At 38.4% G+C, this 125,530-nt stretch overlaps 6 protein-coding genes across 8 annotated transcripts; 1 reads left to right on the plus strand and 5 right to left on the minus strand.

Annotated features, from left to right (window-relative positions):
* The first annotated feature begins 1,967 nt into the window (after window positions 1–1,967).
* On the plus strand, window positions 1,968–5,361 carry LOC148186420 (uncharacterized). Its single transcript, XM_088069237.1, has 3 exons — window positions 1,968–2,112; window positions 2,244–2,412; window positions 3,475–5,361. Exons 2-3 carry the CDS (start codon window positions 2,252–2,254, stop codon window positions 3,890–3,892), a joined length of 579 nt encoding a protein of 192 aa, XP_087925363.1. The 5' UTR covers window positions 1,968–2,112; window positions 2,244–2,251; the 3' UTR covers window positions 3,893–5,361.
* Window positions 5,330–16,605, minus strand: LOC121956356 (all-trans-retinol 13,14-reductase-like). The gene is made up of 12 exons (XM_042504525.2): window positions 15,969–16,605; window positions 13,847–14,029; window positions 13,524–13,662; window positions 13,115–13,217; window positions 11,757–11,952; window positions 11,474–11,671; window positions 10,654–10,773; window positions 9,748–9,886; window positions 8,986–9,095; window positions 8,399–8,565; window positions 8,007–8,166; window positions 5,330–7,927 (listed from the first exon to the last, which is right to left on the minus strand). The coding sequence occupies exons 1-12, from the start codon at window positions 16,132–16,134 to the stop codon at window positions 7,776–7,778; spliced, it is 1,833 nt and encodes a 610-aa protein (XP_042360459.1). The 5' UTR covers window positions 16,135–16,605; the 3' UTR covers window positions 5,330–7,775.
* Window positions 16,606–21,961: 5,356 nt separating this feature from the next.
* Window positions 21,962–41,369, minus strand: LOC121956357 (MAGUK p55 subfamily member 2-like). The gene is made up of 14 exons (XM_042504526.2): window positions 41,264–41,369; window positions 35,262–35,310; window positions 34,330–34,430; window positions 31,401–31,556; window positions 30,999–31,169; window positions 30,597–30,704; window positions 29,467–29,586; window positions 29,177–29,308; window positions 28,864–28,966; window positions 26,747–26,815; window positions 25,394–25,555; window positions 24,949–25,151; window positions 23,116–23,244; window positions 21,962–22,940 (listed from the first exon to the last, which is right to left on the minus strand). The coding sequence occupies exons 2-14, from the start codon at window positions 35,290–35,292 to the stop codon at window positions 22,764–22,766; spliced, it is 1,662 nt and encodes a 553-aa protein (XP_042360460.1). The 5' UTR covers window positions 35,293–35,310; window positions 41,264–41,369; the 3' UTR covers window positions 21,962–22,763.
* A 1,873-nt stretch (window positions 41,370–43,242) lies between these two features.
* Window positions 43,243–51,661, minus strand: pyya (peptide YYa). The gene is made up of 4 exons (XM_042504604.2): window positions 51,528–51,661; window positions 49,024–49,211; window positions 43,790–43,870; window positions 43,243–43,676 (listed from the first exon to the last, which is right to left on the minus strand). Exons 2-4 carry the CDS (start codon window positions 49,209–49,211, stop codon window positions 43,652–43,654), a joined length of 294 nt encoding a protein of 97 aa, XP_042360538.1. The 5' UTR covers window positions 51,528–51,661; the 3' UTR covers window positions 43,243–43,651.
* Window positions 51,662–78,306: 26,645 nt separating this feature from the next.
* On the minus strand, window positions 78,307–81,648 carry hspb9 (heat shock protein, alpha-crystallin-related, 9). The gene is made up of 2 exons (XM_042504578.2): window positions 80,772–81,648; window positions 78,307–78,974 (listed from the first exon to the last, which is right to left on the minus strand). Exons 1-2 carry the CDS (start codon window positions 80,993–80,995, stop codon window positions 78,512–78,514), a joined length of 687 nt encoding a protein of 228 aa, XP_042360512.2. The 5' UTR covers window positions 80,996–81,648; the 3' UTR covers window positions 78,307–78,511.
* Window positions 81,649–83,626: 1,978 nt separating this feature from the next.
* On the minus strand, window positions 83,627–98,684 carry LOC121956348 (uncharacterized). Of its 3 annotated transcripts, XM_042504513.2 has the most exons (10): window positions 97,616–98,684; window positions 97,058–97,211; window positions 93,857–93,892; window positions 93,433–93,747; window positions 93,037–93,336; window positions 90,643–90,945; window positions 89,417–89,710; window positions 88,401–88,721; window positions 86,120–86,254; window positions 83,627–85,997 (listed from the first exon to the last, which is right to left on the minus strand). In XM_042504513.2, exons 2-10 carry the CDS (start codon window positions 97,086–97,088, stop codon window positions 85,669–85,671), a joined length of 2,064 nt encoding a protein of 687 aa, XP_042360447.1. In that variant the 5' UTR covers window positions 97,089–97,211; window positions 97,616–98,684; the 3' UTR covers window positions 83,627–85,668. The 3 variants fall into 3 exon arrangements, with proteins under 3 accessions (XP_042360447.1, XP_042360448.1, XP_042360446.1); XM_042504514.2 differs by having other exon boundaries at window positions 97,058–98,684; XM_042504512.2 differs by lacking the exons at window positions 97,058–97,211; window positions 97,616–98,684 and adding an exon at window positions 95,749–96,212.
* Window positions 98,685–125,530: the final 26,846 nt, after the last annotated feature.

Below are 125,530 nucleotides of genomic sequence, written 5' to 3' on the forward strand. Positions count from 1 at the left end.
ATTTTGCCAGAGCAGTTAGAAGAAAGAGAATTAAGAAATGTCTATTGTGTAAAGACTGTCATATCCCACTAAGAATATACTTGCCATGCATTTCCAGTCTGCAGAATGACATCATTAAAGAGGAATTTTCTAATTAAAAGTTAGTTCCTGTTCCTGCAGACACACCCATCACACTCAATAGTATCAGCCTCAGCCTAAATGTGACCCACATGCTGAAGACAAAGCAGAGAAACCAAAAGTTGGCAAAAACAAGCACATCCAGATGATAAAAAACTAGGTGCTGGACAAGAGATCATACACAGAGCTGGTATTACAAATATTTATGGAAGCATAGTCTTGTGTGCGGACTCAAAGAAGAGAAACTGGACATTAAACATACATAACACATACAGATAAAAAAGGCCGATGATAAGGATTACTAAACTTTTTTTTAAAAGCCAGTTAACCCTTTGAAACTTGAGTAGATTGGCCTGATTTCTTTCAAAACATAGGAAGAAGGCACTGAGTGACAAAAGAACGAGATGACCCCAAAATACACAATAAATTAGTAAAAAGTCAGACATTTACATGAATGAATGAATTAAAATAAATATTATAATAAATAATGAAATACATATTTTTTAAAAATATTTATTTATGTTCATTAGCTATAATTTATTAACGATACATAGTCTTTTCCTTCCTTCCCAACCTTGGTTCCTTGACATTTTCCCCTGACCTTTTTCTTGTATGTCCTATATATTTTTTCCAAGCTTTTTGAAAATACTTTCCCAAATCAACCAATTTCCTTTAATTTGTAGAACATTTCTTGACAAGCACCTCATTGTCATATGTTTATGAAAAAAATGCACCAATTTGCTTGGGGTTCAAAGGTTTAAATACTTAATAAGGCGTCTGAAAGCAGCACAACATAAGTGACGTCACTCCAGGTTTTAAAGGGTTAAGATTGCCTCTACTTCCCTTTTTTTGGCAATTAGAAAAAAAAAATCATAATAAATGATAGAACGTTGCTGCCGACTACTAAATAAAAACATTTAACCAATGTGTACAGCAGGCCTTCAGTGCTGTTTTCAATATCATAGTTAATTCCCCCCCTTCAGGGAAACAGCGCTTAAAAGAAATTGACATGGAACTGATTGGTGCAGCTTTAGCAGGCATACAGCCATGCTTAAGTAAACCAGAAATAAGAGCAACCTGCCAAAAAAACTTGGCAGCAACTCCTCCCGACTCGCCCTTCCAAAGCACCTGAACCTGACCTTCATCTAAGTTAAGTTACAACATCTAAGTTACAACAACGAACAAACACAATCTAAAGTTCTCGCGGATCCTTAAAAAATCTTAAAAGGCATTCAATTCCTTGATCTAAAAATAAGCCTTAATTTGCATTAAACTGACTTAAATTAATCTTGAAGAAAGTATCTCAAAAATGCTCAGATATGGGAAGTAGATTTTCTGCTATTACATAGTCAAACCTCAAATTAATTGTTAACATCTATTTTTTGTTAAATGATTTAATAAATTCCTCTTCTTAAGATGGTCATGATAGGAATCTAAGCACCAGAGTGAAATCACGAAATACCCGATAAAAATGTCCAGAAATGCCAGATATTTCCCATCTCTATATTTAAACCAAACTGATACTTTATGATGATATAATATGTTGACGGTCTTTTCACTCTAAAAAGTTTTTTTTTGTTTGTTTTACATTTAATGTAGATGATCTAATGTTTTCACTGGACAAAAAAAGTCATATGATATGAGGCTAAAAAAAAATGTCCCTCTTCAATTTTGGTTATTAGAAAACTGGTCTTAAACTTAATTCCAAGTGGCATTTAAAAAAAGTTGTAAAAAGTTTTTTTTTGTTTTGGTAAACAGTATGTGGTATGTGTTTTGCAAGATGAGTCAGCATTTCTTTCCTGGAAATGAAAGCACAGGAATGCACGTAGTGACGCTTTCGTTGACAGTAAACTGATACCCTCCTTTTGGTGGGAATCTACCTGCAAGAACAGGTCTTTCCTTTCATCTGCTATAAAAGATGGGAACAATCAACTCTGACAGCCAGAGCTTTCAGCTGTTCCTCAGAGGTCTTCATCTACATCAACGAATAGCCAGGTTAGTCCTCACATGCCGATTAGTTCTTTATGGATTTCAAATATTTAAGATAGCTTGACACTTTGAATTTGTTTGTGCTTGATTTAACACTGGAGTGTTCTTGCTGATTTCTGTGCTGTGTGTCCGAGCAGGAGGTGACATGGAAGAGATGGAATGCGATATCGCTGAGACCATAGGAAGTGAGATTCTGGGAGCAGTGTATGACATTGGCAAAGACACTGCCAAAGCGCTACCAACACATCGTCAGTGCAACGTTGACATTACCAACGAGTGTCGCAACTACACCCTGTGTAATCTCAGGTAACTGCTTCCTGTTTTTTTGTTTGTTTTTTCCTGAGAGGACGCAGGAACAAATGCACTTGCATAAAGTTAAAATGGCTTAATTTAAAACTATTTGCATTAAAACACCAACCGGTTTTGACCCTATTTCTTCATCAGGGTGCAAAACAGTGAGCAAGTTTCAAGCAAACAATGTATACACTTGGCAGAGGGTGGCACCAGATCTGACTGATAAGTGAGTGCAGCTGGGTGACAGAAATAGATCACAATGAAAGGCCATTTTGAAAGCAACACACCTCCACAGGTGTTTAAATTGCATTTTTGCTAAAACATATAATATTAAAAATAGAACAAACAGAGCCTGTAGTGATGTTTTTCATTTTAACCTGATAAAAGTGGCTTTATTTAAAAAATAAAACAAAATAAAAATAAAAAATAGGAAGGCAAAGTGCGACTTCAGAAGAAATGACCCAGTGCTTTTTAAAAGCACAAGGAAATAACCTGAAAATTAGCAGAAATCCTGTTCAACCTTTTGCACCCTTCACCCCAAGATTTTAGAGTTGAAAACAGTTGGTGTTTTTAATGCGAGTAACCATATTTTGAATAAATAATAGCAATATGTTTTGGTTTTTTTTTACTCAATTCAAATGCATGTGTAGCTGTTCCACACATGATTACCTGAAGTTTTTTTGTTGCACAAAATGACTGTTTTCTTCTTGAGTTACACATGATAAAAAAACAAAATAAATAAATAAATACTTTTAATTGTTATAATTCTGTATGTCACATTATGTTAGAAATAAAAATCTATTTTGCAGCTTCTTTAGGGGTCAGGTTAATTCCTTGATTTTTTTTCTTTTCTTTTGTTTTGGAAAATTTCAAGTAATTATTAATTACTTTCTTGCCATGTTTTGGGTCAGTTCTTGAAAAAGTACTCATTGCCCTCTTATGTTCTGGATCAGGTCATTTTTCTCTGGTTTCAAATGGTTAAGTCAGTCCTCGAGGACACCACTACCTCATTCTCACTAGTTTTCCTTGAAAATGAAAATGTGTCTTCATGAATGTCTGCCATTTTGTTTGCAGTGTGCACACAGAGATTGGACGCTGCCTTGTTCCTTTCCCGGCGATTATTCAACCGTCTGCAACCGGGGAGGCGAAGTTCGCCAAGCGTCCCAGCACAGTACGCGGATCTGCCGGCGTCTTCACTTTTGATCTCCTAAACAATTCTACCAAACAGTCCACTGAGAAGATAGCCGTTATGTACAAGGTGCCGTTTAACCTCAAAGCAAAGTCAAACGCATACGCACTGGGAGTGTTTGACATCAGCACAAAGTGTGATGGCAAGCTTTTCCGTAAGATGTCCAAGGACACGAACGCAAGCTTCATCAGAGGTCTGGCTAAAGGCCCCAGCATCACCTACAGAAGTGATGCTGTTACCATCGCCGCCACCATGTCTGACTGCTCCACACCTACCATGAAGGTGCAAGTGATGGACACCTGAAAAAAAGCCTGATGTTTGTTTCGATTAATAATTCTGCTTTCTTTGCATACAATTTTTGAGATAATTTTGGTTTGACCTAATGATATTAGTTTCATCAAATTTAACACTGTAGTGTGACACATTTTTTTCGGTTTTTATGGCCGTAGTTGATGTGGTATATGATGATCTATTTTTTTTTTTCTCTTTTTTCAGCATTTTTATGTAAAATAAATAAATACATACGAACAATTAACATATAAAAACAACTGAGATAGATAGATAGATAGATAGATAGATAGATAGATAGACAGATAGACAGATAGATAGATAGATAGATAGATAGGTTTCATATTACAGGATATCCTTATCCTTAATGGACATTATTATGAGTTAGCAGGTGAGACAAAAAGAAGAAAAAAGGGAAAAATAAAGATGTTCTTAATGTTTTATATTTAACCAATTTCTGCCCTCAAATATATGAATTTGATGGTATCTTAATAGAAATATAATGATCCCTAATCCTAACCCCTAACCCTAACAAATATTATGATTCAGTTTCAATGCTGCTTCTGGTGAGAAGCATAAAAGTAGAGTAGAGTTGTCTGCCTTGAATTTCTACATGTTTTCATAGATGTCATTGAGTGCGTTGGAGAAACTTCACATGACTTTATCACTGCCATTACCTTCCATGTTATGAGTGTGTAACTGACTTCCGGGTAAATATGCATGCATGTCCTGATTGATATAGAATGTGGGGAAATCTGCAAATTTGATAGATTACCACCTAGAATTTCTCAGAACTACCTTTCGTGTTACATTTAGACATTGTTGTGGATCTCTGCTACATTTTACCAGAATGTATTGAGTACTCACTTAAAATCCTTTCCAATAAAAAGTAAAGTGCATTGTAAAAATATTTTGATGATAAATTAAAACGTTAAGAAAGTGCAACATTCTACAACCACTTTGGTGTTATACCCCATTGTTATCCCAGTAAAGTCCTTGTCAGTGAACACCTGCATGGTAATAAATTTTAGTCTTATTCTGATTTAGCTGCAGTACTCTTATCTCCAAAAAGAGGAAATCAACATGCCACATCGCTTACCTGCCAACTTTTGGGATCTGTGTCTTTTTTTTTTTTTTAACTCTTTGCCCTGCCCATCCTAATAACTCAAATCAACCAAAATGATTGTTTCATGTGAAGCGAATTTGTAGAACAATGCAACACATTTTTGATGTTTGGCTACTAATATGTAAAGAGCCCAATATGTAACCTTATGTGTCCCATTTTACCTGATGTCCCAAAGCTTTGAAATATGAAAGTCTCAATACAAAACCAGCCTGTTTATGTACCTCTATGAACATAATGCTGCTGAACTGTAAAGTCAGTATGAATTGGAATGAATAGTTTTCATGCATTTGGGTGAGTGGTTTGTTCTTAATAAATGAGCAATAGTATTCCTTAATAAATCTTTATTATTATCCATTAATGACAGAATTAATTAATTATTTAATACTGCAAAGGTCCAATCTCAGAATTCAATTTTGTGTCAACGCAGCTCCATTTTCATTTCACATCTATGGACATTTAACCAAGCATGTGACTGATAACCAACAAACAATTCTTAAGTGAAAGTGAAAGTTTAGTGGATCACTATAATTACCTATTCTGTCTAAGGAAGTTATTGTGCATAATTACAGTTATGTCTTCCCTCTGACGTGTTGACTGCAACACATTTTCACCCCAGGTTGTCAAATACCAATGCTTTCAGGTTGTCAAATAACAAAGCTTTCTCTCGCCCATCTGTCTGATGCGAACGGCACCCTTTGGCATATTTATGAGACGCACCATTTAGCAAGTGATGGCCAAATGAAGCTTTACAAAGCAATTTTCCTTCTTTTTTCTGAGTCCAACAGATGGCACTTTCTGTAAACAAAGGCTTGAAAGCTGAAATGCCATTGCCTGAGCCTTTCTCTGAAAAGCAAGACCACCATGTAGTGGGGTCAACAAATACAGCTAATAGTTAATGAAGCTTTGTTTAGACCTCACTACCTTTTGCGACTCTCTGTGATGCACGGCTGTCTCTTGGAAAAAACTAAAAATAAGTCTAGTGAGTGACACAAGTATGTACGGATTTAAGTTTGGTAATGGTTTCACAGGCCAGAAGGGACAGATACCACAGGGTGTCTTCAGCAACATTATTCATTATTAATTGGCCCGTGTTTCCACCAGTTTTGATCAGAACCAATCAAGGATGCATCATCAACTGAGGGCTTTACTCAAAGCACAATGCAAGCAAGATGACAGATCACACCGATTACTGCAAACTTTTGTTTTATTCCAAAAAACGTGGACCTACTATAAAAAAGACCAAAGCGCAATCTTTTGTTGATAATTTCTCTGTTAATGTCTCTTTTGTTACCCCCTAAATCCTCTCCTTCCAACCTGTAAATTATGACACACCCATTGATGTCATCACAGTTTTCACTTCAGTTCAAGCAAAACCTTCTATTTGTTTATTTATTTATTTATTTATTGTTCTAGCTGAAAATCAACTATTTGGGTTCTGAACCATTTTATTTATATGGTAGAAAGGGCCCTAAATGGTTGAAAATCAGGTGCAGGAGCTTGTTTCATGTTGGTGGAAAATGAGTGATAGAGACACCAATGGATGCTTTCAGCAAGTACGTTAACATGTTTTTAGAAAAAGCTGAATTATTGTGTTAGTCCAACTAAAAGTGGACTTTTAAAATACATTTAAACATTTTAGTCCAACTGAAATCGTCCTAAGTAGCATTTCTTAAAGTAGCAATGACACACCTAGATAATGTGGTTTGGGGTTAGTTTACTCTTTCATGTATACGCCTAAACCAGACTTGAGCTGTTCTAGGCATACTTGGCATGCCCCACAGTCCCTGCACTGGGCTTTGACCCGCAAGTTCAAAAGCATAAAATTGTATAAGATGGAAAAAAAGAAAGACACAAAGGAAAAAAAGTAAAGGGCAGAGTACTTACGAAAGGGACAGCACCAGAAAGTTGCTAACTTGTTTGGTATGTGTCCTAATATGACCAGAGGATGGTCCAATAGCAACTAGCTGAAAGGCGGCAAATCACCACCTACTGTGGTCAAGTCGGACACACTTCTGATTCTCCCCCTGGGACAAGGACAAAAGTCCAATTAAATTGCCTAATAGAGCTATCACCTTAACTGATTTGTATCACAAGCTGAGGTGTGACAGAGTGTTGGTATTTGATGACCTGGGAATGAGAACTGGCTGTTGTCTCTGTCTCTCCTCTGCAGCCACATTTCCAGTTGTCCAAACCATTCCTATTGTCCAGCCATCTACCAAATATCCTTGAATTTTCCCTTCTTTTCCTAACACCTGACTGCCATACCCATCTCCTATTTTAACAAAAACTTATACACATACTGAAACAACATGGGAAGTACTACTCTGGATGGCAAACATAGGTGCACCATATTACTACAGTAACACAAATCCTTTGTTCCTATGTCAGGAACAAAGAATCCTTTGTTTCTCCCTCAGTTTGTCATCAGTTGCAATATGTTTTCCTGTTACCTGCCTGCTACAAGTTACCTGTCTTCCTGTTTCCTGTCTGCCGAATGTCTCACTTGGATTATTGTAAACTCTATAGTCATTGTATCATTAAAACACGTATCAATCATTTTACAGGACGTTCACGTCCAATCTTCCTATTAGTTGGGTTTCCTTTATTCATAGTACAATACTAGGTCATATGAGTTTCTCTACTCTTTCAGAATGTATTCATATTTCTTTATCGCATGACTCTTGGCAAAACTAATCAATCTATCAAATCTTTTTCTTGTTTGTCTTTTTTTTCGTTAATTCTTGAATTTGTTGCTCCACAACAGCCACGTGCCTACCAGTAAATCCTATGATTGGTCTTTTTGCTTTTCATGCGGGTCTTCAGGGCCAGAAGGTCAATGTAGAGAATCTGATTGAGGACCGCTGAAGCGCAGAGGAGTCCACCGTGCAGCGCCCCAGCCATGCCGTTACAGAACACATCCTGACCTGCAAAAACACACAGAGACATTGAGTAGGTGTCTCTGTCCAGTCCAGGTCAGATAAAAATGTTTGTCAGTCAGGTCACCTGTCAGGTAGAGTCCATTGATCGGTGTCTGTGGTCTTGTCCTAGCCACGGTGTCTGGGAAGAAGCGCTCCAGGTTGTGTTCAGCACCGTACATCTCACCTCTCGGAGCACCCAAATAGTGACCGTTAGTTAGGGGAGTGGCAGCATCAACCATCACCACCTGAACATAAACATACAAGCAGATTGAAAACAAAAGTACATAAACAGGAGATATTTTACACTTCAACATCTTTGCATTCGCAAAACTTTGGCATACAGGCAAAAGCTCCAGAAAAAGCAAATAGGTGGACACTGAGTTTGGAATATTGTAATACTTAATAGCCTGGGCTTGTAAAAGTGACTGGGCATTTAATTGGGACTAGGCTTTTATTTGAAGTTTGATGGGATACTACCTTGTCTCGCAGCTGAGGGAAAATTGTTAGTGCCCATTCCAGTAGCTCTTGGGCCATGCTGTTTTTCATATCCAGGTAGTCCTGTCCCCTCTTGCCAAGCTTTGTCCCCTCCCATTCCTCGAACCACTCATAGCGAGCCATGGTGAGCAACGTCATACAGGACTTACCTGCAAGAAGGTAACAAGGGGGATAAAGAGAGAGTGATACAAACGTTTGTCTTAAAAGGATCATTTGCTGATTTTCAAACAGAAAACCCACAATTTCGGTAGAATGCATAAATGTACTATGGTAAACTTCCCTGATTCTTTTGATCCATGGTCGCTTATATTTGTAAAACATTCCTTTAGCTACAAAAAAATTATTTAAAAAAAACTTGACGTCATCACAATGTGAAGTCTATGGGCCAAGCGGGAAGTTTTGGGCTGAGCAGGAGGGAGAAACATTTTAAATAAATAATAATGATACTATGAATTTAATACTGCATATCTGCCAGAGAAGAATACAGCGGTGAAGACAACTCACTGACGCGGAAGGCAGTATCACATTTAAGTACACTGAACATTTGTGCACATATGATTTTGTGTTACCTGGGTGTCTGATGTTGGATGTAGGATCTTTAGCAGATGGGAAGGTGATGAACATCATGGGAATATTCCCCAATACCTGCTCTCTGCTCAGAGAAGAGTAATGCTCCATACTTCACACACAGTTGTGGGCACACACAAACACACACAGAGGAAACACAGATACATATTTGTTAAAATAACATGGGATTAGTTTAAACAAGATAGTGTTAGACCATTTCAGCCCATTCTCACTCCCAACTTGTCAAATACTGCTGCTTTGTCAGTGATGTCAGCGTCAGATACCGATGCAAACAGGCACATTTCGTGGTGGTAGGATATGCAGCAGGAGGCAGCAGTTTGTAAAGCTGCCAGCAACTGCAGTAATATATAGAGATAGAAAGTCCCTATAGGGCAGGCAAGAGAGAGGCTGGACGGGTCCAGCAAACCCAGGACTTTCATCTGGACTTCACCCAGGAGCCCACACTTCACCTCCATGTTAACTGTAAACCAAACCATGATGGCTTTTGTAGCCTAAACCTATGGAAAATGTGAAAATTAGGTATTTTATCGATGTTGTAAGTATATTTTGAAAATGTATGTAAATAGCAAGAACTGTAAATTCCCTCTGAAAATGGCAGTGTATTTTTAAATGACAACAGATGCATCAGGATACTTAGCGCATCATGTGTAGATGTGAAGGTCTCCTGACAAAACCCTGGTATTCGTCACGTTGGGATGTGAATGTTTTGATTATTTTAACATAATTAATATTAAAAAACCTACAGTGAGTCCAAGTCATTGTCTTTATACATCCAGAAGTTGGTTGAAACGATGCCAAGCTCCTCTTTGGTTCCATCCAGACCAACAAAGACCAAGAAGGAGCCCATGCCATGACGCACCATACCCAACAGTGACTGGATCTCTAAACACACACACACACACAGACACACACACACACACACACACACACAGAAAATATGCCATGAAAAAACATGGTTAGTGTGAAAAAAGTGCAATGTACCACTTCGCAGGAGTGTTGACTCAAGCCACAAATATGACAACTGAGGCTTGAAAAAGACTTGCAACAGGACTTGGACTTTAACATCAATGATTTGTGAGTATTTTGACTTGAAAAATTTGAAACCTTCCCCAAGTCTCAAAGATTTAAAAGTATATTATTTAAAAAGTATGGCAAAAGTGTGGCAAAATTTCCCATTAATTTCCTGAGTCAGCCACCAACATCACTATTCATTCCAATCTATTTGACATGGAATTCGCCAGATGTCTGACTTCGTCTGAACCAATCCAGCAGCATTCAATTTAATTGCAAGAGAGAACTGTGAAGAACTAAAGTTACGTTACTGAATGCCGGTTGGAGAAAATGATACCAAAGATCATTTCAATTCTATACAAAAACTATGTGCTAGTGAACAAAGAAATAAATCGCAGTATGCACAACAATGCAAGCTGAACATGACACAGGTGCAACAACTTTTAACAAACCTGTTTTAACAAATATATACAAATTAAAAAAAAAAAAAAAAACATTTAAAAGTTTAGGACTTGGGATTTGTCCATCTTGACTTCAATGTCAAGACTTGAGACCTGCTTTTGACTTGCAAAACAATGACTTGGTCACCTCTCTGCCATTTATTGACTTCAAGTGATAAAGTTCACATACTGTGTTACCTGGTGTGTCTTGTATAGGCTTGGGCAGAAACTTCTGGAAGGTGTTGAAGATTCCAGCATTGGAAATGACAACAGGAGCATGGACCTCAATCTCTTCTTGTCCTTTAAGCACCGTCACACCTGACACACATTCACAGTGTTAATCACAAGAAAATATCAACACATTCTCATCCCAAATAGTCACATATTGCTCCTTTTCACACTGCAAATTTGTCTGCACATTATGTTTCAGGTATACTTTTGCATCTATTATTTACATTCTGGAATGCCGCCACTGTGATGTCAACACAAACACATGGTGGGATTACACTGGCAACAAGAGCATGGACGGTTACATTTAGACAAAAGAGGCACATGGTAAAGTGTAGAAAAGAACACCACATTCAGACTGAATGCAAACACCGGACTCCTGTATGAAAGTCCGGGGTTTTCTGGATCCATCCAGCTCCCCTTCCACCCACCCTATAGGGACCTTCATGCTCCTTATATTATGTTGTTGCCGGCAGACACGAAGGGTAGCTTTTGGTATTAGGATCTTAAGCTGAAAGCACTGCAAAAGTGGCAGTATTTGAGGACTTTTGAATGAGACGGGGCTAGAAATATTATTAAAAAATCAAGCATCTTATGAGTGCTGTCCAACCCGCGACACAGGTTTGAAAGGGAAATGTTAAAAACCTGTTTCATTTTATTCAGATCTTAGAGACCACAAAGACACACAACTGACTTGTAATTTGATTATCAAGGCCTCTGATTTGGTTCCCCACAGGACTCAACAGATAGCTCTGCATCATAGAACCTCTCTCCCTCCGCTCCCTCTCACCGTAGGTCTTCCCTTGCTTGTTGAGCAGGATTTTCTGCACAGGAGCCCTGACCAGCACAGCACCACCTGCCTGCTGAATAACAGGGATGATGTGAAAGGCAAACTCGCTGGCGCCCCCCCGTGGGTAATATGCACCACGCTTGTAGTGGTGCAGAAGGAGAGCATTGATCAGAAAGCTGGACTCTTTAGGAGGGACACCTAAAATGACATATAACAGAACATTGAAGAGGATGTACAGACTGACCGTGATCTGTGGTGCATGTGATAGTGCAATGTCAATCACCATAGAAGAGGTAGGCAGACAGTGCCTGCAAGTCCTTATTCTTTGTGAGGCGGGACATTATTTCTGAATGGTTGGTTGATGCCAAGCGGAACACTGAAGAGATGCGATATAACAGGCCGGTCCGAATCAGGAAGTTGACCAGCCAATAAGGTAGGATCTTCAAGGTGGCAATAAGTGGCGTTCGTCGTGAGGCAAGCTGCAAAAAGACGACATACAAGCATATTTTTAAATCAAAAACAACAAATTACTCCATTTTTAAAGCTCCTTCAAAATGAAAAAATGCAGTTTGAAGAGTTACTTAACTCTGCATAGGCGCAAATTGTGAACAGGACACATATTAGAAACATTTAGAATACTGTGCGTGTTTGCTCTGCCCAATAAAACCTTTCTTTGACAGAAATAAGGATATTCCCACCATAAATTGATTTTTAAACTGCTGAAGGACCCCAAACTGAGAGTTTCATATGTGCCCCACAATGATAAAGCAATACCTGCCCCTTGCCCCTGAGTTTGGCTGAAGTAGCTCCATGTGGCTCATCTAGACTTTCCAAATGTTATCAAATCAAAGAGATCAAAATATGATAATTAAACTTGTCATTTGGCAAGGGTTGTGATCCCCACTGATTTACAGATGTCTCTTTTAAAATGTAAATGTATGAAAAAAAAGTCTATTTGTGCCACATGATGTTATGTGATGGATGTAATTCCACTATTTGGCCCATACAAAATTGGCCAGGCACACTTCCTGTGGTATGTACAAAAGAGTGTGCGTGCATTTAATAATTTTATTCAGTCTTTTAAAAACAATTATAGTGGTATATTTTAAACTCTGACTAATTTCCACTGCACTGCTGTGATATGATATTAATAACTATAACACTGTCACAAGGCCCTATTTGTCAGAAGCCTTATGAGGAAAAATACTGGACCTCAAACTCAAAAGGATTGCTGTGACACATATACTGATTTAACTGTATATCGTAGCAGCCAACTTCTGTGACTTAAACTTTAAATGCTCATGACATATTTATTTCTGGATTAAAGATGTGCATTTTTCAGTCTGTTAAGGCAGCTAAGACAATCAGGAGCAACAGATACAATTTGGTTTCATCTGCATAGTATGACAACCAATGATGAGCTTGCAAATGATGAACACTAATGGTAGCATAAACAACAAGAAGAGAGTTGAACTCAAGCTTTAGCCTTGTTGAGCACAAATGTCTGTAACAGAAAGGCTTATCAAAACAAATCAAAATTTTGTTTGTTAATGACCCTCTTCCTACTTTCTCTTTTCATTGCTTCTTATCATACTCATTCATCGATCAGTCATAATCTTCAAAGCCTCCTTCCCTCTTTACCTTCATCAATCTCATGAACTCGTCAATGGCCTCCTCCTCTCCTGGGAACTGCTTCTTCAGACTCTCTGCCATCTCAGTCTTCCCTGCATGGATGTGGTACTCCCTGAGAATGAGAAGTAAGGCAGTCAGAGATGGTTAGATTTTTTATCGTTCAAAGCCGGTTAGGATGCATAGTCCTCAGTTGATATTCTCAAAAGTGTGGAAATACAACACTTTTTAAATGTGGATGAGTTAGAAGCTATAAGAATATTCACAATATAGTTAATGTGGTTAGGTTTTTCTTGTTGTAGGTTTATTGTAGCTGATTACTCCTACTAAGTTCACATTGCAAATAAAATATAGAATCCCACTAAAAGATATAAATAATATAACTGTACAATATGTACTATATGCTAATTATGTCACCTACCTGCGCTGGTCTTGCTGGCCCAGGATCAGTGTGTCAAAGTGCTGCTCCAGTTTTGTGAACTGCAACTGTCCCTCTGTGATTTGATCCAGAGCAATCCTCAGCATGCTGTTCTCGTGAAGCTGACCCAGGTAATGGATACCTGGTGATGGTGTTAAATCAAATTAATTCATAGAATGCTTTTACATGTAAAACATAAAGCTACTTTGACCCAAAGTGTTCAGCGCTACAAATCATTCTTGAGACTAAATTTTTCTTTGCAATTGATAGGTTATGTAGCAGCTGCAAAGAAAGAATGTTGCTGGTGTGTGCGTATACTTTCTTACCAACATCAAACTCAAATCCCTTATTCTCAAAGGTGTGTGTGCAGCCTCCAGCATGATCATGTTGCTCTAGAACTAAAACTCTCTTCCCGGCTTTGGACAAAAGCGCTGCTGCTGTGAGACCCCCGACACCGCTGCCAATCACTACTGCATCCAGAGAAGGGGGAACACGGTCCACACGAAACCCTGCAGGAGAGCACACATTGAGTTTTAAAATCAGTCTGATGGCAAGTTTTGAGGCTGGTCTTGAGAAACCTTTTTTTCAAGACCTTTAACAGAGAGGGTTTTTTTAAGATATTTGGGCATTTTTGCTGTATCTTAAAGTGAGAGGGAGAAACATGAAAGGCAAGGGAGAGTGAGGGCCTGGGATGGACTCACACCAAGGACCACTGCAGCAAGAACTTAGCCTTATGCTCTGCCCGTCTCTCCAGATTTTTAATTTCACCACATTCAAAAGGACCTGGGGCTATGTACAAGTCCTTGTCGTATTAGCCTGTAAAACTGTGAAATCAAACGGTCACAGACATGTAGAGTAACAGGCGCCACTCTTATTGAGCAGCAACACTTCCCCAGAAACTCATTTCTTGTAGACATTTCTCAGAATTTTGCTGATAACTCCAAAAAACTGGTTGAAAACTACTTCTGAGTATTTTCTCCACGCTATAGATGAAGGAAGGCTGTCAGAACCTTAGAATTTTTACAGTGTAATTGTGACAGTGGGTAAGGTTTTACCAAATATAACAATATGTTGATTTTTAAAATGACTATCACTGACAGTAGTACATGAGGCAGAAAGGCTGGTAAAAACCATGTTCCTCTGCCTCCTCCTGAAGCTCCTACTGGCATTTGCAAAAATCACCATTTGCACAGATTTTCTACCCGATGTGACTCCAGAGAACGATGTCTTATTGGCCAGCTGTACTGATTAATAAGCATGAATTTGAGACAATTTAAAACAATCAGCACTAAAACAAGTTTCTTTAAGCTAGTGTTTATCAAATCAGAAGCATCAAAACAATCTATTCCTAATGAGAATATAGGAACAGTGGCTCCCCAGAAAGCTTTCATAAGGGTGGCCAGATGGGGTCAGTGAAAATCTTTGGATGGTACACCAAAACCAAAAGCCATACTAGGATTAAAGGAATTTAATTATGCTGTTAAATGCTATCGTTAGGCAACTAATTATTCCTCATATAGGCTGGTTGTCCTTTTCCTTAAAAAGACAAATAAACAGCTTTAACTTTAAGGAGAATATGGAGTGTAAGGTATAAAATATTTACTGGGAACAAGCCTCGAGTTTAGGGGAGACTTATTGGAACCCATTCCAATTGTTCCCCTCTCCAAAATTTACACCAACTTTGGACTTTTTTTTTGCCACATTTCAGACAAGCTATGCCGACATAGTTGGTCCACTGGATGCCTTAGGTTGTCTGGTTTCACCTTAAAAAATAAGCCTCCGAACACAGGAATCTCCACTATAATCACCGCTTGATTTGCTTGTCATAAATGCTTATTCATGGTCCCCAGTGGATACTTTTTCAGCACCATTCATCAGTCTTCACTTACTCATTCAAATAACTTAAAGTGGAAGCAAATCGTGCCCCGTGATTGTACTTCCATTTATTTGTGATACCAGAGACCATGCTTTCAAACAAAAGCCGTCCTATTTCGATGTGAACCAAATCCCACTGATCCGTAACAGCAGAACAGGAAAACATGACTACAGCGTTGCATCAGAAAGTGAATGGGTGAAGATATAATTCCATGATCTATCTGATTTTTGAAATTTGCTTCAAAAGTGAGTAGGGTTCATCCTCTGACCATGACAGCTTGAATCCCAGGAAAACTGAATATAAACTGTATGCACCTAGTAGCTGTTGAGTTATTTTTGTCTGGGCTGATTAATTTAAGAACGTGCCTGAAGCCACCAAGAGATCAACAGTAAGTCATGCTTTTGCCTGATTTTTAACAGACCTTTCTGCAAGTCTCTCTGTTCCCTTTTTCCCATCACTTCCAAAAAGATTCCAAAATCTGGCTATTTAGTAGTAGTGGAGTGTTGAAAGTTAATTCAGCATATTCAAATCATCAATATTCAAGATTCTGCATCAGAAAGAACCTTTCTTACCTCTCTTCAGTCTGTCGTCCCTCTGCTTGCTGTCGATGACCAAGGGTCCCGGTGGCCTTAGGCATTTTTCGTTGAACACCTTGTAGCGTTGCCCGGTGATCAGGAAGAAAAGGACAATCGCTAGCAGCAGTACGCAGCTCAAAATACCAAGCAGCCACCACCACATCGCTATAGAAAACTGCACCAACAATACAGAATAGAGGAACTAGTTAAAATGCAGACAAAAGCACAGAATGAGAGAATATTCCAGAAAGGGCAGAGGATGAGGTAGGAGGGGAGTTTGAAGAGAAACACAGAGCAAGCAAGGCTTTCCCTCAAAAAGAGCACCGAACTGCAGAAATGAGATAAGTGAGGGGTGAAGAGAAGGAAGTAGAGGATAGATGCTTATAAGTTTCATGGGACAATGAAAAGGACATGTAACACATGACATGATGGAAATTCTCATTTTACAAAGATCAGAGCAGATAATGCATTTGCCTCGCCAAGAACATGAGACTGGCAGGGAAGAGAGGGCCAATTGTTTGGTTACCTCTTCAGACTGCACTCAGCTGGCATGCGCACACAGTACCAATTCGTTATTCCTTTATCAAACTGCCTTAGGATGACTTGTTTGTACAAAAATCTCACTGTATAGCTAAAATGACACATGATTGTGAACAAAGATGCTTTCAGAGCTGAGATGGTGTGAATGAAATATGTTTTGGCCAGTTGGCTTTCTGAGTAAATGGGCCAAGATTTATATTCATGACTTCTTCAACTGAGCATCCCAGACGGCTGTTTCAGAGTGATAAAAAATCAAGTTCCACAAGACTGTAAATCAGTACATGTTAATTCAGGTCAACATCAGTGTTCTTTAGGTCTGTGAGCTATGACCTGTACAGTTTCATATTTTCATCTAAAGTTAAATCGGCCTTTCCTGGGTTTCAGGGTATTCAGGACTTAGCCAGGACCTGTGTAGGGGAGTCCAGGGGGATCTTCCCTTGGGAATTTTTTTGATATTTTTTTTTAAAGCACTCTTGGGCATGTTATTTACACTCACAGCACTTGTCTTAATAACTGAAATCGCAAATGTGTGTACCTCAATAAAGAGTTATCAGGCGGATTTTCATTACAGACTTGTGCAAAACTTAAGGGACGTTTTTTCGAAATGTTGATAAAACACATATGCGAGATAACAGTGTTTCTGTTGAGTGATGTAATGGGACTTCTCCTCTCACCGCATTAAGGTTATATCTATTGTGGCCACCGCACTAGTTGTCATTATTTCCAATCGAAGGTAACAGAGGCGGGTTATGCGAATGATAATTGAAAAGCAAGCCTCTTACACGTGGGAGTGTCCACATGAGGGATTCCTGGGAGGTGAAAGTCCGCAATTTCGCAGAAGCATTATGGATTCAAAACGTCCAGATGATCTACTCAACTTTTGAAGAGATATGCGATGCAATAACACCTTATGTAGTGTCTGTAGCATCACGCCCGAGGAAGCCAGTTCCTACCAACAAGGGTATAGCCATAGCAACCCTTGAACACGGACAAAAAATGGTATACAAACCTCAGAAAGAGTGCGAGTGCGAAAGAGTCTCTCTATTTCTTGACTAGTAACAATAGCAGTAGTAGTAGGTGTAGCCAGCATCTGAGGTTATCTATGAGACAAGGCAGCACAAAGGCTCCGGAAAAGAAGCAGAGTTAGTGATATGCAGTGATAGGACATAAATGTTTATGAATAAATAGAGAGAGGAGCTCAGTGTATCATAAGAAGTCCCCTGGAAGACTGGGCCTTCATCAGCCTTACTAGGGGCTGGTTCAACTCAAGCCTGAGCCAGCCCTAATTGTAAGCTTTATCAAAGGGAAAAGTCTTAAATCTACCCTAAAATGTGGGTCTGCTCAATAGAACTGACTATCTACAGTAAAAAGCACAGAATCAATATTTATTCAGAATTAATAATTTATTCAGTATAGACAGAAGCATGAACAACAAGGTCACAAAGTTCAAGCTCGATTCACTGTTCATTTTTAGGGCCATGTGTGACTGCTGAGATTTTGTTTAAGGTTTTAATTTGAAATGTAGACTATTGAGTTTAAACAAGCGGTGGAGCAATACTCACCCTGTTAAAACAATTTTGTAATACATTTTTCTACGCTGGGAGGACCTTTTGTAAAACCTATGAAATGAATCCAGATGATGTCAAAGTGATGTCATCAGGATTATGCTGGTTTGGGACTCAAGAATAAATTGTATAACAGCCAACCTGTGCTATAAACTGGGGGGAGTGGGGTTTGAAAGACACGAACATTTACCAGGCAAGAAGTTTTAATGGAGATGCTGCTGAGCTGCCTTATGGGAAATGTAGCATTCAGGGATTTTGATACATAACAAATAATAAAAAGCAGGATATCTCCATCTATGCTGCTTCAATTCTGACTTTTTTTTTTTTTTAAAAAAAAAAAGGTTTTAAATATGTCTCCTGTAAGTTCTCCCACTTAAAGGAAGTGCAGTACTAAATCACTGGAGAATACCTTTAAGGTAACATTCATATTTAATTTTAAATTTATTGCTCTTGCTATGGAGCATTTTAAGAATGAAAATCCTTCAAGTGTATTAGTATTTAGTACATATGGTATACAGTGTACATATGTACCGTAAACCTTTACTTCAAGCTATCTCATATTTCATTGATTCAAACAGATAATTGACAGTAAGGAGTGTTTTTTAGAAACTGAAGACCAATTTGAAATCTCAAATTACTTTAGTGTTTTGGTTGCACTTAAATTTACATAAGTAATTAAAGATAAAGTGACAAAAAATGTTTTTATTGCATTTGTGAGAGTTCATAGAAAAAGGACACAGTGAGGTTTTGGAATGTCCTCAACATCAAACACTTGAGAGATCCAAATATAGCTGCCAGACAAATATCTGCGGTTTTTACGCCACTTTTAAAGACTAAAGCATCAATATAAATGTCAGCCACTAAAAATTTCTCCTTGACACAGCTGAGAACAACTGGTCTGAGGAGCGTTTACTTGTCGGTATTTGTATATGACAAACACCTGTTTTTCTCAGTCATTGCTGAACATTGTGCATCAAAAGCATTCAGTTCGGTAGCTGCCACAATAAAAGATCTTAGTACAAACAAGCTGCTCAAGGAGCGTTCTGCAGTTGGCACCATGTACAGTGTTACATGTACAGTGGCCCAGGAGTGCACAACACATTAGAAAAGTGCAAGAAAAAAAGGGCAAGTTTGTTGAAATTTAAATGGTCTTCATACTTTTTCGCTTTTATTTTGGAGTACTTCAGTTTGTCGGGTTTCTGAAACAATTTTTGTTTGTGTTGTTAACTCCTAGGCGACTGCATACATGTCTTTACTGAGAGTTATCACAAAAGTGTCACATACTGTAAATACTAGGCAAGAATCTCAAAGCTACTGAATCAGTATCTATTATATGTTTTATATCTACATGCTATCTACAAACTGCTTGCAACCGAGTTCATAAATACAACAATACGTCTTATTCTAAATCAAAAATACAAAACAAAAAGTGCAAATTAGGAATGATGTTATGAGTGTTGAACAAAATCCATCTAGTGAAATACAATGCTGTAGTGAAAGAGAACCTCTGTGTGTTATGTGTGTATTTATATGTTGATTGGGTTAAAACTATGCAATGCCTCCTCTATCAACCATACTGGGGGTCACTGGGTACTTTTGTGTTAATGTATTCTCACATATTTGATTTCTGCTTGATGACTGAATGTGATGGCTGACTGCTTTAGCACCAATAAATTAACAGGGATACTGCTAGAAGGCAATGGTGCTGTAAAGTCTATTACCAAGAAGCAAACTTTCTGTCGAAGAGATAACCTCTAATGTATGTTCTATGAGTTTTTTAAGCCATTTTAGGTTGATGAGGTGCAGCATCTGCCGAGCCTGTGTGGCATGTTCACACCAAAATAGGGTACAGCAAAATACTTTGTTCTAGAAGCTGTTTCCAGCCCAAATGTTGGAAGAAAATATTGGCATTGTATGTTACTGCAACACACAAATCCTGCATATATCACATCAACATTTCTAAAGGGGCATACTATACGAGCTGTGTGTCATCAAGACAAGGTGGAGATGATGGATGGCTTATTATGCGAGATGACTGCCAAGCTGCAGACCACTGCTCAAAACCAACAAACAATAATCCCTAACAGATTTAACAGTTGTTATATTGTATAGAGTTGTTATTAAACGTCAAACTTTTGTAGCGGTTTAGCCTTTTGTTCATATGACAGCTGCGTTTTTGGTGGCCCGAAACCATAAACTTTCCAAACCGGGTTCCAGGTTGTAATCTTTTAAAAACGCAACCCTTTCTGTTGCCATGTAAACTGGCAATGTGTGGATCCTTTGAGAATGGTGACGTCACTTTGCGTGTGTCATTACAAAGTAACCTCGCCTGGCAAGGATACTACAGCGTATTCAGTTGTTTTTGCTGATCCATGTACATTAGGGTTGTTCTTACAATGTTATCATATGGACATGGACATATGGACATATCATATGTTTTTTTTTTTAGACGCAAAGGAAAGACTTTTCCCTTTTTACTCAGGCTGTTCTCATCTAGATGTGGCATTAGTGAGTCATTACTGTGTTTTCAGAGACTTTTTAGGTTCCAAATATGGATGTTTTGTAATGACCCACCATTGTTTTGCCAGCAGGGATAGTGTCATGAAAAGCAGTTGCTTTTAACCGACACATCGCTTTATTTCCTGCTGAAGGAGTGGCACAAAAAGCTATTGCTTTTTACCGAGACAGCACTTGTTTTCCTAACTATAACCAAGTTATTTTTGGGCCTAAACATAGCCATGCGTAAACCATGGCATTGCTGAATCTAGGGATGGTAACAATTAATGGATGTTCATTGAAATGGTTGTTAAGAATCTAATCGAACACGTGAAATTTAAGCGATTAAATGATGTCAGTTATATCGAATATTTTGCTGTGAGCTTTGATTGACGAAAAAAACACTTTTGGTACTGTGTAAAATAAGCCAATTTTTTTCTGTTTTTTAAAATAACAATTAATTGACTGCTAATTTTACTAATAATCAACTAAGGAAAGAAGTTTCATTGTATCTGCTACACAGTAATGTACAAATGCTACGTATACATGGCTTACAGAAATGTACAGCGCCAACATTTTTCTGCTTATTGGGTTGCAGTGATGTGTTTAGTCACAGGGCTATCTGGTGAACTGTACCTGGTCAACTAACCGCTTACTCTCTAGTTAGTCGGTCATAACAGCTCTCTAGGATTCCTTGTTTTCTCTCTACTGCCCTTTTTACTCCATCTGGTAAGTTATTGTACACCATTTTATTCAAAATAAAGGGGAAATTAAGTTGTCTGAGCTAAAAAGATTATTAACATTCAGTTAACAAACTCCTTGTTTACAGACAGAATGAGTACATAGTTTATAAAAATTGTCTACTGGCAATGAGCCATCAATGGCAAATAGACGGCGATTTAAGTAAAATGTAGTCGACCACGAGCCTATCCAGTATCCTGTAAAAACTCACAATAAAGCTGGAAATAACTACCTAAGTGGACTTTCAGAATGACTGTTATACTGCCCTTTTCAGGTCTTCCACTGTGAGTTGATCACAATACAAATAAACAGTTCTTCATTGGACCCCCAGGGTGTTTCTAGATGTGGCATTTTGTTTCTCCATCTGCTAGATGACAACTGACTTCAATATATGTACATATTTGAGGGCTTTCAGTCTTTTCATTTCCTGTGTAACTGTTTGTGTTTTTCACGCCCGTGTGTGTGTGTGTGTGTGTTTGTTTATGTAACTACATTAAACAAGGAACAAGATATGAAAGGCGGCCTATGCTCGCAGCACAGAAAAGAGTACAGATGGACTGCGAGGTTTGCTTGTGATACTAGCGCTCAATCACACGTGATTTGTCAAGTATAACATTCTCTGATGAACATTTTCAACATGAGGAAATCTGTTGGCATCTGCATTTATTGTGCTTTACACAGCAGCTGAAGAGTTGCAAGTGTCGGTGTTAGAATTATTTCAGTGCTGAAGCTGGTGTTTCTGAGGGCTGGACGAATTTGTAAAATAATTTATCATAACAATGTAGTGTTGACAATTATAGAAATTGCTTATCTATTGCGATTTCATGTTATTGTAAATTATTGTAAATTGAATATATAAGCATTTTTAGATATTTTTGTGGTGTCCTGTCATTATTGTAATCACTTAAGGTCATACGTTTAGCAAATCAATTGAAAAACAAAAAACTAGCCCTCGCAGCTCAGAGATGTAGTGCGACCATCAGTATCAACCTCTCCATTTATGAAATGTAAACAATGACAGTCTGCTGCTGATGATCGTCAGTAATGGCACAAATCATTTAAAAACGTACAAAAGTCTTTGCTCTAAAATCCATGCACAAACAGGGACACACATACACACACCTGCAACCGCACTCACACATACACACACACTCACACATTGTCCTTTTACCTTGTGTCCAGGTAAAATCTGTGAACAACTTCATTCACCCCATTTCTAGTCCCTCCTTCCTGTCCTTCTGTCCATCCCGTTTAAATAATGGATGTTGTATTCAAATACTTTCAGGAAATATCCTGTAATTTCTCTACAAAGCAGTTACTTTAGCAAGAAAATGGGTTTCTGGTGCTAAGCTACTGCTATGGTCACATTTAATCTGTGTTGAAACTTCCAGTATTTAAACAGAGGCATATTTTGAGTGCCTTTGTTACCCCTCTGCCTTCCACAGCCTCTCTAGAACACCCAGGTGACAGGGACCCACTGCGGGTTTTTAGCAACCGTTTCTAGGGCGGCTTTGACGGTGCGGTAGGTCTCGTCCAGGTTGTCGTTGATGATGCTGAGGTCAAAGTAGTGACCGTAGGCTGCCTGAATTTTAGTGCTTTCATTGCACGTCCTCTGCAGCTCTTCATCCTAAGAATGGAAAACACAAGATTTGGTTTTGCATGTCCTTTTTGGATTGTTATTGTAGCCATAGCACCTCATTTTTGAACTATTCCCAGATCATACTGAGCTATGGTGCTACATCTTGAGCTGAAAATGTTAGTTTCCTTTTTATGTGTACAAACATATCACCAGTGTTTCTCACCGTCAGTGTCTTGGTAACCACCCCTGCCTCTACAGCGGAGTGGTTCATTGCCTTCAGCACCTCAAAATCTGGAGACTGAAGGAACACCACGTAGGGCAGGAACTCCGAGGTCCTCAGCACTTTGAGAGACTGAAATACAGCGTGAACACACAAACACACTATTTGGAACAGAGTCTTTGAGAGTTTCAACCACAGGGGATTCCAGGCTGGTGACAATGCATGACTAACTTTGCAGGGGCTGAATTACACTGTGGGATGGTGGGTTTTTCCATCAATTCTGGCACATGTCTAGCACTTTTAATGCGGGAAATTCCTGCACACTTTTAGAGTAGTGTCTAATAAATTTTAGCCATAGGGAAATAGAAAAAATTCCACCATCTCCCAGGGGTGGTGACATAGTTAATTTGCTGCTTTGCACAGAGACATACTGGATTCACACACAGTTAAGCTTTTTAGCTTAAATCAAGAAATACATTTTTCAGGTTCTTTTTATTTGTTACAAGTGATGGATGCAGTAGTTTTACTTTTTATATTTTGTACTTTTTACATTTGTTAGTTTAAGAGATATCTGTGTTTTTTTTGTTAATGATGCAACAGTGGTGAATGGGTTGTGGCATCAACAAAGATCTGAAATCCTATTCAACCCATTATTCAATGAGAACTGCTCACTTGTTGAAGGGATGGAGCTGCAGCAAAACATATTTTAGCCACCTAAAAAAATCAATGTCAGTTTAATTGTACACTACATTTGAATATTTTCTTCTCGTTACCTTATACAATAGTTGACTGAGGCAGCGGTAGAGCAGCAACTCTGCTGTTCAGTGGAGTGAAATGACTGTTCTTTCTCAATGGAGTCTGTTTGAACAACTTCAAATCCTTGTCAGTAAGGACTGTTTTACAGCAAGGTAAAGCAGTAAAAATATTCTAAATATAGTGTACACGTAATTTTTTTATTTTTTAGGTGCTTAAAACTAATCACTTAAGGCAGAGTTTCCTCAGCACCATTCAATTATATGTACATGATACAGTGGTTTTCTAACCCAAAGTTATTGTAAATAAACAGTTAGAATTGTGATGAACTCTATACCATCGACTGTATAAATAATATACGTTCATAGCAATTAGCTGAAAGGGGGCATATCTCCACCTGCTGTGGTGGAGTTGGACATACTTCCATCAATAAATTGATTCTCCGCTGGTGTTTGTATATTGGCACAAGAACAGTAGTCCAGTTAAATGGCCTAATCGAGCTATAACCGTAGGTTGACTAAACTCTGCATGTAAACATATTGAATGATGTGAAGATGAAAGGATGCAAGCATCAAGGACTGCTAGTGAAACTCGATTGAACTAGCACAATCAGTGGTATCACTGCTGAAACATCTTTAAGCCTCAGGATCCTGAGACAGGTAGCGGTTACATTACTAAGGCCAAGCAACAGTCCAAAGACACAATTAAGCCTATCTGCTTCGGATTATATCCGTAGCTCACACTTAAAATTGGTGAAATAAGCCGCTTGATTTGCTAAATACACAGCAGTGTGCCCTTTACCAGCTGTCGTTGCTAAAAGTAAACTTTAAGTCGCCACTCAGATGGCGTTTCTCATACAACAGGGAAAATACAGAGCATGACGACAGGGAGAAAGAGACAACAAATTACAACAATGTATATAGTTCAGTTTATGCATTCATTCATTTCAAATTATTAGTGTTGACATAAAGAAGTAGTACTTCTATTTGAGTCGGCTTTGCATGCATTTTTTAAAATTCGTATTGGCTTTTTTATATGTTAAAACACTGTGTTAAATTGCTGTCTAATGTGTTGTGTGCATACCTGAGGGTTGGCGTCCAGAATGCAGACGCGTCCTGCCTCCACCACCTCATGTATAGAGTCGATCTTGATTCCATACAGGCTGCCGTCATACTCTCCGTGTTCAAGGTAGCGCCCGTTCTTGATGTCAGTCTCCATCTTGCTGCGGCTGGTGAAGGCGTACATCCGATTCTCACGATCTTCCTTTTTGGGCTTCCTGGAGGTGTCTGCACAGACACAAAAACCCAGTCAGTCACTGATGCTTTTCATCTCCCCTTATGATTCTCATAACGAAGCTTGTAGTTTGTTACATAACATATAACTTTCCCTCAGTATGACACATAACATCTGTATCAACTTGTTTCTATTTACGCAGAAATTTAATGAAATTTCCACCATAATGTACCTAGCAACAGAGTATTTTAGCATATCAAATCAATAGAATTCTTTCATGTATCAAATTTCATACATGGAATGGTGGTGCCAAACAGTAGTGGATCCCTCAGCAGAAGCTTGTTCTTCAGTCTCCGTCGCCCGACACCCTGGGCACCAATCAAAATCAGAGTTTTCCTCTTGAAAGGTGGGACCTTGGCCACCTCTTCGTAGAGCAATATCTCATGTCTGTCGAACTCTGACAGAGGAAGAAAGAGAGAAAGGATTAATAAAATTACCGTCACCTGGTTTTATGCCTCCACGCATCAGTCAAGTTACACTTACAGTTTACATCCATGTCTGAAAACATGGATGTCTCAAACAAATAATTTTTCCTCAAGGTGTTCTTGAGATATCGCCTTCACAACAATGGGACAAATGCAAGTTCACAGTTACCTCGACCTTTGACCTATTGCCATCAAAGTTGAATCAATTTCTCCTTGAGTCCAAGTGAACCTTTGTGCCAAATTTGTAAAAATCCCCTTCTAGAGATGCCGTGTTCATAATAATGAGATAGATGACATCGTCACAGACCTATGACCACCAAAGACAAATCAGTTCATCAGTGGGTCCAAGTGACGTTTTTGCTAAATTTGAAGGAATTCCCTAAAGGTTTTTCTTGAAATATTGCTTTTACAAGAATGGAACAAATGCAAGATCACAGTGACCTTGACCTTAAACCTATGACCACCAAATTCGAACCAGTTCATCCTTAAGTCCAGTAAGTAAACCTTCCTGTCAAATTTGTAAAAAATCCATCAAGGTGTTTATGAGATATGTCTTTCACAAGAAAGAGAGAAAAGGTCACAGGGACCTATGACTACCAAAATCTAATCTGTCTAGAAGTGGGTCCAAGTGGACATGTGTGCTAAATTTAAAGAAATTCCCTTAAAGTGTTCTTAAGATATCAAGTTTATGACCACTGGATGGAAGGACATTCTGAAAGCGTAATGCTTCTGACCACAGCTAAACCTGGAGGCATAAAAAGAAAATTCAGTGAGGTAAAAAGGAGGTGAACTGTTTACAGCGAGATACAATAGCACACAAAAAGCATTAAATCTAACAGCTTGACATGAGTGTAGGTTTGTTGATGACCAAGGTTTGGTAGCTCTCTTAAAAGCCATGAGATTTGCAGCGGATTTCAAGAAATCAGCTTGCAAGTTCCTGAACTTTGTTCCTTTTACAGGAAAAGTTGTCTCAGCAAAAAATGTTCTCTTGATGTTGTTGCAAAAAGGTTGAGGAGCAAGTTCATTTTAACATTAAACATGAACTTTACAGTAATCAACTAAATTTGCAAAACTTAAAGTCTTAGCATTTTTGTGTTTAAGTACATTATTTCACTACAGGGACTGACAAATACTAACACATTTCAGAGCACACGCTTAATTACCTGCATTTTTAGTGGTCACGTACATCATTTTCTTCTTCTTCTTCCCTCCAACACCAGTACAAAGATTTCCTGTCACATTAATGGAGCATAGTGTTAGTGAGGACACTGAGGTCAGGCTTGCTTTAGCTGACTGTCATCTTTCATGCCTTCCTATCACTAGTTCATTCATTGGAGCTGTGTGCCAAATTATTTCTCAGTCGGGACAATTTCCTCCGCTACCAGTAGATGGTAATTCACTGAAACCACCCAAGACGCAATGGTATCAATCATCTCCTCTGACTTTCCCATCATGATTGGTGGTTATTATTAGTGTGTTAAATTGGAAATATGTGACTCTCACATCTCTTGCCTTTGATGTCATCCTCTGCGGCACTCTGTCATGGTGATTGTCTTTCACATCTACAGCTTCTTTAGACATCATGTTACTTGTTTTACACCTACTGCAGAGCAACAACATTTGGAGTTTGGGGGATCTTGAATTTTAGAAAATACCGTAACTCTTATTAACTCCATTATTCGCCTTGTTGCAGCAGCCTATTGGCAAATGAGATGACGTTTGCTGATGGCAGTGGCCCATGGTTTTCTGTTGTGTCACATCAATTTTGTTTAGACTAAAAAGCAGAACTCGAGACTAATGGTGTCCCATCCTCCCGGAGACAACAGAAAATGGAGATAAACAGTGATCTTATCCAGAATGTCTTTGAGAACAAAGAAAGCTGTAAACTCTATTGATGCCTCAGAGCATGCAACCTTTTGTTTCCCTGGTAATGCTACATTTGAAACCAATCGTGTTGAAATCAACACCAGGAGAGCTAGTTAATGTTAGCTGTTAGTGGCCAGTGGTCGGAACAAACAGCTAATGGAGGCAGCACTGAGCTACATTTTGATGTGCTGAAGGGCTATTAAGCAAAAATGAGGACCTGGTGAAGGTAAATTACGTTATTGTGATGTGTTCAATGTAATCTTGTGAATTCGGTCCTTGGTGAAACATTTAAATAAATAAATCTGTTTGAGGGAGAAATTTGATGTTTTCACAGCAATTTATATAATAGAAATTATGATATTAAATATAAATATTATAGTATTTAGATTTAAAAGATATTGTAAAGTTGATCATTGGTGCTTTCGTAACTGATTTACATAATGAGATTTTATATATATATCAGTAATGTAGATATAATGATTATGTGATAGAGGCAAAAATCTGAAACAGCTAGAACAGTCTGGTAGTTTCAGAAAATTTCATCACTTTAATATCATGCAGCCTTTGAAAAAATAACATGAAAAGACAGCATTTCTACTATGATATCAAAAAAATAAGATGATATCTAGTCTCATATCATGATATTCATATAATATCTATCATTTGCCCAACCCTATGACTGTTGATTGATAAATGATTATATATAGTAGAAAGGCTTTTGATGCAGTTATTATTGTTAATAATGATTTGCATGAGAGTGGTTATGTTACAGGTTGTTTCATAAATTTGCATGATTGAATTTCCGCTCATTTAAAGGTAGTGTAATGAAGCTGACTGACTAAAAATGTTAAATTGTTTTTTTTTTTCAAAATGAAGATTTCTTTGATTCCCCCTTCAAATGGGGGAATAATTAAAAATCAAATAGGAAAAACAAAATAAACAACAACAACAAAAGATAGGTAAAGCTGATGGGCCATATTGTTATTTTAACATTGTTACCAGCCCATAATTTCACAATGGGCATATTATCTCTGATCAAATTGTAATTGAAATTTTTATGACATTTGCGTATGCAGACATGGCATTCCACCACCAGATGACAGTATAAAACAGCAAACAGCTGAAGATGGGAACAATGGCACACCATGTACAGTACCAAACACTGAAGCTACATCTTCAACTCTCAAGCAGACTGTGTTAACCCTAAATCCCACATGAAGCAGTCAAGGGCTTTTCATGTATCACTCATGCATGAAATAAACAATTAAAAAGGTTTATTTACTTAATTCTCCAATCTGCTTCCTGACATTGTTCTATTCATTTTTTATTATTTTATTTTTCCGCAATTAATAACAATTCTTTGTTGATCATGATTATCTTTTCTTTGTTCTACTTATTCCTTCTTTTCAGTTACCTGCTGGCGCCAGTTCAACGTCTCTCTTGACAAACGCTTTCCTCTTCTCCTCCAGCATCTGACTGGGGATCAGTCCCGCACTACCACCCTCCACATGACAGGCCTGTATAACACACACACACACACACACACACACACACACACACACACACACACACACACACACACTAATGAATGAGAAACACTAATGGTCCTGTGGCTTTATTACATTTTAATTTGAGTAAGATCTGAGACTGAACAGCTTTCTGCCTTCTGTAGAATCACCAGGACACAAAAAGTGAACGTTTGTACTAATGTTGTTTTTGTACTCCACCTGCCACCAGTTGACGTCATCCTGGTTGACTATCTGCAGAATGTCTCCTGTCTCAAACCTTAAGCCTGCCTCTTTACATGGAATCAAGTTGTCGTTGGCTGGGTCATAGTCATAGTGACACTTAAAGAACACCTGGAGAAACAGATAAGGACATATATATCCTCATTTGACAATTTTATCTATTTAATTTTATTTCTGGTACATTCAGTTATCCACAGTCACCAGCAACACTTATCACTGGTGGTATGACCATGTGTGTCTACACTGTGTGTCGTGTTTGTATCTGTCACCTGTCTTGGCGGTATGGCTTCATGATAGCTGGGCAGTATCTTCAGAACTACACTTCCACTGGCTGCTTGCAGCTCCTCCTGCAGCACCCTGGCATCCTGGCCCACCTCTCGTCCATTCACCTGCAAGCACATGAGTAAACTAAATTTATAAACTGACACATCAATAGCTAATGATGTCCAAATGAAGCTTCATCAAACATTAGTTGTATTTTTAACCCCGCTAGATAACACGCTTGGTAAAAAAAAAAAAAAAGGCTAAAGAAATGGCAATTCAGAATGCTTTTAGCACTTTGTTGAAGAAATGCTGCCATCTAGTGGACTCAGAGAATTTTAAAAAAAAGTTCATAGTTCATAGTGATTTCCACATGAAGCTTCATTTGGATATCAGTATTAATCACTGAATTTGGTGCACCTGTAATGGAAGAGCATAGTGAGCCAAAAGCATTACAATAGAGGTCCCAGAACAGAGCCTTGAGGCACTCCACAACTAAGATCAGACAAGGACATTAACATATGTGTTTACCTTTTGACAGAGCCAGGCCTTCCCCCCGTTTCCCCTAACCATCTTTTCCTTGTTTCCACTGCTTTAGTTCTATGGTATGCTAAGCTAAGTAGCTACTGGCGGTAGCCTCATATTTAGTTTACAGATAGAGTTAACAATATCCTATCTAACAAATGAAGAAAGTGACTAAGCTTACTCGCCTCAAATTATGTGTCTGGAAAGATCAAAACTTTCAAAAGTAAAGGAACAACTAATGTAATTTCCAGCCCCCCCCACCCCCCAAAACACACACACACACACACACACACACACACACACACACACACACACACACAGACACACAGAGACACACAGACACACACAGACACACACCATAAAGCCAAAGAATATAAGGCAGGCATGTCAAACTGGTCCACAGGGGGGCCGGTGTGGCTGCAGGTTTTTGTGCCAACCAACCAAGAGCACACAGTTTGACCAATCAACTGTCTGAAGACGGAGATCAGTTGATTAAATGAGTCAAGTCTGGTGTGCTGCTACTTGGTTGGAAACAAAACCTGCAGCCACACCGGCCCCCCTGTGGACCAGTTTGACATGCCTGATATAAGGGGTCTATAACGGGCTACCTTACCTCTTTGATGATATCTCCTACATGCAGTAGCCCTTGCTGGTCTATCATCCCTCCATGGAGGATGCGGGCTATTATCAGCTCACCACCCTCCACCTTGAACGTCACTCCCTGAAACAATGAATGCTTGCTTTTGTTTCTATCAGTTCAAAAAAATAAATCAGCATTTACAATAGGAACTTAACCCAGACTACACATGATCTATTGTTTTATTAAAATCACAGCAGTCAGGAATCAGCAACTTTTCCCAACTTACTTATTTCTATGTATTTCCACTGTGTCTTTGATTTACTTAATAAATGCTTATATAACAAACATGAAGAGTGTTTACAGGAGAAAGTGCAAATCAGCATGAAATTAACTCAGCTGCGTAGACTGTGTTTTATTCTTAAATACGTTACCTACCAGGTGCTCCCCAGCCACTTTGCGTATGCCCACCATGCGGATGGCGTCAGGCGGCAGGTGTGTGTTGTGTGCTTGGCTGTCCTCCTGCTCATGATCCACAAAATCACATGGACTGGGGGGTGGGCTGTCACATGCCTGCGACGCCACTGAATCATGAGTCTCCAGAAGAGACTGAAAAGCCAAATGGAAGAATTTAATATTAGAAAGAATATCACAATCCGTAACACTATTTCTTTTTTAACAAAGTGTGTAAAGAAAAAAGACTCAAATCTTTCCTGCGTGCAGAGGGTTAACAGCTATTTTGTTGGTTATAGTTACAATCCACATGAAGGACATTTTGATATTGGGCTATATCTTTTCATTTTTTGACATGAATGACATGAATATGTGTGTGTTCTACACCTGGAAGTGAGGCTGTGTGAGTATGCGGGTGAGCTCAGCTGCAGTGTCGGAGTGGTGTGTGAAGGGATCCAGGTCTCTGAGAATCTCCTGCAGGAGTTCCACATTGTTCTCCCTCACTGGCGAGGGACGCGGTTCCTTCAGGCTCTCCTCTTGCTCCTAACACACAAAAGCACACGTCTCTTCACAAGTACATACAAATAAACAGATTAGTGTTTCCCCTTTGATAATAATAATAATACCAATAATACTAATAATAATAATACTCAAAAATCAATGAAAATCAATTTCGATCCTGGGACACAATTATTTCAAGGTTCATATGGAATGGTTGAAGGCCTAAAATCAAATTTGAAACATTACAGATTGGGAAAGGTGCAGGAGGTATAGCACTACCAAACCTCAAGATATATTGTCAGGCAGCACAAGTCAGACCAAAAGTCTACTGGTGTACAAAGGATTATGACACAAAATAATAAGATTTACAGCGATATATACAAGGAAAGGAAATATACAGCTTCATAGGAGACGGGAATGATGCAAAGGATATACTTCAGCAGGTAGATGCAGTCACTCGGTTCACATTACAATTGTGGTTTAATTTAATATGAAAATGTAAACTCGAGAAAGAACTCAAGCTAACTCAATGGATAGCCTATGATGAACATTTCACCCCAGCTACTCTTGATCTAAGGTTCAAACAATGGATTCCACATGGTATAACGGCACTGCACTGTAATAAAAGATGGGAATGTTATGAGTTTCCAGGAGTTAAAACAAAACTATACTTTAAGCAACCAGGACCACATGAGATATTTGCAACTGAGGGACTATTTTGATACAGAAATAAAGAATAACGTAAATTTGGATGAAAATGGGATAATCAGAACTATAATTGGAGTTTACAATTCAAAGAAATATTGGATAATATCTACATTATATGAATACCTATTAGAGAGAGGAGGAAATACAACACTGAATGTAAAACTGAAGTGGGAAAAATAACTGGGTGTGAATATTACAAAAGATGAATGGTTGCATATTTGGAAAACACAACAGTCCACAACATCCTCACATACCTGGAGAGTGCATTGTTGGAAAAATGTAATCATATTCTTTATTACACCCCAGATTAAAAGCAAATATTACACAACCACGTTGGAGAAAATGTGGGGCAGTAAATGTTGATCATAGCCATATATTTTGGATCTGTCCTGAAATTGTACAATTTTGGATAAATGTTCATTGGGCCATTAACCAAATCCTGTGCTATGTTATAATCGAGAACATGTGTAGTTCTCTTTTTTTGTGTTGTTACAGGGTACACTGTGTTAAGAGAAGACAGATATTTACTAAAAATCCTTTTGGCAGCATGCAAAAAAGCCATCACCGTGAGGTGGTACAAGGCTGAGCCACCAACACAAGACGAATGGCTGAATATTGTGAAATAAATTTATTATACGGAATTGTTAAGTTATAAGGTAAAGGTCCAAGAAGAGCAAGAAGAGCAGTGTTGAGAAAAGTAGGAGAAAAGGACAATGTTTACACGTCAACGACGAGACGGGAGACTGAACCACTGAATATGAAATAGGAACTAATGATTTTAGTGAGAAATGGCAATCCAGAGTTTCTTCTTTGTTTACTTGTTACTTGTTTACTTTGTTATACTGTTTTTTTTGTTTTTCTTCTTCTAACACTTTTGTCAAACCAATAAAAATAAAGTTTTAAAAAATAATAATAATAATACATCTTATTTGTAGAGCGCTTTTCAAGAAACTCAAAGACATTTTACAGCTGTTGATGTCTTTCACATGCATTTAATCCTCTGATACCTGAAAAAATTGGTTTGATTTCTTTTACAAACATTGACAAGAGGCAATGAGCTACTACTCAGAAATAACCAGCAAATCGCAAAAAATAATTAAAAGGTGACAAGAAATTGACTTGAAAAATTGGCTGCAAGTGTATTATTCGATTTGATTTAATTTTTTTTTAAAAAAGGGAAATATTCATAATGCTTATAATTGTAAATTTTAATTCATACAACAGAAAACTGAATTTTTACTTTACTAGCATTTTCTTAATATAATTACCTAATTTATAATTACCTAAAATTTAATTAATTAATTTATTTTGCTTATTGTTTCCTTTTTTCTTTTTTGTAACATTTTACTAATTTCTTGCTCATTTCTGGGCCTTTTGTTGTTGGTCACTGCATTGCTCATTGCCTTCTTCAAGTATTTTTGGAAGAAATCAAGCCAATTTGCTTAAGTTTTAAAAAGGTTGATGCTATACACATCAGTGGTGTCCTTTTGTTGGAGAGATTCTTAACGATGTTTTCCTGTCATTTTAGCCAGTTTATTTTAAAGAAGTAAAATACTTTCATATAGTTTCTCTTCTCTGTGTTTCATTGAGGGTGGAGCTTCACCCATCCAAACACACATGTGGCTGAAACAAAGAGCTGCAGTAGAGAACGAGAGGGGAAAGAATGTTTTGGTGACGTCAACCTCACTTGAGTTGCTGACAACTTGTTGCCTTACCTGCAATAAAAGGAAATGCCATAGGCTCACACTTATCATGATGTTTAGCAATTGTTTTCTCCATGAACCTTGACAGTTATTACTGAGCCAAGTTCTGTTAAATGTTCTTGCTGCTGAACTAGGTTTTATGAGTGTAAGTGGAGCCAGTTTTATTGATAATAATAATATGGTGATGAAACTTGATTTGTAAACCTCGTAATTAACTGGGTTAGCCTACACCCATTAACCCCCATGGCGATCAACCTCTGGGACACGCTGTGAATCTACATACAAATACCTGTAAGTTCATTTTTGTTTTTGATTTCATTAAAAGTGTGTATTCCTCTCTGTGTATTTGCAGCGTGCTTGTGTGTGTGTGTGTGTGTGTGTGTGCGTGTGTGTGTGTACCACACCAGAGGGCTCTCCATGATGCCTTTGAGGTAGATGAGGTCCAGGTCATTAGCCGTGGTGGAGCTGGTGGTGCTATCACTCATTGCGTCCAACACCTGGGGCACTATAAGACACACACAAAGGCACACAGAAGAGGGTCAGAGGGACAACAGGGGTGGGGGTGGGGCCAAGAAAAATAAGACAGAGCAGCAGAGCTCCTCTAGCTGAACTGCAGGATTGCTTTAAATGAATGCCTAGTATGGTACCAATATTAATCTTGTTGGCTTCATTTATACTCATACTTATCATAGGGGTCAAAGCTCTTTAATATGTATCTCCTTAAATGTTAAATCCACTGTGTGTCTATGTGTATGAATTTAAAATCTTCTACATTCTTTCGATGGCAAAGATTTTTATTGGTAGAAAAGTTAAAAAAAATGCAGGTGTTACTTTTTCTCTTTGATGCTTCCACTGAGTCAATTCATTGTCACGAATATACAAATCCTAAAGAAGGTTTCAATAGACTGATTTTTGTGTTAAGAAAAACAAAACAAAAAAAACTATTTAGGCCACAGTTTTAAAGTAATTAATTAAATCTAATGACCATCAGTAACAGCTTTTTTCCTTGTAAATGTGGGTGTACTCTATAGCACAATAATTTTGAAACAGCAAAAAAGAGAGCATCCTGCTGAAACGCCGTTAAAGCATTCGAAATTAAATTATTTTTTAAATATTAAGCCCTTTTCTTCTCCAAAAAGCTACATCTTAGGCTACTATTCCATGGGTAGTTTTCATCAGAAACCCAACTCCACTTCAATATCATTTGGGTGAAACATTACTTTTACTATTTCTGTACCTGTGTTTACCCTTTCAAGAGCCCCTTTGTAAACAACATGTGATGGCATGAACAAATGGTGCTGGGAGCTAATAAGAACAGAGGTGTGTGTGGACTCACCAGGCTCGGTCCTGGTGGAGGCCACAGGCATGGTAGAGCTTCAGTTAATCTGAGAGAAAGGAAGAGAGGGGGGGATGAAATAGTCCATGTTTTGTAGTGAATTATGGTTTTAATTTAAGCAGGTGACACTGGGGAAATACAAGGGTTTTTTTTCATCCTATGGTGACCATATTAAGACAAAAACCACTTCCATACACATGCAGTTGTAGAGTAACATTTAACGTTTACATTTGATCAGACAAATTATTTTAATCAGCGTGGCTGCAAACATAATCCAACATTTTAAGTCTTTTGGTGAAATTAAAGGAACAGTTTGAAAAGAAACACTGACCCTTAAATGACTTGTGAAGGTGACTGTAACTACTACACTTAACCCTCACATCATTCCACTGAGGCTATAGCACCCAAAAGTCAAAAACAAATGAAAAAAAAACAAAGAACAACTCAGTTTTGCCTACTATACACTAAAAGACTCTGATAATACTTTAAGGAATAAAGTCTGATGCTCTCTAACATCTAAAGACAATGAGATTTTGCTAAGACTGGGGATCTTACAGGGTCAATATTTGCAAGACTATGAATAGATCCTTTTTGAGATTCCCATTGATTTTATCTTGTGTGTGTGTGTTTGTGTGTGTGTGTGTGTGTGTGTGTATCTCTAAATTCTGACAGTCTTCTGGGTCCATGACTGTAGAGGCACTCTTCATGAGCTCAGCACTACGCAGAATTCCATTACAGTTTTGCAAATAACTTCAACAGTATTTCTGAAAAATAAATAAAATATAATTGCGAGATGACTGCATTTCCATTGAGGCACATGATGCGGATAATAATGAAAAGGCAAGCTCCTTATACATGGGAACGACCACATATGAGGGATTTCTGAGAGGTGATAGTCCATGATTTCACAGAGGAATTGTGGATTCAAAAATTCCGGATGATCTGCTCAACTTTTGAAGAGTAATGTGATGCAGTAACAGCTCTTGTAGCTCCTGCTGCATCATGAGGGAGCCACTTCCTACTGACAAGCACAAAGCCATAGCATCATGTGACCTAGAAAAGCCAAAAAGGTGTTTCCATTGCAGTTTAGTGAAACATGGCTTTTTCAAATCAGCTGAAATACCACCTCAGGCGACTGTAAAAACCTTTTAGCGATAAATAGGAGTTTTTTTCAAAACTGATGTATTTCCATTAGGCATAGTTTATATTGGCAATTACAATTTGCGCAATTTGAGGGTTAACGGAAACCTGCCTACTTTGAGTCACAGGGTGGATAATTGATCTGCTGATCCATTCTCATTGGATTAGATGCATTGGTGAGAGCAGCAGCTGCTACAGAGGTGATGACTGTAAACTCTGAAACCCAGAACAGTAAGTATCTGCTGCGGACGCTCTGCTCTCCAAGAGTGTGATGCAATGCATAACTGATATGTTATATAAGTTCCAGTAGCACTTGCAAGAAACGGTCCAGCTTCAAAAACATGAAATCAATTTACGGCGACAGATGTTCTGATCATGCGGGCCCGACACAAATATCTAAATGTGTGGGAAACCCTGTTATTTGATTTTGTTGCAACGTCAAACAATACAGACTGCGTTTTACAAACTCTTTACATCAAACAATCAAGATCACAGGAGCATTCAGCAAGTGAGCTTAAACTCTCACAATTTTATTCCGACATTTGAAATTTGTCTGCAACAGAGAATCGCTTGAAAAGTCATTTTGTGTAATGCTGACGTTAAGTGGGTTGCAGTCACATGACTGCTGGATTGGAGAACACAGGAGCTCATTCTTTTGAAGCAGGTAGACCCCGTGCGTCATACTTTAAGGTGGTAGTTTACTGTAATGTGTTTAGTATTCCATCACATCTCTCTAGTTCATTTTGACATTATGATTTATCAAAATAAAGATGTATTCTGATGTCATTAAAAGCTGTTAATTTGTTTCTGTATTCAAAAGATTTTGCTGAAATTTAGTTTGTATGTATATTCCATGTGCAATATAAACGTTTTACTTTGGATTTTATTTTCACTTATTTAATGATCTGTTGTATTCTTTTTGCTACTGTATTTTTGGAGCAATCTGGCACAAGAATTTCTATTGGGATTAATGAAGCTGTATCTTATTTTATCTTACTTTCTGTCAATTGTAGAAATGAAACCACTGAACACAAACACTTCACCTTACACCGATTGAAGAGAAAATAAATACTTTTCAATAAAATCTACTTGTCCTTATATGCTCCTTCAAAACAAAGCTAGAGGTTACATCAGCTTTTATGGAAATTCACTTATGCTTTCTTGCTGAGAGTCAGATGAGAAGATCAACACCACTCCGTCTGTACCCTGTATATGAAACTACTGTCGCCAGCAGAGTGTGTGCATGCATGTTTGTATTATCTCCCTACGGCAAACGCCCCCTTTTCCCATCACAACAAAAACACACACATACACACAGACAGCAGGCAGTGACATCAGCAAGGTGGGGCGGAGCGCCAACGATTGTTCTGGAATCAAGCATCTAAACCAAAAGCGCAAGACGGGGCGTAACTAATCTATACATTGCCATGACAACCGCCACAATACAATGGCAAATTGGGAAAGAGAGGAGAACAAAGACACACACACACACACACTTCATTTAACTCTTCAATCTGTTCTAAAGCTTTAATACTATCTATCTATCTATCTATCTATCTATCTATCTGTCTAATAAAGCTCCAGCTACAGATCTTGGCTGCCATGGAAACCTGTGCTCCTTCAGTTTTGCCTTCACACACACTTCCGTTGCTGCTCATGCTAGAGTAGGCATTACACAACACCTCAGGCAAGGGTAGGAGAGTGAAGAAGATGATGATGTAGAAAGAAAACCTAGAAATATAATAAAAGGATGTAAATCATATCACAATATCTGGAAAAATGAGACATACATCTATATCACCCATTATTATCTATCTTTGTTTAGTTATTACATACAACTTGACAACAGCAAGTGTGGTGTGAAACGTTACAACACAATAGTTGTAAATCCTATCCAATGGCAGATGAAGAGCTTCCTGTCATTTTTGGATCAAGGAAACTAGTTGTCAATTTTTCAGTGAGACATAGGACAGCAGTGGGAAACCATGATAAAAATTAGTGGCGGCTAAAACTGGATTTGTCAAGGGATTACCAATATCAGCATAAGAGTTTAACTGTTTTATGATGAAAAATATACTTGCAAGTACTTTCTGGCTAACACTATTTTTATATTACTTCAAATATATCTTTAGGATTCTGTGCTGCAATTTCTTTTTACTCACTGGCCAACATATATATCAGGGTTTCCAACACATTCAGTTATTTGTGGGCACCAGCAATGATTAAAACATCTGCTGCCACAAATAGTTTTTCTTTTTCTGGAGCTAGGCCATTAGGAGCGCCGTTGAAATACACTATTGATTATTCATTGTACCACATTATAGGAGCGCAGAGCATACTCAGGCAGAGACGGAGCAGCAGAGTGCCAGGTCAGTAAAACTGAAACTTTTAATGCCCCTGGCACTTTTACATACAGTCTTCATCAGGCCCTGTGAAGACTGTATGTTGAAACAAAGAGAGGTCAAACCCATTTATTAAAGGCTTTTTAACTTGCAAAAAAAAAGTCTGCTCTGGTGTTTTGGTTTTGACTTATTTACAAAAGAAATAACAAGTCTAACCTCTCATTCTTTTTTTTTTTTTGGTAATTTTTGTCCTTGAATCCAAAGAACACCTGTTTTTGAGACCCACACGTGAAGTAGCACTCCTCTGAACCAAACTTCTACACCTGAAATTTTTACCCAGCAGTACTTTCTCTCTGTATGCTCTGTAACAAGCTGTAGAAGTGATGTTGTCTCTCTTTCTCTTTTTCTCTTGATACTTTGTGCTGTTCAACAAGCAAAGTGCTGAGTTTGGTACCCTATCCTACAGTGCTGCATATTGGTTTATTCCTTTTAATTACCAATATGTCTTTATGTATGTATATGTATATGCATATGTATTTTTTTACATAATATATTTTTACTTCAGTTTGATTTAAATCATAAAATTGTTGTTTGTTTTTCTCTTGTGAATCCCGGGAAGAATAACAATTGCAATGGCTAATGGGAACCCAAATAAATGATAAACAATTCAGTGTTAGTAAAAATAATATACAGAACATAAGGAGAGCAATAAATAAGAGAAAAAAGCGTGCTCAGCTACTGTTTACCTAAATTAAAAAAAACAGCCAAACATACACTGATCTCACACTGCTGTGCACTCCCATCTGCTGCCCTGTTCCTCCTCATCTTGCTTCTCCTGCGCCTCCTCACTCCCTCCATTATCTTTCCTCCTACTTTTGTCTCCTCACTGTTTTCCACACGTCTCCTCCTTTTCCAATCCCCAACATCAACAACTCCCCCTCCGCCCCACCCTCTCCTTTCCCTCTTTATGCTTTCCCTTTGCTCACGTGCCTCCTAATGTTCCCTCCTTCTCACTCCATCCTCCCCTTCATTACTCCCTTCTTTACCCCCCCTCCCCTCCGTCACTGCCCCTCCTCCCTCTGCCCCCTACCATCATCCATCTGCTCAGCTGCTCCAATATGTAAAGAAGCAAATCTTTCCAGGTGCACACACACACACACACACACACACACACACTAAATTAAAACTGAAAACTATTTATTTTAAAGTATTAGTTGCCTGATGCTGTTGTTTCCCTCATATTTTCTGACATTTTTCCATGATAATCTTTATGCCGATTAGGGTGTAATCCATACTGTATAAGGGAATGTCTATTTATAAGGGGAGCGAGGGGTGCAAAATGGGGAAGGCATTTCAAATTATTTTTTTAAGAACTGGGGAGGGACTTAGTTTTTGTTTTTGCATTTGACTTAGGGGAGGAACAAGAAAATTTAATTTTCTTTTTTTGAATTATTTATTTTTTACAAAATTATTGCAGATTCTGGGTTCATTTTTTTCCAGTTGCTCACTGCCTTCTTCCCTTGTTTTTGAAAGAAATTACAGCAATTTGCTGAGGTAACAAAGAGTTAAATGACTTCTGTTATGCCCCACTTTTCTGCTGAAGTGCACACACAGCTAATGTTTATATGATCTGTATTGAGAATTTGCATTTAGCTGAAGAAATCAGCTGTGTGTTTTGGTAATAACTCTCACTGCTGTGCTGTTTGCTCATTGCACTAGCTCCAACCTATGTTAGGTGTCTATATAATAGAAGTTGGCTGTTTATGATGAAGGGAGGGTCTACATTTTGTCTGCAGTCACTCAGGGAGGCTCAAGAAAAAAAATGTAGCTTTGGGAATGGATACAATAAATAAATAAATAAAATTAAGTCACACCCCAGCCACCCTGGTCCTCTGATTAATAAAGTACAGTACCTAAGGGTGTAATAGGCAGGGTGTGTGTGTATGTGTGTATGTGTGTGTGTGTGTGTGTGTCTGTGTGGGTAGGGGGTGTGAAGTGCGTGGTCACGGTTTTCTGACGTCACCTGAAACCCATCAGCAGTGTTTTCAGGCTGTGTTTGATAGCCTCTTTTCTTTGTTAGACCTTTTTTTTATGTTAACTTTTATACTGTAAGCATTAGACTAATGTTATCCCATCATAACATACGTGAGTTACACACACACACACACACACACACACACAACTACATAGTACGCAGACACACACGCGCGCGCTGAGGGGTCTCCTAATTAGTCTCAGGGGTCACGTATAACAAAGCCTGACACATACACACACACAAAGGCTGTCCGAAAAACAAAATGCTAACGCAATACAATTTGGCTAACGTTATTTTAGCGCTCCTCCAGTACGAGAGAAACTCACGCGCGCACCACGCACGCACCATTGTCAAACCAGTCCCATTAATATCTTACGGTAATCGAGCCTCGGCGGGAAAGGGAGAGAAGGAAGCCCAGTATGTCCAACTGTCACTGTGATGCTTTTGAATAAAGCCTCCAGTTACATAATATGCCGCTCACCTACCTTTCAACACAATGAGACAAGCTTCCCGCTGTCTGTGATGTCGCGTGCGCTTCTTGTTGTCGTCTGGCTTCTTGTAGCCGTCAGGGCAGATGGTGTCAATACCAGCAGGAAAACACATATGACTTCCGAAAAAATTTCAGAATAAAATGCTTTTGGCGAATCGGTATTAAATTTCAACTATAAAAACTAATGATAAACAATACTTTTAAAACTAGAATACACCCTTTAGACGTAACCTACATGATATGCATTATACAGTAGGTTAGAGTTTCGCACGTTAAACAATTAAAACGATTTAAAATTAATGTTGAAGGCAGATTTGAAATATATCCGCTTCAATTCTGCACATTGCTGGGATTTTGACACCTATCGATTCACTATAATACATCCATGCTATCGATGCGGTACGTGGTGTTATGGGAGTTTTAAAGGGCCAGTGCGTTATTTTGCTCGTAGTATTTTCTCTGCAATTAAAAAAAAAACGAGAAACAAAACATACACCTAAAGTAAGTAAGGTGCAATCATAGATTGGAGGGAATAAAAACAGTGGGCTTATTACAAACCCAAAAGCTGGGTTTTATAACACTTATCTGACAAATTGAGATCCAGTTCATTAATATTTTCTCTCTGTCATCCAGCAGGTTAGATTACACTCTGTGTGAGACAAAACAAAACAAAACAAAACAAAACAAAAATAGTAACTGGAAAGTTCTAAAATAGTATAAAAGTCCAAATTTGTTGTGATTTTTTTGTGTGTGTTTTCCTGTCACGCATACCTCTCCATTTTTATTGTTTAGAAACTAAATATTATTGGAGATTAATAACAATTACCAAAAAAAGAAGAAAAAAAAAACAATGCAGTTTTATGGTTTGGAGGATGGCATAACAGTAGACAGACTCTATGTGCCAAGATGAAAACTGAGTAACAGCAGCATGCAGTGGAGAGATTTGAGTATTACACCAGATTGAAGTTGATTTGTGTGGCAGCTGTGGAAATTTTCTGGGGTCAACAATAATGGGTGTTACATTATATCAAAGTGGGAAACAAAAACCAAAAGAAAAAAAAAACATATAAACTTTTTTGGAGGAATATCTTGGGAATAACAGGGTAATACTAAGGTAGGCTACTTTTGTCTTTAATTTTTTGTGTTAATTTAATTTAAATTTTAATTTGTCTGCAATGTACAGGAGGGTCAGTTTGTTTAAAATAAATAAATATAATGATATCTAATTTGCATTAAGAGTATTCATCTAAAACATAGTAAAATCATGACAAAAGTCTGTCATTTAAAGGGTTAGAATTCTGAAAAATATTAAATATTTGATATTCATGATTAGGACTGATGATGATTAAAAAAAAACTCAATGAAAGTAGAAAAGCATGTTAGTGCAAAATATTTTTTATAGCCTGATTTTGAAAAGCACATTTTGTGTGCTGATTTGTATGAGTGTGAGTATTTAACTCTGCACAAAAAATAATTAGATATAAAAATCAATGTTGCTATTTATCACTGACATATCCTAGGCTTTGATAATTTAGAAAAGAAAAATCTTACTTAGGGTCTAAATAATCGAGATTATTGATTCTTTTTTTTTAATCTAAAAACAGTGGCATCATGACAAAATCCTGACAAATTGGGTTAAAATTCTAAAAATTGATTAATATGTGATATAATAATTATGACTTAACTTAACCAAATGAAAGTAAAAAATAATAATGTATAATACTTTTTAAAGCTTGATTTTGAAAAGCACAATTATTGCACTGAGGGATATGAGTGTGTGTAAGATTAAAGTGGTTATTAAGGGTTAAAGTGTGGCATGTTGAAAGTTCTTGTTAAGGGTCGTTGGGTAAGTGGTTTTGAATACTCAATAAATGGATGTTGAAAGTTAAATTATCTATTATCCAGAGGTTAAGGTAAAAATGAATACACCTTATAGCATTACAGCATCATTACACAAATCCCCAAAGAAAACCATTCTGATTTATCAACAACTTTTAATCACACAGAACAGTTTTTATTCATTTATTCTGATGTTACTTTTTACAGAAGCAACAGTAAAATAAGAATTTCCTCCTTTAAACAGTGTCAGACAGTAGAGGGACAGTAATGCTCACACACACACAGACACAGTTCCACCTTCTGATTAGTAGCTCTGATCTCATATATATATTTTATTTCAATAATAAATTATGTACAATTTTATTGTGATGAGAAAGATGTGAGACGGTGGCAAGAGAGACAGAGAGAGCTTATTTTTCGGCCAGTGATGGTTTTCCGTTGGGGTTCAGGAGTCAGAGGTGAGAGGCACATGTCGGCCCCTCCAGGTGCATTGTGGGTTGTACCCAGAGGGAATGCCTGATGAGGAGGGAGAGGGGTGGCGCAGTCACCACATGTAGGAGTCGTCGTATCTGCGGAAGAACACAATGAAGAATGTATCATTGCTTGTATAAATTTTTAACATTCATATGGGTTCACGACGGGTCACATGACTTCTTTAGCGTATGCGTGTGAGGGTCTTTACCTTGATCTCTGGTCTCTGTTGCTGTCGCCACCAAACAGCAGCTCTGCAACCACATCCTCCTGAGTTGAACGCTTTCCATACCTGGGAGAGAGATAGGCAGAGTAGTTTTTAGCCATGTTAGCAGCAAAGTTCTTTACAACTATTGATTGATTGATTGCTGTGAAATTTGGTCAATTTTGGCCAGAAGATGAATCATACTAATTTTGCTGTACCCCTGACATTTCCTCTAGAGACACTTGTAGGTTAGACTTTTCACTTATCAGATTAAATATTTCAACATATATTGGATAGACTGGCCTAAAAGTTTGTGCATTCATGGTTACCAGAGGATGAATCCTGATGGCTTGTCTGAACCCCTGACTTTTCATTTAGTGCCACTTGTAGGTCAGACTTTTCACTTATCACTTACAAAAAATAAATAAATGAAATAAAAACATAAACTAGAGAATGGCACCAAAAAGTCCTGAAAACTGAAAAACAAATTATCTGACAAAATTTTAAATATATAAGAAAATTAATTATAAATATTGTTTTGTTATGATTTTCCATAGTATGTTTTTGTTTGATAATATTCAAATAATCCCTGCTGTGTAAAACTAATTTCCAGGTAATTTTCTTGTCACCTATTTTTTAATGTCTTGCAATTTCTGACACTGCTCATTTCCTTTTCCCCATGTTTTCAAAAGAAATCAAAGCAATTTGCTCAGGTTTCAAGGGTTAAAACCTTTGATCAGGGTGATCATGGTAACCCAACTTATGAAACAAAGCACAGACACTATGCCATAGCTATATTGTGTGTATTGTCTGTGTCATCTTGTCTGCCTATCTTTTAATATATTGGTTCTCTCCGCTTCCCTTATTTCCTTAGGTTTTCATTTCATAGTCAGGTTCAGACTGTGCATGCAAGAATGAGTGTGTTTTCATGCTGGCATGTAAGAGGGTGCTATTTCCAAGTCTGGATATGTCTCATCATTGTCATGATAAGGAAACCGAGAGAGTTGCACATGTGAAAACCACAGAGCCGTTTAACAGAAACTTTACTTCCTAATGTGTATGTTTGTGTGTGTGTATGAGCGTAAAACAGTGCTTTTTAACACCACCCCTGCAGCGCAACCTGCAGTTCCTCTGTTTTCCCATCAACCACCTGTTCCACCTCCCACTATGCCCCCAGCACCCAATCTTGCGCTTCGTTACACACAGGGAGTTGTGTGAGTGTTGTGCCCTGTAGGAAGGCAATCATACAGCTCTGTCTCAGCTGCCACACTGTGCCACACATCAGGATGTAAAATGCTTTCCTCTCTGATAATGGCCCGTCTGCGTCAGTATATCTCCTCAAGTCTCTCTGATTGGTCCTCCTCTTATTGTCTATCGGTCTGATTGTCTGTTCACGTCTTTCTTGCTCTTTCCACCCAATGATCAGCTTGTCTCTTTCTGTCTTTTGCTCTCTATCGCAGTAATCTTCATTATTGTTTTTAGAATTATAACCCCTGTCTGAGCTTCTGCTGTGCCACATCAGCATCACAAGCTATCAGATATCTAAAAACATGAGCACCCTGCCATATTTGTTAAATTATATTTTCTGCTGTCTTCATCTAAATTCAGAAAAGTGCTTTCGGCAAATGTATTCTAAAAATCCCCAGCTGCTTATAAACTCAGCTAACTAAAGTAGATTTACTGTCAGAACTTTTGGCTCTAAAATTTAGGCTAAAATCTGTCCCTCTTTAGGGAAAGCCATACCCCCCCTTATACAATTGATCTGGCTTTTTAATGCAGTGAGAATGTGTACGATCAGCATTCACACACGAGTCAAATGACTCTGCACTAGACACGGCTCCTATTGGCCTTGATGGGAATACAACACCTGGGTGAACGCGGTAATTTCAGTTCCTTAACCGGTGAGATGCAATGGCGTACCATCACTAATTACCATCTGTCTCTTCCCAAGCAGCTAAAACAACAATCCAGACACATCTGCAAAGAGTTTAAAAGAGAGACTGAATAAGTAAGAGATCAAGAAGAGAAGCCACTGAAAAGACCGCCGTTGCTGCTGTCTGCTGTTCAGCTGTTCAACTGTTCTCCTGCCTATCCACGATGTCACATGGACACATTAACAAAACAACCCCCACACACACATGCAAAAAAGGTGACAGATAGGCAAACCCATGTGCTGTAGTGATGTGCTCACTGGGAGTTGGAATGCAGTCAAGCTCCTTTCTTTAGTGGGTTTAGCCGTGAGAAGCCACACTAATTTAGTGCTGATTTTGGTTGGGAAGGGGTAAAAAAAAAAAAAAACAGTACCAAACCTTGCATCTTGAGTAATTTTAAGGTACACCCTCACAATGTGTCTTTTCCTAAACCTAACCTAGTATTTTTTATTACCGAAACCCAACCTCTGTAACTTCATTAGCTAACTGTATATTAAGGCTGTAATGTCATTCGCAGGGTACTAATATGTATGGTGACATGTGAACTGTTGTGCGTGCATTTTCGTAGGTGATCATATGACCTATTCTATGAGAATAAGTTGCTGTGGAAACTACAGTTCTGATTTTCATGTCTTGAGTCAAGGCACCAGTATATTGTCCACTTTGCTGGAAAAAACAGCTCGATCATTTTAAGATGGTTAAACTGGTTGACCAGCTTGTTTGACCAGTTTTTGCATAACTTTTGACGGCTTAACAGGTCATACCAGCTTGTGATGGTCAGTCTGGCTGCTTCATCCACTGAAGGTCCAGTAAAATTGAAACCAAAACAATTTCCTTGAGTATGGCGAAGTAACTGTCATAAGGGGGGAGTATGACAGGCAAAGGGCATAAATCAGTTAAGTCTACTGGCATGGCATATGTGTAAATATAAACGTGCATAGCTTGACTGGTCACACCAGCATGTCCGACTGGTGGCCAACCTAGCTAAACCATCAAAGACAAGCAATAACTGGGTCAGGACCGTCAAGACGTCCAGCTAAAACCAACTAAAACCATCTACCAGCATAATATGTTTTTGCTGGTGCTTTCAGTAGGGCAGTTACACAATACTATAAACTGCAGTATCTAGTAATGCACCCCAGGCACCTGACTGCTCAGATCCATAAATTTTATCTGGAGTCTATAGCCTAAAGCTGACGGCCATCACATTTCCCAGCATTTCATTTGAAACAGCCAAACCTTTATATAACCATTAGTTACCTTCACTGCATATAATATGTCTTCATCTCCAACTCTCCAGTGAAATGTAAACACCTTCTACTCTGAACCATTTGACTCTCTATGGCATAATGGTTCTTCTTTAAACCACAGATCTAAATATCAACGACCTATTTGGCTTTCATGAGTAAGATCAGATAGCTCATGAGCCAGACTGCTTCAAATCAAAAAATATTCCATCTGACAATTCCGTCCAGGCAACTTTCATACCTGAGAGCAGCAGGCCTCGGCTCAGGCCTCGCTAACTGGATTTGGGATTCCTTCTTGGGTCCATCTGTGTCGATTTTATTGCTCTGGTCCCGTTGATTTGAAGGCCTGGAGGTTTTGGAGAGTGGCCAGTAATCTAATCTACCGAGCTGCTATGTGCGGGCACAGGGCTGCGGGGATGGAGGAGGTGTAGGAGGAGGTGTGGGAGGAGGTGTGGGAGGAGGTGTGGGAGTGCATCATACATCGACAGAGCTTCGGGCTTAAGTATGAGCAGGAAACTCATGGAACTCAAGTTGCTATAATGACTTGAATAAAAGAAAATGAAATAAAGGAGCAAATGTGAAGAAGCCAAAAAGACTTACTCTGTTACACTTTTATGAGCTTAACACATGAAAATCATTTTGGGGAAGAGTTCCTTTAAATTTCAGGGATCCATATATGGTTCATTACACAGAGGTGATGCATACCTTCATCTGTCCTCTTGGGGACTCTCCATAGCCTCAAGATTTATCTTTTTGGACTGGATAAAAACTATTAAGAAGGGAGAGGTGAACAGAAAAGGGGGAGGTTTTTGCCATCTTTCTTTTGGCTGAAAAGAGGGGAGCCTGACTTTTTAGCAAGAATTGAGGTGCAACTGTAGATTTATCATATCTCTGCCTTCCATTATCACATTGTCATGGTGACAATAAGATTACCATTGGCGATGAAAGTGCCCAGTTTACTCATTCACATGTAATTTTATTTAAAAATTAGAACATTATCTGGAGTATTCATTAGATTGTTAAGTTTCTCATGGATGTGGCAATTTTTAATTTAATTTGTGATGTGTACACTGGGGGCTACAGTGAAAACTTTTATTCAATTTAGAGATGGAATTGAGTCAACAAGCTTATATTTACATCCAATTGGCAAAAAAATGTTTGCATCGTACATTATAGCGAACCACGAATACACTACTTTTGCATGTTATTATGAAGTGATCAGTCGCTGTGCTCAGAGCTCTTTTTTGACTTTCTGCTGCTCTGTCTTTGTAAATAATGTGGTGGTAGATGTTTTAATTGTGTCAGGCTGCCACAAATAAATAAATGTGTGGGAAACTCTGGGATATGTTGAAACTTAACATATCGACAGTGCTGTGGTTAACACTTAGAAACCTGGACTGACATCAGTTTTCTTGTGCTTTTACAAATTTCTTGTTAATTTCTGGGTTTTAAAGCATTAGCATGTGGTCATATTTATGTACAAAAACCACTTGGTTATGGTTTGGAAAAAAAAATCATGTTTTAGCTTGAAATGCCTGGTGTTGGGGGCATAGTTTAGGCAGGAAAAGACACAATGTTTCGGTAAGAAATAACCACTCTTCGTGGCTTGGGTTGCTACAAAAACAGACAGTGGTCTGCAGCTTGGCAGGCATCTTATCGAGGTGAGATGCCTTCCACCATCCCCTCCACCTCCTGATGACATAGTCAGCTCATATATCATGTCACTTTAGAAATATTGATATGCAACATATTCAAGGTTTGTAGAATCATATAATGGCAACATTTTCTTTAGGCGACTGGGCTATTCATTTGGTAGTTTACTTGATTTGGTAAATCAAAACATTTGGAAGATCAAAATAAAACTTCATTAATATAATCAGAATATCTAAAATACAACAATAAATATGCCCCCCTATAATAGCCCGAGGTTTCCTCACTTTCGATTAATTTCTATGCCTAATGATGCCACTTAGGTGTCAGAAATACAGAAATTCACTTATCAAAAATAGTGTAACACCTGTGCCATGTATATGTACTTCATGTACTATATGTGTGTACATACCTCTGCCTGGTGATCAGATTGATGTAATGTCTCAGGGCAGTGTAGTACTTGGCCAGCTCTTCAGGTGGGGCATCTTCTCCGGGGTTCTCAGGTTTGGGGGGGTAGGCATCCGCCAGCGTTCCCAAACACACCAGCACACACAGCACTAAGGCCACCAGCACCGTCCATGGCTTCAGCATCACGGCCATCTGGAACAGGACAGCAGGGTGTTATGGAGGTTAAGGATCCAAAGTTTGGAATTAGCTCCAATGCAATAATTAGAATGATTTTAGAAATCTTTAATAATAAATATTACGGTTATTTGATATTTTTTCTATAAGTGGTCGATTTCGGTAATTGTGGAATGCCAGTCTTAGTTTTATCTTAGACTATAACATTGGTCAAAAATTATGAAGAAGATGTGAAAATCTTCAATCGGTGACTAAAAGAAAATATTAACCTCTATCATGTTTGATTGAATACATCCCATCACAAAAACACAGAAGGAATTGGAGATTGATGAGCTGATAAAGACATTTTATCATTTTTTTCTGATGAAAAAAAACCAAACCAAAAACGTTTGGTGTGTGCTAAACCTCTCCTGAGGGACGCAGTTTGGAAAAATGGCATCATTTGTTTTCCCAGGAAACGTCTGCTCAGGCTAAGTTTACTGACGAGTAAATTGAGGTGTGCGAAGCAGCTAAACAAGTCAATATGTATCATGTAAAAGAAAAATGAAAGCCGCTTCAGGCTGCAGTGTGACTGATGGGTCAGTTAAGCTCCTGAGGAAGATGAATAAAATGGATTGACTTCAGTGGAAGGAACTAATTTCACACAACACCAGTGAAATTATAAAATAGACATAGTTTATAGTAGTGTGCTGCACATGAAAGATGTGTTGATAATACTCTGTATGCTATTGCAGCAGCTTGATGTCTATTTTAGTGTTATATGAGACAGTAATATCGTTTTCATTTATGTGAGCTGTGATTACTACTACTACTAGTACTACTACTAATAATGATAATACTAATGTTGGCCCCTAGTTTCTATGGAGAAGCAAAACAAAACAAAACAAAACAAAACAAAACAAACAAACAAAAATACCTAATTTGACATATCTACAAATCAATAAGAACATATGACCACTGAATATTTATCTTTTTTACTTTGCACCATGTTGTATTTTCAAATCTGTGTATATTTCTGTATGCACAGATCTATCCTTAGGCGAGGTCCTTAGAAAAGCCCAAACCTCTACCTAACCTGCAAATGTAATCTATTTCCTTTTTTAATGTTTTTTTTCCCCCAGTAATTATTATAAACACATCTAAATGTGCAAGTAAAATTAAACGTAATTGAAAAGTCAGCTAAACAGATTCTCATAATCCTTGGATGACTGCTCTCTGGCTGTGAAAACATTAGGTGAAAAATAAAAAATAATTAAATTAAAGTAAAAACAAAGGGATGCAAACTTGCCACTGTCATTATTCAGCTGTAAAATAATTGCTAAAATAATTAAGCGGTTTTTAGTTTTTTGGGCTCCTATTTTAGCTATCTGCCTTTGGAAAAGTGTTGTGTCCTCAAACCATGAATAAAGGGTATAAACAGATAAGGCTGCTCTTTTTATTTCTAATACCCCCAGGTATTAACATTTTTTTAAAAGATTAATTTCAGTTATAATGAGCTTTAGGTGAACTTCATGACTTTGCTGCCCCTCTGTCTGCTCCATACTCTCTTATATTGCGGAGCTTTTCCAGGTTCACACTGAATTGCCTGTGATGTTTACACACACGATAAGACAGATTTTCAGAATACTAAAAAACAGTAAGCCCGCAACTATTTATGTCTTCAATAATTTTATGCCAATATTAAACAAAGCGAAGCGACTATTCAGACTTGCCTGAACATCTGTCATATATGTGCTGATGCGGTTTGGATGCGGCGTTGTCCGCGGTGCTGAACTTCCTTCAGCGGAAACTTGGAGCTATTTACTGTCCATTTAACACCGAACCTTTACTATAAAGCAAGGTCAAGACATATATGTACTCTAACTTTAAAAACGTTAGCTATATTTTAAATTAGAAACTGCTCATCCTAACATAAAGAAAGTTGAGAGAGAGAGAGATAGGGAGAGAGAGAAATTGTGTGAGCTTTTTGGAATAAAATAGTAGGACGGCGTGCAATTGATTTTACATGCAATAGTTGAACAAAAAAACACTGGCTAAAGAGAAATTTGCGACATACATTGTAACAAATGTACGTTGTTTTTTTTAAATACAGTAAAACACGGCAAATATTGATGCTTTTCAAATCCAAACACTAAAAAAAAAATTAAAACTAAGTATTAATGAAGTTAAATAATTTGTTCGAATACAATTTAATTTCTATATAGACATTGCACACAGTACAATGATCACACATGTCATTGTCTGCAATTTAAACATCTGAATGCCCGTCGGATCCGTAATAACATTCAAGATGGAGCGAATGAAAGCAAGTGAGAAAGAAGTATGAAGACTTACTCTGAGGAGACTTTGAAGGTTTCAGGTAGAAGTCGGGACGACAGGTGGTTTCTGGCAGTAGCAGCAGAGGTCTGTTTGTTTTCTTCTCTCCTGTTGCTTTTTACTCTGCAGGTCGCTGCACTTTGGTACCAAACTCCGTCAGAGTTGATTTATATAGTTTAGCAGCACCGGAGGAGGGAACGCTTACACCACAGTGCGTGCGTGTTTTCGTGTGCGTGTGTGATGCGAAAGGGTGGGGGGCCGAATGCGTCAGATGGTGATGATGTTGGAGATATTACGCATCAGGCAGTCCTGTGTTTTAGATAGTTAACAGATGACATTTTGGGCCATGACACTCAAAAGCTGCATCAGTGTGAGAAAAAAAAACCCAGAATGTTTATTTCCATCTGTTTCCTCCAGAATACCCAAACTGGGTCCCAGTCATCATCCTCTCTTTTATAATCTTCCATTAGATCAAGACTCCAAATTCCCACCCCTGCAGTATATTGACCTATGACCTTCATAATAAGAAAGGAGAAAAACATCATGGGAAATCAATAAAATATCACTTTTATGTCCAAATTAATCACTCAACCAGAACATGTCCATAAAGGGATTATTTCATGCACTGTTTGTGACATCCCAACCCAGTCACCAGAAGAAAATGATGTCACTGTATGTTTCTGCACACCAAAAATATGTTACAATTGCATGTTTCATACAAGTAATATCAATGTTCCAAAGTGATGTTATATATTTTCTGGCATTATTATCCTGAGGTGGAGGGAATGATGGATGGTGAGACACCTAGATGTCACACTTGCTAAGCTGTAGACTACCGAAGACCACTGTAAGAGGGCAACGACCAAGAAAAGCATTTTTCTGTTGTTGTTGTTCTTGTTATTGTTGTTGCTTTCATTTGATTAGAGTGGACTTTCACCTCTGTACATATGACACACACTAATATTCAACTGCAACAATGGAGCTGAATGACAGATTGACGCTCTGAGGCTTTGACGCACAAACACACGTGCACTATGGCTTTACTCATCATTTGACTTTTGTCACTTTCAGAATAAACACATCCTCCTCACCCTCAAGGGCACAAAGGAAATGGGCTTGGTGTTCTAGAGTATGAGGTCAGGAAGGAATGATGCATAAAATTAAAGTTTGTTCATCTTATATGGGTTACGGCGGTTTTCCACTGGTTGCGTATGCGTTGCATTACGGCTCCGCTATGGTTTTGCTCAGTGCTCCGTCATCCGTCAATCCCCAGTGGTTGCATTTTGAGTCCGGCATGGCACAGCACTGCCAGATCAGCTGGAGTGGCGAGAACGATGAGTTCTCGCGGTAATTACAAAATCTGCGTAAACACAGAGTGTTTTACTCTGAAAATTAACCGGATGTTTTAATGTTGTATCGCTGTCCGGTTTCCTATCTGCTCTGTGTTAAATTCGGCTAAATTTATGCGGAGTGATACGGCGTCCAGCAAAAATAGGAGGCTTGCGTATCTGATCTGCAAGTGTCCCGACTGCCAGAGCTGACGGCAGATTTCCACAGGTTGCATGTGCATGTTGCGTTATGGCCGGATCAGCTGGAGTAGCGAGACCGAGGAGTTCTCGCAGTAATTACAGAATCACGCGCATTATATCAGTACAGAGGAAAAAGTAATTGGAGGCCTGCTTATCTGATCCGCAAGCCTCTGGACTGCCGGAGCTGAGACCGAGTCGATCTGCAACGCAGCCTAGAGTGTAATCTATTTGCTCCGTCTGCTGTGACGGAGCGGAACCAGATCACACACGGATCTGGTGGAAATCCGGGGTTACACAGTGTCCCTCCATACTGATGCGCCCTCCTGGAAGAGTCTGTGTATAGACAGGGACAAACATACCCTGGGATGCTGTGGTGGTCTCCAATGTATGTGTAAGAGAGGGTGGAAGGTGGACTATTGCACACATTTTTTCTGTAAATTATTAATGGTTAAATTGATAATTTAAAGGTATTTCAACTGGTAAAAAAGACTGTACATATCACATATAACCCTTGTGAATTAAAGCATAAATAACCTCTCTGTCACAAGATAAGAGTTGAAATTACTTTTTAGTAGATGTAAAACAGCATTTTAATGGTTGAATTACCCCTTTACAGGTATTTTTTAACTAGTAAAAAGGACTGGGTGAGTTATAATCTTTCACATCTACCCCTCTGGAATGAAAACAAGTCATTGTGATGCATAAATAACCTTATAATAATAACCTAAAATGCTGAAATCACTTTTTGGTAAGTGCAAACAGCATTTTATGGGTTGAAAGTTATTTCAACTGGTAAAAAGGACTGGATAAGCTATAATATAACACATATTACCATTCAAGTGATATCAAGTCACTTTTAAGCATAAATAACCTTTCAGTCAAAAGATAAGAGCTGAAATCACTCCTGGCAAGTGTAAAACTGAATTTGATGGGCTAAATTGCCCCTTTAAAAGTGTTTTAAGTGGTTAAAATTTTCCATTTCCTGATATCATGTTGTTACCGGCAGCTTGTCAAACTGATGCTGTCTGGTGTTATTGTAAACGTATGCCCCCCGGCGGTGTATCATACCCTCACAAATGTGTGGCGTCAGTTTGAAACTGAATCATCAGTCCTCCAGCTGTTGCAATCTCTGAGCAGTTGAAGCTGATATTTTCTCTTTCTTGTATCCTTCTCTTCCATTTAACATACCAGTGTGGATAATAGTTCACAGACTGAAATGAATAGACATCTGCTGTACTACACTTAACATATCAGCATGCATTTTTAACAGAGGTGAGGTATCACATATCTGCATATCATAACTAATATAAAGGATATTAATAATCAAAACCCACTGCTCATTTATTATGTCACACGTAATCATCTCTCTTACCCTCATTACTGGACATGTGGATAGCATAAACCAATAGTTTATTAAAGGACACAGAGAAGGTAGATGTATAAATCTTGACATATGTAAAACAAAACCATTCCAATACTAGAGGAAAAAAACACAATCAGATTTCTGTCTCCTATGCAAAGTGTGAAATCCAATCACATAAATGTAATTATTCTCCTGGATTGTGATTAGCTACCAAAAAAAAAATAAAAATAAATAAAGGAGATGATTTACGCAGTGTGATGGATAACCTATTAGCAAATTTAAATTATCTGCAATTAAATTTTCATGCTGTGTTTGTATGAGGTGAAACTAACAGCTGTGTGGAACGTGAGAAAATGTTAAATATTCTGGTGTAGATGATAGAAAATACAGCTTGTAGTTAAATGGAGGTATGCTGCTTTATAGAAATGTCATTTTTCACTATAATGCACAATGTTAAATAATACTAATTAGAGTGAAAGCTGTAACAATAAAATTTAAAGATTAATAAAATTAAACATCTTAGCAAAACACACAAGGTTTGACATCAGTCAGTTTTTACTATACATTACTCTAAGAAATGATAATTTAGGTTTTAATGCATTTCATCCCCTCATTTTTAGTCTTTCTTGTCTAAGTCACTTTTCCTGTATACAAATTAGAATTACTGCCTTGCAGTTGTATGCCTCCACAAACCAGCGAAGTTGCACTTAACATGCCCAGATTTATATGTAGCCATGACATGCTTAAAAAAAGGACACTGCTGCAAAGAAGCTACATATACTAAAATGCCGATGCTTTACATACAGTTTACCACTGGCAGCACAAAAGATCTATACAAGAGGCACAGTTTCAAGGTGGACACCCAAAATTAGTGTCATCAATTTATTAATTTATTTATTCATTTATTAGACCATGTGTCTTCCATTCTGTTTCTGAGTTAGGGCATTGACTAATGACTTGAAAAGTATAATTTTGATGTCACAGTGAAGATGATTTTTTGGATATAAAATGTCAAAATGTAATAATTTTAACCTATTAGACATTTTTGTGAAATTTTGTCATAATTAGTGTATAAATGTTATGGTCAAAAACATGTTTTGTGATAGTGATCTTGACCTTGAATCTTGAATTCTTTCTTCTTTCTCTGTTCATTCTTGAGTCCAAGTGGATATTTATGCCAAATTTCAAAAAATCCTCACAAGGCCTTCTTCAGATATAGCATGAACACAAATGTGATAGACTAAAGGTCACAGTGACCTCTGACCACCAAAACTGAATCAGTCAATCCTTGAGTCCCAGTGAACGTTTGTGCCAAATTTGAAGAAATTCCCTAAAAGCCTTTTAGAGATATCCCATCCAGCAGTATGAAACACACATGAGGTTACAGTGAGCGCTGACCACCAAAATCTAATCAGTGAAGACATATTCTTAAGGTCTTCCCGAGTTATGATGTAAGGTGATAGTATCCTTTGACCACTAAAATCTAATCAGGCCATCCTTGAGTCCAAGGGAACGTTTGTGCCAAGTTTCAAGAAATTCCCTAAAGGCCATCTTGAGATATTCAATTTACAAGAAGGAAACGGATGTAAGGTCACAGTGAGTTTTGACCACCAAAATCTAATCAGTTCATTCTTGAGTCCAAGTGGATGTATTTGCAAAATTTGAAATACCCTCAAGGTGTTCTTGAGAATCTGAGAATAGGACAGAGTGATGGACAACTCAATGCCTTAGGCCACAGCTTTCGGTGGCTCGGAGGCATGAAAATGGCAAAAAAAAGGTGTACTCTAGATATTTATCCAAACAACCATCCATCCATTCATCCAGTGTAATTGTCCTCTTCCATGATCTCTTTCTGTCCCCATGGCACACTCAGAGTCAATAAAAGCTGTACAAACATGTCAGAGATTAGCTCTCAACCATAATCTATTCCCTGAGCAAACACAGGAGCCAAGTGCCCTACTGTGTGTGTGTGTGTGTGTGTGTGTGTGTGTGTGTGTGTGTGTGTGTGTGTGTGTGTGTGTGTGTGTGCTTGCGTTTGTCTGTCTGTGTGTGTGTACTTGGTAGGGAATGTAGGTGTGTTTGGAGAAGCCAGCACACCATAGTTCCTTCCACAAATACTTTTACCTGTGATAATGCTTCACTAAAAGAGCAATAACTGACTATGACGTTTGTATGTGTCTGTGTTTGTGTGTACCCAAGAGGCCGTGTTAAAGCTGCCAAATGATCCTTTTTTGCCCCACAAAGCCACACTAATCTATGAATTGAGGCAAATAAAAAGATGGAAATACTATGTAACATTTGCAATAAAAAGAGGGGGATTGAACGATACTAAACAGAATAAAACTGAAATGACCTGGAAAATGACATTGAAATGAAAACATACTGAAACATATTGACACAAAACAAGTAGAGCCCATCGTATAGTGAACGTAGTATTGAGCCCGATAAACCTGCTTATCACACTGAATTGACCTTTTCCATAAGCTGCTATTGAATGACAGTATATATGATTGCTGCTGCAATTATTATCATTAGATTATAGCTGGGTGCAACTGTAATTTAAGTGGCTTTAACCCTTTGAAACCTGAGAAAACCCTGAGAAAAACTGTCTTTCAAAATATGGGAGGAAGCCAATGAGCAACTTCACAAGAAATGACAGAAAATTCGATATCACAAATGACTTAGTCCTACAGACTTCCTACTACACGGCTAACCAAGAGAAGGCATACCAGAGTTTTGAGGCTTATAACTATTTTGTGTGTGGCTGGGTCAATGACATCAGGTTGAATACTACTATTTTAGTATTTTTGTTTTGTCTATAGTTCAGCTGATTTTATCCTGCTCTTTTGTTTCCGCTGTTTGTAGTGCTTGTGAGGTAAAACCACTGCGTTAAACCCCCAGGTTGTGGTTTTATTCCTGTGCTGTCTCTGGGGTTTTTGTTTAGTTTTTTTATTGTATTTTTCCCTGCAGCACTGTGTGTTGAGCTGGCCCATAGTGTGGTGCTTTGTCACTTTAGGGTAAGGGTGTTTTGTATTGTGTTGTGACGTTGAGGGTAGCATGTGTGGTGAAAGTAGTTTAAGCACTTTTTTGTCTTTTGCTTTGCTCTTTCTTTTTTGGGATCCAGCTCCTCACGGTCTGCCTTCATGCACACACGTTTTTTTTACATTTTATATTTAATATTACTACCCAGAGCCAGCATAGTTTTAAGCCCCTCGCAGCACTTGTTTTAACCCTTTTATTATCTGCCATTTTGGGGCCTTTTTAACATTTTAAGTTGAACTTTGACTTTTCAATTTTTTTTTGCTGTTTTAATAAAGTTTTTATGCACCTTTTAATCTTATTTCACAGTTATTTACAACCACAACTGTTAAATAAATTATTCAGTTATTTGCACTTGAAAACCACGTCTCTGTCATCTTCCTTTGAATGAGTCTGTATTTTATAAAATGGTCAGGCACTCAGGTAGACTGAGCACTGCCTACCTTCCCTTCTGGTCACATGTCTGCTGCCGTGTCGACTTTTTAAACTTCTCGCCTGTATGTGCCACCACTTTAGGGACTTAAAAGTAGTTTTTGTTTTTTTCGGGATATGACAGCACAAAACTTTGGCCTTTTTAAAGCCCTTTTCCATGCAGAAACCACTTTCTGCCCCCCATCTGCAGTTCTTCACCGTGACATGACATCATGCAAAAATCCTATTGACTAAAATGTCAGTAAAACTACTTGAGTAAGATTAGAGTATCTTGTAAAGAACTCCGTAAGTAGTGAATAACTTCATGAAATGCAACTTATTAAAACAATGTATTACAGGTCCCTAAAAAGTTGCTGACAAATGAAAAGTGCAATTGTCATTAGTGTGTCATATCTTATACCAGACAAATGACAAAATGCATGCTGTGGATGTGGAGCTTTTGATGGTCGAGATATTCACCAGTTTGGGTTGACAAAGTAGGCGGCACATAATGTGATGGTTGTGCCTGTCCTTTAAAAAGGCAAACAGGTTCTGGATTTTGGGCCATGTGCACGTGTGTCTTCAGAAAAAGATGGAGGCGTTTCATCTTGTGCCATTATCTGATTTGATTTGATTTGATTTGATTTGATGTAGCACATTAAAAAACATTAAAAAAAGACAGTGTTATACACTTTGATAAAAGGAGACACGCATGGGACACCCAGAAACCTCTTGAGGGGCTTAACAAGTGAGGTTCCCCATAAACTATCAACCAGTGTATACAGTCTCTTAACACTCATCAAAAACAATTTAAATTTAAAATGCATAAAATCTCAAACTGAGGGGAGGTCGTGGAGGGGTTGGGGCCAGACCTCCAGCCTATCAATAGTACTCAGCTGAGCTCACGCACAGTGAGCTCAGCTGAATATGAAAATTTTTTATACCTAAATGTATCAGTCAGTGTACGAGGAAGTTTAGCCCAATGAAACGAAGCAGAGGTACATTTTTTGCAAATGTAGTTGAGTAAGAGTAACAAATATTCTGCAAAACAATTCCTCGAAGAAAAGGAAATTAGTTAAACTAGCTGCTTAGGTACATTTAATGGTAGAAACTTAACACATTACAAGCCACCCATGACCATGACCTTAAAATCATGTGCGTTTTCTCAGAGCAGAGGATGAGTCAGAGTGCAGTCCTTAGTGGGTCTGGATGCAAATTAAACGTGACAGCTCTTTCTTCTCTCACAGCCTCGGGCTGTCTGTCTGTCTATTGTGGCAGCACCTGCTGGAGGTCAGACCTACAATGACTCCCCAATGACTAAACATTATCTCAGCAGAAATGGTTGTTACCTGTTACGTGTTGTGTAAAAAATGTGAAAATGTTTGCATTACAAAGCAAGGTAAATACACCTTTATTCTGAATGAAAGCGGGAATGATTTAGTTCTTTGAGCCACTAAAAAATAAAGTTGACCCATTTTCTAAAGCTTGCTGTAATCATCGTGAGGGTCACTTCACTAAGATTTCTGCCTGCACCCATTATAACGGAGGTGAATGGAGTAGAGGTCACAGCACTGAAAAAAAAACAACTTTTTATAAAGACTATAAGTCTGAAACCATGCTAGCTACTAGGGCAGTTCTGGCACAGCTGGGCTTTGAGTTGAAAGCTAATGTCAGCAATTCACAAATTCAATGACTTTAGACCTGATCTGACAAAATCAAAAAGGCCTTGCAACTCCACTTAGGACAACAGTGACTTCACTTGGACTTAAGTCTTTTGATTTGAAAATACCAGTCTGTCTTAACTTTTCATCAGCAGTGTGATCAGTTGAACACTGACAACATTTTCAGAGTCTCATGCTGTGATCCAGGTCATTTTATTTCCACTGTGTGTCAACACCTTGCAGCCTCACAAAGGGGCGTGTCTGTGACAACCAATCACATATGTTAAAAGAATGTGTCATACCAAGCAAAGGGCACAACCACACGTCCTAAATAAGATAATAGAGTTGAGCTGAGAACTGTCCTTAATCACTCCTGAGCCAGGACTCTTTACTAAAAGCTTTTAGGTTAAGTTAGGAGCTCTCTGGGAGTGTTCCCAAAATGTTTGTGAGTACAGCCCCAGCGAATTCTAGGTCATCCAAGTTTTTATGTCCTTATGACAAGTTTGGATAACTGAATGATTTCTTCTGGCTTAATCGGTAGATAGAATTACATATCATCTACATAACAATGGAAGTTTACAAAATGATTTGTAATAATGCTGCTGAGGAGAAGCATATATACAAAGTGAAATGGTCCAAGCACAAAATGTAGTGGAATTCCATATCTAACTTTAGCATGCATACAGGATTAACATTAATTGAGATTAACCAGTTTAGTGCAGTTCCTTTAAGGATGTACTAGTCTTTGTAATAGGTTGGTTGGTCAGTTGTATCAAAAGCAGCTCTGCTATGATGCAGTCTAAACCCAGACTGAAAATCCCCAGAAAAACTAATGTCATAGTGAAAGTCACATACAAGGATCTTAGAGGTCAGAGAAAAAATCAACTTGTCAGACTTCAAGTAAGACATTATACCAATGTTGCTCTCAGTGTACTTACACAGAAATAAAAATACAGCTCAAAATGAGGACCAAAAGATATAAATGTACATAAAAAAAACACACCTCACACAAACTAGAGAGAATAAATCAGGTTATCAATGACGTGCATGCACAACAACATTCGCCGTTTGTGTGGAGGCAGCCTCATACTGGGTGTCCTGCCGTACTGTGGTTGTACCAGTAAGCTCCCAGCTGTTCATATGAACATATAAAACATATAGAACACAGCTGAGAAAGAGCATGTAGATGGGTCTGCATCAGTGTGTTTATGCATCTGTGTGTGTGTGTGTGTGTGTGTGTGTGTGTGTCTGATTGTATCAACAGCAGCCTTGTAAAGGTTAGAGTCGCTGAAAGCGTGGAGGAAGAGTGGCAGGAAACATTTAACCAGCACTGATAAAACACACTGTGCTGTCGCTGTCACTGCATGTCATTCAGCCTCAAACACACACATGCACACGCAATAACGCTGACAGGCTCCATAAATAAAGATATGTTGAAACATTAGTGAGCATGTGTAAGCACGTACATGAACAAACAAAAAGAAAAAAACACACACACACACACACACACACACACACACACACACACACAGATGCTTTAAGAGTCCATCTCCTGTCTTGCTGTTCAGGAGCCTTTCAGTGTTTATTTTACGCTGTGATTCTTCTATCTGTATCTCGACGCTGCCTTGACAATATGACAGCCAGACGGCCTGATAACCAGCCGTATCAGTGCCAAGAACAACTGATTACTCTAATGGACCCTGTTGTGTGTGTGTGTTTGTGTGTATGTGTAGGTACTCTCACTTTGCTTGATATCATACATTTTTGCTTACACGTATTTGTCTGTTGTGTATCTGTTTTACACCCTTCTTTCCCCATATCCATTCCTACTGCAGTGATGGGAGCATATCCTAATTTTAAATCACCGTAATAAGTCAAAATAATACATTAAAAAATGCCTCCAGTCCTTTATTAAATACTACGACAGCTAATATAATGGTTAAGATTAATAATCTCAAATTTCATAGCCATATTATTACACTTTCATTTTCCTTTTCACTACCATGCAGAAAATGAAATTCTACCTCACTGCTAATTACATTATCTGTCTCCTTTGATTAACAATGTGATGCTATCAGCCTCTTTTAATATCAGCATCCCAACAGTTAGCAACACATGCTTTTAATAAAAAAAATATCCAACAAAGGACAATTCAAAAGAAAGCATTCCTCTTGTACTGTTTTAACATTAATGCAAATACATGTGAAATGCAGGCTTGATAAGTTTTGATTTTGCACATTGGACAGATTCTCATTGTTTCTGTCTTAAATAACCATAAAAACCTGTTAGTTGACTTCTTTTGAACCCAACATCACCTTAATCAAAAGATAAGACAACATTTTTTTGATTTGTAAGCAGATGACCAGTGTCTTTTTTTAATTTTTGTCAACAAAACACAGGTCTAACCCATCACAAATTTATAATTTCCTAAAAGGCTAAGTAGACTCGGTTTTCTAAAATAGCTGGGCACTGTAGCTTTAAGCAAGATTCATTTATATGTGGGGGCCTGCCATGACTTAAACTCAGCACCTATGTGTTGTTGTTGTTTTTTGTTGTTTTTTTTTTTTGCTGCATTAGGAGCGCTGCTGAAATATGTATACCGTTTGGTTTTTCATTGTACCACACTCTCAGAGCACAGTCCGTACTCTGGGCACAGACAGTGCAGCAGTTTAAGTGCAGAGAGGTACATTTTTGTTGAATACAGGACCAGTTGTCATACTGAGTTGTGTTGTCCCCTAAGAGATAATACCATTCCCTATGCTTTACAGGAGCCATGTCAATAATGTCGGAGTTTTTTTTTAAATTTTTTTAAAATTTATTTATTATTTACTTCATTTATTAATTATTTACTTTATTCTATTTTTCTTTTTTCTTTTTATTTTTTTTCTCTTTTTTCTCTCTAATTACTTACTTATTTATTTATTTTTTCTTTTCCTCTTTTTTTTTTTACTCATTTCCTGCCTACTTCCACCATTAATACTGTTGTAAATACTTGCAGCTGTCATTATTGTAGTTAGCATTGTTGTCATCGTTTTCATTGTCGTTGTTGTTGTTTTTGTTGCTGTTGTTTTTGTTGTCTCTTGTGTCTTCCCCTCCCCTTTGTGTCCCCCAACCTCTCTCTTTTCTCTCTTCCTATCCACTCAAACGTTGTGCTGTCCGGTAGCCTTGCCAATAAATCTTAGTACGGAATGCAACAGGAGGAAGTAAGTCAGACTCCTCCTTTGCAGAGCAAATCTGTTATGACACCTCAAGGCATCCAGACCTCTCATACTGCATGCCTAAGCTGCCGAACAGGACAGGTTAAAAAAAAAAAAATAAAAAAATGTCGGAGTTAGATGAGAATGCATACCTTGTGTATTTTTCAGTGATTCACTTTTATTAAGATGTCCAAAACTTAAATTTCTTCTTGAATAATATTTCCAGTTTTCCTTTTGAATACCATCTCAACAAATTAAACATTATGTGCAGAGTGGAAAAAGTTCCCTAGCACATGTGACCAGGCGCTTATCAGAGATTGAATATGCAAATGCCAACAAGAGCAAAACACACAGCTTCAAATGTTTGTTTCTACAAAGGAAAATGACAGTTGTTTTTCTCTTGCAAGATGAAAGATTTTCTTTTATCAGAGGAAGAGGAGGAGGTGGCGCCGTGGTGTGTGATGTCTTGCGTTACACATCAGTTTTGTTTGAAAAGGCATGCAGCTTCAAACCTCTGAATATATTCCACACAAGCAATGGGCAGGGAAGGATGAAAAGATGATAATTTCTTAGATAGATCTCTTCCAAAAGATGGCCTTTTTTCCATCTGAAAAATGCTGGTTGTGACCTAATACCTCCCGTTCATGGTATAAAACGCAGAACTGATTATTTCAAAACATGGGAAAAAGGCGATGAGCAAATCAACATGAAATGACCCAAAAATAAGCAATATAGAAAATTATCTAAAACTAAGCAACATCAAAAAAAGAAAAAAATAAAGAAAAAAAAGAAGAGAAAAATTGAAACAAAACAAAAAAACAAGGAAATGATTCAAGAAGAGTGCTTAAAAATAAAAAAAATAATTCTGTAGCAACAATGCAAAAACAAAACAGAATTATGATCAGTAATAATTATAGCTTTTTTGACATTTCCCCTGCCTTTTAGAAAATATTCTAAATCTACTAATGTCTTGCAATATGCGGAGCATGTCTTGCAAAGTTGCTCATTGCCTTTTTCCCATGTTTTTGAAAGAAAACCTATTTGCTCAGGTTTAATAGTTCTAACTACTTCTGAGAGACATTTTAATGCAACACACAAAAAAAAGATGTAAATCCAGGTTTCAAGAGGTTAGGAATTCATATGCTAATTATGGCAAAATTCCACACAAATGTCTAATAGGAAATAATGTGGAAGTGATTTTTTTTTCCAAAAGGTCAAAGTTAATGTTCTTGACATGACTGGACAACAGAGATGTGCATGACTCAGAAGACAGTTTAGTTAAAAATCAAAAACCTTTACTTTCAAAGGTTTGGTACACAGGCAGGCAGTCCAAACATCCCAAAAAGGCAAGTCAGAAAACATGAACAAGGATCTAAATAACCAGGAAAGCTAATATTAGAAAAAACACTGAAAGCTTGACAAGAGGTGCAAAGAGGAAGTGGCACAGGGAGCAGGAAGCTTGCAGACTAAAATTAACATTGTAGTTTTAACAAAATGAAAGAGGAAATTAATCTAAAAACTGAAAACCATGAAAAATACAACCAGTCCTGCACTTTTCTGACAATAATTATAGCTCCATAACGCACGGGTATACATTTATCAATACTAAACTGGTGTAGCTTTGTGGACAAAACAAAAACTTTTCATTATAGACCTTGTCATTTAAGTAATATGTGGCTGTCATATATGAATTGATTCACATATGTACTGAACATGCATAAGCCAAGACTGGTTACCTCTATTTTTCTGGTTTATTAATAAATTTAATTCTTCTTCTTCTTCTTCTTCTTCTTCTTCTTCTTCTTCTTCTTCTTCTTCTTCTTATTATTATTATTATTATAAAATTTTTATCATGTTTCTTTCTCTTTTCCCTGTTTTGGTTATTTATGTAAACCTGGATGAGAGGGGATTGGTTGGGCATATGTGTAAATGAGAAACAAGTATGTACATGTATTCACATGCCAAAGCAGTATATTATAAAAAAACATAAATAAAGTTGCAAAAACAAACAAACACAAACACAACACACAAAAAACCCTTTTGGTCTTGACAAAGAATTGTTATCACCTATGGACTGCTGCACATCTTTAAAATGTTGTATTTTCCTTAATTTTATGCACTCCATTTTTAGCCAATGGGTTTTATTTTACTTATTTTATTTTCCATCTTTTCTGATCTTATCTTATTTTTACATGCAGGTTTTATTATGTTTTGTATTTCTTTTGATGTGAAGCACTAAGTGCATGTAATTTATTTCTTGTAAAGCATGTTGGGCTGCATTTCTTGTATGAAAGGTGTTATGTAAATAAAGTATTTACGTATACAAATAAAGTAATAAATAATTATATTATTATTATAAATTATCTGCCACTTTTGGCTAAAACATCATCATTTGTTTATTTCATAGTGGTATTTTCTGCCGTCTACCACTGCACTTTGGGACAAACCTACAGGAGTAATACTGGTTTCATGCACAGTTTTTTTGGCAATGCTACTTTGTCACCTTTGATGAATCAGTTGCCAGCGTGTCATAACTCTAATGTCACTCGGTGGACATCTTGATCCAAAGTGACTCACAATAGCTAACAAAAATCCCATCCACTTTTAGCCTGAGTGGCCCAGTGGGACTCAAACAGCTAAACCCGGCAGTGTTAGAGCCTCTTTCTCCCGTACAGTCCTGCCAACAATGCAATGTCTAACCAGACCAGCACAGAGGAATAATCATTCATTAGATATTAAATCTGTCCAAATCAAGATTAATATTAGTTGTCCATATGATTAATAGATCAGAGGACAGAATTGGACTGTGGTAAGCTGTTTTGCATACAAGAAATGGTCAATTAACAAAAAAAAAGTAAAAAAAAAAATTAAAACAAAATCACCTGAAAATAATAAAGATGCATTTTTTAAAATGAGGAAATACATCACAACTTTGCTTAAAATTTAAATACCCTTTTTCCTTTTTTCTGTAACATAAGTTTAAATATATAATTATATTAGGATTAATATAACTGTCAATATGATTGATTAATCAGCATACAGGATTAGACTGTGAGTGGTTTTGCATTGAGCACTCCAGAAGGTCTTTTTTCCAGGCTTGGCACACTGATCCAATGTTGTCTTTAACCCCTTGAAACCTGAGCAAATTGGCTTGATTTCTTTCTAAAACATGGGGAGAGGGTGACAAGAATCTTTACAAGAAACAACCAAAAATTAGCAAAAATATCAGTAAAAAGTTACAAGAAAATCACTTGAATAAATAAGAAAAAAGAAAATAAAATTCCATCAAGATATTGCTTGAAAAATAAAACTTCTTTTACTCCTTTTTTTCTTTAACACAATTTTAAACATATAATTAATTATAAAGAATATAAAGAATTATGAATAGAATTTTCTGGACATTTTCCCTCATTTTTGATAACATATAGTAATCACCTTTTACTATTTCATTTTATGTTTTCGTGACATTTCTTACCAAGTTTCTCATCATGTTTTGAAAAGAAATCAAACCAGTTTTCACAGGTTTCAGGGGATCAGGGGATTTTAGTCAAAGGTGTGCAAATGCAGCAATAGAAAACTCATGTCGACTCCAGTTGTTAAAGGCTGTAGTCATCAGTCACATTTTGGCGGTTTGTGGAGAAAAACACACTGATGTGAGAGTAAGAGTGATGGTCTGCTTGTGTAATTGCGACGTGGAGAGAGGAGGAGATCACGATCCTGCAGGATGAATTGCTCACCACTGAACACACCAGAGCTGTTGTGATTTGGTGCATTAGTCAGGTGAGATGCAGCTGCAGGCCATGCTGTGCTATTAAAACGTAAAACCTCAGAGCTACACAAGCTATTGTGCCTTGCCTCTTTTTCTGTCTGCTTAAACAGTATGTTTTTATTAAATCAATCAGTCATCAATCAGACTTTATTTATATAGCACTTTTCATACAAGCGCACACACACACACACACACATACACAGGCACATGGGAAAAATAATAAAGTTTTACTAAGTAAAATAAATAAATACATAGATGAATAAATAAAATACTCCTTATAGATGATTAAATAGTAAACAAAAGGATAACATGACAAATAATAGATAAAAATGTTAAAAGTAATAAAATAATATAGCATACAAGCGGTACAACTAAAATCTACTAAAATGTATAAATAAATGGTCAAATAAATAAATAGGTTAAATTCAATTGAAAGTTAAACTAAAAAGGTATGGTGTTATGGTTTGCTATTAAAAAATATGTAATGTTATTTTGAGTTTTCATATATAACAGAAGCAGAAGTACTCTAGCTACACCCCTATGCCTTGTATTTTTTGGAGAAGACGCTTTGTTGAATGCCATCCCTGTTATTTACTCTTTTGCTTGTCAAGTTTTTCAGGCAGATTTCAAATTTAAAATTCTTAATATTTTTTTAAGCAATGCTTGCCTACCTACCTGCAGTAGAGGCACAACCCCCCCACCCCCAAAATAATAAAACATGCAAGTCTACATTCTTAGAGTTGCGTAGTATGTTGCATGCCTGACAATTTTACAACAATGGTTAGATGGAAAGCCCCCTGATAGCATGATGTGGTGCATGAAGCTCATGTCCATATTGCCACTGGAGAGATTATCACATGTGCTGAGAGGCACGCTCAAGGTTTTTTTAAGGGACTGGTCCCCATTAGCACCTGAAAGAAAACTGGTCAAGAGTTATGAAGTACAGGGATATCAAATATAACTGAATAAGTATGTTAAAGACGATAATTTGTCAATTTTAATGGCTGAGATTACTGCATTGTTGGTATTATATATGATGTTTTGTTTTGTTTTGTTTTATTTTTATGTGTTTGTGTCTGTTCTTATTTTGTGGCTTTCATTGTATCTTGTCTTAATTATGAACAAAAGAGCAAAAGAGAAAAAAAAATAATAGGTTAAACATGGATGTATCTACAGTATGTCCAATCTGACTTCCTGTTGTTTTGTTTTGTTTTGTCTTGTTTTTGCGTATATGTGGGTTGTGTGGTTTTGTTAGTTTGTTCATGTCAGTTTTTTGTGATAAATTAATATATATATATATATACAAAAAATTAAAAAAGAAAAGAATAGAGTTTAGCGAATCTGACTTGGAACATTTGTACAAACTATTCTCACAGAAAAAGATTTTGGATAGGAATACAAAAATGTTGTTACACAAGGCCCAGTCACTAATGACTGTAAATGTCACCTAAATAACAGTATAGTAGTAAATAGTAATAGAAAGTAATACATTTGACCATAGTTTCTAGTTACAACAGCATACAAGCCTCTTTTTTCCTACATATTTGACAGTTCAGCCTTGCTGCTTACATCACCATGAGCACAGATTGTTTTTTTGTCCATATTTGGTGGAAGTTAAACCAAAGGAACGCTCAGACTGGAGTACACAACGGCTCAAATCTGGTTATTGAAATGAGACTTCTGCGTGTTTAGACTGAACTGGCTGCCAGTATAAACAGCGTCCCCCTCTGAGGACGTCCGCCTCCAGGAGAAACAAAGTTTACCACCTCACAGGGCTGGAGAATCCATCATCATTATGACCTCATAACTGTCGCCATGGAAAATAAACAGCATTTCCATCAAAGTGTGTTTGTGTGTGTTTATGCGTGCTTAAGGGTTTGTGTCATTGGGATCCGAATCCTCACACTGATAACGAGGGATCATCATCTGCAAGTCTTACCTGCTTTTTTCCACAACTGTACACACACACACACACACACACACACACACACACACACACACACACGCTTTCATCTGTAGCAGTCGTTTGCCACCAAAAAGACGTCATTGCACATTTGGTCCTCACGGCTGTATGCAAGAACTTACGCACATGCAAACACTCATACACAAATAAGACATTCACAGTCATATACACACACACCTACACATGACGAACCCCTGTAGAGCCTGTGAAGACATGTCATTCTGTGAGGACAATTATGGAGTATTTAGGGGGAGACAGAAACAATGAGGGGCATACAGATAATGTAGATTAATGAAATAAGAAAGAGAGAGCAAGAAAGAAAGCAAAAAAAGAAAACTAAAGGGTTTTAACAGTCACAGTAAGTAATGCTGTTTCAAAAAATTATACGACATTATAGACCGTAGAGTATGTTAACAAAATGCATCCATTTATTCAGAAAAAAGCAACATTTTCTTCGTATAATGTGTTTAAAAAGAGCAAAAGTGATTGTAATATAATAGAATTCTGGGGTTAAAAGTAACATCATATAATAAACATCTAATAATAAATTAGAAAAAATAAGTAGGTGCAAATAAAAACAAATCCAGTCGAATAAATTTGTGAGGAATTACAAAAAATTTGCAATATTATATAATAAAAATCAGAAAATACAATTCACTCAATAAAGTAAACAAATGAACAACCAAACAAAAAACCTATAAAACAAATTCATTTAAGTACTGAGTATCAAAAACAATAATAATATATGGTATAAAAAAAACAAATAGTAAGTTCAGCATGAAAAAATAGAACTGAATACAATTAGAGTATGATTATAATAACAAAATCTAAAACCTCCAGTCCAGGTTAATGGGCAGGGCTGATGTGCCGTGACATCACGAATGATGTCACCAGTCCAGCTTCATAGGCAAGACTTATGTGCCGTGACATCACCAATGATGTCACCAGTCCAGCTTCATAGGCAAGACTTATGTGCCGTGACATCACCAATGATGTCACCAGTCAAGGTTGCTGGGCAGGGATTATGCCTCGTGACATCACCAAATGATGTCATCAACATCTGTTTCAGAGAGTTTACGAATAGAACCCCTGGTCTGCGTTCAGATCATCGTTCCCTCCAGTCTCTGGAGGGAGCGTTGCTGGACTGCTCTGATGCCCGGGGCCCAGCCGCTGGCAGCGCCTTGCTTCATGCTACATGTTGCGGGCCAGCTGTTTCGCGTAGGGCTCGGACAAGCCAGAAGTGTCCGAGCCCGCAGCGCAAGCGCGAAACTGACTGAGACTGCGCCAGGCTGACCTTGTGGAGACCAGAGAACCAAGCGGGTGGGTGGGTGGCAAAGAAACAAACAAACACATCAGTCGTCGTGGACGGATACACAGTGGACGTCGGAGGACCTGTTTACATCCAGCCATTAGCCCAAAAACAACTGCAATGTACCAGCAGCCGGTGACGAAGACTGACGGAGGTTAAATTGAGTTACTTAATGATACCTTCGAGCTCCATTCAATTAAAATGAGCACGAAGCGAAAGTCAAGTTCTCACGATGTCTTCAATTGTAAGATTTCGGTTTGGGCGAAAACAATCAATAATAAACAAATCAACGACACTGGCATTCATCGTATAAGTGGCGAATAATTTCATTTTCCTAATTACAAAACAGATTTTTCATCAGTGTCATCTGTGAATTTTGGGAGCATCTGGTTTACAAGATAAAGCCAATGTATCATTTGAAATGAGACTTTTGGAACAGTCACACTAAGAAATGCTATTTCAACAAATGGTACGACATTATAGACCGTAGAGTATGTTAACAAAACGCATCCATTTATTCAGAATAAAAGAAACATTTTCCTTGTTTAATATGTTTTTTAAAAGTGCAAAAGTGAGTGTAATATAACAGAATTCTGTGGGTGAAAAGTAACATCATATAATAAACATCTAACAATAAATAAGAAAAAATAAGTAGATGCAAATAAAATTGAATCCAGTGGAAAAAATCTGTGACGTGTTACAAAAAATTTGCAATATTACATAATAAAAATCAGAAAACACAATTCACTCAATAAAGTAAACAAATGAACAACCAAACAAAAAACCTATAAAACAAATCCATTTAAGTACTGAGTATCAAAAACAATAATAATATATGGTATAAAAAAAACAAATAGTAAGTTCAGCATGAAAAAATAGAACTGAATACAATTAGAGTATGATTATAATAACAAAATCTAAAACCTCCAGTCCAGGTTAATGGGCAGGGCTGATGTGCCGTGACATCACGAATGATGTCACCAGTCCAGCTTCATAGGCAAGACTTATGTGCCGTGACATCACCAAATGATGTCACCAGTCAAGGTTGCTGGGCAGGGATTATGCCTCGTGACATCACCAAATGATGTCATCAACATCTGTTTCAGAGAGTTTACGAATAGAACCCCTGGTCTGCGTTCAGACCATAGATCCCTCCTGCAGCTGGAAGGAGTGTTGCTGGACTGCTCTGATGCCCGGGGCCCAGCCGCTGGCAGCGCCTTGCTTCATGCTACATGTTGCGGGCCAGCTGTTTCGCGTAGGGCTCGGACAAGCCAGAAGTGTCCGAGCCCGCAGCGCAAGCGCGAAACTGACTGAGACTGCGCCAGGCTGACCTTGTGGAGACCAGAGAACCAAGCGGGTGGGTGGGTGGCAAAGAAACAAACAAACACATCAGTCGTCGTGGACGGATACACAGTGGACGTCGGAGGACCTGTTTACATCCAGCCATTAGCCCAAAAACAACTGCAATGTATCAGCAGCCGGTGACGAAGACTGACGGAGGTTAAACTGAGTTACTTAATGATACCTTCGAGCTCCATTCAATTAAAATGAGCACGAAGCGAAAGTCAAGTTCTCACGATGTCTTCAATTCGACCTTGTAAGATTTCGGTTTTGGCGAAAAACAATCAATAATAAACAAATCAATGACACTGGCATTCATCGTATAAGTGGCGAATAATTTCATTTTCCTAATTACAAAACAGATTTTTCATCAGTGTCATCTGTGAATTTTGGGAGCATCTGGTTTACAAGATAAAGCCAATGTATCATTTGAAATGAGACTTTTGGAACAGTCACACTAAGAAATGCTATTTCAACAAATGGTACGACATTATAGACCGTAGAGTATGTTAACAAAACGCATCCATTTATTCAGAATAAAAGAAACATTTTCCTTGTTTAATATGTTTTTTAAAAGTGCAAAAGTGAGTGTAATATAACAGAATTCTGTGGGTGAAAAGTAACATCATATAATAAACATCTAACAATAAATAAGAAAAAATAAGTAGATGCAAATAAAATTGAATCCAGTGGAAAAAATCTATGACGTATTACAAAAAATTCGCAATATTATATAATAAAAATCAGAAAATACAATTCACTCAATAAAGTAAACAAATGAACAACCAAACAAAAAACCTATAAAACAAATCCATTTAAGTACTGAGTATCAAAAACAATAATAACATATGGTATAACAAAAACAAATAGTAAGTTCAGCATGAAAGAATAGAACTGAATACAATTAGAGTATGATTATAATAACAAAATCTAAAACCTCCAGTCCAGGTTAATGGGCAGGGCTGATGTGCCGTGACATCACGAATGATGTCACCAGTCCAGCTTCATAGGCAAGACTTATGTGCCGTGACATCACCAATGATGTCACCAGTCCAGCTTCATAGGCAAGACTTATGTGCCGTGACATCACCAAATGATGTCACCAGTCAAGGTTGCTGGGCAGGGATTATGCCTCGTGACATCACCAAATGATGTCATCAACATCTGTTTCAGAGAGTTTATGAATAGAACCCCTGGTCTGCGTTCAGATCATCGTTCCCTCCAGTCTCTGGAGGGAGCGTTGCTGGACTGCTCTGATGCCCGGGGCCCAGCCGCTGGCAGCGCCTTGCTTCATGCTACATGTTGCGGGCCAGCTGTTTCGCGTAGGGCTCGGACAAGCCAGAAGTGTCCGAGCCCGCAGCGCAAGCGCGAAACTGACTGAGACTGCGCCAGGCTGACCTTGTGGAGACCAGAGAACCAAGCGGGTGGGTGGGTGGCAAAGAAACAAACAAACACATCAGTCGTCGTGGACGGATACACAGTGGACGTCGGAGGACCTGTTTACATCCAGCCATTAGCCCAAAAACAACTGCAATGTACCAGCAGCCGGTGACGAAGACTGACGGAGGTTAAACTGAGTTACTTAATGATACCTTCGAGCTCCATTCAATTAAAATGAGCACGAAGCGAAAGTCAAGTTCTCACGATGTCTTCAATTGTAAGATTTCGGTTTGGGCGAAAACAATCAATAATAAACAAATCAACGACACTGGCATTCATCGTATAAGTGGCGAATAATTTCATTTTCCTAATTACAAAACAGATTTTTCATCAGTGTCATCTGTGAATTTTGGGAGCATCTGGTTTACAAGATAAAGCCAATGTATCATTTGAAATGAGACTTTTGGAACAGTCACACTAAGAAATGCTATTTCAACAAATGGTACGACATTATAGACCGTAGAGTATGTTAACAAAACGCATCCATTTATTCAGAATAAAAGAAACATTTTCCTTGTTTAATATGTTTTTTAAAAGTGCAAAAGTGAGTGTAATATAACAGAATTCTGTGGGTGAAAAGTAACATCATATAATAAACATCTAACAATAAATAAGAAAAAATAAGTAGATGCAAATAAAATTGAATCCAGTGGAAAAAATCTGTGACGTGTTACAAAAAATTTGCAATATTACATAATAAAAATCAGAAAACACAATTCACTCAATAAAGTAAACAAATGAACAACCAAACAAAAAACCTATGAAACAAATTCATTTAAGTACTGAGTATCAAAAACAATAATAATGTATGGTATAAAAAAACAAATAGTAAGTTCAGCATGAAAAAATAGAACTGAATACAATTAGAGTATGATTATAATAACAAAATCTAAAACCTCCAGTCCAGGTTAATGGGCAGGGCTGATGTGCCGTGACATCACGAATGATGTCACCAGTCCAGCTTCATAGGCAAGACTTATGTGCCGTGACATCACCAAATGATGTCACCAGTCAAGGTTGCTGGGCAGGGATTATGCCTCGTGACATCACCAAATGATGTCATCAACATCTGTTTCAGAGAGTTTACGAATAGAACCCCTGGTCTGCGTTCAGATCATCGTTCCCTCCAGTCTCTGGAGGGAGCGTTGCTGGACTGCTCTGATGCCCGGGGCCCAGCCGCTGGCAGCGCCTTGCTTCATGCTACATGTTGCGGGCCAGCTGTTTCGCGTAGGGCTCGGACAAGCCAGAAGTGTCCGAGCCCGCAGCGCAAGCGCGAAACTGACTGAGACTGCGCCAGGCTGACCTTGTGGAGACCAGAGAACCAAGCGGGTGGGTGGGTGGCAAAGAAACAAACAAACACATCAGTCGTCGTGGACGGATACACAGTGGACGTCGGAGGACCTGTTTACATCCAGCCATTAGCCCAAAAACAACTGCAATGTATCAGCAGCCGGTGACGAAGACTGACGGAGGTTAAATTGAGTTACTTAATGATACCTTCGAGCTCCATTCAATTAAAATGAGCACGAAGCGAAAGTCAAGTTCTCACGATGTCTTCAATTCGACCTTGTAAGATTTTGGTTTTGGCGAAAACAATCAATAACAAACAAATCAATGACACTGGCATTCATCGTATAAGTGGCAAATAATTTCATTTTCCTAATTACAAAACAGATTTTTCATCAGTGTCATCTGTGAATTTTGGCAGCATCTGGTTTACAAGATGAATCCAATGTATCATTTGAAATGAGACTTTTGGAACAGTCACACTAAGAAATGCTATTTCAACAAATGGTACGACATTATAGACCGTAGAGTATGTTAACAAAACGCATCCATTTATTCAGAATAAAAGAAACATGTTTTCTTGTTTAATATGTTTTTTAAAAGTGCAAAAGTGAGTGTAATATAACAGAATTCTGTGGGTGAAAAGTAACATCATATAATAAACATCTAACAATAAATAAGAAAAAATAAGTAGATGCAAATAAAATTGAATCCAGTGGAAAAAATCTGTGACGTGTTACAAAAAATTTGCAATATTACATAATAAAAATCAGAAAACACAATTCACTCAATAAAGTAAACAAATGAACAACCAAACAAAAAACCTATGAAACAAATTCATTTAAGTACTGAGTATCAAAAACAATAATAATATATGGTATAAAAAAACAAATAGTAAGTTCAGCTTGAAAAAATAGAACTGAATACAATTAGAGTATGATTATAATAACAAAATCTAAAACCTCCAGTCCAGGTTAATGGGCAGGGCTGATGTGCCGTGACATCACGAATGATGTCACCAGTCCAGCTTCATAGGCAAGACTTATGTGCCGTGACATCACCAATGATGTCACCAGTCCAGCTTCATAGGCAAGACTTATGTGCCGTGACATCACCAATGATGTCACCAGTCAAGGTTGCTGGGCAGGGATTATGCCTCGTGACATCACCAAATGATGTCATCAACATCTGTTTCAGAGAGTTTACGAATAGAACCCCTGGTCTGCGTTCAGATCATCGTTCCCTCCAGTCTCTGGAGGGAGCGTTGCTGGACTGCTCTGATGCCCGGGGCCCAGCCGCTGGCAGCGCCTTGCTTCATGCTACATGTTGCGGGCCAGCTGTTTCGCGTAGGGCTCGGACAAGCCAGAAGTGTCCGAGCCCGCAGCGCAAGCGCGAAACTGACTGAGACTGCGCCAGGCTGACCTTGTGGAGACCAGAGAACCAAGCGGGTGGGTGGGTGGCAAAGAAACAAACAAACACATCAGTCGTCGTGGACGGATACACAGTGGACGTCGGAGGACCTGTTTACATCCAGCCATTAGCCCAAAAACAACTGCAATGTATCAGCAGCCGGTGACGAAGACTGACGGAGGTTAAATTGAGTTACTTAATGATACCTTCGAGCTCCATTCAATTAAAATGAGCACGAAGCGAAAGTCAAGTTCTCACGATGTCTTCAATTCGACCTTGTAAGATTTCGGTTTTGGCGAAAAACAATCAATAATAAACAAATCAATGACACTGGCATTCATCGTATAAGTGGCAAATAATTTCATTTTCCTAATTACAAAACAGATTTTTCATCAGTGTCATCTGTGAATTTTGGGAGCATCTGGTTTACAAGATGAATCCAATGTATCATTTGAAATGAGACTTTTGGAACAGTCACACTAAGAAATGCTATTTCAACAAATGGTATGACATTATAGACCGTAGAGTATGTTAACAAAACGCATCCATTTATTCAGAATAAAAGAAACATGTTTTCTTGTTTAATATGTTTTTTAAAAGTGCAAAAGTGAGTGTAATATAACAGAATTCTGTGGGTGAAAAGTAACATCATATAATAAACATCTAACAATAAATAAGAAAAAATAAGTAGATGCAAATAAAATTGAATCCAGTGGAAAAAAATCTGTGACGTATTACAAAAAATTCGCAATATTATATAATAAAAATCAGAAAATACAATTCACTCAATAAAGTAAACAAATGAACAACCAAACAAAAAACCTATAAAACAAATCCATTTAAGTACTGAGTATCAAAAACAATAATAATATATGGTATAAAAAAAACAAATAGTAAGTTCAGCATGAAAAAATAGAACTGAATACAATTAGAGTATGATTATAATAACAAAATCTAAAACCTCCAGTCCAGGTTAATGGACAGGGCTGATGTGCCGTGACATCACCAATGATGTCACCAGTCCAGCTTCATAGGCAAGACTTATGTGCCGTGACATCACCAATGATGTCACCAGTCCAGCTTCATAGGCAAGACTTATGTGCCGTGACATCACCAAATGATGTCACCAGTCAAGGTTGCTGGGCAGGGATTATGCCTCGTGACATCACCAAATGATGTCATCAACATCTGTTTCAGAGAGTTTACGAATAGAACCCCTGGTCTGCGTTCAGATCGCCGTTCCTCCAGTCTCTGGAGGGGCGTTGCTGAACTGCTCTGATGCCGGGGCCCAGCCGCTGGCAGCGCCTTGCTTCATGCTACATGTTGCGGGCCAGCTGTTTGGCGTGAGGGCTCGGACAAGCCAGAAGTGTCCGAGCCCTGCAAGCGCGAAACTGACTGAGACTGCGCCAGGCTGACCTTGTGGAGACCAGAGAACCAAGCGGGTGGGTGGGTGGCAAAGAAACAAACAAACACATCAGTCGTCGTGGACGGATACACAGTGGACGTCGGAGGACCTGTTTACATCCAGCCATTAGCCCAAAAACAACTGCAATGTATCAGCAGCCGGTGACGAAGACTGACGGAGGTTAAATTGAGTTACTTAATGATACCTTCGAGCTCCATTCAATTAAAATGAGCACGAAGCGAAAGTCAAGTTCTCACGATGTCTTCAATTCGACCTTGTAAGATTTCGGTTTTGGCAAAAAACAGTCAATAATAAACAAATCAATGACACTGGCATTCATCGTATAAGTGGCAAATAATTTCATTTTCATAATTACAAAACAGATCTTTCATCAATATTGTCTGTGATTCCTGGGAGCATCTGGTTTACAAGATAAATCCAATGTATCATTTGAAATGAGACTTCTCAAACCCTTTAACAGTCACAGTAAGAAATGCTGTTTCAAAAAATTATACGACATTATAGACCACAGAGTATGTTAACAAAATGCATCCATTTATTCAGAAAAAAAACAACATTTTCTTTGTATAATGTGTTTAAAAAGAGCAAAAGTGGTTGTAATTTAAGGTCATTGATACCAAGAGTGTTTCAAATGTCCTTCCAGAAATGACAAATCACTGTTATTTTTGATCATCTATGCTTGTATTTGTGCAAATATCCTCAGTTTGCATCACTTGTATCCATCTTAACTTAAATTCCTTGAGAGACCTTCTCTTAGAATTTAAGAGAACCGTTACTTGAGAACATGGAAGCTGGAGAGCATCAGGCAATAACGCTGCACATAATGACATATTACAAAGAGCGCCACCATCCCACCATGGGCATTTGTTGGCATCACAAAAAGTAAACAGCTGACAAAGAAGCACACGGAAGATGTCATAAGCAGACGAACGTCAGTGGTCTATGTGATTTCAATAGATCACGGTTGACATCAGTCTGTAACAACCCTACATAGATTGTGTAACGTTACGTTAAAACAATAATGACTTCTGGTGTCACATGGGGACTGCTGTCTCCTGGGTGAAAGTCTGGTTTTGTTTGACCAAACCGCATTAAGACTTTCTTGTTCTTTATACTACATCAGTTGCTTTAAGCATCAAGTATTATCACAGATGGGTTTGCACTGGAGTTAGTTGAAAACTTTTGGCATTGAGATCATATATTGAGGGGTGTGACAAAGCGTTGATGCACTGGAAATGAGAATGTGCTGAAACTGCAAACACTTCTTTGGCCACAATTGTTGTTATTAAATTGTTATTTCAGCCTTGCCTTTCTGTGGGCTGCAGCCAGGACCCTCTCTACGCAGCCAGCACCACATAACTTCCTCAGGTCTTATTACTGTAACACCAAGGGTAAGTTACTTAAATGAACTATTCTGTCAACAGGGTCATCAATTGAAAGTTTTTAGAAATTTTTTTAGAAATACCAATTTTCTGTGTGTTGAGCATCAAAAACTAAATTCCATACTCTTGTGCAAACTGGTTGCTGGCACCATCTGGTGGTCACAAAAGTCAATCACAAAAGTACTGATCTATTTATTTAAAAAAAAAAAAAAAGAAAAAAGAATAAACCATTCAGTCACCACTGTGCCAAAAAAAAAAAAAAAACACAAATTCTGAAAATCAAGCACTTTATTTTAGTTTACAGTTTATACAAATTGCAAATAATTATAAAATAAACATTTTCTTCATTTTGTTATGGTAAACTTTACTCTTTATAGACAGTCAAGTGGAAGTTTGTGTGTGCGTGGGCATAAAAACATATATTTATTTTAAATATGTGTTTTCATTCAGTGTGTGCATGTGAAGTGGGAGTGCATTAGTCTGTGTGTTCCTCCTCTGTCTTTTCCTTGGTGATGGGAAATTCCAGCGATGTCCTGAACCGAACAGGCACCTCCTGCTCCTCAGTGATTGCCTTCTTGGTGGCGGGGGCGTGGATTCGCAGCTGCCCATCATCCATGAGGGAGCAGGAGAGGCCGGACAGATCAAGGTGAGGGGGCAAGTCGATCTTCTGAACGAATCCCATTTTCGACGAAGCTGAAGAGCAGAAGGAGGCGCAGGAGGAGGAGGAGGCACAGGACTGGCTCTCTTCTGCTCCGGCCTGCTTCATGGCCACCACCGCCAGGCTCCGTCCCTGCAGTTTAACAGTGATGTCATTGGGGGCGTAACCACGGGCGTCAAGGGTTACCAGGAGGTCACTGTTGTTGTCTGTGGTCTGCTGAGCTTCCTTTTGCAGCTCTGTGCTGGAAGTCTCCCTCTGCAGCTCTTTATCATCACTCAGCCTGAAAGAGAATCAGAATCTGAGTCAGAATTAAGAACCAGCATCCGAAAATGAAGCCAACGCAAAAAAATGTCCAAAACCTGCAATTCCTCTAATGGCCACAGGAGGCTGGCTCCAAGAGTGACTAAGTCCTAAAAGACCGCCCTTCTTAAAATGCCCAAATTTACAACAGACAGTACAAAAAATGTGTTTATCTAATTTCGAGGGGTTGGAATCACCAGAGCGCCCCTAATATGATGATATTTTGGTCATGATACAGTGTTGTTGCTTTTTTAAAATGTTTCGCAATATCCTCAGTATTGCAATAACATATTTTGTGATATCTTACTTTTTAAACTGCAAATTAAGAAAAACTTTGTCAACATCTTTTTTTTTATTTTGATCTAATAAGATCGTTTTTAGTCTGTCAGTTTAATTTTATTGCAACAACATGTATGTAGCAGACTTAAAAAGCAATTGATTTAATTATTCTGGTAGGCTACAAAAAGTTTAATTTGTATTTTCAAATTAATAATTTATATAACAAGATATTGATACTTGGTACCCATGTATCGATACAATATCGCAATGCCATGCGGTATCAATTTTCTACCCCGCACTAATTTTCCTACAAACTGTTGGTGATTGATTTTTTTTTATAACTAATTTAAATATTGTACAGTAAAAATGTTTTGTAATGCATAATTTAGGGCATTGTCACTTTGAGTAACTGGTGGGTGCTACCTATTAACAAGTTGCTAAAATGGGTGAGCGAACATAATCATGGTGTAATCCTACATTCATAGAGTGTAGGTGAAGCAGTAGCTGTTGCTATTTCAGTGTGTTTACAGTTCATAGAAATTAATTTTAATGTTTTGGCTGCCTAAAGAAGTCTAAAGAGTTGGATGTTCACTTATCCAGCAAGTACATTTTATTTTAATAGTTTTAACCCTGTTTTTCAGTAGCAAAAATTAGCATTAGCAGTATCACATTTAAGCCAAAATACCACACACCAATGGATGACATCATGGTGGCTATGTCCATTATGTGTCGATAAATATGTTTATATATAATGTTAGAAAAGGTTGAATTGTTATGTTAATTTGAATAAAACTGGACATTTAAAATGCATGTAAACATTTTACATTGATTGAAATCGTACTGGGTCGAATTTCTCCAAGTCAGAATAACACACCTAGATAATATGGGTGGGGGTCTATTTACTATCTCATGTATACACCTCAATCAGATCTGAACTGGCCCAGGTGTTCTTCTAAGAAAAGCCGTAAGAAATAAAGAAAGGAAGAAAACAAAACAAGACTGAGATATCTCATTTGTACAAAAGTTAAATGTAGAGTACATTCTAAATGTACAGTGCCGAACAGTTGTTTCCACTGTTCCACATGCAGCCTGTTTCCCACTTGCTAACTTGTTTGTTTATGTGATGTAATACTTAATGCTTGTATACTGGGACAAGGACAGTTGTCCAATTAAATGGCCTAATCGAGCTACAACCGTAGCGCGACTTAACTGTGCACGTAAACGTACTCAAAGATCAAAATCAGCTTTATGACTCCACTGGTGTAAGAGAAAGCTTCTTCAAGACCTTCTTCCTGGGTTTGCTCTCTAAGAGACAACAACTAGCTCTAATGAGCTGAAACAGGATTCTCAAAAGCCTTTTAGTGATGCAGTTTGGTTTACTCGAAAACACCAAACCATGAGGTAAACTTACTAAGTCATCTGATAATGGGGACCAGAACGAATCAACTACAGGTTCAAAAAGACAACAGCTACTGAGTTACACCTTTACTGTTCATACCTTGCAAAAGTGGAGGACATGAGAGGCAACTGGCTGAGCTGGAGCAGCTGTGGCCCGATGTGGAGATCCTTCAGAAGGGTGTTGGCCAGTTTGGTTCTCTGGTTGAAGAAGTCTTGCTGCAGTGAGGAGACAGCCTCGTGACGCAAAGGCCACAGCAGTCGCTCATGGCTGAAGAAAGGGTCGTCGCCAAACAGGCTGGTCAAGGCTGCGTGCTGGGACATCATGTCAGAGTCGGAGGACGGTTGTCGACAAAATCTTGACTTTGTTTTCAAGGCAACCCACAACTGTCGTGTATTGTAGCCTCTTTGTCTCTCGGTTTTGGATTCCTTCTGTCAGACTTTAGACCTTTAGTCTCCGGTGAAGAGCTAGAAGTGAGAGTTTCTTTTTCTTGAGTCTTTTGGTGATTTGAGACGTTACACTGGACTCCTCTCCTTTATATACTCCAGCTGCTCTGCTCCGTCACTCCCTCTGTGCTATTTACACCCGATGAGCTCACTGCTGTTTGTTAGCGTGTGCCTGTGAAGTAAGGAATGCCCTGCAACTCATCAAATGGCTAAAGACAGCTCATGGTCATATCCTGTTTTGTTTTTGTGCATGTGGACGTGTTCAACTGCTGTCCTAGATCTGAGTTTAACTTATGATGTCCATACAGATATTTAAAGAGTGTGAAAATGTCTCTTCTATTTCACACAAACTCTGTTATTAAAGGCAAAAACCACCTGTACACTTTAAAATCCCTTTAAAATAATGTGACATTTGTTGGAACAACTTCATTTTTACTAGAATGTGTTGGATAACTTACTCATTCACATTATCTGAAGGAATCAACTTTAAAAAAATCTGTTAATAATTATGGTAATTAGGTATTTAATTACCATGCCTTATGAACACCCTTTTTTTTTAAGTTGATCACTCATAAAAATTATGGTGTTTTTAAAATTGTATTATGTACTGTTACCATAATTCTGAGCACACATTTTTTTTAGGTGACGCATTTTCAGGACTGCGTTCAGGTGAGTAAGAATGGGGCTGAGAGGTCTTTGCAGGAGGAAAGAAATATCCAGGTTCTAGGGTTTCTGGAGGTTTGGAAAGCTGCCAGGAAGACGGAGGATCGCAGAGCCGGAGACAGGAGGAGTTGGACGAAGCCGGGGCTAAACAGGTAAGGCTGGAGGTGAGCTGGTGTCAGGATTTCAGGGATCAGTGGTGGGTTACGGACGAGCTGGCGGAAAGTGGAGGACTGAGCCGCTACTCCTATCCTGCAGCAGTGCAGGTGGCTTGATTGCATGATCAGCAGCAGGTGAGTGATGAACTGCAGGTGTGTGCATAATCAGCAGAACTCCACGACTCCGCCCAGCACACACACACACACACACACACACACATTTACACACACACACACACACAGAAATAAAGACAAGGGGAAAAACACTGTTGTTAAGCTTCTCTTGATCCTCCTGTTATGTTCATTTATCATGACAGCAAGAATATCCCTGACAGACCAGGTTCATATTGAATTATCCAGAAGTGTTCAGAAACCAAAAAATCCAAATAAACATTGTTTGTACCTCATAACTAACACAATTACCAACAATTCAATCAATATTAAGTGCAGTGGTGTTATTCACCTCTAACAGGTCATGTTAGGGTTTTTTTTCATTTTTTAATGGGCCTGTTTAACTTTTTTTTTTATGAAAGTGGAATGATGTAGATATAAATACAGTTTTACATAGCATTTTTTTAAAAAAACTTTTACATTTTTAAACCTTTTCACTCTCACATTTGCAAAAAAACAAACAAAAAAATCCAAACAGAGTATAATTTTGTTGTGTCTGAAAAGTAGCTTAAATAAAAAAAATATGTATTTTTTAAATAATACATTATTTAGTTTTCTGGACATCTTTTCCTATTTAGTTGTATTCCTATTTTCTAGAAATTTACTCCCTCTCTCTTCTTGTTCAGGTTATTTTTCTTGTTACCTATTATTATTATTATTATTATTATTATTATTTAAATTAATTAATTAATTATTTTTATTTTATTTTTTTTCTCCTTTAAGTGACATAAACTTACAACTAACAATCAGACTTCAGTAGCTGCTCAGATCTGAGCTGTGTGAACAAAACCCGTCTTGTCTGAGGTTGCGAAGCTTCATCGCTGCTTCTTCCAGGGATGAGCTCAGAGCACTTTTCCCAGAGTCTGTCTGTACATATTTATGTGAGTGTGTGTGTGTGTGTGTGTGTGTGTGTGTGTGTGTGTGTGAAGCAAGTGTGCTGACATTACAAGGAGAGTGTGTCATATCTATTCATGGCTGCTTTGGTGTTTACTGTAAAACTGCCTGCCTTCACGTCATTGGCTCAAACAATGAACAGGCCTGCATGTGATTGGCCGAGAAAAGCTGCTTCAGTTTTGTGTTTCTCACTTCTGCTTTCAACAAACAAAATGACATTCTGATAAGTATTGTACTGTAATCTTAAAGAATCACCAAGCATTTAATACTACTTTTTTTGCATTGGTTCACATTATGAGTTTATGGTGATTTGGTTAAACACATTGACATTGGATAGATTAAGAGATCGTCAGAGTGTAAAGAAAGAAAGAAAGTAACCTTTAAGTCATCAGGAGGGCGACTGCAAAAATACAGAAGTGTGTCAGTGAACCAGGGGATGCCAGGGCCCAAAATAGTAAGGGAGATTCAAGATGGCTGCTGATTCCTCAGCTCTAAATGACTGGGTTATTAATACACCACCCATCCCACTCTGTCATTATTTATGGTTGTATGAGAACAGCCAGCCTAAAACTCCCCAAGGTCATATCTGAGTTATGTGTACATGTGCAAAAAAGATAGACATGAATACTTCAAATAAAAAAACTGTAAAAGATTTATTTGAATAAAATATAAGTTTATAAAAGTATATTTAACATAAAACACTTAGATGTGACATTTTTCCTTTAAATGAATATTAAAATATTTATAAAGACTTTATTTACATACATCAGGGTACCCCCAGTGTGCTCATAGTTTAAGACTTTTAAGACCATTTTATTATCACCTTAAATTTAATGCCAACTTTAAGGTCATTTTGGCAAGGGTTCGAAGGCCATAATGCAAAAGTGGTGTTGATTTTTACCACTAGAAATAATTATCTACCAAATACATACATTCCTACAAATTCATATTCATATGTGATTTATGTAGCTTTGTAAGGCTTGTTTATGTACTCTAATGACGACTCTAATGCATGATTAAATTAATTAATAAAGATATTAATTTGTTGCGTCAAAAGAGTCCCAACTCTTCTCAGTGGCCTCACATTGTGCCTTTTTGTCACAACAAAACCTCCTATTTGAAATGATGTTCAGTAAGCCAGTATAAAAAAAATGAAATATTTTACAAACAATAGTTTTTTGTGTCTTTATAAAACCAGTCTTCTAAAGTTAAATTAAAAAAGCTGTGTATTTGTTGCATTTAAGAATTCCAACCCTTCTCATTGGCCTTATAGCACATTTTGGTCACAAAAACCCCTATTCCAACTAAAGCTGCCTCAATAAAAAAGTAGCAGAAATAGCAGGAAGTACATTAAGATCAGAAAGTTAAGCAATGTACTCTCGCTGTGAAGGGAAAGTGTGTCAGTGGGTGTCACAAGATGCAAGAAACTACAGTTTTTGGAGCTCTGCTCTATATTTGTGCCCTATATAAAATCTACATACCAAACAATAATACAGTGTATCATCTGGAGTTGAGCATAGAGAGCACTGAAGCCATTTACCCACTATCAAGGCCTAAAGAGAATCTCATATGATTGTGATTATATATGTGACATATGTGATAAAATTATGTGTGATAAAATTGAAATAAGATACTGTAAAGATTTGATAGTTCAGCATATTGTGAAATAAACTTTCTTTCTGAGAGGAGCTTTTATGTTTTTACTTACTGAGACTTTGAACTCAACGAGGTCCTGTCATCTTGTGGGATATTAATTCAAAACGGTGGACAAAACAGATATATTCTATTCTATTCTACTCTATACACAATATTTACTGTAGGAAATGGGATTTTTCCATTGGATTTTTGATTATTGCTGCAAATAAGCTCTGTGGCAAGCAAACATTTATGATACTTACTTGTTCAGCAAGATAATCTTCATAAATGAACACCACTTTCAGTATGTTTAAAGCCTAAATACAATCACCAGAAGTAAAAAGCAAATGTTAGGCTATAAATGATCTACACCACTGTGACACGTTTTAATGTTGCCTCCACGACAAGGCTGTAAAGCCGTGTTCAGTGCGAATCGGCATGATGATGCCTTATTGAGTCACTTAGGAACCACTTTTTTAAGGCACAGCAAGGCTTTTAAGTACATGGGGTTATTTACTGCATATTTGTGTCGTAGAACAAAATGTTAAAGTCTCTTAAGCTTTTGTTAAACACTGACCTTATTTCAGACTTCTACCCAAAAACGCATAAAAAAAACCTTTAACTCTGAGACAGGGGAACCACAGGAGCTGAACTCATTCCCAGGCATTAGGGCTAATTACTGGGGCACTCTGCATGGTGCTTTGAAATATTTGCAAAATGTAAGTAAAAAACTAGAGTCAAAACAGCCAAAACAGATGACAGATACTTTACGGATGTAATAAAAAACAACCAGATTCAGGATTTAGTCGAATTACCAGTGTAACATAATGAGAGTTGAATGATTAACTGATTTCCCAGAGGCTACAATTGATTCAGCATCATTCAACATTTGTCTTCTCCTTCCATTTCAATGTTTAGGTGTTACTACTTCAACAGTTTTTTTTACTCTGCAAAATTATTTGCAGTGGTGTCAAAACAAAATGAGTGCTTTCTCCACTGTGGCAACCACTGTGGCACTGCTGGCCTTTTGAAACCTCAAAAGTTTTGATAAATGTCTTCTTCTCCATAAATGTCCACAGTTTGTCTGTCAGATGGCTGGGTTACATTTTCATAATCATATTCATCATCACTTTCTTCTTTTTCTTCTCCTCTGAAACAGACCTCCTTGGCGGGGCCCGCTTCCTCGTAATCATGATCTTCGTCACCCTCTGGTTCCTCATAATCATCACTGTGCTCTTCTTCCATTTTTCCTGCTCCTTTTTTTAATTTCTTCTTGTTAAAAACTGCATCAACATTCTCGTAGTCATCCTCATCCTCATCCTCATGCTCATCACCTCCATATTCGTTCCTGACTCTGAGAGCCACTGAAACACAAACATCAGGACAAAATGCATTATAAATCATTCAAACACAAACCTTGAATGAAAGTGTTTTAATGAAAAAAATATCTACAAACAGCAAAAGTTAGTCTGTTCATGTTATGTACTTTGTGTTTGAACGAGGGCTCCAGGCTGACTGGCTCGTCGTCTTCTCTTGCAGACTAGACAGATCACCACCAAGACCAGCAGGAGCAGCAGTGCACCCCCAGCAGCTACCAAGGAGACCAGTGGCAACAAAGGCCCTAGGAGAGAAAACATTTTACAGTTAATCCTGGAAATTGTGTCTATTTTCTACCGTTGGGATTAAAAACCTGCTCTATATAAACACTGGCTACTATGTTATCAAAGAAGATGTATTTTTGATTCCCATGAGTTATATTTAAAGGAGGGATGGTACCTGGTCAAGAACAGGCTTTCGGGATCTTAAACATGGTGGCAATACTTCCGTCGTACCCCTTCTCCACCAACATGGAACAGCTTTCGTTCCAGCCTGTGCTCATTCCAAAGATGTCAAATACTGCCGCTTTTGCAGGGATTTCTACATAAGATCGTATTACCAAAAGACACCTTTCATGGCTGTATGATACGCTGCTGAAAACGCAGCTAGAAAGAAATTTACTCAGTGTTATGATACGCCACTGGATGGCACCAGCATGCAACAGAGACAGGCACATCAACTGAGAACGTGGGTGGATGGAACCTGCCATGTCTGCATGATACGCCACTGGACAGCATCATGTTGGAACCTGCCATGTCTGTGTGATACGCCACTGGACAGCATCAGGTCGGAATCGACTGTGTCTGAGTTATATGCCACTGGACGGCACCAGGTTGGAACCTGCCGTGTCTGCATGATATGCCACTGGACGGCATCAGGTTAAAATGCTGTTGGTAACAATGTTAAATATGGTGCACCGAGGTCCCTATAAGGCAGCTTAGAGGGGCAGTGGATGGATCCAACAACCCCAGACCTTCATGTGAGAGTCCAATGTATGTTTCCTGTCTGAGCGTGATGTTTTTTTGCCCAATCCTAATCATCTGTGCCAGCATGTGCTTTTGTTGATGGTGTTGTTTGCCATGTTTTCTTACTAAAACACTGCCATGTATTTTTGTTCAAATCTCAGCATCAGTGGCAGAATCCTGGACCCTCAACAGCATATGTAGAAGGATACCTAGAGTGTAATATGTAGACGCAGAAGTCCACTGCAAACCGGCAATACGTAATGACTTGGGATTAGAAAGTTTTGTCTGCTTCGATTCCCACACCTAATGTTGAACAGTTTGCAACTTTTTAACCTAAATTGAATTGGTTTGAAACCTAAGAATTTGATTTTTTCTCAACTTGAACCACAAAAATAGCAGGTTGTCCTTGACCAGGACTGTGAACTGTGACAACATCGGTAGGTTGTGTCATATACCACAGAATGGAAGAGACGATGGAGAGGTCAACAATAGAGACATTACCTGAAGCCAAAAAACACACACAAGAGTCTTATGTATAGCTATACCATGCAGATTTTTTAGTGAATAAAAATGTATTTCTGTAATAACTGAACAAAAGCTTGCAGGTAACCAGTTCTATCCACCGATTTGCTACTAGTGTTTACTGTTTACTCTTTCTTTCCCGCTGCAATCAGACTCCTAAACTGCTGACAGGAGTTCACACAGCAACTACCTCACATACACGACCCCATAACTGTACCTGACAGTTTACTATTCCGTTTGCACATGCACAGTTGCACTGTTTGAATTTGCACTGTACTGTTTTATTTGCACTGTTCTTTCTACTTTTCTTTCTACGTTTTTACCTGCTGTCCTGTACTTTAAATGCTGCTACTTAAAATTGTTTAGTGCCTTTACACTTGTGTTATTTGTTCTATTGTAAATTTCTAAATTTCTATTTCATATTTCTTTTATATTTGTTACACGTTAGGCATTCTGTGGACAGCAAAGTAAGAATTTCATGGTACAGGGAAACATGTTTCCATACTGTGCATATGACAATAAACACTTTGAATCTTGAATCTTGAATCTTTTGATGTGCATTGTGCAACGCATTCAATCGATGACTTAATCTTGATTACAATGGTTCCACTCAAAACTGGTGAAAACGTGAGCAGGCTCACTTGACAACACCAAGGTTCAGAGAGTCCTGTGGCAGGTTCCATCTGGCAGCCCAGCGGCAAACAATGACACCACAAACAGGACTGTCTGGTGACGTCTCAGCTGCCGACATCCAGCGGCATTTCACGTGGATACAAAAGGTGGCTTTTAGAGTCTGGATCTTACACCTAAAGCACTGCAAAGCCAGTGAAATTTGACAACTTTGGAAAAATAGTCTGTGTATCATTCAGCTATTGCTCATAGAATATACTTATGTCAACTTACTTTTAATGATGACACTAATGAGTGTGTCCTGTGTGAAAGTGAATCTCCTGGAGGACAGCGTGACTTCATACACACAGCTGTAGTTGCCCTCATTTTCATACTCAGCTACAGGAAACGTAAAGGAGGCTGAGTGGTTGACTGCTGGCTGGGTATCGATGGTGGTGCCGGAGAAGATAAGAGAGAAAACACCTCCAGGATAACGGGAGGAAGTGGAGCAGGTGATGACAAAGCTGTAACCCCTGGTGACTTCTGCACCTTCAGGACTCCAGAGCAGCCCTCCGTTCGGAGACGTCAGGGAGATGCTCGGCAGCTGAGGTGGGACTGAGGACAAAAAATATTTTTTATGGGTTTGTATATCAACAAAGACAGGATCAGATCAATATGGCTTCACACACAGTAGATGTGTGTGAAGCCGTATTGATACACTAATGCACCTCAAAACTATTGAACAAAACTGTCTATCCAGAAAAAAAAGTTTAATGGGAGATTTAGTTTTAAGGAGTAAAGGCAAACATTTTGGCACCTTGACTTTTTATTACAAATATTCAAGTAAACAAACGGTTTAAAACACATTTGGTGTTTCTCACCGAAACTATTTGTGTGTATCCTTGAGTCTGAAAAACTAAGGGTTGAGTGCATTTTCTTCATTTTCAAAGATAATTTTTCAAATTTTTTTTTCTAATGCTATGAGTATATTTCTGGTGGAGAGATGAATTCCCCAAATCATTTGAAAATTGCTTATTTTCTATTTGCCAAAGTATGGTCACATTTGAAGATAATTCTGAAAAATATTTAAAGAATAATTGATATTTATCCAACATATGCCTGAAACTTATTGATATTCAAGTCTGCCAAAATGTTAAAATATAGTTGGGTTGGCTCTTCTTTTGGGCATGCATCTTAACCCCAGCCTTGCAAACTCTTGACTGTTTGGTTTTTACAATGTATTCATGACACACATGGCTGATTGTGAACAGGCAGGACGTTTTCTTATTCTATATATTCATGTGTCTTACCAGTAACTGACAGTTTGACAGAGTCACTGAGGATGGAGCTGAAGTTTCGACTTGAACCGCTCATCTGATACTGACAGCAGTATGATCCTCCATGGTCAAAGTCCACTTGGGCGATGTTGAAGGTCGTGGCATTGGTCCCTGATGTTTGAGTCTTTATGAATGAGCCGGAGGTCTGCCTCAGAATAAATGTTCCACCTAAATGCTGAGTTGCGATTGAACAATTGATGCTGACATCCTGACCCCAGGAAGCCTCACCAGCAGAATCCATAGAGATGCTGGGTTTTGGGAGGTTCACTGAAAAAATAACACAAAGTCAGGATGAAAAATACATCGATTTTTTTTTTGTAGTTGCCTTAGTTTGCTAGATATTCTTTTATGTCAAAGGAATAGTTCATCATTTTTGTTAATTATTTACTACTTTTTATAAGATCAGAAGTTTTTCCGAGGCATTGTTGTGTTTCTACTGTGATAATACCAGGAAAACCAATTGTTTTCCACCAAGCTATCATTGCTTTTTTTGACGGGATGGTGCCCCAAAGAGGGATTGTTTTTCAAAGCCACTGTTGTATTTTTGCCTGGATAATGCCATGAAAACCAGTTGTTTTCTACTTAACCGTTTTTGCTTCCTTTTGTGACGTAAAAAAAATTTTGCCCAGCCATTGTTGTGTTTCTGCTGGGATAGTGCCAAGAAAAGTGCTTGATATCTACTCAGTCTCACTTTTTTTGCCAGGAAAGTTCTGTTTTTTTCCCAAACCACTCTTGTATATTTGCCAGGATAGTGCCCACTGATTTATCTTTTGTGTTTCTGCTGATAGTACCAAGAAAAGCTGTTGCTTTACACGGAGACATTGCTGCCTGTCCAGGCAGGATTTTGGCTCCTGGGTATTTAATATTACCCTTACCCTTAGCCCAAACATGATGTTTTCCCAGGTTATTTTTGTGCCTTAACCTAATCACACATTGAAATGTAGAGTTTTAATTTATCACCTACATAATAAAGTAAAATGTAACATATATCCGTGGTTTGTGAAAACCTACAATGCCAACATTTTTCTGGCGATTAGGTTGTAGAGAAGAATGATACCACTCACTGGTGGGAGAGTGGGATCCCTCTTCTCATCTATCTCTCAACAAGAAAGTGAATCAGTTTATTTCCCAAGATGTTGACCTGCTACTTTCAAAACATGAATATACATGAAGTTCTGGGAATGGATTCATTTTCTTACCAGTAACGGCGAGTCTGACAGAGTGGCTTAAGGGGGAGATCAAGTCTTCACTTGAAACCATTGTCCGATACTCACACCGGTACGATCCTTCGTCATCTAAGTTGACTTTAGGTATATTAAAGACAGCGGAGTTGGTTCTTGAGCTTTTGTTCTTTCTGAATGAACCTAAAGTCTTTGTCAAAGTAAATGTTGCACTTAACAGCTGCTGACTTTGAGTTGAGACCGAACAAGTGATGTCAACATTATGACCGAAGATCACTTCACCAGCAGGATTCATGGAGATGCTGGGCTTTGGGAGGATTGCTGAAAAATAGAAAAAATATAGCATTAAATATATGATATCTGTGATCTTGGCTGTCTTTTTTGAATGAGCATTTAGTGGTGAGGTGCTATCCAGGGAAGTTGGGACACTAACACTACACAAAAACTACCAAGTGAATAACCCTCTTGGTGTGTCTAATAAAGTTTAAGGATTTGAGAATTTACAATCATGTTCTCTTAATATATAGGTCTTTTGTTTTTAGAGAGTTACAGTGTTTGTTCATGTCAGGCTTACTGTAAGATGAAGTGTTTGTGTGTGTTCTACCAGCCATAACCTTAACCATAACTTTAACTTTGTCAGTTTCCATAGCTTATTCTCCAAATCTTCGCCTCTCCGTTGGTACTTGGCTCTCCTCTGATGGGATGAATCAATTGAAAGCAACACGTGAATGACTCGCAACAGAATTTGGGATAGATTCTGCCTAACCATTGCTGACTTTAGAACTTGGTGATGAGTGATGAGATTTTAGATCAACTTCACTGTGACATCATGATGTTCTGCAAAATACTATTTTTGCCCATTTTTTTCGACGGTGTGTATGGAGCATCCATGTTTTCACATATATAACATTAAACTGTAAGTGCAACTTGACGGGTGCACGGAGGCATACAACCGCAAGGCTGCAACTGTAATTATAAAGGAGATGTCTTATCATCGGCTCATTATAACTTCTTTTCTAACTAACAGAAGTAGTATCTCATGTTTTTTCTTTAAAACACACTGCAATGCAAACGCTGCTGTGTGACATGCTAAGCTTTCTACCTTTCTACCTGTGATTGGCCCAGCTGTTTCAAAGCTATAAGAGCAGCGATGTGACTGACTGGAAGAGTATGTTTAATAAGAGTAGTTTAATAATTACCTCACCCACAGATCGAGGCTATAATTATTTCACAGCCCTTTTATCACATTGCACTGCATCACACGCATGAACCGAAATAGAAGGTGTATATGGGGACATCCATTCGGTCTCTGTATCTATTATGTAAATTTCAACTGATAAACTAAGGGTGCAATGCATGTTTTTGCACCCGCATAGAGCCGTGCCTGCAAAAAAGGGGGAACTAACATATTAAAAGGGAGAGAAAGAGAAGCGAAACAGGAATTAAACTGTATTTGTGATCATGTTGTGTGATTCAGTGTGATTAAATTTTCTATCATCTTCTGAGAGTCAAAACCAGAGTTTAACCTGCAACAGTTGTGTAACCCAGGTGAAACACACATCCAATAAATCTAAATTATAAGAACCTCTCCTGTATGAAGGAGCTGTAAATGATGTACAGTTTTGTCTCATTTAAGTTTTAAGTCTCTTGGGGCAATTTATTATATGTATGGAAATAAAATCTAAAAATTATAAAAATTTAAGAAAAGAGACCACAGGACTGGGGTAGAAAAGCCACAATCAGACCAGAGGATGACACACGAGTGGAATTTCTTTCTTGTCCCACAAAAAACTCAAATTCCTCAAAGCCTTGGTTAGACAGCTCCTGTCCCACCTTGTCTGGTGCTGTGTTATTCATATAAAAATGCATATTTCTATGCATAAAAACTATGCATATTTGATAAACTATACAGTAGAGCATAATGATAAAAGTTAAAACTGATTTATTGTGATATTTATTTTCTAATATTATTCTGGTTTCTTTTTTTCATATTTTTTGATGATCATTTTTCAGTTATTGTATCTGTTTGTTTTTTATATTTTTCATAGTATCTCGTTCATATTTTCAATATTCTGTTCATATTTGTTACTTTATGATACTTTTCATATCTTTTTCACATATTGATTTTTCTACTCATATTTGTTACATTTTTCATAGTATCGCTTCATATTTTAAATTTTCTATTCTTGTACATATGATATTTTATAATTTTTTTTAATATATGTTTTTCATGTTTTGTTTTGTAATTTTTCTATTATTATCTTCTCATTGCTAGTGCCTCTGTGATGTTGACATTTTTGTTTTTTAATAAAATGTTTAGACATCTATTGAATGGATTGCCTTTTTTTAAAAAAAAGTAAACACTTTAGAGACACTTTAGAGCTTGTTGGACATCATAACAGGTTTTCTCACCTGAGCACACCACACCAATGTCCTCATTATGTCCACAGTTGTGTGTCCCATATCCTCCGTGTTCACACTGAGTTATAGACCTTTCACTTCCTGAACATTTCACATCATCGAGCCAGATTTGTCCGGTTCCTTCACCAAAATGGGTTGAAAGAGAGGACGTACCACAGCCCAACTCTCTGCACACCACCATAGCATCGTCTGAGCCCCAATCATCATCACAGACCGTTCCCCAGACTTTGTTGTAATTGATTTCAACTCTTCCTTGGCACAATGTAGTACCAGACAATCTGATTTGAACACCTGGGCACAGAAAACAGAGGATAAACCGTTGCTGTGGGGGTTAATAAACAGAAAAGCATGTATTTATTGAAATACCTTATCCAAAGATTTCCCCACCTGAACAACTCACACCAGCGTCCTCAGTGTGTTGACAGTCGTGTGTCCCCAATCCAGTGTGCTGACACTCAGTTAGAGAACTTTCATTTCCTGAACAGTCCACATTATCAAGCCAGATTTGTCCAGATCCTTTACCAAAATAGGCTGACTGGTCGGCCTTCAGTGCTGTACCACAACGCAACTGTCTGCACACCACGTCAGCATCTTTCAGGTCCCAGTTGTCATCACAGACTGTTCCCCAGGCATTGCTATTATATATTTCAACTCTCCCAGAGCACCGAGTGGACCCAGACCCAGCTAATCTGATGGGAGCATCTGTTAGACACATAAGGCATAACATCAGCATCTGCATATTTTACAGAATTGCCAGAATTTAAACTGAAAAATGAAAGATTGTATGCATCGCACAGGAGAATGAACTGACCTGCAGCAGTTGGCGTTAAAGTCAGGATAAAAGAGACTAAAGGAGAAAACATAAAGCATGATTTGGCTCATTACATTCAGCAAACCCTACTATGCTTTTGTGCCATTTTATTTTTGTCTTCTTCTCTTCATTTTAAAACAATAATTTTTTGTTGTTTGTTCATTGCATATTTGAAATAAACATTATAATCAAAAAATGCAGAAACAAATGATGATACTGCTACTACTACTACTACTATTAATAATAATAATAATAATTTTCTGGCAGCTTTTAAGATTGAGCAATAAGTGCTTGCAGGTTAATTAAAAGACTGACATTAAATTAAGAACATGAGAGCACATATATCAAACAGCACTGGGCCCATACATGAACAGATGAGAGGATCATGTGCAAAATGAATGAATAAATATGTAAAAAGTAGAACATAAATAAGAGTAAGTATTTTAGAAATTACCATGTATATAGTGAATGTAGATTAAATGTAACCCTAACCCATAAATGTGCAAAATTTATGGATCTGAATACAAAAAAACTAACAAAGCGATGATTTGACAAGCACAGTTAAAATTTGTAATGACAAATTGAAAATAAAATACCATAAAATAGTCATTTCAAGTGTTGTCCTTCTTGTACAAGTAAGTTTTTGGGAAGCACTCCAAAGCTGCAGCAATAATGCTGATCTCACATTGAGGGGAAGGTTGTTTCTGAGCTGAGAGGACATCACCGAAAATGCTTGGTCATCTTCGGTTTTCAGTCTGGTCGATGGAACAACTAAAAGGTTTCAGTTGGTTGATCATAAGGTCCTGTCTGGGCTTTAAGGGGTTAAAAAAATCTTAAATATAATCTGGAGTCAGGCCCTGGATGAATAATATTTCAACATCTATTTTAAAAATAATGGGTGACTAGCGCAGTGTTGCTAAAGTTACACTGAAATACTTGATTTAGTTAAGAAATAATAATGGTGAGAGAAGTCCAGTTGCGATGACACAAAGCATGTATGACTTTTTTGTGTCTTGGAGATGTTTCATAATCGATAAAAATAGTCTTTGATATTTCTTGTGGGTCTTTACACTTTAGAAACCTGAACAAGTTGGCATGACTTCTTAAGGAACCTGAGAAGAAGGTAATGAGAAAGGAAGAAATAACCCAAAAATGGGTAAATAATTGATAAAAAAAAAAAAAAGCAACTGGAAAATTACCTGAAAATAAAAAAGGTGAAAAATCAAGTTAAAAAAAAAAACTTTCTAATGATATTAGAACATTTCAGAAATATTATGTTTTAAAAATGAGGATTTCTGTAACATAATTTGAAATATATTTTTATAATTATGAATATAGTTTTTCCTAGCTTGTCCCCACCTTTTTTCTCCCTAAACATTTTCCCTAGTTTTGTATAAATTATTTTCTAAATCTACTAATTTATTACAATTGGTGGAAAATTTCTTGTGAAGTTGCTCATTGCCCTTTTTCACATGTTTTTGAGAGGAATCGCTTTGCTCAGGGTTCAAAGGTTTAAATACGTGTTAAAGGTGTTTGAATACAGCACAAGAAAAGAGATGTCGCTCCATATTTCAAAGGGTTCAAGCATAATTGGCCATCAAAAGTTACCCCAAGGTATTACTGGAGGATTTTTTTATTTTTTATCTTTTTGTGCCCAAAAATTGTTTGTCTTGTCAATAAAGAAAGTAAGGAACTTTCCACGCTCTGCTGGAGACGACGTGGTTTCACTTGTTTTTGGGAGGTTACCAAAGTTGCTGAATGCGCTGAAGTGAGAGAATTATGCTGACAGCAGAAAGAACAGAAAAAGGATCTTTGTACTTAGTTTCTATGCCAACAATAAAATAGTATACAAAAGCTGATTTCCAAATTAAATTGTGCAATATTTGTCTTACCCAGGGCCAAATAGTGAAGTTTTCTCTGTTGAATGTTTCCCATGGCTGACGCACAGGCTGCTCTGTATCATTTATCAGTGACAGAACAGACGGCAGAATGCTGAACTAAAAACAGCGTCTGACAGAAAACACATCAGGCACTGGTACTTCCTGGAAGACTTCCTTTTTGTTTTTAGTGGGATTTGTTTTCAGCTGATATTTTGAATAAAGCATGGAATGCAAAGGCACTACCAACATGTATCATGAACACTGCCGATTACAATTCAGCAGCTCTGTCAGCTTTATCTTTGCCAGATGTGTTTACATTTTGTGCATAAAAGGAGAATAGAACATGCATGCACTGTATTTTCAAGTTATTATCTTACTATCTATTATATTATCCATTTTTTATAGGATAAAAAAAAATCTTTGAAGATACGGTGATAAATTGTTGGTGAGTGGGAAACAAAAATCCTCACCTCCTAACCCATAAACAACCCCCACCATATTTATACTTTACAATGTTGTTGTTTTGGTTGAAACAAAATGAATTGTCAACAATTAACTGTTTGATAACTTCGAAATGATTGAATTATATATTTCATATTAACTAGGATGGCTTTCTGCAGTGTTATAACACACAAATTCAGAAAATGATGCTGCTTTACAACTATCTGACCAGTTACATCTGCATGGTCATTCTGGTTGCAGATTTGCAAATCCAGGATAACGGAGAATGACTTGCCCTTCTCTTCCTATAAGTAGCTAGTACTCATCGCCCTCCTGGGTTGAATTAGTTTGGTTTAGGCAAGAGGAGTGGGATTGGTTAAGGTGAAGGTAAAAATTCCAGGGTTAACCAGTCAGGCAGAGTAAGACAGGTCATTCCTTTGCTGTTTTAGGATTTGCATATTTGCTGCCACAATAGTCTGCAGCTATTAAACTAGTTAAGCCAGCATGGCCATCCTGGTCGGCCATCAAATAACCAGTTACATTATATGTTAAGAGATGCTTCACCTTGTCAGTATGGGCGTTATAACTGTTTTGAAATGCAAAACTATGGAACTGAAAATGTGATAAAAAAAAAGTCATAAATTGCAATTAAGTTTTGAATTTCTGTGATTAATCACAAATAAAAAAAAAATGTTTTACAGCCCACATTAAAATGTTTTCTTTTTGCAAGTGGCAAAAGTACAACAGGCTTCTTACAAACAACTACATGTTCTTGTTACATAATGAAAGGAAGGGTTTTTCATCACCTGCCAGATACTACTCTGCTCTACAAACCCATACATCAATAACATCAGCTCACCCGCTTGCATATTTAACTCACCAAAAACCAGTCCAGGTGCAAGTTTCACCATCTTGGTCAATGCAGGTGGTGACCAGCAGCTTCCAGTCACAGGCCAACTGGTAAACACACGGAGAGGCAGTGACGACTGTGGTTTGCTGCCCACTCACACACGCATGTTTAAACTGTAAGAACACTACAGAGAAAATAAAATGAAGAAGTCTTTTCACAGCACTGCCCATGAGTTTTTAACACATCAGTGAACTTAGCTTTTTTTCTCTACTACTGAGGAAATGTCAGACTGAAACCAAAAATAACATAAAAAAAAAAAAAAGATTGAAACCAACAATGATTCCTGTTAATATAAGACAAACATCTCATGTAAAAAAAAAAAAAAAAAAAACAGCTTCGGTCAGGAGGCATACCACTTCCTCAAAATCTCAAAAAATGGTACCAAAACTGTAGAAACAATCCAAAATGAAAGTTCACAGCCTTGCTTTGTTTGCGATTCACCCAACCCAATCCTTGGAAGTTTTCTGCAGCTGTTGACGCGATGAAGCTGTAAAATGCATCGATGCATGACGATGTGTGATCACATACCTTTCTCTATTTTCTCCCAGCTTTCTGTGCCTCCTTCCGTGTGTGTCATGCAGCCTGTTCTCACTCTGAAGTCATCAAATACCGCCATTTTTGCAATGATTTCTGCATAAAATCACAATGACAAAAGCAGCTTTTCGTGGCTGCATGGTGGCGCTGCACACCGCTGGAGCATCAGGTTGAAAAGTTGCTGGGAACAATGTAATACAAGAATCATGAAGGTCCCTATAGAGCTGGCAGGCAGGGCAGTGGATGGATCCAACAAACCTTGGACTTTCATGCAGGAGTTCACTGTTCACTTCCCATCTTACTGTAATGCTTTTTTCCCCTTTTTTTCAATATCTTATCTTGAAAGTCCATGCCTACATGTGCTTTTGCCAACACCTCAGCATTGGTTGACGTGTGCTTTTGCTGCCTAAATGCAACCACATGCAGCACAATCCCACCATGTGCTTGTGTTGACATCATAGTAGCAGCATCCAGGAACATCAGAAGCAGACACAGAAGGATACTTCCCTACAAAGTGACGACAGTTTACAAATGTGTTGGTATCATAGAATTATATTTGAAGTTTAAATCTGATATGAATAACGTCGGCAGACTGGTCTCTTGTACTGTTAGTACTTTTTCCTGCGGAAAGTGATGGACCAGAACTCATATACATATCATGAGCCAGTAATACACACATAATCCACATATTTTAGGCCATGTCCACACGGAGAAGAGTGTAGGTGTATCCGCAAAAGGACGTTTCGTCCACATGGAACCAGCGTTTTGGGTGCCAGGATTCGTTAATTTTTGAAACCAGGTCCCAGAGTGAGCAAATCTGAGGACGCCACCCTTGCGTTTCTATGGTTACAAACCACACGCATCTTTCCTGAACCAATGACGCCATAGCCCACCTACTCTTTAACCCGCGTGCGCTAACGCCGCCAACAGCAACGTGCTGTGCTGCGGAGCTGCTGAGTAGACGGTCTACCTTGTCGTCAGTCCACACAAATGTCTCCTTTCTAGCTCGACTCGTATTCTCGCCCATCTTCTTCTTCCTGTGTTTGTTTGAGAAGGGTCTGGTTTGTTTACATCCCACATGATTTATGCGCATGCTCCATGTCTCATTCTCTGTTTTTGGTGTATTTCTGTGGCAGCGTTACAGCACCACTTACAGGCCTGGCATATATACTACAGCATTTTCAGTGGTTTTGTGTGGACATTTCTTGAGACGATTCCGTGTTTTCGGAAAACTTTTTTAAAACGACAAAGAAGTAGATTGGTCCTTCTCCGTGTGGACATGGCCTTAGAAGGCTGCATGTAAAAAGGGAACGGACAAACACATACACACACCATTTCCCTGGCTTCAGGACTTGTAAAATGAAGTGATATAAATAAATTATCCTGTCTGTCAAAAAATACACTGCAATTTTAATTGCTAGGCCCTTTGACACATACAATGTAATGCAAAATGCAAAATTTGAAGATTGCTGACACATGCAATGCTGCATATATTCTGAGACCTGTTGCAGTAACCAGCAGTAGCAACTAGAGGCCACCACAGCACAGGTTTTTATCCACTAAACCATGCAGTTCTCCAATAACAGGATGTTTCAGTACAGTGCATGAAACATATCTTTTGTTCATTATAATTATTCTGGATATTTAGCCCTGTATGCACAGTGCTGAGGTGTTGTCTAGAGATTATTTTCAAATATGTACAGTGTGTTTGTTTGACGTTATGTGTTCTTTCTTGGATTTCTTGTTAACCAGTTTATATTTCTTGTCTGTTCCATTAAAGCTGGAAATGTAAAATAAGGTTTGTTCTCTTGCAAAAAGCTTTCCTGGAATTAATAGAACTGAGTCTTTCATAAAGTGATAGTGCACAGTCACATGTGCAAACAGAGCGATACTGACAGCCCAGTGAGCCTCATAGCGTGAGAAGGCTGAGGAAGTGGCTGGTGTGAGAACGCTGCCACCACAGCCCCGTGGCAGCTCTGCCTGAAGCCTGCGGTTGTCTCGATTCGACCTCCCGTCCTCCCAACCCTGCGTCAACCTGCTTTCAACTCACTGCACTGTCGTCATGCTCAGACATTTATTGAGCGCTAGCTCTCAATTTCTACAGAAATGATGCAAACTGTGCACATATTATAGAAAGGCCACTCTTTCTTACAGTTTCCTCACAGGTCTTTATCATTATTATTTCTTTATTTTTGCAGTTCTTACAGCAGCGTTCTTTTGAAAGAAATGCAACAGACTTTTTTTGTTTTGCTGTTTTCCGTTTTTCACTGTAACATTTTTACAAATGTCTTCTTTTGTCAAATAAGAAAAAATAACCATAAACCTAAACTTAAGTTATTTTGGCCCATTCAATCAACAAAAAGTGATAAATATTACAATTTACAGACTTCCATGTTTGTACAAGAAAGACAAAATTTGTAAGAGAAAAGGCTGCTTGCTTAGTATGAATGATAACACAGTTACTACACGAATAAGCAGCTCTTGTAGATTCATATTTATTATCCTTGGTTGTTAGAAATGGTGGCTATCTGTTTTTCTGTACTTTGAGGCTCAGGGCAATTCATCCTGGAGAGCATCATGCCTGAGCTGTAAATGTACTAGTGGTGTGTGAGGGAGTGAAATGCTCATTGACCGATATCCTCATCTGCTGCCGGAGCTCTAAAACACACAGACATGCACACACACACTCATATGTTCGGGCATTTGATGTAAAAATTTTGGTGAGATGATACTGCATTTGAAGGTAGACCGTGCAGGAATTGTCAGTTACTATTTGTCAACACAACATTCACACATGGCTCTGCCTACCTACACTGCTGCTGGATAAGGTTTATTTGTGGGCCAACACGGAAGTTTGCCCACACCCTGGTTCCAAAAAGCCAAGGGGATTATTCCATTGGATTTTGGATTATTGCAGGAAATAAATTTAGTGACATCAAACATTTATTCTTATATGCTTTGTTCAACAAGATAATCATTACAGATGAACAGCACTTGCAATCATCAGAGGTTAAAGGCTATAAAAGAGCTACACCACAGTCACATGACTTCATTGTCACGGCAACACCGAGGCTGTAGAGCTGTGTTTGTAGTCTCACTTGCTGACAAATTAAGTCTTGAAAATTTATGAGGGGGTTACTTCCTTATTATTTTATGTTGTAGAACACAATGAAATAGTCTCTTAAGCTTGTGCAAATCACAGACATATTTTAGGCATCTAACCAAAAATTCATTGACTTTCAGATGAGGAAACCAGGAGGCAAATATGCATTTCCAAAGATAGTGAAGGAATAGCCCACCTTACTCTGCCTCTGACTGGCTTACCCTGACCATCTTACCCTAACCATAACCAATCTTATTCCTCTTGCCTTGACCTAACCAATCCAACCTTCAAAGGCATAGTAATAGTCAGTCATTAGGAGAGGTGGACGGGACATTCCTACGCTATCCTTTGAAATTCACAACACAGAGGGCTAAAACATTTACTCATTTTTGGGTTTTGGGAATCGTTCCTGAGGTACTCTGTTGTAGGCATGTTATATTAGCTGTAATGGAAAGGACAGTATATTGGCAATCTAACTAAGCTGACCTAACTGTTAAACAGAAAACAGACAAACTCTGCAGAGCTCTTCATCCTTTCCTTCAGTTCCTGAAAGTGAAAGCATACCCAGGATTCTTCGTTGATTTCTAATGAGGTTTCTTCCTCCTGCGCTTTGGGCATTTCTTTTAGCTTCCTCTTGGATGCATGCTGCAACTACCTGCTCACTACCTTTTCTATACTATGGTCTTGGATTGGAAATAGTGACGGCTAGTGCGGTGGATGCAGTCGAAATAAAGCTGCTAGTGTTTTGAACATCCATCACCATGCATTTTGGAATGCTATCACCAGAGGAGAAGTCGAAGAACATCACTTGATGGAAACACAGTCATCTTCCAATTGTGTTTCATTGACATTTTGAAAATATCTATGAATATAAATTTTGTGCAAATCTGTGATGGAAAACTTCCTTGAGGTAACACACCAGGACAAAGCAAAATAAGGAGAAAATGTGAACATATAGGCAGAGGTCCAAGATAAAAACTTCCACCACACACTTGTAGTGGGTCATAAGTGATCATTAAGAGGGATTTCTTTGTATGAGGCTATGCATTGTGTGTGTTTTTTTAGGAACATCCTGCATCCTCTATCTTTAAGATAAACATTTTTCCTCTTCATGTTTTCTTGATCTCTTTCTCAAGAGAGCAGAGGGCTGCCCATAAAGGTTACTAGAGGTCATGTCTGAGCAGTGGAACTGAAAAACAGGAAGAAATTTGAGGTGTGAGGATGGCAGGAAAGTGTATCTGGTGTGTACAAGTGTGTGTGTGTGTGTGTGTGTGTGTGTGTGTGTGTGTGTGTGTGTGTGTGTGTATGTGTGTGTTTAGCTGGGTGAAGCATAGGAGGAGAAACATGCATGTTGTGCGATGCAGACAGCCCATGACACAGAGATGGGAGATATGTGTGTGTATGTGTGTTTTGGAGATGATTAAGACGCAGCGATGACACTGTAGGCAAAGACAGATTCCTTCATTTTGTTTTACAGCGCTGAGGCTGTGTTCCTAGACACACACACACACACACACACACACACAGCACACACAGAGTGCTCAACAACTGAATGTAATTCGGACCGACAGCTCGCCTTCACGCTCTGACGCACCTCGCCTCCCAAAATGGACGCAGAAGGACTGTTTTCTCCTCACACACACACACACACACACACACACACACACACACTGTCTAAATGGGCTTTCTATCCACAGCAGCTGAAAACCCAAAACATTAAGTGGAGGAGGAGGTGGGGATGAATAGTTGAGGGGGGATTAGGAGGATGGATGATCAGGGTGAGTTTGGGTCAACAGACAGACAGACAGAGAGACAGATAGATACACCACAAAAGTAGTAAGAAACAAACTGAGTCATTCAAATTCATAGAACATCAGGAGGCACAGAGCAACGGGTATGTCAACAGTTTACAGTTTAAACTGTAAAGTTTTGGAATTACCCAATTCTTTTGTGCCTATGGATCAATATCCAAAAATACCAAATCCAAAGCCCATTCTCCATCTGAGCTCAACAAATACATCTGCTTTGTCAGTGCTTTTGGTGTACGAGCATGATGCCAAAAGCCACCTTCTATGTCTAACTGGAAGTCAAGTCAAGTCAATTTTTTTCATAAATCCCACTATCACAAATCATAATTTGCCTCAAGGGGCTTTACAGCTGGTAAGAGGCCCTGTAGCAGACCCAGAACGTGCTGGAGGGATTACATCTCGTCTGGCCTGGGAGTCCCATGGGTCCCCCAGGAGGAGCTGGAAAGTGTAGTGACGTCTGAAAGGCTCTGCTCCACCCGGCCGTATGAGCGTACGGCAATGGTTGGATGGGTGGATGGCTTTACAGCATACAATATCCCTCTGTCCTCAGACCTTCACATCAACTAAGGAAAAACTCCTACCAAAAAACCCTATAGTGAAGGAAAAAAATGGTAGAAACTTCAAGAGGAATGTTTGAGAAGGGATCCCTCTTCCAGGACGGACAGATGTGCAATAGATGTCGTAAAGAACACGGCTAGATGGCATTTAGTGATCACACAACTGGTGGCACCGGGCATGCTAACATGCAACATGCACGGGCAGCGTCACTTGAGAACACGGCCGGACGGAACTAGTTGCATGTGCATAAAATGCTGAAGGAAGCGTTAGGCAATATTGCTGCCAGGGGGGTGGGTGGGAAAACAGAGGGGTCCCACAAACAACTGACTGTCATGCGGGAGTCCAGATTTTGCTTCCTGTGTGGATGAGTGTTTGTTTTTTTCTTACCATGTGCCTCTTTTGCCTAAAACTAATGGTCTGTGACTTTGTTGCCTAATCCTAACCAGTCTGCGCTGTTGTGTAAACATAAGTAACATGCAACTGACTCAGAAGGATACCTACAGCTTCATAAGCAGACGCGGTTGGTCCCTGACAGAGTGGCACAATGTGACGAGTTGGTATTCAAATGTGTTGGTAAAACAATTAATCATTAAATGATTCAATGTGATTTTAAATGTATTGTTTTATTGTATGCACTATGCACTTTTGCTGGCTCCACAAGAATTTTTCCCTTGGAGGACAATAAAGATTTCTTGAACTTGAACTCTTGAACTTGGTAGTGTAAAGTGCTCTATATATATATATATATATATATATATATATATATATATATATATATATATATATATTCAGTCATTTCCTGATTTTTTTTACTTTTTTGTTGCTAATTTAAGGTACTTCTCTATCTCAATTCTTGCAATTTTTGGGGTTATTTCTTGTTTAGTTGCATATTGCCTTCTGTCCATGTTTTTTTTTTTTTGAGAAATCAAGCTAATTTTATTCGGTTTCAAAGGGTTAAAGTGGTTGTAATACTTAGATGTCTAAATCTTGGGCACTCGATCTTTAAACTCCAAGGAAATGATTGATACAACTGTAATGGCAACACAATTTTAACAAAAATGTGAAACAAAGAAAATGTTTGGAATTTATGGGATATACCGTACGTAATGAATAGAATTTCTTCATGTTTTGTTCCACATTCTGTGTCTGTGGAAGTCATTTGTAGGCACCATAATACAGCCTAAATTCTTCCAATTTGAGCTCTTACAAGCTCACAGCAAAGCATTTTCTAATTTTTCACAGTGTTATGTTGCCGCCATTGTCTAACACAGGCCTGTTTCGACCTGCCACGAGGAGAAAAAGTTAGGTAAGTGTTTGTGGTACACAAGACAAAAGTGGGATCCGGTGAAGTAGAGGAGAAAAGGAGCGTAGAGGGGAAAGTGATTTAGAGAGCAGTTGAGGTATGTAATAGAGACAGTGAGGTGTGATTTAGGGCCGGGAGGAAAATGGAGGAGTGGAAGCGCGTTCTTGGCAAAGATTGAGTGTCATTTAATGCGGGAGTGAGTGGAGAAATTATTGCATGGCTGCTACACTAGCTGACTATAGATGTGACACATCGCTCATACGGCTGCTATCCCAGCTGAATGGGAATTACCCCATTAACGCAAGCTGAATGCTAACTGCTACGGCACATATTGAGCTGGCAGCAAAGAGCTGAGCTGGCTAATGACTGTATGTCACTGTAATGGTGTGTCTCTATCAAGTGGCTGCGCCTCAGTGGGACGCTTAGCTCTTCATCGCTCCGCCTGGCCTCGACTCTTCTTCATCATGCTGGATGACCTTCCATCTGCAGCTTAAGATGAAAAAGTCGTCCCTGCGAGAGGTTCCTCACATCACACATCCTTCATCGCATCACATTGTATAAATCTTCATTTTCTGCTTTTAAGCTACTTCACTTTTGAACAGATGGATTTTACTTTATTCACAGTCTCATCTAAGTAAAGAAAGATTCTGATTATCCCTCTGCCATGACTTGGAAACAATTTGTTCTAACGATCCAGGTGCTTCCCATATAGGAGGCAATTCTCCCCAGGCATCCTTCACCAGAATGTCTTGAGAGCTGTCACCGTGCAGAAACAGAGATGCGTTTATATTTTGGATTCCACATCCTTGCGATGTTCCAGACATGAATTTTCACACCATGCGCAGCAGAATTCGATCCATCCCTCGTGCCTGATCTTGATTGGAGTCATTTTTGCAGGGTCAACGTACCCAGGAGGAAACTTTCACGCTGACCCTGTCTCGGATCACTAGCTATGTGTGAAAAGGGATATCAGATTCAGAGTATGAAATAAAACGCTTTTGATAGCACTTCTTGGGGGAGGAGTGCGGGGTCCCTAACATGTATGGAAACTAATTTAGGTTATTTAGGACTTTCATTCCTTCAAGGCGTTGGATTCCAACACTATCACTGGGCAGAATGTGGATATGGCAATTCAAACAAAACCTTTTGAAAGTTATTTATCTGTATAACATATGCACATTTCAACTGTGGTAGAGCGACCAAAAATTGACTTAAATTCTACCTCCTCTTCAACCAATAGAAGAGTAGAAGTGTTTTTCTCCTAGTGATTGGTCATTGAGGGAAAAATGATATTTCTAGATTAACGTAATCACTACAGTGCACTGACTGTAAATAGTCAGTGTGTATATTCCCTGGTGCCCTTGTAACGTTGAGATATAAAATCAACATAAACAGGTCTATTCTGTTATTCTCCTTAAGTTTATGAACACAGTTTGCATTCAGCAGCTTAATGCATCCTAGAAACTGAAAATAATAAGTCAACTAAGTCTAAATACAATAAGCTAACATTAAGTCACAGTGGACTTGAACAATAGTCTCCTGTGTGAAAGTCATGTGCTTAACACATTTATCTACCACATCTTACTCTTGTCAGGGACTGTGTTGCTCTTAATTCCACGTCAGCTTACTTTCTTTAGAATACTTGTTAGTTTTATATAATTGATTTACCTCTTAAATCTCAGTGAATATACAAGATTGGGGAACTAGCTCTAACCTCTTGTCCTGTTCCAAACCACTTCCAATCTCGACATAAATGGTAAATGGTAAATGGACTGCACCTGCATAGCGCTTTTTTAGTCCTCCAACCACTCAAAGCGCTTTCACATTTACCAATTCAAACACACATTCACACAATAGTGACCAAGGCTACCGTACATGGTGAAACCTGCTACTCAGCAACGATTCATACGCACTCGACAGCATCGGGAGAGGTTTGGGGTACGGTATCTTGCCCAAGGATACTTTGACATGTTGACCGAAGGAGCCGGGTATTGAACCACTGACCTTCAGGACAACCCACTCTACCTCTGAGCCACAACCGCGTCAACATGAGAAGTGCTAGCCAATCACGGCACGCAGTAGGCTGCATACTAATGCCTTATAGTGATTGTCATGCACTGTTCGTATGCTTTGTAACAAAAAGTAACGCAACAAAATTCGTTCAAAGCTAGTAATTTGTGTAAATGCCTAACCCATGTATTTGGAAAGGCTGCAATCACATGACCAATGCACCAACAAGCGTAAAGAATGAAAAAAGGTTGGGGTGGTGAATGGGTCAAAAAACACACGACCTCCCCCAAGGAGACCATTGTTTGGAACCGAGTGAACTTTTAATCATTTTAAGGTAGGTAGCCAGTATTTTTCTTTTTCTTTTAACTTTACTTTACTTTACAACCCCTGTAACTTTATATTATGTATATAACTTCATGTTTAGTATATAATGTCATTTGTGTGTTTATGATATCATACGAACTATCGTGTGCACATTTTTGTAGGATATTATACAAGTCGTTGCATGAGGACATGTTGAAGTAACCAAGCAGCTGCCGTGTGACTGTTCTTACCCAGATGCAAGCATACTGCATCATGTCCTTTCCACCAACACTGAATGTAAATTGTGCACTGGGTAATTCCAAGGTTTCTGGGCAGTGGTTTCAATTGACCTCAATAGGGCAGAAAGATGCAAAAGACCACATACTTGTTAGAGGTAGAATTGTCTGTCTATGTTGAAAGGATTTTTTTTAATGCATCACCAAGCGAGAAGCCTTTAGAATTCTTGCAAATGTGGTGCTATGCCATGATAACTAAACTAATTTATGTACTACATGTTCCTTTTGCAAGGAATTGTACTGTGCTCCAAAGAAATTTCAAAAGACTGAAGGCTCATTTTCATCTCATACTAAAATGAATTGATACCTATGGCTGTCTGGAAGGTAGGACATCAACCAAAAAAGATATGTTTTGGAAAATGGCCAGCAGTAATCCTTGGGGTATGTTAATTTTTAGTTAGTAGTTTTAAAAAATGCAAAAGTGCTTCAACAATGATTTGATTTCTGTGAAGACTTCCTATATGCTGTGGCTGGTTGGTCCCTGTGCAAACTCTTGTGGTATCCACAGGGTGAGTGATTTTTATCTGGCTCTTGGCCATGCATTTTACCCACTTACATCACCTTCATCTTTATATCTAATCATAATAAAGATGGCTCCTCTGGGTATTATTGCTATATTCAGGGGGACTGGACTTCCTAGTTGTTCCCCTGAGACTATCTATCTATTCTTGATACAGAGCGTGAGTCTGAAAGCAGTAGGCTATCTGTCATTCATGCTATTAGTTCATGGTTATCATCAGCGATGGCCAAGGCCATTAGCCCAAAGACATTAGCAGCAGCCATCAGCGAAGCCATTAACTCTTCTCCCTGCTAAAAGGCTACTGTCCCTCACAAAGACTCATTAAGGAGAGGTGGGGATGGAGCGAGTAGCAGAGATAGAAAGACGGAGAGAAAAAAGGAGGAAAGAGGAGGGCAGGGGTGTTTGAGAAAAAGAAATACAGAAAGTCTGAAGGGGAGAGAGCGCAATAAGGCAGGGAAGGGAAGACTTCGATCATTTTAATTGTTCATTGTGTCATTTCCCTCCGCTCCTGATCTGCAGTAGGTGTAGGATGTGCAGCTGTAGTGCTTTCACATTGTCCTAGACGTGGTTTTAAAGGGGAACTTTTCACTAAAGGCTGTTTTTTTTCCCTATTTGTTGGACTATAATCAACAATGCATCAGTTACAATGTAACCATGACTAATTTGTGCAAGTCCACCAGACTCTCTTGTGTCATGGAAGACCTCAAGTAGTTATTGATCAGTTTGGACATAGAAAAGTTGCACCCTGCAGATACAACAACCACAAGGGGAGTGTAGACTATCCACAGAGCTACCCAAACATTTGCTAAATAGGAAGTTAAATGCTAGTTATATTTTGGGGAGTTCTGGAGGTTCTCCATCTCTGTAGCCAGAGCACCCCTGCCAACATCAACGTCTTCTCTAAAGGTTGTTTTGTCTCCAAGAAGCTCATAGTAGTCCCTCCGTGTCTTTGCATCAGGCTGGCTAAAGTTGAAAAGTGTTCCAAAGTTGTCACGAACTTCCCCCAGAGACTGAAAGTGGTTCTCCAAAGACTGGATGCTACAGTCAACCACAAAATTGACAAAGGATACTTCTAGTCTCTTCATTGCATGAGCTTGTGGCTTGTCAGCTGCCTCGTAGGCAAAGTACCCTTTTGTGGACCACGACTTCTGCTTCCACAATGCCTCAGTCTTCACTGGTTCATGAATCTCTTTTGCTGAGACCTGAGTATCCCTAAAACCAGTTGTCTTGTAGCTGACTAAATTGTTTGTGTTCCTCGCATGCCATTCCAGACAATGTAGCAAATTTAAGATCTAAATGACCTTATTTCTTCAGCAAGGGAGTGGGCTTCAACTTTCACTGTCAAGTCATTCGCATTTTACCTGATTTGTAATGAAGCTTCTCTCACCCTGTCTACTTGGTAGCATAAAGGTTCAATACTGTTTATGCAGCTCACGCATCGCATTTCACTCCAGGACATCCAGTGTGATGTCTGCATAATTCTTAAAGATTGCCCACTTTTGAGGAGAACCTGAAAAGAATTTGAAAGTTTTTCCAAATTTAAAAAAAAACAGCATCTACAAATGCCTTATCAGCATCTGGAACCATTAGATGTAAGGTATGTGCTCCACAAGGCGCATAAAAATCACATTCTAGCCTGTGCACCTTTATTTTCCCCTTCATGTTTGCCCAGTTGTCATAAGATTGTCCCCCACTGTCTTGAAAAATGATGTCCAGTTGTTCAAGCCTGTTAAGAATTAGTGAAGACAAGCCTAGACTAGTAGGTTCATGAGCCATGAGAAATCCCAAGAAGTATACCTTTGTTGTTTTTTTTGTTGTTGTTTTTTCCCCCAAGACTTAGTGCTCACAACAACAGGCATCTGTTCTTGTTGACTAAGATCTGGGATGCAGTCCAATATCATGGCATAATATTCAGAATCTTTGATTTCTGCCGCTATACTGCCCAGTATGTTGTCACTGACACAGCTTATCAGCTTATTTTGGATTGTTTTCCCCAATATTCATTAATATGGTGCTCCACTTTCAATTCCTCTCATGTGATCTCTCAAAACAGGATGAAATTTAGCCATCAGTTCCACTTCTTTTATGAAGTTCCCATGGTTGTCCTGGTGTAATGTATCAACAAAACCCATGAATGCCAAATTCCTTTCTGCCAAAGACTGAATAATACTAATGTGGCGTGTGAGAACATCTCTTCAGCACTTCTTCTCTGTGGCCCTCCTTTTGAAAGGCTGAATGCAAAATTTTTAATTTCACCATGTTGTTCCAATGATAGGAACTATTTCTACACGTACTCATCCCAAGTTGTCACATGTTGCCACTTTGCAGTGGACATCCATGTCTACATGTTATGTTTTAAGTATCCTTCGGCATCTGCTGTTCATGTTCTGGGATGCCACTGCCATGATGTCAACAAATTGACATGGTGGGATGACAGGGCCGTGGTTATATTTAAACAACACAAGCACATGGCAACCCATGGTTTGGATTAGGCAACAAGGGCAAGGGTGGTTAGGATTAGGGGAAAGAGTCACATGACATACTGTAGAAAAAAAAACCCATCACATTGAGACAGTCTTTTCTGGATTAGACAAGACACATGGCATCTCAGCTCAAGCTGTTCTTATGCACAATTTCCCATGAAAAGTAATTCACCAAAACGTACATATCCTGTGTAATCCCTTGCCACTAATTTGTGTATTACCTATGTATTTGAAAGACTGCGATCATGTGATCGATGCACTAACAGGAGTAGGTTGTCCCTTACGGAGACAGGTTGGGGTTGTGAATGGGTCATAATACATTATACTTAACAGTGGACTTACCCAGGAGACCAGCGTTTGGAATCATGTGAGCCTTAAATCATTTTAGGATACAGTGTCATCATGTTTCTTTTCCTAAACATAACTCTTTTTGCCTAAACCTAACCTTTATAGCTTTAACATTAAGTATGCAACATCATTTATGGAGTGCTTATTCTTAGTTTAACATATGAACCATTGTATGATGGTACATTGCTCAACTGGGTCAACTTGGAAGCTGCTGATTGCATTACGATTTGTTTAGGGCTCAAAACTCAAATTTTAGGACTCAAACCCCAGTATACACTGTGCGATACTGGGCTGTCCCAGAGAAAGATGACCACTGTGAAAAAAATGTGGTGATATTTTTGGTCATGGCTCTTAACCGGTGGTCCTACGTCGCACACTGATAGAGATTCAAGGATGGCCGTTGTCACAATCGTACGATCAAAGACAGCCTTTCTCCAGTTACGACCAAATACATTTTCTCCTCCTCTTTATGAGATTTCTTTTGACACACATAAATGATACTATAGTGAGGGCTTGATTTGTTTGTTGGCATTTTGCTCTTACCACTATCTTACAGTGGCACAGATGGATGATGCATATCGTAACCAAGCTTACTAAGATCCATGCCGCAGAATATAGCTGCACTAAACTTATAAGATTGCAAAAATTTCACAGTCTGCAGGACTTGACTTGTCAGTCTTGGGACTTGACTAAGTGCAACGACTTGAGACTTTCTTGGGACTTAAAAAGAAAAAAAAAAAAAGAAAATACTTTGTCCCCCCCCTAGGGTAAACACCTCCAAACCGTAACCTGGTTTTCTGTTAAACGAATGTATGTCTAGGTTCCGGACTTGTTAAATTATAGATACTGTGACTTTGGAGCTGTTTAAAGTCAAAATTAAGTAAAATTATTGCAAGAGAGAGATGCATAGAGTGCACAGAAGTGATGGAAGTCAGAAAAATGAAGAAAAAGCGAGAGTGGTAAGAAGAGAAAAATGAGGGAGGTGAAATTACCCTTTGACCCAATGTTCAGTTCTATCCCAGAATACTTTGGGGCCCCCTGACATACCCTTAATACCTCCCATCAGTGCACATGAATGTACATGAGCTTGTGATCACACATACACTCGTGCAGCTGATATGATGTGCTTGGGGGCGGTTGATTTCATTAGCAGAAAGATCAGGGCGCATAAGTATTAGCTCTCACCTCTGCCTCTTTGTACTTTTTCTTCTTCTTCTCTCTTACTCTTTCTCTTGCTCTGTGCACGCTAAGTCAGAGAGATGAAATGATACATGAATGCACCCGTGCACTTGCATACACACACACACACACACACACACACACACACACACAAAAACAGACAACCTTGATGTCAATAGGTTTGTTTTGGAGCCAGGATCAGGTGGTTCACTATGTAGGTCAGAGGGAGAATAAAAGGAGAGAGAAGCCATGTGCCAGTATCCTCAATAATTAATCAATCCTTCCCCTGCCTCTCTCACACAGTGACACGGACATGAGGACAGATAGAACAGATAGACAGTCAGCCACATCAAGCTGCACCGTTTATTTGTCCTCAGTGAGCATTTAGCTTAGATAATCACCTCAATGAGCTTTAAGCAAGCTGCTGCCATCACCGGTGTCTCAAATTCACATGGTGACATTTCCCCATTTTTTATTTTGATGTATTCTGTGAGGAAGTTTGCGCATGCTGGTACCCACACAGTTTCTTCTGACATTTTGTCCCAAGACTTCGATGTGCATTTTTTCTCATGTGATCTCAGAGAGAAAACCCGTAAGAGAAGGGTGCTACCACATAGAATGACCAGGGCGACCCACATATTGCGATGATGTCCCGTGTTTTCACTGGCTCAAGTTTTGAAAAGTCAAACCACCCACAGGGCAGATGCTTCTCCAAATCTGGCTTTAGTCCAGTCAGCGGCTGTGAATAAAGCAGGGAAGGCTGTCATCACAGGACTTTGTCTGATGTCAATCAAAGTACGAACGCGTAGGTCAAGTGCAGGTGAAACTTGTAAATGCTACGCCCAATGAGGAAAAAACTCTAAGTCACCAAAAAGTCACAAGCAATGCAGATTTAGGTGAAACATGATGAAAACTACTACAAAGAAAAGGAATCTCAGATACATTTAGGACTTAGGCAATATGACGCAAAGCAATGCAGGAGCCTACGTGTGAGGCAAAATAGAAATACCCTGGTAAGACTATCATGATGGTCGCTCTCTGAATCAGTAAGTGGGTTTCCATTTCAGATTTGCACAAAATGTAAGCGACATTTTTTAAAAATGTTGATAAAACACAATTCTGAAATGACTGCGTTCCCACTGAGTGATATTCTGCGACTTCTCCTCTGGTTATAACATTCCAAGAAGCATAATGATGGATGTTCAAAACATTAGCAGTTTTATTTATATTGCTGCCAACACACTAGCCATCATTATTTCCAATCCAAGGCGATGTAGACGTGTTATGTGAGCAAAGATGGAAAGTCAAGCTCCTTATTAGTGGGAGTGGCCACATATGAGGGTTTCAGGGAGGTGATCGTCCACAATTTCACAGAATTTCACAATTGTGAATTCAAAACTTCTGGATGACCTGCCTAACTTTCTAGTTATGTGAGGCAATAACACGTCTTGTAGCTCCTGCTGCACCATGTCAGAGGGAGCTGGTTCATACTGACAAGTACATAGTCATAGCATCATGTGACCTGTAAAAGCCAAAAAAGTGTTTCCATTGCAGTTCAAAATATGGCGCTTTTTTTTTTTTTTTCAAATCGCCTGAAATACCACCACAAGCGTGTGTAAAACTTTTTTGTGATAAATGGGAGTTTTTTTCAAAATTGACGTGTTTTCATTAAGAATATTTTATATTTGCAATTTCAGTTTGCGCAATTTGAAGGTTTAATGGAAACCCATCTAGTCTGGACTCACTGCCATAACCAAACACTTTCAGTGGGCGGAGGCTACTCACCTTGACAGACAAACTTCTTCTTCTTCTTCTTCAAGAAAAAAAAAGAAAACCATATTTATAATTATTTTAATCATATATTTAAAATTATGGTAAAAAAAGAAAACATTTTTTGACACTTTCTTACGGTCATGATTTTTAAAAATATTTGTTTTGCTTTTTTTCAGTTACATTTTTTGTAACTTTTCCATCTTTCTTTTTTTTTTACCATTTATTGTTAGTCACACTCTTCCCACATTTTTTATGGAAATCAAACCAATTTGCTGAGGTATCAAAGGGTTACGATAAAGACTATTTCAACAATTTTAGACTAGGCTATCGCTCAGTATTGCATGTCCCACATTAACATACTCTGTAATACATTTGATTTGTTGGGATTTGATCACCCTGCTGCAGAATTAGCGAAGTCTACACTCATAGCGATGAGTGAGTAAGATGGCCTCACACACACACACACACACACACACACACAGCAGGCTGGTGATGCAGGATATCCTGCTGTGGGCGTCAGCCCAGGGAAGAAGAGGAAGTGCAATCTGCAAAGGCTCATGGAGGAGAAGCTTCAGTTTTTATTTCCTTGACAATGACAAAATATAGTATAGTATGGAAACTCCACAAATACAGAAATACATTTAGCTGACTTAACCAAATTTCTGAATAAATCCGTGCTGTTGGTATTCAGAAATAGTTCATGTTGAATGTGCAACTTGTAATAAGTCTGTGTCTCAGTTTTTACAACTGAATGAAAGGCTTAAGTATATTTATGGACCTGTTTAGCAGCTGACATTTTTCACACATCATGACAAGGAATGCATGAGTGTAACTAAGAGCATTAACGACAGATCAGAGGCATTATGAGCTAAGAAGCAACACAAGTGACCCTGCAAGTACAATACTAAGGCCCCCTAACATGCAAAACTAAATGGAATGCAGCCGTCAAAGGAACACTTCAAAATTGTGGGACATGCACTTTTTCTTTTTTGAGTTGTCATACAAAAAGATTTATATGAACATCATATCGGTCTGTTCTGAAATGCTGTCAGATGTGGCGTTGTTCTGGTTCTGATGCTGGGTGATGTGTGCCCCATAGGCTCTGGCTGCACTCGAGGCGAGCCGAGGAGGGGGGGAGGACCCCGAAAATTATCTTTGGAAGTAGGATAACAATAAGTGTTATATTCTGTGTTCAGTCTGGTTTATTATTGTCCTTGTCATTTTTTTTTTTTTCGTTTAGGAGTAGGTTTTTTATAGATTTTCGTCCAGGGTATGGGAGAATACTAGGGCGGTACCTGTGTTTTTTTTTATTTGTCTATTAATCTGACTAATTAATCAGTTGTTATAATGATAATTTTTGTATTGGTCAATAATAATTAATTTACTCCTAAATAAATGAACAAACTTGTCTCATTGATATTCTAATAATTGTATTTAATCCTCTTCTTTTAAAGACATTAGGTGGGTTTTGATTACAGATTTGCACAAAACAAAAGCAATATTTTCAAGACGGTGGTTAAAACACAATTGCGAGATGACTGTGTTTCCATTGAGCGATGTTCTGCAAGCAATAATGGGAAAGCAAGCTCCTTCTACGGGGGAGCTGCCACATATGAGGGATTTCTGGGAGGTGAAAGTCCACGATTTCAAGAATTGTGGATTCAAAACCTCTGGATGATCTGCTCAACTTTTGAAGAGTTATGTGATGCAATAACACCTCTTGTAGTGCGTGCTGCATCATGCATGAGGGAGCCAGTACCTACTGACAAAGACATAGCTTGAGGGTTAATGGAAACTTGCCTACTGATATTATTCTCCACATCTTACTCTCTGCAAGACAGTAAAGTGCATTTCCCAAAAATATTGAACTTTTCCATTTACAGTTATCAATTACACCTGTGCTGTGTCAACAATGCCTGACAGCAAAATGGTTTATAGTGCTTGATTTGTAATACATTATAATAAGAGAAAAAAAGCAAAAGTAGTATTTAATTTAAAAGTATTTAAAGCAGCGAAAATTGAATTTTATTGCCACTTAGCTGTAAAACCAACCCTGACCATTATTTTCATGAAGACAGTCTTGAGGAAAGAAAAGGTAGGGAGCAAGGGAGGAGGCGCAGGATGTGAAGGGAGTGATCAGGGAGGTAGCGAGGAGGCAGGCAGGGAAGGAGGGGAAGCTGGATGCCTGAAGCAGATGGTAAATAAAACAATAGGGGAGCTGTGACATGATGGGATTCCCCTACATTCCCCTGTTTGGTGGAGACAGAGAGGCCAGCAGTGACATCCACACAGCACGCTCATCATGTGCAAGAATGAGAACCAAAGGGCAAACATGTTTGTGTCTTTGCACAGAGGGGTTTATTGTGATGCCACGTCTATGGATCAGTAAAATAGAATACAATCTCCTGCAAGAGGAAAATCAGCAGCATAACCTCTTTTTACTGCAGATTCTAAGCTTTTGCGGGTTTGAACGGATTGGGAACACCAAGCTGCTGATGTGATGAGCGACTGCAGTTATGAACACATTGTGTAACTAGTTGCGCAGTGCAGAGCTATCTGACCTTACACAACAGACCCAAATATTTCCACACTCTCTCTCACACACACACACACACACACACAAACATAGACACACTCAGGCATGTTTTCAGCCACAGTGCTCCCACTGTAGTAATGGGGTCACAGGGAGCTAGCTGAGAGCTCTGCCGCTCTCCTTTGTGTGTTTGCCTTCAGGCCTGATGGTCTCATGTCCTTTTACGCAGCCTCAGGTGTCTCTGTCAGCCTCTGTATCTGGCTATTAGTGATGAGCAAAATGAACAAACTAGGTTTTTTTTTTTACAACTCTTTTTGGTGTCTGGTATGTACTGGGTCAGCCTGTCGAACATCCTAATGCTCATAATTTTTCCCTTTTGCTGTTATTGTAGGGTTTTACTCGTTGTCCAATTTGTTGAGTGAATGTGAGTCAGACTCGAGTGTAAAGCTTCACCAGCCAGTGCATTTACATGCTCCTTGGATGGTCCTTCTTCTTCAGCGTGCTCATGAGCTTTAAGTTGTTATGTGGAAATAACACAGACGCTACAAAGGAGATGTCTTGTATTTTTGTTGCTCAGAGCATGAGCACCACTTATGATTTTAAACTTATGACTTAAAATGAAAGAAACCAATCAGGTAAGCCTTAAAATCTCACCAGAAACTCATTTTCTCAGTTGTATCTATCATTACATAAAGCAAAAGGTCAACAGGGACATCTGCTACTTGCTCCTTTGTAACAGTTTTGTAATATCGTGTAGAGGTTATATAGCCTTCCCAGTGGGATGCTGAATCAATGCATTCATACAGGGGTCAGCAACCTTGAGCACGCATGCCACCATTGGCACCTTGTAGCTTAACTAATAACAGACAAAAAAGTCTGCAAGAAGTGTGCAGGGTTTCACACACACCTTCATTTATTTGTGGCAGCCCACCACAAAAACATCTGCCACCACTTATTCTTTTTTGTATTTTTGGTTGGTTTTAAAATTGTTCTTTTTGTTTGTTTATTTGTTTTGTTTTTTGTTCTGCAGCAGAATACCAGGCGAAGTCAAAGTGAGACTTTCCGTTCATCATCTGGGTCTAAAAGTTTGCTTCCACTCGCCTTTGCAGGAGCTGCTCCTCTCATCCTTCGATCTGATCTGATCAGCTCTAATTGGATCAACAGACCTGGCATTCATCCCACGACTCAAACTCTACAAACTGCTGTTGGGGAAAAAGACAAATTCTTAATATAAACATAATTTCTGAGTAATGGTATTGTTACATTTTCTACCTTGGATTTTCTCTTAATGAAGTCTGAGTGATTGTTAGCTGTGGCATGTGGACAATATTTCTTTAATTTAATTGAAATAATACTGATTCGAGATTAAAACTTCAATGTTTAAGTGGACGTTAAATGCAGCTATCCAATGTGTGTTTTACAAAACCCAAAGAATTTAAGCAGAATATAAGTTTTTAGAATTATGATCAAAAAATTCCAACCGACTGGGTCTGACCTCTTCAGATTCAGGTGGTTAGATGGCATATTTCTATTCTGATTAGACTACATGAGACTTGGCTTGATCCCAAAGTTTTAACTGTTGCTGCTAGAAGTATACAGAACAGCCTTTTAAAATTTTTTCATTGTTTTCTAAAAAGGATGTAAATAAGCATGCATGGCTACATGCTGTTCTAGATCCAGGGCTGCTTACTGTACAACAGACTATATCCTGCATAATGTCAGCACGCCCTCCATCTGACATCAGACAAACCCATTATGTTCTATACAGTAAGCTGTCCTGCTGTGCTCCCTCAGCCCATTCACACACACACGCACGCACACACATGGTCAGTTAAATTACAGGCGAGCCCAGGAATCCCTGCAGCATTGTTGAGAATTCATTTTGTGTGTGTGTGTGTGTGTGTGTGTGTGTGTGTGTGTGTGTGTGTGTGTGTGTGTGCGTGCGTGTGTGCACCCTCATATCCTCGTCATGTTTAATTACTAAATTCAGCTTGATCTGTTATTCTACTCAACTCACGCAAGGGGCACACACACACACACACACACACACACACACACACTGCAAATAAATAGAGAGAAGCAGCTTATTTCTGGCTCTGGGTTCTCCATTTTACTCATCCATCTGTAGCTATTATCCTGTGCAGTGTTGCAGTTATTTTAAGTCTTACTTACTACGTACTGTACATATTTGCTCCTTGCTGAAATGCTTGGCTCACTGGACCATTTAGGTTGCACGTCAGCTGATCAACATTCTCTGGCATTGCTCTTCTAAACGTCCATATAACTGCATCTGACTGCCAGATACAGTTGTACTGCATTTATTATATTAGGACAAAAGAACCTATGGTAAATAGATAAAAACCCATTGATTTCTTCTTTTAAAAAGAAAAAAATATGAATTAATTAATTTAAAAATGTCAATAAAAGTGAGAGAAATAGGAAAATAAGAATAAAACAGTATAAGTGTTGATCAAGTGAAAAATACTAAATTTACTAGTCATATTGAAGATTTAAAGGTACACTGTAGCCCACAGGAATTGTCGGTTACTGTTGGAAAACAACATCACCAGCAAAAGTGAAAGTGAAAGTCAACCCCCTGATTCACTCCTGTATGCCATATGTGCATTTATTTTGGTGCCGTGTTAGCAGTTGTCATATGTGTATGTGTGCTGCTACAGTCTGGCACCTGATCGCTAGCTTTTTACCTCACCTGCCCGCTGTGCCCAGAAATTTCCCAAACACAGCAAAATAACAGGAAAACAAAGGCAAAGGGCAGAGTCTCTGCAGATGCTTTTGTATCGATCTATACATTGAATTTTAAGAAAATCTATCACAATGTACCCATCTGAAACAACAAACTTGGACTTTCAGCCATGAATGTATAAAAAGACTTGGATACAGTGTTGGAGGCAGGCCCCGCTCATTCCTACTTAAGTTGTTAAGTGGTGTGTAAAGCTTATCAGCGTATACTTATCTTTCGTGTTGTGGGGCTCATAGAGCACTAGAGACGGTGGCCGAGTGCGGACAAACAGCTAAAAAAACAGCAAACTTCCAATTCAGTGCTCTGCTAAGTCAACTCTTCAAGAATTCTGAAATGCTAACAGATCAAATGATACAAATCCAGAGTGAAATGAGTCATTTCTTAGGAGTTGTGACAAAAGAAAAAAATATCCACTGATATACAGATTTATCTTCTCCAATATAAGTATTCTGGGTTGCCATGGCATCACATGATGAACCCAGTCGGTGTAGTTTCATTTTGGACCACTATGTTAAATTGGCTCAAAGTCTTAGCACTTTTCCCGGGGGGCTTGCTTCCAACCAGGAGACTGTTCTTCTTGTCTGGTATAAAAGTAAAATTCAACATATTTAGGTGACTTTTCGGACTTTATGTAACTATGGAAAGTATGACAGTTTACATCACTTACACACTGTACACAGTTATTTCAACCGAAACCACAATCTTTACCAAAACTTAACTTAATATTACACACACTTGTATCGCCCAGCTCAGAACATGCACTTTTCAAAATCAAGCTTTAAAAAAATGATACATCAATATTAGTTTCTTCTTTCACTCACCTAATTTTGTAACGGACATGTAACCAATATCAGTCCTAATGATAAATATCAAATCATTAATTTTTAGAATTTTAACCCTTTAAATGCCACGTTTTTTTCATGCCACTGTTTTTAGGTATAAAAAAAAAAAAACACACGCATGCACGCACGCACACACACATGTGCATGTGCACGCACACGGGCACGCACAAACACAAAATGAATTATTTTCAATATAACACATGCAAAGTAGATTGTTTTGGATCATCACAGCCTGGGATATGTCAATGAGTAGCAGAAACATTGATTGTGACATTGCACCTACTAATACAATGCATGTTTTTATGCTATGATGACTGTGGGATCAAAAATTGCTGTTTGAATGGGTTTCAACGGAGTGTTGTTTGCACTTAACAGTATGAATGTAACAATTTAGTTTCAACAGTGTATTTTAGACTTATTGTAGGAGCTGAGCAGGAAACTTTGAGATTAAATAAAAATACACAATCTTGCCAAAATGTATTCCGTATGCATAAACACAGCCAAAATAATCAAAAGATGAGGAGTGAAAAGTGCTTGTAATGCTCCAAACAGTCCCTAAGGGTTATATTTTGTTAAGTACATATCTAGCCCCTGGTTTGTTGAAAACACATGAAAAATGAAACATACTGAATGGACAGCAATCTGAAATATAAATATGTTTCATTTGATATAACGTCAGAATGACATAATATAACAAATATAACTTTAAAGCTCTGATTCTTTTGTTGTTTGTACAGAACATCAGCTTCACCGTCCCCAATAGTTCAGTGCCTTTAATTTGATCACATTTATAACCTTGACGTGTTTGGAGGGATGTGTCTGCTCAAACTGGGACACGTCCCTTCAAACTGTTACTGTCCTGCTGCAAACAGCAGGGCACACAGTTCAGGGCATCGCGTGTGATGTGTGCCACAGCCATACATGTATGTCACATCCAGTGAGTAGGTGCGTGCATGTGCATCTGTGCGCTTTTGAGTTGGCTGCATCAAATATATATATATAGTATTGCGTGTTATGTTTAAGTCATGGCCAGCAGGGTGGTGTGGATTTGTGTGTATATGGGACTGTACCTTATTTATATATAGCACACGATGATGCTGCTCCAGTGTGTGTGTGTGTGTGTGTGTGTGTGTGTGTGTGTGTGTGCGTGCGCGGGCTTTGCCCTGATGGTGGATATCCCTTTGTTGTCATTATTTACAGGTCAGTGAAAAGCAAATCCCAGATGTAAAATGTGTAACATACAACACAGGGCCACAACAGAGTTTTAACATTTAATAAACATGAATTTCTAAATAAAGTGCAGCATCTTGGTACAGTGCACAGATATTTTTGATATGTGGACGCGGTTCACTGAGCTTGTTTTAGTTGCTGTTTGTGTTGTGTATAGGAACATGCACAGAAAAATAATAAAATACAACACTTTTTAAAAAGATTTATATTAAATGCAATAGTTTTGTTTTTTGTGTGTATGAGATTTTGCGTTCTGGACCCAAAATGGCGGAGACAGGCACAAGGAGCCCCAAAATGCCGGAGACAGGCACAAGGAGCAGTACTAATCAAAAAATAAAAATAAAAATAATAATAATAATAATTAGTTAACACAAAAAAAATGACAATGGTGGCAGAGGGCATGCTGGTGCAGGAGGATTTCTGGAAGATGACAGCAACTGAGCAGGTGAGTCTCCAGGTGAAACACTGGAAAAAACAGTGAGGCACTAGGAAAGCAGGAAGAACACTGCAGGACAGAACAGTGAGAAGCATATTCACTATTATGTAGTCTCTGTGTGTGTGTGTGTGTGTGTGTGTGTGTGTGTTTTGTGTCATATACATATATGACATGTATATGTTACATATATTATGATTATTATGATAGTTGTGATGATGATGATTATTATTAATTATTATATTCACTATAATGCATATGCTATGTATATGTCATATATGTATTTGTGTATGTCATATACATATATGACTGGTGTCAGCATGTGCATTTGTTGTCTAGGCATGATCATGTGCGGCGTCATTCCACCATGTGCATTTGTTGACATCATGGTAGCGCCATTCCGGAACATCTAACTAACATGTAGACACAGAAGTCCACAGCAATGCGGCAAAAATAGCGACAACTTGGAATAAGAATGTGATCGTGCCGTGTTTTAAAATGAAAAAAGCAGTTTCAGTCCCACCCTGTAGGATGACATATGTTTCTGCATTGCTTTTTACCTTCCTGAACACGAGGTCTCATTTAACACAAAGGCTGGGAGACATCCACACTGTTAAATATGCAAACACCCCCTGCTTCACATGGTACAGTATAAATCACATTGCATGTGTACTACATGACCTGTGAATGCTCTACCTCCTTCCAACATTGCGTGATCATCTATGTTTTATTATGTGTGATGTCAACCATAAATGCTTCTATACGTGCATGCGCATATATGTGTGTATACATTTTCCTTTTATACCCAGGAAACACAGACTCACACTGGTATCAAGTCATGCTTGTTTGCCTTCTCTTTACCACTCTCTGTCTCAGTTTTCATGTCCAGTTTTACACGTTTACCTATCCATTCCTCTTCCCTCTGCCTTGCTGTCTCCTCATACCCGTCTCTCTGTGCGCGTGTCTAGCCCCTCCATCTTGTCTCTGTCAGTCCGCGTGATTCTCTTGTCTATCAGTCCTAATTTTCCTCCTCTTTACTCCTCTCATTATTCCTCTCTCTAGCTTGTCTATATCCCCGTCTCCTCTTCCTCATCTCTCCCTCTTCCTCTCTGAAAAGTGCAACCTACTTACAGCACAGCTGTCTGATGAATAATGGAGGAGAGACAGTTACTATCAGCATCTCCATCAGCAGGATCCCGTCTTTGATCTCCGCTCCTCTCCCCTTCCCTGCTGCCCTTCCTCGCAACTCTTCTTCTAAGTTTCATCTCACCTCCTTTCTCTCTTTTCAGTGTCTCTCCTATGTTTTTTTTTTCTTTTTTTTGAGAGTTTGTACAACCCTGATGTTGTCATATTAACCTTTTGAAACCTGAACAAATTGACTTGATTTCTTTTTTTCTTTTTAAATGGGGAAAAGGCAACAAGCAGCTTAAAAGAAATGACCCCAAAAAATAGCAAAAACAAAAAAGAAAATTAGCAGAAAATTTGAAAAGAAGAAAAGGGGGAAGAAACAAAAGTAAAACAATTTTAAATATAGAATTTTGATTGTTATGATAATGATGAATACAGTTTTGTGAACACTTTTAACTACCTATGTCTGCTTACTGAGCTGAAAAGCCAAACATCAACCACAAAAGTGCAATCTTTACTGCCTCTTTATCTTTCTGTGTGTCTGTTGGTCTGTCCGTGTCTGTCAGCCTGTCAACATGTTGATCTGTGCAGCTGCTGGACGATTAAAGCCAAGAGAGAAGATGCTGGGCCATACCTGCTGCAGTTAGAGCTGTGTGTGTGTGTGTGTGTGTGTGTGTGTGTGTGTGTGTGTGTGTGTGTGTGTGTGTGTGTGTGTGTGAGGGAGAGAGATGGTGTGTCAAGACTGCTGAGCTCAGTGATTCTTGAACTGTTTGTTTGGCCTGTATATTAAAACCAGTATGTCTGCCATACTCTTTGTGTGTGTGTGTGTGTGTGTGTGTGTGTAGTGCCTTTTAAAAGTATAAGTTGGCTAAGCGTCAATAGTTCTGTTCATGCATGGCTAATGAAAACAGGGTAAGGACTACCCTAAGATCTATAAAAGTATAAAAGAATCAGCATATATATATATATATATATATATATATATATATATATATATATATATATATATATTTATTTATTTTAAGTTTTTTTCTTTTTTTGGTATTATATTCACTAATATATATATATATATATATATATATATATACATACATACATATATATATACGTATATATTCCCTCCCCTTTATACTTACTGAAATCCTATATTTTCCTCTTTGTATTGTTTCCTCAGTCCATCTTCTCTCTTCTCTCTCTCAGCTGCAGACATGCATGCACCTAAACACATATACACGGATGATCTCAATAACCACTCATAGCATAATAAAGTAACCGGTCTGCATATCAACAATAACAATTCCATCATGATCATTTTTGGTATGTTTGTTGTTGTTTTTTGTTTGTTTGTTTGTTTGTACTGTTTTGTCCTGTCTTGTCTAAATGTCTGTCTCCATCTACCCTCCATGTATATGTTGCCTATCAATACCCTGTTTTTGTTATTGTTTTATTAAAAAACAAACACACACACACAAAGAACAACATGCAGCCTGGCTATCAGTGTGCAGTCACCGAACTATCACTTCAGATCCAAGTCCATTTTTCAGCTCAAAATGTTACAATCAGCATATGAGCCAGATGATCAGTGATATAAAGATTATATTTATGTGCAACAACATCCATATGCAATAATTTTCCTATTCTTCAAGCTCAGGGTTAATTTATTTTGAAGTAACTTGCTGCACTACCTGCCCGTCTCTCAATACTAACCGACTGCGCTCCTTGTGTGTGATTTTAGACATATATTCATGCCTTATATCTTTTCTCTCCTGCTGCTTTCACATTTAACCCACTAACTCTTGTCTGCATCTTCATCTTCATTCTCATCTTGCTCTTTGTTGCTACTTGTTCCCCCCAAAAACCCATTTTCATGTTTCCCCTGCCTCTGAGGTTTCCATAGATTTAATGTCCTATATCGATTAAGAGGCAGCAATGAATGTGATGAGTTTCCCTTCTCTCCGCTCATATTTTAACCAGAGGCTAATCAATACATGGAGGCCTCACAGCAAGGACGTAGGCTCACTTATAGTCTACCTGCCAGCAAAGTCAACCCAGAAATATTGAGTACCTCAAAGCATTATGTTATGAATGTTTTGGTCCCCAACATTAGGAAACTGCCAGATGCCAATTTACCTAGTTTGTTTAAATATGCATAATCACATATACTGACAGTATTTCAGCCACGTCTGCATATTTTAATTCATTTTAGGTCTTTTTGTCAGGTACAAATGTCAGAATGGCCAACCACCTGTATAAATAGAGTTAAATGATGAGATGGCCATTTTGTCAGGGACAAATATCTATGCCTTCCATCGGTATAAATAGAGGTAAATGTAGAGTATGTCAGTATGATAGTTACAAATGTCAATCAAAATGGTCTACCACCTGTATAAATAAAGTTGTATGTAGAGCAGGTCATTCTAATAGGTACAAATGTATATCAGAATGGCCCTCTACCTCTCTAAAAAGAGTTAAATGAAGAGCTGCTCATTTTGTCAAAATAGCCTACCACCTGTATAAAAAGATTTGAATGTAGACAAGGTCATTATGTCAGGTACAAATGTATATCAAAATGGCCTACCACCTACTGAAAAAAGTTATATGTGCAATAGGTCATTCTGATAGGTACAAATGTCTATCAGAATGGCCTACCACCTATAGAGTCAAATGTAGTGTTGGTCATTTTGTCAGGAACAAATATCTATCAGCTTACCACCTCTCTACACCAAATAGAGTTCTACATGGAGTAGGTCATTCCAGTACAGATGTCTGGCGTACCACCTACATAAATAGAGTTAAATGTGGCGTAGGTAAATCTAACATGAACAAATGTCTATCAGAATGACTTACCACTTGTACAAATAGAGCTCTATTATTAGTCTACTTGCCAGCAAAGTCAGCCTGGAAATGTTGAGTACCCTAACTGTGGGATGCTAACTTGCATATGTTGGGCATTTTGCATAATTTACCTAGTTTATAAAAATGTGCATAATCACATATGCTGACGGTATTTCAGCCATTGCTTGGCCAATTTGGACATTATCTGGTTGGTTTTGGGGTTTCTTTGAGGATGATGTATCCATTTCTGATAAGCTGTTATAACACGTTTAACTAGTGTACATAAAATTCTCTGTTCTGATATTTTTGGACATAATTTTATTTTTAAACTAACTGTTTTTAGGACTTGTGTGTACCACCTGTTAAACATGACTTTATTACACTTTCTTTGCTATGCTACCTGCCTTTCTTACCAACATTAACCACCTGTGTATCAACTCAGTGTGATGGACTGTGAATTAAA

Source organism: Plectropomus leopardus, chromosome 18 (genome assembly GCF_026936395.1).
Source record: "Plectropomus leopardus strain MGB_pleo_1.0 chromosome 18, ASM2693639v1, whole genome shotgun sequence".
Taxonomy (NCBI): domain Eukaryota; kingdom Metazoa; phylum Chordata; class Actinopteri; order Perciformes; family Serranidae; genus Plectropomus; species Plectropomus leopardus.

Excerpts from the sequence above, each read along its gene's own strand:
- LOC121956357 (XM_042504526.2), bottom strand. The coding sequence starts at position 35,292 with ATGCCTGTGGCCTCCACCAGGACCGAGCCTG. Across the intron at positions 23,245-24,948 it reads TTCTGGACGCCAACCCTCAG|TCTCTCAAAGTGCTGAGGAC; the intron begins GTATGCACACAA and ends GCTGTATTTCAG. Across the intron at positions 22,941-23,115 it reads TGGTTACCAAGACACTGACG|GATGAAGAGCTGCAGAGGAC; the intron begins GTGAGAAACACT and ends TTCCATTCTTAG.
- LOC121956356 (XM_042504525.2), bottom strand. The coding sequence starts at position 16,134 with ATGTGGTGGTGGCTGCTTGGTATTTTGAGCTGCGTACTGCTGCTAGCG. Across the intron at positions 8,167-8,398 it reads TCCCTCAGCTGCGAGACAAG|GTGGTGATGGTTGATGCTGC; the intron begins GTAGTATCCCAT and ends GTTTATGTTCAG. Across the intron at positions 7,928-8,006 it reads CAATGGACTCTACCTGACAG|GTCAGGATGTGTTCTGTAAC; the intron begins GTGACCTGACTG and ends GTGTTTTTGCAG.
- LOC121956348 (XM_042504512.2), bottom strand. The coding sequence starts at position 95,791 with ATGGGAAACATTCAACAGAGAAAACTTCACTATTTGGCCCTGG. Across the intron at positions 93,893-95,748 it reads ACTTCACTATTTGGCCCTGG|TCTCTTTTATCCTGACTTTA; the intron begins GTAAGACAAATA and ends TTTCTCCTTTAG. Across the intron at positions 90,946-93,036 it reads CATTGGTGTGGTGTGCTCAG|CAATCCTCCCAAAGCCCAGC; the intron begins GTGAGAAAACCT and ends TCTATTTTTCAG.
- LOC148186420 (XM_088069237.1), top strand. The coding sequence starts at position 2,252 with ATGGAAGAGATGGAATGCGATATCGCTGAGACCATAGGAAGTGAGATT. Across the intron at positions 2,413-3,474 it reads TACACCCTGTGTAATCTCAG|TGTGCACACAGAGATTGGAC; the intron begins GTAACTGCTTCC and ends TTTTGTTTGCAG.
- hspb9 (XM_042504578.2), bottom strand. The coding sequence starts at position 80,995 with ATGATGTCCCAGCACGCAGCCTTGACCAGCCTGTTTGGCGACGACCCT. Across the intron at positions 78,975-80,771 it reads ATGTCCTCCACTTTTGCAAG|GCTGAGTGATGATAAAGAGC; the intron begins GTATGAACAGTA and ends ATTCTCTTTCAG.
- pyya (XM_042504604.2), bottom strand. The coding sequence starts at position 49,211 with ATGGCCGTGATGCTGAAGCCATGGACGGTGCTGGTGGCCTTAGTGCTG. Across the intron at positions 43,871-49,023 it reads AATCTGATCACCAGGCAGAG|GTATGGAAAGCGTTCAACTC; the intron begins GTATGTACACAC and ends TCTCTCTCCCAG. Across the intron at positions 43,677-43,789 it reads AACAGAGACCAGAGATCAAG|ATACGACGACTCCTACATGT; the intron begins GTAAAGACCCTC and ends GTTCTTCCGCAG.